At 37.6% G+C, this 144,179-nt stretch overlaps 5 protein-coding genes across 6 annotated transcripts; 1 reads left to right on the top strand and 4 right to left on the bottom strand.

The window, feature by feature from the left end:
* Positions 1–5,992: 5,992 nt before the first annotated feature.
* Positions 5,993–7,736, bottom strand: LOC139124954 (zinc finger protein 253-like). The gene has a single exon (XM_070691068.1). The coding sequence runs from the start codon at positions 7,607–7,609 to the stop codon at positions 5,993–5,995; it is 1,617 nt and encodes a 538-aa protein (XP_070547169.1). The 5' UTR covers positions 7,610–7,736.
* Positions 7,371–18,167, bottom strand: LOC139124955 (uncharacterized). The gene is made up of 4 exons (XM_070691069.1): positions 18,000–18,167; positions 9,390–10,874; positions 8,475–8,681; positions 7,371–7,512 (listed from the first exon to the last, which is right to left on the bottom strand). The coding sequence occupies exons 2-3, from the start codon at positions 10,350–10,352 to the stop codon at positions 8,502–8,504; spliced, it is 1,143 nt and encodes a 380-aa protein (XP_070547170.1). The 5' UTR covers positions 10,353–10,874; positions 18,000–18,167; the 3' UTR covers positions 7,371–7,512; positions 8,475–8,501.
* Positions 18,168–24,695: 6,528 nt separating this feature from the next.
* LOC139125063 (F-box/LRR-repeat protein 20-like) lies at positions 24,696–64,224 on the bottom strand. The gene is made up of 14 exons (XM_070691175.1): positions 63,823–64,224; positions 63,321–63,385; positions 63,041–63,095; positions 38,514–38,588; positions 37,000–37,094; positions 35,560–35,724; positions 33,972–34,098; positions 33,477–33,551; positions 33,016–33,146; positions 32,536–32,596; positions 30,949–30,993; positions 29,815–29,871; positions 28,140–28,352; positions 24,696–27,787 (listed from the first exon to the last, which is right to left on the bottom strand). Exons 1-14 carry the CDS (start codon positions 63,853–63,855, stop codon positions 27,680–27,682), a joined length of 1,305 nt encoding a protein of 434 aa, XP_070547276.1. The 5' UTR covers positions 63,856–64,224; the 3' UTR covers positions 24,696–27,679.
* Positions 64,225–69,062: 4,838 nt separating this feature from the next.
* On the bottom strand, positions 69,063–78,537 carry LOC139124792 (uncharacterized). Of its 2 annotated transcripts, none has more exons than XM_070690902.1 (4): positions 78,230–78,537; positions 74,663–74,752; positions 73,672–73,840; positions 69,063–73,380 (listed from the first exon to the last, which is right to left on the bottom strand). In XM_070690902.1, the coding sequence occupies exons 2-4, from the start codon at positions 74,714–74,716 to the stop codon at positions 71,051–71,053; spliced, it is 2,553 nt and encodes an 850-aa protein (XP_070547003.1). In that variant the 5' UTR covers positions 74,717–74,752; positions 78,230–78,537; the 3' UTR covers positions 69,063–71,050. The 2 variants fall into 2 exon arrangements, with proteins under 2 accessions (XP_070547003.1, XP_070547004.1); XM_070690903.1 differs by lacking the exon at positions 78,230–78,537 and adding an exon at positions 75,126–77,850.
* An 8,650-nt stretch (positions 78,538–87,187) lies between these two features.
* Positions 87,188–127,595, top strand: LOC139124793 (proton-coupled zinc antiporter SLC30A2-like). The gene is made up of 7 exons (XM_070690904.1): positions 87,188–88,083; positions 99,653–99,799; positions 114,431–114,584; positions 117,131–117,473; positions 118,981–119,086; positions 120,645–120,779; positions 122,510–127,595. The coding sequence occupies exons 1-7, from the start codon at positions 87,693–87,695 to the stop codon at positions 122,656–122,658; spliced, it is 1,425 nt and encodes a 474-aa protein (XP_070547005.1). The 5' UTR covers positions 87,188–87,692; the 3' UTR covers positions 122,659–127,595.
* Positions 127,596–144,179: the final 16,584 nt, after the last annotated feature.

A 144,179-nucleotide genomic window follows, 5' to 3' on the forward strand; every position in this document is an offset into this window, starting at 1 on the left:
CTGGAGAGATAATTTTATGACGGAAATGTTGACAGTCCGTGTTAATGCATGGAAAATAATATGCTACGTGATAGGCATTTATATGTTTATATTAAATTTCAAATTATTTTAGATATTCTTCGTCTGCCTTACCTCGCTTCTTTCCTTATGTTATCGACAAACTTTTTGATTTTTAGAATCTCTGGTATTTATCCTCATTTCACTGTGGTATAACCATCTAGCTGTCTGTTTAATTCATCAGTTGTCCCCCCTGTATCATAACTGCGTCAGTGTCATTGCAAACATTCGAATTTTCAGTTATTGTCGTTCATTTTCTAACATTTCCAGTTTTGTTCCAATTCTCTAGTGATTGATCATCGGATGTTGCCATCTTTTCGTCTAATTTCATTTTTACTTTTCGTCAAAAAATCGAATTGATGCAACTTTGTTCAGTTGAAAAAATAAAAATATTCTTACTGGTTAACTTCGGACTACATTTGTCTACACAAATAACATATGCAAAGTAAAGCAGTTAAAATAATACTGATATTGACAGAAGTGCAAACATATTTGCTAACCATGAATAGCCAGAGACCGACTCAAGTTCTTTATAGATAACGCGAGTTAAAACTGTAAAACAGGACATAATTAAACCCTCCTACAATCCTATTTTCAGTCTTTAAGCCTAATATGTACATACTATAATATGTACATATCATTTTTTGTGTGTATATAATATTTAGATCATGTAGGCAGAAAAGTTCCAGAAACTATTAAACACTGATGTAGACGTTTAAAACCCTATTGCTATTGCATTATTTCAGATCGGTTTGCTTTTCGTAAGAAGAAAAATAAATTTGTGCTCTTCGTTTGTGGAATTCTCTACCGTCACAGCTTCATGCACTTCTATCGCTGGTTGAATTCTTTCGCTGGCCGATTTTTGCGTAGGCCAGCGGTGCGAAAATAATGCTCTGGTCGCGAGAATGCGGTAAACGGCTGTTTTAATATAGTGCAATGGTGTCCCTCGTGTTTTTTCAGGCTCGTATTCAGAGCAATGGTGCGAACAAATCAAGACTGATATCGCAGTTTGACAAACACGCAGGACGCAGGTCGCTGTTGTGAAGTCGCAGGTTAGGCCTACACCTTGTCTAAATGCCGAAGTCGCAGGTCGTATGTTTCAAACTCGCAGGACGCAGGTCGCAGTTTGAAGTCGCAGGTCGCATGTCGCATGTCGTGACCGGTCTTCCATAGAATTGATCACTCATGACGCAAATCACAGCGGGCATGATTTTGGAATTTCATGTTCAACTGTTACTCCATGAATAGCGTTGATCGCGATTTTGGATTTGTTACTAAATATAGCTGCACGCGCGCGACTTTCGGACAAATATGCTGAAATTCGGACAAACTTTGTTGTTGTATGCGCGGCTGCTGTTGCAGCTTGTAGTCTCAGTCATCAATTTATACAAATAAGTGTGACGTTAAATAGCCATTCTAACACTCGCAGGTTTTATTTTCGTCGTTTATGCGGAAAATGCGGAGAAATGTTTATTTATGCATATTAATGAAGAGAACAGTGACGTCATTTGCGATCAGCGCTATTTCATATGCCAATATAGACTGATAGCGCACAGTCTATTTAAAAAAAAAAATACCGCAATTATACGGTGTCGCTCACATTTGATCAGAATTGGTACATACCAGTATGGGTACCAAAGATCAACAATAAATGTTGTTTCTATCTGTTCATTGCAGGAAAATTCTACGTTCAATGTTATGACAATGATTTCTGCACAGTACAACCAGAAAAAATACAAGAAATATTTAAACCAGAATAACAAATTGACAAAAGTTGGACACGCTGCTACAGAGAAATAGATGTTTTGATCAAAAAGGGGCAAAAATTGTCCTAAAAACACAAATATTGAAATTTCACTACATTTTTCGCAAACAGCTTCTCAGCTTGTCAAAAGATGATCTGCAACATTTCGCGAAATCTATCAGCAATATAAATCACTGGGCCATATATATGTTGTAGTTACAGCACGCAATCTTATTTGCGCTGGTGATATGGAGGTACATTGAGACAGCGTCGAACTAAAATAAATTGTAAATCTGAAAATTTACTCAGAAAAAAAAAATTAGCACAGCTTTTCTCATTTGGAAAAATTTTTTTTAGAAATTTACAATTGTAAAAAAATGTTCACAATTTCATTGTGACCACCCCTCCCAAGATCTAATGGTCCGTCCCTTAGTTTGAGCAGGTCTGTTAATATGTAAGGGATGGACCATTAGACCTTGGGGGGGGGTGGTCACAATGAAATTGTGAAATTTTTTTTTTACTATTGTAAATTTCTGAATTTTTTTTTTTCCAATTGAGATTAGCTGTGCAAATTTTTTTTTTCAGAGTAAATTTTCAGATTTAATTTTTTTTTAGTTCGTCGCTGTCTGAAGATAAAGAGGGCAAAGATGTGGTGCCAAGCACCACAAGCGGCCACGAAGCGGTCACGGGGGGGGGGGGGGGAGTCAGGAGAGGGGTGTCCCCTTGCTGCTGTTGGAGCTTTTGAAAAATAGAGATTAAAATGGTGTTATTTGGTGGGACTTGGGGAGTATTTTTGCGGGGGGTGGTCAGGAGGGGGGTGTCCCCCTCCTGCTGTTGGAGCTTTTGAAAAATAGAGATAAAAATGGTGTTATTTGGTGGCACTTTGGGAGCATTTTTTTCGGATAACACATCTTCCTCTGAAACATGGTCTTCTTGCTCCTCAGTAGCTTCCTATAAGTTTTGAAAATTGACTATTTTGGTTTCCTGGCTTCCCTTTCTACTGCGTGGTGAAATGCCTACATTCACCCCACCAAACATCATGCATATCTCATGATTTACAATTGATTTTGACAAGCTGAGAAGCTAAAATAAGCTAAATAATATAGTTAAATTTGCATATTTGTGTTTTTAGAGCAATTGATGCACTTTTTTGATTAAAACATCTATTTCGCTGTAACAGCATGTCCAAATTGATTGGATGTGTATAGATGTGTTGAAATTTCAATATTTGTCTTTTTAGGGCAATTTATGCCATTCATGGTAAATCTGTATTCTCTGAAAGGGCTTGTCCAATTTCTTTGAAATTTGCTACACAAAAACGATTATTCATGCAGATTTATTCAGTATTTGCTATCGAGAAACTTTCAAAGTTCAACCCTTTAGTGTGTTTTTGTGTTGGGATTTGTTGGATAGATGGCATTCTACGTAGTGTATTGTTGAATGTTAAAACATGTGTTGCTGTTGTTTTTTGAGGCTGTTTTTTGAGAAAAAAGAATTGAAAATGCCTTTTTAAAAGCAAAATAATACATAATGAATTGATATGTTGTTTTATCATTATTGACGTGTTTCTACTTGTTCACCCATTCTTGCATTCATCATTGCAATAAAATGCTGTGAAAAAAATGAAACTGATGTAGCCTGCATCTGTTACCTTGATCTTAAAAGGCAAATACAACTTTCTGTCTTGACAACCATACCATAGTTTCAATGTTTACCTAGTGTACCTGCTTGGTTTGTACGCAGGAAACAATAGAAAACAGGCTCTATAATTTCATAATTTTCAAGTGATCAGAATACAAAAGTCCTGAAAAGCTAAGATAATCACAACTTCCAGTATAAGGGATACAGTCACTCTAAATGTATAAATTACAATTAAAAATGTGCCTGGAGGATGTACTAAAAAATACAGAAAGTTGCTTTCTGTCGGTAAAATCTAAAAAAAATTCAAAATTTTAAAGACTTTTGCAGATTTTTTTTTTATGCCTTTGTCTTCTGATTTATTTTTTTTTATTTTGCAAACTAGTTTGAAAATTTTTTTTTCCTAACTTTTTGCTCTGAAATTTTTTTTTTTCTGTTTTTGACCACCCCCCCTCCCAAGATCTAATGGTCCGTCCCTAACAGTTCATAAACAATGACAGGAAATGACTCAAGTTCAGTGGAGTAGCATGCTGGCATGCCACCACTCCTGAACATTTGCAGAATTTCCCTTTTTCTTACCTCATTTGCACATTTTTGACACTGATGTGTTCATTTGAACAAATTAACATCTCAACCCCTGCATCTACCTGTGCACCAAATACTGAGATGGTAGCTCTGGCGGTATGGGAGCCTTTGTGTGTGACGGACATACATCCGCACATACATACCCACAAATATACAGACATACAGACGCCACTGACTCATCATATAAGCTCGTTTTGGTAATTACATACAAAACCAAATATGAGCTAAAAATTGTGACCCAAGGTGTCAGTGTTTTTAAAGAAATTGGGACAAAAAATTTTGGAGGGAAATTTTTGGAGAGGAAGGTAAAAGCTGTTCACAACTACCGTTACCCTCCCATCCATTATTTTCCATGCTCCCCTTTTCACTACCAAAACTGCCGAGTGCCCCTCTTCTCATAACAGAGCTTCCCCACTGCCCTCTCATCCATACATGATTTTGGCATTAAAGTGTGTTTAAAATAAAACAAAAATTTCCCCACTCACTGATAAAATAAAACAAATGCCCTCTTGCCACCTAACGATTTGTGAATTTGACCTTTTCACACAAAACAGCTTCATTGTCTGCCCCTGCTGACGAGAAATATGTGAAATAAATTTGCATACTTCTGTAAAACAAGGACTGAAAAATCCAACGTTCGAGGGCATTCTCTATGCTCAAGAGGAGAGGATGGAAAGCGCCCTCAAGTGACAGATTTTTCATGTATCACCGTGATGTACCGGTATTTCAAATTTTTTGTCCATGCTCGAACAGACAAAAGGTTGTATTGATTTTCATGCTTTTGCCATATTTGTAGATTATCACAAAGGCCATGCTGAGCAACAAATATACTTGCTTTGTCTGACATTCTTAATTCATGCTAATTTATGTATATTTATTGAGCATTACTCTCATACTGTACATTCATTTATTTTCAGTGAAATGTTCACAATTAAAAAAGATCATTTATGTCAAAGAACTTGTAGACGATAAAAACATTCTGACAAGATCTGATTGATCATTCTAGTGATCTCATTAATTGAGTTCAACATGAGTGCATCAATGAAAAGTCATTGTTGAAAAGAACGGTGAAGTTTTCAGACTGAACTGTTGTAACTTACATCCCTATGCAAGAAATAACAATCTGGCAAACATCTTATTGTAAAATCATGGTTTTGTGGGAGAGGTAGCTATACTGTACTTTGTTCAGTCAATATATATATAATATATATATATATATATATATATATATATATATATATATATATATATATATATATATATATTATTATATATATATATATATAATATATATATATATATATATATATATATATATATATATATATATATATATAGTATGGCCTATCAGAAGGAACTTGTGTTGTATATTCAGACACCTGAATTTCATTAAGGTCTTGAAAGTACCAAATCTAACATTCAGAAAGGGCATCATATACATGCAAAGTTGTTAAAGCTGCACTTTTCAATCCCAGGTTCTCGTATTAGTGGAGTTCTCCTCCCAGTCAAACACTTGGCCAGTACGATGTTTGATTTCTATAACATTGATTACACAAACTGATCTCAACCTTTTGTCACCTTTTGCTAATCCTGCAAACAGAGTTTACACAAGCATTTGATTGATGGTCGGATCAAATCGCCAGCGGTCATTGATTCCCCACCACAAACGTTCGAATTTCCTAAAAAATTGTCTTCAAGTCACTTTAGACTTTGAATACCGGTATAACCACAGAGTTCGATCGGCAGCAACTTCGTGCTGACCGCTTGGCAGTCTGTCTTTGTTTTTGCGGCCGGAGAAAACTAAAAAGTGGCATATTCCAGAGCGTGTGCCCGCGTGTTGCCTGTTTGATGTCCACTTACAAAATGAACGCGGCCATAGCTTCGCGTCCTTTTAAGGAGGCTCAGCCTTTAAAAATTTTGATGACTGAGTCAAAATACATGAAAAGCCTGTGATGATGCGACTGTCATTCACCATTGATCATGTTGCTGAGCTCTAGACGTTTCGGCTGTACTTGGTGTAGCACGAGGTACTACGTACATTGTATCACCTTCATATCGTAATTGTGCAGGATAAGTAACAGGTATGTTGGTCCGATGCTGTTGCTGTTGCATATCTATTTTATCATTGTCATAGTTTGTTGTGGATTCTATGATATTCCTTGCAGGTGTTTTTGTCTGTTTTGCTTGCTTCGTCACGTTTTCCCCATCAACTTCTTTACGATGAACCTTCATGTGTGCCCGAAGGTTATCAGCACGGTTCACTTTCTTGCCACACACTTGGCACTGGAACGGCTTCTCGCCGGAGTGAATGGTCATGTGACGTTTCAGGTGACTACTTTTGAAGAACATTCCGCCGCAGAGTTGACACTTGAAGCGTTTGTCACCAGTGTGGTGTCGTTTATGGTCCACCATCTGTTGATTCTTACTGAATCGCTTACCGCAGATTTCACACTGGAATGGACGCTCTCCAGTGTGCCGCCGAAAGTGGGTCTTAAGATCGTCTGCACGAACGAATGCAAAGTCACATACTGAGCACTTAAATGGCCTTTCACCTGTGTGGATTAATTTGTGCGATCGCAACGTAGATGGCTGACTAAATGTCCTACCACACTGGTCGCATTTGTACGGCTTCTCTCCTGTGTGACAGCGAATGTGTACCACAAGATTTGATTTCTTAGAAAATTTTCGTCCACAAGTTTCACAATCATAAACTTTCTTCCGGTGATACATTTTCACATGCGCCTTGAGCGTTGTAGAGAGCTTGAATTTTTTCCCGCATTTGTCGCACTGTAAGTTTTTGTCACTGTCAGGTACGTGAATCTCCCTGTGCAAGGTGAGGTATGTCGCTATTGTAAACGTCTCCTCACAGATGTTACACTGAAACAAGCGCTCTTTTTTGTGCATGGCTTGCACATGCTGTTGTAAATTTGAATAGCCATCAAGCCTTTCACCACATTCTTTACAAGTCAGTTTTTCCATTTCATGTTTCTTCTTATGCTGTTTTAGCTCCTGAACTGTCATGAATATTTCTCCACAGACGTCGCAGACACTCGACTTTGGTCCGCTTGGAGCAGCTGCTTTACGAGGTTTACGCACAACGAAGGTGTACTTGCGCTTAGCTTTTGGTTGAGCGGTAGGCAGGTAGTCCTCATCGTCATCGTCATCATCTGCGACATCAAAATAGTCTGCTTCTTTGTCACTTTCGTCTTCAGAAATCAGCTCATTGGCTACTTCTTGCAATGTTTCCTGGGGCATCTCAGTTAGATGTAACGTTTTACACCTGTTCTTTCTTCCAGGTGGCCGGCCTCGCTTCCTTTTGACTGGACTTGGTGTCGTCTCAACAGCTCTCTTTGGTGATGGCTGTTTTCGTCTACGTGTTCGCCCTACAATAATTGGGGGATCTTTACTCTGAACACTGTGCACTGGGCTATCAACACACTGCAGGTGTGACTTGTCATTCACTGACTGTTCACCAGACACTGCTGCATCTGTGGTTGAAGCATAATGGGTAAAAAGCAACTGGTAAAAACAGAATCCATTGACCCTTACATGACAATGAGAATTCAACCATCTGTTCACCTCCATTATATGTTATTTTTTCCAATTCACTGCAATTTTCAGTGTTTATATTTGCCCAAACTTGGCATAAAAGACAACAACATGATAGGCATAGGCTTACTGATTAAAACTACGTGAATTTAAGACCCTGTCCTGCGTATAGTAATACTGTACGGGTGCTGAAAAGTTGTATGCTGAAAAGGTGTAAAAGCTATTATGAAACAAAACGGGGGCCTTTGTTCATAGTGAATTGTTACATATGGACTATTTGTAACATTTCTTTACTCTTTGGGTCAATTTGAAATTTCTGGAAATCTCTTTGCATGAAGCCCCATACCAATATGAGCAATGAGTCAAAATTTTCATGGGTCAGAGGAAATGTTGTGGCACTACACATCAATATAGATTGGAGGGAAATCTTATCCTTTTGAAACTGTGTTTGCGGTCAAAAAAAGTACTCTGAATTTCCTTGTCTGCAGGATTATTTGTCTTTAAAAGCCCATAAGCTTTATCTTTTTGCACTTTTTTGGGAGAAGATGGTATGAAATCAAAATGCAACTTATGTCAAAGTGCTTACCATATGTGACCTCAGAACATTTTTGGAAGTACACCTTAGATTTGGAAGTACACCTTAGATTTAACAAGAAAATGGCCGCCATACCGGTATTATACACATGTTAAGGGCATAAATTTAATTGATCGAATCCATCATCAAGGATTGAAACAGTGAAATTTTCCATAATAATATGGCTTAATAAGAGAAATTCAAAACGTCTCCTTGATGCTTTCATGAAATATTTTGGTAAGCAAAATACAAAAAAATACAGCTATCGGTACTGGGTTTTAAGGTTGGAAACAAAAGTACAGTGGTAAGGAATATAAAAAGTGTTACCTCCATTTTCAAGACACAACTTTTCTTTCAGCTTTGAAGCAAACTTGTCTGTTTCCACACCGATGAGTACATCCTTGTGATGTGCATGGAGTCCCTTGTCAAAGTATTGTTCAAGAAGTCATTGGTGCCGTACACGAGGGCATTACTGTCAGAGTCAACCACTTTTAGAAACACTTCACAGCTGATTGATTTCACCAAATCATATACCTGAAGACATGACAGCAAAGAGATATCAGAAATACTTGAGTATTTTGATGTTATCAAAACATATAGTACTAATGATGGGAAATTTATTGATCCAAGTTAAAAGAAATAGATTTTTGACCTTTTTTGAATTTTTGGCAATTTTGGTGGTGCTACATGTATGAAGCGCTATGTTGTTGCATGTTAATTATTATGACTGATATATGGCAACTAACATACCAAAAGATTAAGTGACACCCGACGCTTCATTGCCAAAGCTATCCTATAAGCCTCTGTTCGGTCACTGCAATTATAGCAGATTTCAATCGACCTTAGAAATACAGTACTGTATATGGTATATACCATCCACACACGCAGCGTGCATGGAACCCACAATTTGATATCTACCACACACCATACATCAGAAAGTCTGATAGATGTGATGCCATCTCATTTGACTAATTTACATGACGATATGTGTATGGTGGTCATTTAGAGCTTGAAAGAATTTTAAAATGAACCCCCACAAGTGGAATATCAGAAAAGAATTGTAATAGTTGAGATTCCAAATATCTGTCCCCAAGGCGCGATAGCTACCTTAGCAAAGCAATATACCGTACAGTAGACAGACAAAGCACGGCAGTATCACTGGAGATACAGTCAATTCTATACAGGAGACGTGCGTAGAGATCTTCAAGAACAAAAGTCATGAGTAAAGCAGAGAAGGCTTACCATTTGGAAGACATGATTAATCAGTTTTTCTTTCTGACTTCTGTCCAGTCCTGCTGAAGATTCTTGACTATCCACTTCTTGCTCTGGTCTGTTCAGGACAATTTCTGGTCTTTTCAGGATAGATTCTTGTCTACCACCAACAGTTTCTGGTCTGGTCGGAATATCTTCTGGTCTGTTCAGAACAGCTCCTCCTCTATTCAGGATAGATACTGGTGTAGATGTATTAGCATTTGGTCTACTTTGAACATTTTCTGGTCTATTCAGACTTGTGTCTGATACATCTTTTGGTCTATTCAGAACAGTTTCTGGTCTATTAAGAATAGATTCTGGTCTATCAAGAGCACATCCCAATTCACACTGAATATCTTCTCTATTCAGGACAGCTTCTCTACTTAGGCTTCCTACTGGTCTATTCAGAACAGCTTCTGGTCTATTCAAGATTGATTCTGGTTCTGCATGAGCAGAGTTCTCTTGATCGATCTCACTTCCATTGTCACAGTCTTCTGTTCTTTCTGCACTAACTTCAGTCTGACTACATGAATGTTCTGGTCTATTTGCAGTTTGCCTTTCACTATCTGCTGTGTTTCTCTGGTGATCAGTTGAATTTTGCGGCCTGTTATTGTCTGCAGATGGTTCGTTCAAAACCTCGGGCTCCCCCTCCCATTCAAAATTTGGTCTGCTGCTTGTATGGTTAAGATTATGCAGCGTAGATTCAGATTTATCCTGTGAAAGGTCCTGTCTGTGCAGGGTGTGTTCCTGTCTCTGAGTGGTATGTTCTGCCCGAACTGTATACTCTGGCATATATGGTGAAGACACTGGCCCACTGTCAGAATATTCCATTCTGTTCTGGGTATGACCTGGTCCACTGCTCACTAGTTTCTGTCCTCCTATCGAGTGCTCTTTTCTACTTTTATAGAATTCTGGTCTATTGATGCTGTCTGCTGGCGTACTCATCAGAAGCATCCGTCTCTCTACTGGTTGTTCCGTCTCTCAGTGGAACATGCCAATCTATTCTGGGTACTTTCTTGTCTGTTCATCACAACCTCTGGTTTGTCCATAGCAAAACCTGGTCTATTTGTGTATTCTGGTCTATTCAAGATGTGTTCAAGTCTATTGCCCTGTTGATCAACTGTATATTCTTGTCTACTTGAATACTGAGCGCTATGTAAAGTGCAATCTGACCTGGTTTCTTGGTGGTCTATTGAATGTTCTTGTCCACTCCTATATTCTGGTCTATTCATTATATATTCTTGTCTCTCCAGCATGTATTCTGGTCTCTGTAGAGGTCTTCCATCTACTGAATGTTCTGGTCTACTACTTGTGTATTCTACTCTATCTGCCCCATGTTCCTGTCTATCCACTATATAACCTTGTCTATTCACTAGACTCTGTGGTCTATTCGTCGGGTAATTTGAAGGATCCATGGCCAGGACTTCAAGCACCACTTAAAGTTTACCCTTAGCCTTCTATGGAGATCACTAATTTCTTCAAGGAACAAACAGAAAAATAAAAGGCATTGTTAGTGTATTTCAAATTCCACAGAACCCTTTCTTCCCAGTTCAACACAATGGGGCTTATCTATGCTACAGCATAAACCATGGGACTAAACCGAGCTGTGGTGGTGGGGGGAAGAGGGGATTGTTACAATACAAACCTATGGGCTTAAAATCACATTTTATGTTATATTCATGTACACCTGAAAAAGTATTCTTTATTATGCCCACAGTGACCATTTGCGGAACTGCCAGGTTGTGTTTTCTTTTGATGTACATGCAGTTTCAAAAGCTCCTACAAGCAGAAATGTGCGCCCTCTATGGTCTATCTGACCCTGTGTTTGAAATCAGAAGAGTGGTGGAGGCATTTTAAGGTAGAAATTGTGCCTTGGGGACAGATATTTGGACTCTCAAACTTTTACGATTCTTTTCTGACAAACAACTTGTGGGGGCTCATTTTAAAGCTCTTATAGTAAGAAAATTTTCACCTTCTTGATTTTCGAAAATCGATAATTTTAGTTTTCGCAATATAAGTAACACAGGGATGGCAGCCGTTTTTAATTTCAAATATCAGTAAATGTTAGGTCACGTGTTCCTCTCGTACAAATCTTTGAATGGTGACCCCTGATTTTTATTCTTGATTTGGTGAGAGGCTGATTGAAGGCTTCATTGAGTGACGTTTGAACAAAAGTTTAAGTCTTTCACTTTTGAGGCGCTTACTTCCTCAATGAAAATACCATGAAAAAAACCGAACACCTTGAAGTCCGACTCATGTTTGATACAGTAACAACAATATTGCAGAGTAGGCACTAAATGGCCATTTGCATGTCATCTTCAATGATACATGGGGGTCAGGGGGGTTATAACTTTAAGATGAAAATGCATAATACCCTCTTCCAACAAAAAAGGAACCCGGTGGGGACTTAGTGTTAGCCTGTTGTGCTGTCTCAGCCTAATTACTCCATCACTTTTGTAGTGCTGCGGGCAGCTCTTCCTGTACGATTTCTTCTTACAAGATCTTCTTTGAATCTTATAGGATTCTCATAAGTATCTTATATGCAAATTAGTAAGTAAATTTCTTACAAACGAAAAGAATTAGAGTAAAAATGGTTCATCAAAATTTAACTGTTCTACATAATACTAACACTTTGAGCGCCAAAGTCAATTTTTGTCGCCCTTATGAAAATATTCCACAGTCAATTTTTGTCAGATTTTTGCCAAAATTTTGATAAACAAGTCATCGTTGATGACACAGTCCCCACTTGTTAATGGGTACTTTGATTACATGTCCTCAGAGAGGATAGAGTCATCTTCATTAATTAGGTCTGTGATAAAAATACTGCGATACAGATGGTGCTCAATGGTCAAGAATGAGTTCCATGGTGATGAAAACATAAAACCAATGTAGGCAACCATCCTAAAGTTCATAAAATGAGTCAACTAGGAATTAACCCCTTGACTACCTTGAACGCCGGATATATCCGGCGCCATTTTGAATTACCATATACCTTTTGTGCTGGAAATATCCGGCACAGTTAAATAGGCATATTTGCTTCATGCTAGTCCTTAAAAATCCCGTAATTTTGGCATCTTCACGCAGCGCGACTAAGATAAATGTATTCCGACCTGGCCTGAATGTGATTGCGCCCCTGTATGTCCGAGTACGGCCAATATCCGGAAGCAAAGGTCGTGACCCATGACCTCAACCCTAAAAGGTCGAGCTGATCACAGAAATGTCGCGCTGATTGTTTACAGTTTTCAAGAAGCTGGTTAATGTCATTTACTTGCAAGATTTTTATGATTTGTTTTTTAATGAAATGAAATGTTTATTTATTAAAAACAAATGATTAATATGTAAATATGTTCTATTAATAGCGATATTCTGTCAATGAAACTGGAGGAAATATAATTTTTTACTATAACCCAGTGAAATTTTATAGTAGCCATACTGTCAATATGACTGGCCACATGACTGGTCATGTAATTGGTCATGTGATATGTTGTTCCCTAAAATGTATTTTAAATATTGTCAATTTATTTTTGATAAATCATAACCATTTTAGATGCATGTTTCTGAAAGGAAGACATAAAGGAGGTATTTACAAATAAGATGTGTTGATTTTCAAATACAGAATTATGTCAGATACTGATGTTTGTGGTTCATTTACTCTGCCTTTTATGAGAAAATTCTGAAACAGGTACACCTATAAATAAAGTAAAGTGTAGTTATTATTACATATATGTAAAGACAATGCCATGAAAATTGCAACTGTATTCAAATTTGAGTCATTTTATGGATTCAAAACACGTCCTGATGCTTCAAATATCTTTCCAGCATATTCTTTGCCAACTCTGGTCACATGATGAGTCATGTGACAGTCACGTGACCTGAAAATACAAACTTATGTATGAGAAAGTGGGAAATTTCATGCTGATTCAGAAATATATGGTTTATTGGTACTTACTTAATTTTTACTCTAAGCAGTGTTCATGCAATGACCACACCTAAGATTTTAATAAATATTTACATTAGGGCCCTGGTATATAGAAATACATTGGCCTTGTAGTCAAGGGGTTAATCTTCCTCAATCTAGAGATGTAGCAACAACAACATTTGATATTTACCCAAGAATTTTCGTTTCAATTTTGAGAAATAACTGATTATTAGTTTGGAGAGTAATGTAAACACTGCAATTTGATTGAGAGTGACGATTAAAATTACAGGATCAACACTTTTGAACAAATTTCAATATTTTGATGAAATGTAGACATACACAGCATGATTGGTGTTTCTCTCTACATAGAAAATACTATGATTTCTTTGAAGGGAGAGCCACAGACAGCAATTCTATCACCGTCCGCGGTCACTGCCATGAACTGGGGCAGACTCATTACATCTTGGAATAGATGACGTGTCCACGATCCATCTCTACTCCACACGGAAATCCTACCATTGCCGTGGTCACAAACATAAATGTTGTCAGCGCCATCAAAGGCAATGCTGCGTGGGAAGATCAGCTGACCATCGCCATTACCATGCCGACCGAATTGGTACAGGTAATTTAACTCAGCATCAAAACACTTGATGCAGTGATTGCCATAGTCAGACACCATGACAACATTCCTACTGTTGACAGTGACAAAGCGGGGATGGCTAAATTGTGTTTTGCCACCACCTTGGCCACCAACCTGTGCAATATACTGTCCGTCCTGGCTGTACTTCAGAACACGGTGACCTTTGACCTGTGTGACAATAACAGACCCTTTCACAAGAGCTATGCACCCAAGATCTGAGTCTGTAGGTAGGCTAATTATTTGATAACTTTATTATCTTGATCACAAACAACTATTTGCATGTTATTGTCATCAAGGATGAAGCAGAGGTTGTCCTGAGAGATAGCAATGGACTCTGGCTTGAATGGCTTGGCAAACTGACCAGTGAAACTGCCCAACTCCTTTTCACATGTGTAATCTTCGTTCAGTATGTGTACAATATTGTTGTCGCTGTCACATACCAAAAGTTTATCAGTGTGGAATGCCAAACCTTTTACAAATTCAAACTTGTGTCCGCGACTACCCTTCAGAGTTCTTCTTGACCAATGTCCTGAAAGGTCAAAGGTCAAACAGGACATGAAATAGAAATATACTGACAAAAGGCATTACAGCAGATGATATATCTTGTATCTGAAAACAGATATCTATAGAAATTAAATTAAAGTACAAAGGTAATTATTCAAACAACATTTTGATTTATTTTTCATGATCACCTATTACATTTTAACACCTTTATACAATGGCAAAACAATAATATTGTGTTTTGTCAAAAATTGTCATTTCCACAATCAACTTCTCAGCTTTTGTTTGTGTTTTGTTGATTAAACTTGATCATTAACATGTCATTGTATTTTAGGGAACACTTCATCTTTTATTGAATTAGTGAAAACTAAGTTGCCATAGAAACCTTTTTGATTTTGGTATAAAAATTATTATTTATTATAACTTCTGTGTTTTTTGGTTTGAGCAAACATTCTTTTAAACAGTTCATTATCCATAAGTTGATGACTTCAGAAATGACATATATAGTGACTAAACACAGTTTTTTGGCAAAAAATTATTTTTATGCAATTCCATCAGTAAACTAAAATCTCTGCATTGTATTATAAATTCTTTCATTCAAAAATGGAAGTGTCATCATCATTAAAGATTTACATGTATTTCAAATCTTGTGTTGTAGGTAAGCTTGAAATGACTAAGTACAGTTCTCTTTATGGAGATTACATGCATTCATGAACATTTCCTTTATAAACTAGTCATCGTTGATGACACAGTCCCCACTTGTTAATGGGTACTTTGATTACATGTCCTCAGAGAGGATTGAGTCCTCTTCATTAATTAGGTTTGTGATAAAAATACTTTGATACAGATGGCGCTCAATGGCCAAGAATAAATTCCATGGTGATGAAAACATGAAACCAATGTAGGCAACCATCCAAATGTTCATAAAATGAGTCAACTAGGAATTAATCAACAGGATGTTGTAAAACACTTTTGCATACAATCCTAACACTTGACAGATTTATCAATGGTACCATATTTCTTGATGCAGTATTTACAACACTATGAGATCAACATCTGTATCAAGGTTCATCAAATTTGACGTTGTATTAATTTGTGGCTATATCACTCTAATTAGGGAAGTTCATTACTTATGCAATTAAAAACTAATGAAAATGACACTGATAAATGTCTTTTTCAATGTTAAAGCAATGTGAGCTTAACATCTGTACAAAATTTCATGAATTTGATGCAGTATTTCTTGACATATCAGCCTACTTACGAAACTTCAATAATTGACATGTTACTGCTACATGACGTGAAACAAATTGACGAGCATATGTATGAAATAGGTCAATGTCCTTGTACCAACTTTGAATGATACTGGTGGAAATAAGTCTGAGTTATGGCTCTGTACATTCGAAAATTGTAACAAAATCACAGCCATGCAGCGATATTTGATCTTACTATTTAAAAATCAACACGTATATGTATAACATAAGTCAAAGTCCATGTACCAATTTCGAATAAGATCAGTTGAGACTTGCCAGAGTTATGGCTCTCGACATGAAACAACCATAACAAAATTGCTACCATGTGGCCATATTGGACCATCTCGTGAAACAAATCGACATACATATGTATAAATAAGTCAATGTCCTTGTACCAACTTTGAATAAATTCGCTTGATACAAGTCTGAGTTATGGTTCCAGACATGAAAAATTCAGAAAAAAAAATGGCACCACTGCGGCCATATTGGATTGTATCACAAAACAAATCAATGTGCATATGTATGACATAGGTCAATGTCCTTGTACTATGTTTCAATAAAATCCGTGAATAAAATCAGTTGAGATGCGCCCAAGTTTTGGCTAAGGACATGAAAAAATTGTAACAAAATGGCTGCCATGCAGCCATATTGGATCATATCATGAAGCAAATTGACCTACATATGTATGACATAGGTTAATGTCCTTGTACAAACTTTGAATAAAATCGGTTGAGATATACCTGAGAATTATGGCTCTGTACATGAAAAAATCGTAACAAAATGGCCGCACGGCAGCCATATTGGATCGTATCACATAACAAATTGACATGCATATGTATGACATTAGTCAATCTCCTTGTACCAACTTTGAATAAATTCGCTTGATACATGTCTGAGTATTATGGCTCTGTACATGAAAACATCGTAATAAAATGGCTGCCTGGCAGCCATATTTGATCGTATCATGAAACAAATCGATGTACATATGTATGACATGGGTCAATGTCCTTGTACCAATTTGAATAAAATGGGTTGAGATATGCCTGAGTTATGGCTCCTTACATGAAAAAATCGTAATAAAATGGCCGCCTGGCGGCCATATTGGATCGTATCACCAAAAAAATCAACGTGCCTATCTATGACATTGGTCAATGTCCTTGTACCAACTTTGAATAAAATCGGTTGAAAAATGTCTGAGTTATGGCTCTTTACATGAAAAAATCGTAATAAATGGCCGCCTGGCGGCCATATTGGATCATATCACAAAACAAATCAATGTACATATCTATGACATTGGTCAATGTCCTTGTACCAATTTTGAATAAAATCGGTTGAAACATGTCTGAGTTATGGCTCTATACATGAAAAAATCATAATGCGGCCATATTGGACGTATCACCAAAAAAATCAATGTACATATCTATGACATTAGTCAATATCCTGTACCAACTTTAAATAAAATCGGTTGAAACATGTCTGAGTTATGGCTCTTTACATGAAAAAATCGTAATAAAATGGCCGCCTGGCGGCCATATTGGATCGTATCACACAAAAAATCAATGTACATATCTATGACATTGGTCAATGTCCTTGTACCAACTTTGAATAAAATCGGTTGAAACATGTCTGAGTTATGGCTCTTTACATGAAAAAATCGTAATAAAATGGCCGCCTGGCGGCCATATTGGATCGTATCACAAAACAAATCGACGTGCATCTGTATGACATATGAAGTAATCCTTGTACCAAGTTTGAATGAAATCGCTCTTTGCATCTCTGAGATATCTGCGTGAACGGACGGACGCACGCACGCACGCACGGACATGACCAAACCTATAAGTCCCCCCGGACGGTGTCCGTGGGGACTAACAACTGTGACCAATGAAATGTTGTGTTCATTTGGTCCAAAATTATAAAAAAAATACAGAAAAGTTCATAAAATTGGTAAAATGTTGCACTAAAATTTTGGTGGGGAAAATACAGCACTCAAAGGGTTAAATCTATGTGTCTCTGCACTCGACAAGTCATATTTTGGGTATCAAGCAGTTTACGTTTTCAGCAGAGAATTCAGATTACAGAAATATTCTACTTGGTCAAATACAAATATTTTTACACGGTTTTCCTCAGGGTGTTCAATCGGATGAGCCACTTCAGACAGAGATTGAGACAGTCAGCGCTTCGTAAGCACTACTGGAATAGTAGAAAGAATCGCTGAGGGACAATATATCAGGGGTCGCCAATTAGCACTCACTACAAAATTAACAAATTAATCAATATTACTTAATTCTCACCTTAGAATGGCAATTATCTCGACAGACAAAATTTCTATGAGCGATTAACAATTGTTCGGTGTACACATGACCGACTCACTGCAAAAAAGAGAAGTGTTTTGATGAAAAATTCCTTGTTTTTCACGGATGTACGTTCTGATCAACGAGGGGTCCTACACATACGTATATTGAATACTTCCGGGTTATCGATCTCCATTCAACCTGAATGAGGGCGCTCCATCATAACATCCTAATGCACCGCCCAGGCGTGCATAGTAACTTCAGGCACAGGCACAACTGGAATAAGTCAACTGTTGTCGCGATTCACGTGTATGAAGGTTGTCACGAGCGTGGAAACCTAGTAATTTCATGGTATTGGTAATCATATGGTACTTAGGGTCAGCATTATTAGAATTTTTTATCCCGTGTTGGACATGTTTATGTCTTGTATTATTACATCTTGCTAGCTGCAGTACAGTAGCTCGAGGTTTAGCCTGGGTATTATTCATTAGGGTCGGACGGCAAAACCAGATGCCGTCTGACCAAAATACCCAGCCAAAACGTCGAGCTATTGTAGTACAGATATTCTCTTGCATGATCAAACTTTAATGAAACCCGCCACTGAACACTGGAGAATGGAGAGAACACGGGATTGCTCACAAAGCTTCTCAGCTATTGTGATGCAATGGATGAAAACAAAACGAAATGGTTCACCATTTACGGTCAAGTGTCTGCCCAAATTATTAGACTTATGGAAATGAAATATCAGATATCTGTTATGGTGGTGTTTGAAGAAAACTGAGCAGTGACTTGTCATGGGTATAAAATAATAAGTTTTAGGCAAATTTGTCCTGAAGTGACCGTCTTGATCACTACTGTCAAAGAGGTGGAGCTCATTTGATGGATGGCTATGTCCTCTGGTATCTGCCATCCAACAGTGCTGCCAATCATCCTCTCAAACATGTCTGGTTATAAATAAATTGACACTGTGGCCAGGATTTGGGGTACAATCTCATTCAAATGCTGAGGTCACGATCTGAGGTACAGCCTCATTCAGATTCACAGGATTCAAATGGTGGTTTAATTGAGGGAAACACCACTGGAAAAAAAATGCAACAATATGACAATATGTTGTGAAGTCCTTCATTATTTTGCAGATGTGCAATTTATTTTATGAACATGCAGACAAATCAAAATATCTGTAAATGCCCTAGGAAATAAGCAAAACTACAATTCTTATTGGTTGACACATCTCATGAATATTCAACAATATCTGCCAATCAGGTTCATTCAAATAACTTTGAAAATTCATACTGATTTGCCTTTTTATGTTGATTGGCTACCTGTTAAATCATGAATATTAAAACATCTCCTTAAATGGTGATGTACACGCTCATTAAAATTTCTTATTTCTGTAAATTTGGGTCGAGTCTTGCTATAAAATTCCCAAAGGTCAGAAACAATTTTTTTTCCTCGACAAGACAACAAAATTTCTTTCCTTGAAAGATTAAATCTCCCACCCCTTTTATTCTGTGTGGTTTCACCGGACCCCACTGAAAACACTGGGGCTGATCCACACTGTCATGGAGAGAGGGTAACACACACATAACATTCAAGGTGTTCTTAGCCTGCATTAATTGCATGTACAATTCACAATTAAAAATAGCACTTAAAATATCTCTGAAAGTTTTGTACACAGCATCTCGTGCCTGTGGCTCAAATCTGAAACAGTCTCTTACTATTATCTCAACTGCCAACTTCATCACTAATAACTGTACGCATTACGACTAAAACACAATAATGTCAGTATTTTATACATCAGCTATTCTTTCTTTGCCATCTGGTCATCTGTGAAATAAGGGGCAATGTACAGTGTCTCAAAAGATAACAGCTTATTGGATGTTTCAATATTGTCGTTATTATTGTGCCATGTCAAAATCGCCAATGGGTTACACTATAGCCTTTGTATCAGACTCCTTAAGTTGTTTTAAATAATTACAATCTACCATACAGATATGACCTTTCAAGCCACTGCACATCAGCAGGTAAAAAGCTTCAGTGCACCTGAAGGACTAGTCTAGTCCCTTCCCCAGAGTATTTTTTTGCCTTTGGAGATTTTTGGCCTTTGCCCATGGCAAACGGACTAGACTACTAAAGGACTGATGTGTAGTAACTGTGAAAGTCATGTCTGATTGGTGGATTTTGATTTTTTTTTAAAGAAAATTAAGGAGTTTAAAATTAAAGGCTAATGTGTGGCAGATTGGCTGTTTGGATATTATTCAATAATAACAAAAACGTTTCGCGAACGCAAACGCTACAACCTTTCAATAAGCTGCACTGCCCCTCTTGAGAACTGATGTGTGAGAGAGCTACAGAGTGTGCCATATTCATCTTTTGAACTCTTTAACCCTTTCACCACCATGGTTTGTTCCAAATCATTGTTTTCAATGGTAAAGTTGGACCTGTATACAGGGAACTGGGGGTGAAAGGGTTAAATATCAAAGTATAAACACTTACAGAGTTGCTGTGAAAAATTAAACAGAATGTTTATGTTCTGCTTGTGAAAATCAGAAATATCCTCATTCTTTGAAAAGTCAAATAGAGATCGGGTGCCATTTTGTTCTTCAAATGTCGGTAATTTTACATGATGTATGTTTCCCAAACAAGAGGTTCTCTTGCAGCTCAACAAAGTTTTTCTCTCACTTATGAGAGTAAACTTTAAGGTAGAATGCACCTCGGGGACATATTTGGACTCTCAAACTTTTCAAATTCTTTTCTGATCTACCATTAGCCACTTGTTGGGGTTCATTTTGAAGCTCTCAGAGAAAGAAAAACTGTCACTGTCTTAGTTTTTTTGAAAATTGAAAATATTATTTGTCCCGATAGAGTTAACACAGGAATGGCGGCCATTTTGAATTTTAAATGTCAATAAATGTTGGGTAAATTTTTTCCCTAGTACTAAAATTTACACGATGACCGCCTCATTTTTATTGATTTTGAAAGCGAACAGTTGAACGATTCCTTGAGGAAAGTTTGAGCAAAGTATTAAGTCTTTCACTTTCAATGTGCATTCTACCTTAATTTTGTTTAATAGTTTCCTTGAGCTTTTGCAAAATGAAAGTGTACAATTTCATTCTAAACGTAAATGTCTCTCTTTGATAATAAAATAAAGGACATGAATCCCTATTTGCTGATTTTATTTATATCTTCCTTTGAAGCAAATCATGTGAAAAAGATGAAAATATAGTTCTCCAAAGAACATGGTAAATGTGCACTTTGAAACTACACACCAGAAGTGGGGTTGGATACGATAACTTGGAATGATGTAGCAGATAGACTGTGACCAACTACCCAATCAGCATATCAGCCTACCAGTCATGTGACTTTAATATGCAAATACAATGTGGCAATTTTATGCAAAACAGTCTTCATTAGTCCTTGCAGTCTCTAATATGCACCAACAGCTTACATTTAACATTTAACTACTTTCTTTGGCAAACTCCATGAGTAGCAGTCAATCTAAAATGTATGGAAAATCTTCATGTCACCTACATGGAAAAGGAGTCTCATCTGTTGACTTCACATGCACATTGTGCAGAAGAACGATTAACTTACACGATACCCATCAACCCAGAAGAAATATGCTCCTATGTCCTAAAGTCTTTTGTACTGTAATGACAGAATTTGGTGAAGCTACCAGCCTGTGAAAAACTATGTTGAGCTGGCAAAGTTCCTATGCTGACAGAGAAAATTCTTCTCCCTATTAAGCAATAATTCTCAACCGGCAACTTTCAGTCTAACTTCACCCTTACACCACTATGGATTGGTCCAACACCCATTGTTATCAATGGTGATTGTGTGTCTGTTTACAGGAAGTGGGGTGAACTGGTCAAATATGCAGAGACAGACCAAACCAGATTATTTACAGGTCTGACAGTAGTTTGATAACATTTGAACATGGATTCTTGTGAGCATCACGTATTTCACAGAAATTTTGTGCACAATAATTGCTTATGTCATCACAAACTGTGCACAACCATACAATCTTGTGCTCAATAATTGCTTGTGTCATCACAAACTGTGCACAACCATACAATCTTCCCAAGCATTGTTGAAGGCAAGAGATGCATTACCACAGGAACTGGCACAGAACCATAGGCGATGAAGAACATTTTGTATTTCTTAGAAAAATGTTTCCTAATCAGTATTATTCACATGAATTTGAATCTGGCTCTGTCAAGCTAAATTCTGTGACAACAGAAAACTTTAACACCTCAGTATGACAGAAGTGGCATTTAAAATAACATTTGATTTCTTGATATGCGATTTCACCACCACTTAAAATATTATGCGCCCCTCACTGATAAAATTTGAATTACAAAACATTTTAAGGAGATAGTGGTTATATTTACTATGATCACTTTATTTGCTTCTGGCCTGGAAGTGACAGTAAATCAGTTTTTCAAAATAAAGAAGGCAAATCTGTCTGTCTTTGCAATTTGCAAAGTAATGGACGTTACCAGATTAACATTTACTGGGAAGCCAGTTTGTACTTTCAAAGCCATATATACACAAGTGTGTTGTTTAACTTTCATCTTTTAAGGCCTGTCATCTCCCCATCTGCTGAGCCAGAAGTGTTGATTGTGATTTCAGTTTTGTCAGTAAATATAGCTGCATGCTTGCGACTACGGACAACGCTGCCTCAAATTCAGACAAATGTTGTCGCGTGCATGGCTGTTTTTGCAGCTTATAGTCTGAGTGATAAATTCATACGAAAATTAGTGTGACTTTTAGTAGCCAATGTAACACTTGCAGGTGTTGTTTTCATCGTTGATGTGGTAAATGCGGAAAAAAAAATTATTTATGCCCATTAATGAGGGAAAAAGTGACGTCATTTGCGATCAGCGCTATTACTGAGTATTAACCACACGTTTTTATCTACTTGGCATGGTGCATTGCAGTACGTTTAGTCTGTAAAACTTATACAGTATTTACAGTGTCTCTGTTTTCAGGAGTCTTCAAGTCTTTGCTAAAGTGCACTATTTTTAACCAACTTGACCGGATGATGACATATAAAATTGGTGGCAGGATAAGATTTAAACTTGGAAACTGCAACCCTGTTCTTTGGAATTGTCCTTAGATTGCGTAACGTATATCAGCAGACATTCAAACTTCAGCGGGGAAATCAAAATGTTGGGAAAAATAGTCAAAGCTTTCACACTCTTCATCATGACATAACAGCAGGTAACATCATTCAGAAATCATAGTACTGTCTGACTACAGTGTAATGGAAAATAGATTGAGATTTCAGTGTGGTTTCAGAGATGACATGTACATGATTATGAATATGACATAATTGTGGTATGTTATCATCTTCACAAACTACACATCCAAGAATGTCCATGTTTGGTTTCAATTTGTCTTGTTATGACATCCATTATAGGTACACTGTCACTTCAAATAGCCTACTGTCATGCATTACTCTCAACTAAAGACACAATATGTCCATATTTGGTATGTATTAAATCATTCAGTTTTGTGACATTCACATTCTTTGCAACTTCTGAAGTTTTTGGTATGCATTGGCCAAATGACCATATTTGGTATTTAGGTCAATCCAGTCTTGACCTTATTTGGGGTGTAATCAACTTCCATATTTGGCGAGAGTTCCTTCACGCCCATATGTGGAATGTAAATCTGTCTTTTCAGAAACACACTAGACTTTCTCTGTACAGAATGTGAAATGAGATTCACTAACTTCACCTTGCGTGAAAATCTATGCAGATATATGAGGGCGAGCATAGGGAACTTTATTTCCTCTGAGAAGCTCCATTGATGTGAAAATTTAAGACTCTCCTTACATTGTGTAAAGATTCATGAAGTAATGTTACCCTAGCTTTCCCGAAATAAATATGTCTTTAATAGCTGAATGAGCAAAGCAGCAAACTTTATATCTTCAGTAAAATGATTCAGGGATCGATTTAGGGTTTGATATAAATCAAATGTATTTCAATACATCCAGGAAGCGGAGTTCTCTCACCAGAGTAAATTCCCAATGAAATTGTTTTGATATGTGAGATTCAACATTATTTTCAACTGTCCTCAACTATTTATTTTGGCCACTCATAATTTTGTTATGAATAGTTAGAAAGCTCCTTTTTAAACGTCTCACTGGAAGTATGGAGAGGGAGGCAACTTTTACTATCGGGCTGAGGGGTCTTCCATACAAATGAACAAATCATTGACTAGAAAATTATTTCCACTGCCTTACTGAGGGGTTTCAATGCAGCTAAACCAGTCACACCAGAAAGTAATGTTTACAGCCTTAATAAGGCATTTCATTGTCGATTGGTTGTCAACAATAAAGTGACTTTTCACACTGCCTTCCTATAGGGCCTTTACTCCGATGAGATGAAAAAAAAATTTCTTGAAGCCTGTGCAATAGTGAAACTTTTCTCTGTGATACTAAAGGGACCTAAGTCTGACAAACAAATTATTTTATCATGTTTAATGGGAGCATGAGTGAAGCTTTTTCCAGTCTTGCTGAGGGACTCTACAGAGCTGAACCAATCAGCTATTGGACTTGACAATCAACTGAAAAATCTCATTTTCTGAAGAAACACCTATTTGACCTCAACGAGTAACCAGGATGTTCAGTGTATCACATAAAAATTATAGGGTGAGATAGATTGACGATATGTACAGAAAGCAGACACATTCTTTCTCACAGAATAGTTTCTCTTTTTATAAAAACAGTGTTCCAATAACACAAGTGGGTTGTATACAGGGCAGTAAGCACCAACTATTACCTGCAAGACATGCATGCTGTAAAGCCATTGGAGAATATCTAAGGTGAAAGGCATCAGTTATCGACCTGTTGGAAACATATTTGACCTCCTCTTTGTGTGAGGCAATGTGCACTGGCATTGCTTTGCAGTGAATATTGAGAAAACGGTTGCTTAAATATGATACATAATGACCTCAATTTTGACTGGTTTCAGGGTAATATGATGTATATACAGGTTTTTCAAGTCGATAATATCTTGTGTTGACTGGTCAATAAATGGGTAAAGAAAGTGCAGGAAGTGACCGTGGACTGCCAAACAACAACAATGGATACAATATAAGCATGTTTGAGATCAATCTATAAAATTCCATATGCTAGAAAACTACAGAACTTTTTATGTAAAACATAACGGTTATTTATGGATTTGCTCAATGTTTCTCCAATGTCATTTTGATGTTTATGTTCATGGTCATAAACACTCTTTTCCATGAATGACTGAATTCTTCTACAAAACAATAACAATACATGAAAACTTTCAAATTTTAAAGCTGAGGGGAACGACATTCTTTGACAATAAATATTAGGAACTCGAACTTTCCTGTTGTGAAAGTATGTAGAAATCAACTTTAATCCACTATATCCATGTAAAAAGGTCAAATAAAGGTGGTCAATAATGGTTTATATTGACATCATGAATGGATCTACTTGCTCTACATCTCAGATTGTTGATAGAGGATGATATTACTAAAAGTCTGACATGTGCTTGAAATTATTAATATTGACTTCATATAATACCCACTGTCAATAATACATGATATTACCTTCATATTTCATAGTGACTTCCTTTTACCATTTTTCTCCTTTTAGGGCAATATCAAAATTTACAGCCAGTCCAGTTCATGATGCTCAACCTCCTGCCCCACATAGCAGTCTTACAGGCCCTTGTGGAGGCAGTGACAAAGTTGCATTTGATGGTTTTCATGATGACCTATCCCGAAGGCATGAACAGTATTTGACTTAAACAGCGCCCTCTAGCCCATGCCTTGCGAATTGACATGTGCACTAGGGGCATATAAAAATTATTCAGCCTACCAATTCCAATTCTACACTGGCCTCACATGATTTTTACCCCTGCAATCTGTCAACCTTGCTAAAACACAAAGCTTGTATCTGATGTACAAGTCTGCGGCTGTTTATGATAAAATTTAATGTGCGCCCATCAACGCCAGGTATATCTGTGTGTCTTTCAAGGCTATCTGTTACTGCAATGGGTAGGGCTAACTTTAGTCCCAGATTATACATCAAAAAAAGGCAAAAGAACTTGAGCAAAACCATGAATTGCAGAGGGTGCCTTTGCAGGTCCTCTGGAACTGACAAGCAACATGTTCCACTTCTAATTTACGTTCCCGACTTTTACCTCTGCTGGGAAAGGCACTGCACACTGCAACTGCAGATAGCCTTCTGAAACATCTGTGCTGAATGTCAAAATAAAAGTACCAAAAGTTTCATCTTCTTTGAATTAAAATTTAAAGTTTTAAAAATCAGAAAAATACTGTGGAGTCACTCCCCCCTTTTTGAATAAATTATCCCAGGTTATGTGCACTGTAAATTCATAATGGATGCCAGAATATTCATATAACTCTCTGAGAAAACCTTTCGAACTCTTCACGTGATGGCTGAGATAGGTGAGATAATATTTGACTCTGTCATGAAACTGCAATCTGTGCAAAGAGATTGCAGTGGCGTGGATAATTATAAACTAGCTAGGGAGTCAGGGGGCACATGATCAATGACTCTCTAGCTGGGTTAGAATTATCCACACCACACTACAACCTGTGTGTGGAGATTGGAAACTATGTGTTTGAAGTGCATTGACCATATATCCCATGCCCAACTCAATTAAGATTGCTAAAGTATGGTTTCTACTGATAATACAATTAATGAATGTAAATATACGTATAGAGAAAAAAATTTGAATGCTTAGGGAGACTGCAAAATCTAACCAACCGAGGGAAGCTTGATATAGGGTGACCAATCTACTTCCCTAACCAGGGCACAATTACATAAGTTACTTCTCCTAGGGTTGCATTTGTAAAAGTTCACTAACTTAGGAGGTAAAAGATCAGTTGATGGTTCAGAATCATTGCCTGACAAATAAACATGGACTTCCATGAGTTTGAAAATGAAATTATCAATAACAGCATTTGCTTTCCAAGTCATGAATTCATAAAGCTCCCAAGGTGGAGGTGAATAGAAATATCTGATACCCATATCTGAAAACAAGTCCAATGGAAAAGACCCCTTAACTGTGAAGGAAACATTAAGATAGGCGTAAATGAAAATACCTACTGAGGACATGAAAATTATTGGTAAAAATCCCACGACCTTTGACATGAAAGGTTGTGTTGGCTTCACTTGGAAACAATAAAAGCGTCAGGTTCACAGTGGGTTCACAGTGGAACAACTGGAGAGTTATACACGGACTGTGTTTCTATGTACAGTGGTAATGTATGGTCTTCTATTTTACAGATACCAAGAACGCTTTACGAAGGAATACGGTGTGGCACACTAGTTCCGCTTGGTGAAAAGTCCGTCATGGAAATACAACAACCGTAAAGACTTCCACTGATCTATCTTCAGTAAAGACATAAAGGACATGTTTACGAATGCAAAAACACATTCGAAGTATTGACGTCTCTTCGGCTCATTTGAAAACGTCACTGTCGCCTTTGTCACACGTACGAGGGAAATCACGATTCGATTGTCTTGGAGAATCAGACTTTAGTATGGTCTTGATGTGAGAGTACCAAAAACAGCCTGATTTTACATTTCACGTAATCCCCTCCATGTGTAATAATTATTCACAGACTTGGATGAAGATAAAAATGTGGCCTCAGTAGTGAACTGTTTGTATTTACAGGATAACGCAGCACCGACAGTATCTTTGACGACCGCCGCCAACGGACGGAGGAGGTGTGACAGGCGCGAAGTAGGCATGTACTTTAATGTCTGGCAGCTGGGTCTGAAAGAAAGAGAAAATGGCAAAATAGTAAATATTCAGGTGGTCCTACATCACCATGACTACATGACAGTAAATTTGCATATATCCATATATGGTAGATGCGCCTCAAATGTTTCCTCATGTTACATTAGTATCAATTTGCATATATCCATATATGGTATATGCGCCTCAAATGTTTCCTCACATTACATTACCCGGTAGTATCAATGGCGTACTTTTTGAGCGACCAACTAAGTGAAAATCAGTGCATTCCTGGGCCATTAACATTCCCTCATTTCAACATAGTGGTTTAACCCCACTGTAGAATATACGCATGTTGAACTACTGCAGAGGGGAGGTAGGGGTCACTCACCCTCAATCTCCTGATCCCCGCTCGTGTAATAAGTTGACAGTCATAAAGTTCGATTCTTTGTAAACACTGGCAGCCCATTAGATGTTCTAACGAGGCGTCTGTAATTAGCGGGCAGTTATCCAACTCTATAACCTGCAGGTGTTCTGTGGCACAAGCACTTGTACCTAGATGCCGGATGCCTTCATCCGTGATAAGCTCACAGTGGGACAAACTCTGATTAGGTTGGATAAAGAGAAACACAGTGAGATAATACTATAAAAGCTGATATTGATGGAAATTTAGACTTAGCCCTTTGAATGCTGTAATTTTTCCCACCAAAATTTCAATGCAACATTTTACCAATTTTATGAATTTTTCTGTAATATTTTTGATAATTTTGGATCAAACGGACATCACATTTCAATGGCTACAATTTTTCACCAAAATTTTGGCAAAAATCTGAAAAAATTGACTGGGGCACATTTTATAAAGGTGACAAAAATTGACTTTGGCACCCAAAGGGTTAATGTGCATGTACACACACACAGTTACATCAATGTAATACAAACATGCACACACATACACATACACACCTACCATACATGCATTATAAATATATATCTAAATACACATATGCATACATACAGATACACGTAATGACCTTCCATAAGCCAAAATGGATGTCAACATTTCCTGTAAGGTAAACCGTTACTTGCGGTTTCTTCTGCAAGTCGGTCCAATAGTATCACTGAATTACAATGACTTCAAACATATGCTTGGTAGTAAAATGATTAAAACATAGATTAAGATACAATACATCTTGCAGGACAGACTTTTACATTTTTACAAATCTTTTCTGATCTACCTCTTGTAAGGGTTCATTTTAAAGCTCTTGGAGTAAGAAAAACTGTCACCCTCTTAGTTTTTTTGAAAGGGAAAAATTAATTTTTATCCACAAAATTAACACAGAGGGGGTGTCCAGTTTGAATATCAAATATTGGTTGTTAGGTAATTTGTTTCTCTAGTATCAAACTTTTGCACGGAGACCACCCCTGTTTTTTTAACAAATCTATTCATATTTTCATGACTACACAAAAGAATTTGTTTGCACAGCATTAGGATATACAAATTAGGTCTTGTTATTTAAGTCAGTAACACTGTTTATCCCAAGCAGTCGAGGACACTTGACAGATAATTTGTGTTTGAGAAAAATGGACATAATTGAAGAGGAATGCGTGGCTATTCCACAAGATGAAATGCTGTGTGGGAAACGCAAATCTGTTACAGATCAAAAGGGATGTCCACGTTCAGCACATGGATGGTGATGTCAGTATTTGATAAGCAGTGAGTATATCTTGCTCTGTGTATGTGAAACTGGCTGGCAAGACTAAAGAAAGCTGGGCCCACTACGAACTACTTTACAAATCAACATAATCTTAGGGGATCCGGTTGCTCTGCAAAGCTATGGCAGGACCCCCTAAGAACCCTGCTGTGTTTCCATAAGTTCCAGAGTTCTTCAAGTGCACCTACTGGCTTATAAGCTGACAAGCTGTGTCAGGTGTTGGTGCAGGGTATGGCACATCTTGATGGCTGTAAACATTTACATGGCATAACTAACAACGGACAGAATTAAAGAGGTAATAAGCTCCGTCTTTTCTGGGATGGAACTGATTCATTTGATCTGAAGGATACTTACAAGTTTTTGTAAAACTGGACAGCCTATAGCTAAATGAGCTAATGTTGAATCTGTAATCTGTTTGGAAAAAACAAACACCACGGCATTAGAGCTGTGAAGTTAATCGAAATCAGTGTTACAGTCTAGGTATTCACTATATACTTTAACATGTAGTATCACTATGAAGTCAAGTCAGCAAAAATCACATTGTATACCGTATGACTGTACCTCCAAGGAAGACAGGTAGAATGCGCCTCTGGACAGATATTCAGACTCTCAAATTTTATCAATACTATTCTGGTCTACCACTTGTGGGGGCTCATTTTAAAGCTCTTGATGTCAGAAAACTGTTTGTCACAGTTTTTTCAAAAGTAGAAAGTGTTATCATTCCTTATACAGTAAGTACAGGGATGGCGGCCATTTTGAATTTAAAATATCACGAAATCTCAGGTAATTGTCTCTCTAGTACCGAATTTTGCATGGTGACCCCTGACTTTTATCTTTGATTTGGTAAGAGAATGGTCAAAAGTTTCACTGAGGAAAGTTCGAGCAAAAGTTTAAGCCTTTCACTTTCGAGGCCTATACTACCTTAACCCTTTCAACCCCATTTCCCTCTCTAGAGGTCCAATCAATGGAATTGGGTCAAACCAAAGTGGTGAACGGGTTAAAACAGAGTTTACATATATTTGATTGGTGTTGAAAAGTGAATCAAAATGTAGTATACGGGACAGCTTATACTTTACTGGTGTTCATGAACTTGTTCATGAACTTGACCAAACAGTGATTTATAAACTAAGGTTACCTGATAGCCTGACAAAGCAATAAGTATGGTTTTCCAAGCTGGAAATATCGGTGATAGACATCATTTAGACATCATGGCATGAGATGAAGATAGCATTTATCTTTATCAAACATACCAGGCAACCATTCTGCATTGTGAACTTTGTTTGAGCTCTGATCATCAACATCTCTTACAGCAACTCTGTGGCCCGTTATTTACTTTCACTGATGTAAATATTTCTTGATACATTATTCACGAGCAAAAACATTTATTTGTTTTTCGTCTCCAATTACAGCACAAACAAAGTTAGTAATCTCTAATATTTAGTGAAAACAGTCAAGTTGATTAACTGTAAGGAGTGTTTTTACACTTACAAGAACACACTCTTCTAAGTCCATTCTCTCTAGTTTGTGACAATTCTGAAAGTCAAAGGGGAGACAATTTGATTACTGTCATGAAAGAAAACATTAAAGTTTGCAACACTGCTGTGTTTGTAATGCAATATTAAAAGAACAATTTTTTGATGATGAAAAATATATAAAACGATTGTAAGTTTTGCCTAATGCCAAGCATGACTGTTCAATTTTGTAAAACTGCCATTTCACACAACCCTGACAAATTGCTAAGTTTACTGTAATCTTGCTATTGACATCCTGTTTTGCCAGATATTTTGCCATATAGCTGCCCAATATCTTACCAGGCATTTTGCTGCCAAATATCTTGCCAGATATTTTGCCATATAGCAGCCCAATATGTTGCCAGATAGTTTACCATATAGATGCAAACTATCTTGCCAGATATTTTGCCATATGGCTGCCCAATATCTTCTCAGAGCCTTTGCAGGTAATAGTTTGTTTGTACTACCTTAGTATTATTGTTACGGTAGAGTATGCCTCTGGTAGGGACAGACATTAAGACTCTCATAATCATACAAGTCTTTTCCGGTCTACCACATGTGATGGCTCAGTTTGAAAAGTTTGGACTTTGGGATCTGGCTCTAAGGTTTTGACAGTGATGTGTTCTCTAGATTAATCCATACGATATGTTGTGATTTTGAATCTGATCTAGAATTTACTGAATTTTGAACTATTTGAGTTAGTAAACTTTTCACTTTCTTAGTTTTGTGCTTAGTTTTGTGAAAATTGAAAATTAAAGATTCCCCATAGAGTTAACACAGGGATAGAGGCCATTCTTAATAGGGCAGATTGCAAATGACGTCACTGTTCTCTCTCATTAATATGCATAAATAAACATTTGTCCGCATTTTCCGCATAAACGACGAAAATAAAACCTGCGAGTGTTAGAATGGCTATTTAGCGTCACACTTATTCGTATGAATTGATGACTGAGACTACAAGCTGCAACAACAGCCGCGCATACAACGACAAATTTGTCTGAATTTCAGCATATTTGTCCGAAAGTCGTGCGCATGCAGCTATATTTACTAATTTAGTAACATACCCGAAATCGCGATCAACGCTATTTCAGGTATTGGCTAATGTTTGGCAGTTTGTTTCTCTAGGACAAAAATTTGCACAGTGACCTTTGATTTTCATTCTTGACTTGATAAGTGTGACAATTTATGCAAAAATTTAAATCTTTCAGTCAAGAGGTGTATATTATGTTACTGGCAGCACCCTTTAAATTTTATCTGAACTCAGGACACCGTGGCACCGTATGGTTGAAGACTGTAATCATACAATGTATAAGACAATGGTGCTGGGTTCCAAAACTGTTTATCTGTCTTCAAACCTTATAAACAACGCTGTACCATATTCACCAGAAATTTCCAACTTTCAAACCAGAAGCTTCATATGTGTACATATTTATCATGCAATATTTTTCTTTCTGCTTTCACAGATAATGTGAGTGTGGGCTACATGGCTTTCATAACGCTGTTCCATCTTCTATGATCTATTATGGTAGTCTGCTGTCAGATTTGAACAAAGTCCAATACTGACCCTTGCTAGTGCTTGGAATCCATTGTCTGTAAATTGTGAACAACTGGCAACTTCTAATGTTCTGTGGGGGAGGTAAGATATACAACATGTTAAAATCCTGTAAGTACCTGCCAAGTCAAGCTGATCACCCCCAACACCCCCATTCAAATGCCAGTCTGGATTGTCATCATTTATTTTAACAGGCCTAACCAAAATCTTTGTCATGATCCAGCCATGGAGCAACAAATGTATGCTGTTACCCTCATGGCTAGTCAATATGTACACTTATTTACCTGTCATTGCACACTTTAGAATGCAATACAGAACACTCTAAATAAATTATATTTGAAGTTCAAACCAAAATATTTACTTTGATGTAGCCGATAAAAGGGACTGCACCTAAAACCTTCCAACCATCAATTTGTAGTGCACTGTTCCATATATTTCCTCTGACACAATGGATTTGCACAAAGATGGAGACTGTGCGGGTGAAAATCTTACCTGAGTTCGTGACAGCCATTTGCGAGAGCTATAAGAGACTGGTCTGTTAGGTGAGTACAACCAGAGAGACATAAATTACTCAGTTGGTGGCATCCTTGTTGTATGTGTTGGATTCCTTCATCAGTCATTAACTGGTGATAAGATTAGAATAGATTAGATTAAAGTAGATTAGATTAGATACACCATGAAAATTACATATCCAGACATATCCATAAGTGATGACACTTCTTTATGTGTAATATGTACTACTACATGATCAGTGTTTTCTCCATGGGGTGCCACTGCGCAAATCCCCCTATCTTATCAAAATCCCCCCTCAAATAATCACAAACAGGCAACCTGTCACCCTTCTACAATGAGGCTTTGAGATACACTGAGTATTTCTAGCAGCATTCCACTTTACTGTCTATGATGTGACATCATACAGTTGATGGGTTGGAGTAGCCTATTAGAATACTTACAGAACAGCTATGTAAATTGAGGGTTTGGAGTTCGGAACTATTTGCACCTATATGGACCAATGACTCATCAGTCATCTGTGAACAAAACAACATTAAGAGACAGTTTATATCTCTTAGAGAATATACAATTGTCTTGATTAAAGTTCAGCATTTTGACAGAAAAGTTTCATCTGGTGCAGTTTCTGTATGTGTGCAAAGATGATGCCAATGACAATCTGGAAATTTCTACAGACAAATTTCCAGTGCAAATATCCCAAACACACACAGACAAACACATATATACATACACAAATACATGCACACACAAACACATATACAAGCAAACTTGCTCTGATAACTTCACTGGCATTTTAGGGAGCTTGATAAAGCACCTAGTGACAAAACTGAGAAAGTTTGTTGTTTACAAGGTAACCACAAAGTATAGAATAAAGTACAGACATAGAAGTGCAGAGTGGCACTGGGTCCATGGACTTTACAATAGTGTGAACTACTTACCAAAGCACATCCCTTAGCAATAAGTACTTTTAATTTAGGACAGCCTTTACTCAAGGCTTCCAGACCATTGTCAGATATCTGGTCACACCATGATATTGTCAAATGTTCCAGGTTTGGACAGCCTTCACTGTAGATAGCAAGACAAAGAAACGATTTCAGTATTCCATTGTGCTTGTGGTGCTAACCAACACTTGTTTTTGGGAAACATGCAGAAAATGTAATTACACTGGGCATCTTGGTGGATGCAAGTGGTCTTCTGTTTTTACAACTCATCTGACTACACAGGAATAATATGGTGCTATCACGAGTGTATTTCATTTATCATCTTAAAGAGGCACTCCCACTTGGTAACATTTTTGAAACACATTTTTTTAATGCCAACGGTCGATATTTGACATGGCGACTGTGCGCGGATCGCGAGATATCGATAAAAACATGTGCTCAAAATATTTAAAGTTTGAATTCCGGTGGCCCACCTGAATTCAGCTTCCGAACATAGAACGTTCGGCACTGGGGCCATTGTCAACGAAGCTATGGAGTACGAGTCTACGCTGACGCTGCTGTACGCCACAGCAGTACCACTCGCGTCGGTGAGCGGTCATGTCCCACTGACTCGGCAAAAAAAATGAAAAACAAATTTTGCTGATTCCACCAGAATTCGCATAGGTGACTAGCACAGATAGGTGCGGTTGATACATAGTATGCATAGTGGCCGCCGCGTGGTATGCCCGCATACCACACGCAGCGGCCGCTATGTGTCGAACCAAGCGTAATTGTGTGGTAGACCACAAAATGTAGTCATTAGAGGCAACTAATATTTTACACGTAAAAACTGATATCTATGTGGTATTGTTCAAAATTTTAAAACATCTGATTGAGAATAATGGAAACGACAAAAACTAAGGAGAAGTTTTAAAAAAGAATTACCAGAGGTAAAGGCATTGATAATGATGTATATAAAGTCATCGCAGTAGGAGGTAAATTAATTGCGTCATTCGAAGGTTTTTGGACTCCTTAGAATATCGTCAATCAGCACAACAACACACTTTCGGGGGATTTCGGGTCATAACCAGAAACGATCGTAAAACTTCGGGATGTGAAAAATACGCTCGGGAAATGACCTGTTTTTATCAATATCTCGCGATCCGTGCGGAGTCGCCACGTCAAATATCGACCATTGGCATTAAAAAAATGTGTTTTAAAAATGTTACCAAGTGGGAGTGCCTCTTTAAAACAAGAAAACTTCATGTTGTTTTTGGATTTAGACTCATAGGAGAGTGCCGAGGCATTACATTGGCAGATGGCTATCAGAAAAGCATTCCATGTGATATACGGTACAGGAAATGTACTCTTATTCTAATGCAAATTTGTGATTTGCAAGTTGCCATGGAGATATCTAAGAATATTTGCACATAAATAAACTAACACATTGGGATTTTTACATAATTACTGAAGAGAGAAACAGCAATGTCATTTTGCTCTCATAACTGCAGATCATCAACCCTGTCATCCAAATGGAACAGTCCAACAATAATACATGAGAAGGAAATAACAGCAGTTCAAGAGAAATCAGAGGGGCGTTCCTTACCTTAAAGCTTTCAACGCATTATCTGTAATTTGTTGGCATGAACCAACGTCTATTTTGTGTAACTTTGGAGCGTATTTGCTGACACTAATGGCTGTGGCATCTGTTATCTTCTTACAGTCGTATAAAATTAATTCTTCTATATTTCTACAATTCTGAGCAAATGTCCTGGTGTAGATAAAAAATATCAGTTCAGTAATCTGCTCAAAATAGAGTTACAAAATTAGAGTTACTCTTTTCTTAAGGCGATACCAAATGGTTCAAGTATCTAGGCAATGGTCGCTAAGGAAAATTTGTCAAATCCATGAAAATAAGACTTTTTGTACATTTATTGACCCAAGGATGCAAAACGATGGTACCAACACCAAGCAGAGGTGTGGTTGCCAGTCATGGAACCCATGATGTCATCGATATGCAGATTAGCACAGCATGTGTTTGAAAAGATTAAGCCAGTCAAAATTTGCTCGAAATGCCCTGAAATTTTACACAGTGATACTTGACATACTCCTTCACAGTCCTGGGCATGGATTTGGTCAGCCCTGAAACAAACACTATGTTTTGAAATGGCAAAAATCTACTTAGTAATTTCGTAAAATTTTTAATCCTATTCCTGTCATATCTCAAAAATTATTGAGAATTTTCCAAAACACGTGCTCAGCCTTATCTATCTTGGCGGTGTCTACAATTCTGCCAACATTTATTTCAACAGATGGAAAATTGGCTGTCTTGAAAGCTTTTAAACATTTGCACAAGAGCAGAAGGCAATAGTGCCTTGAAAACTATGTAAATCGTAACGATTTTCACTTGCAATAGCACGCATTTGGAACACTGCCAGCCTTAGCGACCGTACACACGTTGAATCCTTCGGTGTCGCCATAAAGAAAATTGTCACGCAAACTTGGTCAACATGGAATTCAAAATGGTAACACAGGTTGAAGCCCGGTCTATTGAGATTTCTGGAGAAACATCAGACTGAGGGTACAGCATTATGACCAGTTTGGTTATTGGTAGAAATTTTTCACAAATCAAATTATGAAAACGATTTGAAATATACCAAATGACTGTTTTTGCACGCTGAACATCTTGGTAACATACATGTAATAACTGCCGTAGCATTGTCATACCCACAAGGGTTTGCAAAGACCGTTTCACTTGATGAACGAAGACATTGATTACAAAATGCACAGTGGAAGTTAATTTTTATGTTCAGAAAAAAATAAAGGAATTCTTGTTCATAACAACGATAACACTATGGAAAAGACACATTCAAATAGTTTCTTCATTTCACAGCATCAGGTAAGGAAAAGACACAGCAAGAAGAAATTCAACTGCTGAAGGTAGGAGGTGTAGTTGAGATTTCTGGAGAAACAAGGCACTGAGGGCGCTATGACCATTTCTTGAGACAAAACATTGGGCTTTACCCATATAGACATTACAACTTACTTCAATGCACTATCTGTAACACTTTGGCAACCTCTAAGACTCAACTGTTTGAGAAATCCTCCACAGCGTTTGGAAATATTTTCTACAACTGGACCCTGTGGCAAAGAAAAATTCCATTCAAATAATTAACTATTGCATTCATAAAATATTGAATTTTATCTCTTATGAAATGTAGCACTAATTTAGTATGTGGCTGTTCATATATTTGAATAAATACGGCTAGTTTTCAATGGGGTTTGAACCCACAAAATACAGCATCAGTCGCCTAGCGGAGAGGCCACAGAGAGAACCGCTCGGCTTAATCTCCACTCCCAAAAAAGAGTGGTTCAATAGCCGGCTAAGTTGTTACATTTTTCTGACTGAGACCGCTCCACACGTTGTAGAGTTCGTGAAGCACTCACGCACAGTATCTGCCTGTTAATATACAGGTAACAAAGTATCTACGTATAGATATATTGGTTTCAAGGTATCTGCCTGTTCATATATTTGTAACAAAGTACCTGCCTGGTAATATACTGGTAACAAAGTATCTACGTATAGATATATTGGCTTCAAAGTATCTATCTGTTCATACCGGTATATTTGTAACAAAGTATTTGCCTGGTAATATACTGGTAACAAAGTATCTACGTATAGATATATTGGCTTCAAAGTATCTATCTGTTCATACTGGTATATTTGTAACAAAGTATCTGCCTGGTAATATACTGGTAACAAAGTATCTACGTATAGATATATTGGCTTCAAAGTATCTGTCTGTTCATAGCGGTATATTTGTAACAAAGTATCTGCCTGTTAATATACTGGTAACAAAGTATCTACGTATAGATATATTGGCTTCAAAGTATCTGTCTGTTCATAGTGTATATTTGTAAAAGAGTATCTGCCTGGTAATATACTGGTAACAAAGTATCTACATATAGATATATTGGCTTCAAAGTATCTGTCTGTTCATATATTTGTAACAAAGTATCTGCCTGTTAATATACTGGTAACAAAGTATCTGCATATAGATATACTGGCTTCAAAGTATCTGCCTGTTCATATATTGATAACAAAGTAGCAGCCTATTAATATATTTGGAACAAAGTATCCGCCTATTCATAACTTTTTGTCCTGATAACAAAGTATCTGCCTATAGATATATTGGTAAAAAAGTATCTGCATGTTCACATATTGGTAACAAAGTAGTTGCTATCTCATATATTGGTAACAAAGTATTTGCCTAGTCTATATTGGTAACAAAGTATGCTGTTATCTGGCTTCATGCATTAGTAACAAATTATCTGTCTCTTAATGCACTGTAACAATATGCTGGTAAAAAAATATCTTCCTATTAATAAACTGGTAAGCTGCCTATTCATATATTGGTAATACAGGAAAAGAGAATTCTGTAAAAAAGAATATTATGTCCATGCTGAACTTTTTAATGCTTGGTGGAGCAAAATCTTGTACTTTTTTCTTCTGATCATAAAAACTTGCAAGCTCGTTTTTTTGAAAGTGAATTTGCTTACCTCGATATCAGTCTGGAAGTCAAAGAGATCTATTCTTTGCCAGTTACTTCCATCGAGAGCGAGGATATTCCAACCCTACAGAAAAAGAAAAATTACAAAAGTTATATCAAGACTGTTTGTATATGTCTCAACAAAAACACAGCTCTCTCCTCTGAGAGAAGTTGGCATTTGACTTACAAGCTCCATAATCTTTATATCTCGGAAAGTGATTAGACGCTTTCATGGTTGGCTTTTTGCAATACGCAATTTCAGAACTGACATACTCTGGTACTGCATGCTGTACATGTATGCAATTGGTCAATTGGTTTACACTTCTTAGTCACACCAACATGAGAACTTGTTTATGACCAGTTCAAAAGTTTATACATGTAACCAATGAAAACAAAAGCCCTACTATTGATCGGATGACATTTCGGAAGTATTAATTTATTTTGATTTTCTGGAATTTCTTTTCAGTGAGCCTTAAAAACGGTAAATATTATAGACATAGTAGTTTCTTTGTCAAGGGAATTCCTGCTTTCAGTGGTGTATCAATTTTGCTTCATCAGAACACAGTGTTTAGTTGCATATGCAGCTGTGCTGCTGGTCACTTTAGAATTCATCATTGGTTAATCATGAGAGTGGCCTTCAATGGTCCAAAGGGGCAGCTGAACCCCAAAGATGGATTGTTTCCAGTAAAGATAATCAGGAAATGTATAAAGATAATAATAATGAGAGGCAGATGATCTCATTTGATGAGATCATTTGGGAAAGGACACTCATTTCCCCTTGTTTGCCACAATGCTTGTATCTCTATCCTTACTTATTTGCCTCCACTGGCCTGATCGAGCAAAGCACACAATTGTTCCGGCACATCACATTATACCTGAGCAAACTAAGGGTAGAAGGAGCCAGTTGCATGGTATAGCCAATGAGGCTCTCTGAGAAATCCTCACTTTGGTAAAGTGTAGGTTGTACAGGTATTACAGGGATGCACAGCCTGATTGTGGCATGGGTGGTTACAAATGGAAAAAGAAAATCTGCAGAGTGCAAATAGTTCAATTTGTTTTCCATCTTTGTTGCTGTTGCAAATAAAAATAGTCATATATGAATTATGATACAGCAATACAGTGAGAAAACGTGTCAAAGTCTGAAGCAACTGTAGTACCGTACTTCTAACCAATGCTTCAAAACATCTGCTTGTCCATCTCTGGACAGTACATTGTAGATTAAAATTGACCTTTGAACATACTACACAGGGCATCATCAAATTACCCACTTTAATGAATTATTGTGCTTGATAATGAGTTTATAATTAGAAAGTGAAATGTATAATGGGTATACACTGCCATAATCTATGGCCTACATGTAATTGCAACAACACCTTGAGGAGTTCCCATATACATGTAGGAGGATGAACAGAGTGAAAGTACAGTTGACAAGAATGATAATGCCAATATAAGACTAATCAGCATTTGCCATCTCATTTAGATCCATAATGAATGGAAATTCAAGGTCAATTTATTAGCTGTAAACGGGCTAGACCGTCCTACATTTTATCTGAAACATTCAAATTGTAGACAGTTGAGCATCTTCCTCTCCATTGTCTATGAAAATTGTGAAAACAAAATTTATGTTTCGAAACCACTGTGTGTAACAATTCCCTGGTGTACGTATTACTGTATCTTTTTCTGCGACATTTATATCATTGAAGCAACTTCACACGATTATTTATATGAGTGCATTGCTGTTTGTGATGGTGCTGTAGGAATCAGCTATTGAAGCAGATTGATGCTTCATTCAGAAGTAGTATAAACATACAAAAACAAACAAAATATGGATAAAAAAACAAAAAACACATACTCACGCTTATTAACATGCAGACAATCATGAAAGAAAGATATGGTGACAAATACCCTGTTCACAAAGTTGCACCACTGCTACAACGTACCGGTAACTGGTACATCGATCTGTGTTATAAAAGCAATCTGAATGCTTGGCATCGGCCTAATGTCAGCAAATTTTGTTGCAATCAGGAGGGGTCTAGAGCTGACACAAAATCTGAGTCTGCCCAAATTTCTGAGTCTGGCTGCTTAAAACACCAGCCCTGGGCCAAGATCATCACCAAGTTTGATTGTCAATTTTACATTTACTGAATGCTTCTAATATATCATGTAGTCAAAACAATGTTTTCCTCACCAAGTTTCAGACCTAAAACTAGACCATGTCGCCAAATTCACAGTGCTTGTACATCTGAGAGCCACACAACATCATTAAACAATGCCATGTACCGATTATTTCTCCATCGCGAAATCTCTGATACCTGCCCATACCCTCAGTAAAGATATGCAGAAGTTATCTCCGATGTTTAAAATAGTCAGTACTGTAGTGGTCATATTCGCCATCCTTGTACGTAAAACGCGAACAAAAAGCATGTAACAGTACAAACATCATGATGTTATCTAAGCCTACCATTTTGAACTTTGAAAGGTCAGAGGTCATATAGAGCTAAAGTTACATCGGCATCTTTTTTCGTTGTGATCATGTCTGAATGGAAACTAAATTGGTGCTGTGCTATGTCGGACCTACATCACATGTACCAGTATTTGGCCCTGGTCAAATTTGCCTGTGTGAACCTGGTAAAAGTTTCCTGATTCAAAGATATGGCAGCAAAGTTTCCAAATTTAAAAGATATGGCAACAAAGTTTCCAAATCAAAAAAATATGGCAACAAAGTTTACTGATTATAAGATATGACAACAAAGTTTCCAAATTTAAAAGATACGGCAACAAAGTTTCCAAATCAAAAAAATATGGCAACAAAGTTTCCTGATTATAAGATATGACAACAAAGTTTCCAAATTCATAAGATATGGCAACAAAGTTTCCAAATCTAAAAGATATGGCAACAAACTTTCTTGATTCATAAGATATGGCAACAAAGTAACAGAATTCATAAGATATGGAAGATATGGCAACAAACTTTCCTGCTTTGTAAGATATGGCAACAAAGTTCATTGATTCATAAGATGTGGCAACAAAGTAACAGAATTCATAAGATATGGCAACAAAGTTTCCAGATTCATAATATGGGCTCTGCTGTTCTGAGGTTCTAGTTTTCAAACTGTACGACAGAAATTTGAAAACAGAAATGCATATGCCAAATCATATTGTTTGCGGGCGCTACACAATGAGTTCATTTACCTCATGAAGGACAGCAACCATCTTTTCACACTACATGAAATTTGACAATACCAGTACATATACTGTATAATTCATACACAGACAGACACTAATAACTTTTAGTGGATTATTTTATGCACACACTGCCTGAACAAAAGCGAGAGTTAAATTACATGGATAATTCATTTTCCACACGCAATGCTTCATACTGTATACGTGTACAGAATGACACCAACAACTTTTCACACATTGCACAGGAATAAGACAATAACTATTTGACCTTACGTATTGTATTCAATGACATGTTATGTATGACTAGATAAATTTACCCACGTTAAGAACAGCTAAAACACAAATCTAAAGGCTGATTTTAATAATTCATCATTTAATATCAATATCATTTAAACATATATGCATTTGGTACTTTGAACCTTCAGAACATCACTGTGGTACATACTGGTACACTCATACGCTTCTCATATGCGTAGTTTTCTCTCAGCAATGCAATTGCATAAATTGGACATATCAGACGATGTGCTCGAATAATTCTCAATGCATTAAATTCATGGACTGAAATTTTTTTGTTGTATGATATCTTGCCTTCAGATTAATCTAAAAGACAGCTCGATTGATTCTGTCAACACTTAAACATCATTATCTGAAAAGAAGTTAACATGAATTGCTTGTCTCTTTTAAACACACTACCGGTACAGTATTTTTGTAATCTTTTTAACCCTAATTCCGTGTACAAATTATACGACGCGTAATTAAAAGACGCGTAAGCACCATTGAAACAATGGGATTGGGCAAAACCATTGTGGTTAAATGGGTTACGGATTGCACCCATGCAAAATTTGGTAACTTTTACCTGTATTAGTTTGTTTCTTTTTGCACATTAAAGCTACAGTACCATGCTAGACTACAGAAAAGTTACCAGGATCCCAAAATGTTAAGTAGCAAAAGCATCGACAAAACCATGAATTTCTATTCCATTGACAGAGAATGATTAGATGTTCAATAAAATTTGTAAATATCTGAAATTTCACACATTACCATATGATTATTAATTCTAAAATGTTGTGAATTTTTGAAAATCAAAATTATACACAGTTGCCTATACTAAGAGACAACTTCAAAATACATGTATAGGTACGGTATAACATGTATATCCCTAAACTGGTAAATGATTACTTGAAAACCTTTTGCTTTCCCTAAAGACTTACAAATTGCCCCTTTTCATAATGTCTAGAGAAAAAAGTTACAAAGAAAAGTAATTTTCTAAATAAACAAGTCATCGTTGATGACACAGTCCCACATAGTCAAATTGTGCTTTTTTGGTTAATCCGATGTAAATGAGAGAGAAGTAATTATATTTATATTACATACTTATACTCTTTATGTTACATGTATACTTTTAGCTTGCACCTTGCCATCTGGCATCTTGCATCTTATCAGTGTTTGGGCTTCCTCCATTAAGTACTTGCTAAAGTCTGACTACAACATCAAAACTAACCTCACACTTGTTTTCTTGATCAAATTCCATGACAAAATGATCACAATAGGACTACATTATGACAAATATGACAACATCAACAGTTCTCAAACTGTCTTACAACATATCCTTGGTTGGTATCGGTCATTTAAGGTCGCAGACTGAAACATTGTCTCGAAATACAAAATCATAGGTTCCCCCAGTTTGAACAAATAATTTGGCTTAGATTAGATTGTCCCTTGGAACTAGTACAAATTGGGAAGTTATCAAAAAAGTTGTTTTTGAAAAGATTTTTTGACCAAAATTGGCAAAAATTGCCCCCAAAGTACAAAATTGTATATTTCCTCACCACAGGAAAATATCTGACAAGGGTCATCCCAAGGGACCTCAAAACAAAATATCACGGCTGTCTGATCAGCAATTTTGAATAAAGACAAATTTGACCAAAACGACAAAAATAGCCTTAAAGTTACATGTGCACAGATTTGGAGCATAAAGAAATCCCATTTATGTCATCCTTAGGGGTATGTATTACAAATATTAATGCTGTCTGACCAGAACTTTTATACAAGAAGATTTTTTATCCAAAAATAACACACATTGCCTTCAAATTACAAATTTGCGTATTTTATGACAATTTGGACAAATCCCAATATGGTTATCCCTGTGGACCTGTACATCATATATCAAAGCTGTCTAACCAGCAGTTTTGAAGAAGGCATATTTCACCACAGTATGAATAAATCTGAGTTACATTTAGGTTATCCCCTAGGGACCTGTATACGTAACATCAAGGCTGTCTGACCAGCAGTTATGCAGAAGACAATTTTTGAGCAAAAATGGCTATTTTAACTAATTTGAAAATTTTCAACAATATCATCACAACAAAAAAGACTGTTTGGCATACTACATGTATATGCTTCATCTATACAACAAATATCAAGTCTGTTAGTATTGTAGCAGGGTTCTCAAAAATTTTTGAAGTAGGCGGAAAATTCAGAAAAGTAGGCGGTTAGCTTCTGTGCAACCAGGTTCCCTGGTGGGGGGGGGGGTGGGGGGGGGGGAGAGAGAGACAGTTCTGAGCAATTTCATGCATTCTTATGCAGTGTATAAAAGGCTATTCCAACATACACACAGGGGGAGGGTTTCAGGGAGGGGGTCCCCTCCCTGTGTGCAAGAAATTTTTAAAATTTGAAGACATTTTGGAGTAATTTCATGCATTATTGTACTGTATGAAAGACCATTTCAGCATAAGAATGTTAAGGATTATTTTTAAATTTGAAGACATTTCTGAGCAATTTCATGCATTATTATACAGTGTATAAAAAGGTTATTTCAACATACACAAAGGGGGAGGGTTTCAGGGACAGGGGGCAAGAAATTTTCAAATTTTGAAGACATTTTGGAGTAATTTTATGCATTCTTGTACAGTATTGAAGACAATTTCAGCATAAAGCATAATCATTATCATTGCCAATTACAACATGTTTTCAAGGGATAAAGTTTTAAAAAAAGTCAGACAAATTGATTTGATAACACTCGGGCCTGTCAACTGCATTCAGTTGACAAGGATAATAGCAAAATTTCACCAGACTGTTGTATAGAATTATGTTTAGCTCATTACTTGAACAAACATTTTGAAATACATCATAGAATGGGGCCTAGGGTTTTCACAACCCAGATAACGATCCGCTAGAATCCTGACCAGCCTGGCTGTAAAAAGTGTTTTTAATATTGATTTAAATAAACTCGATTGAAGATACAGTAAAATCAAAGAGTTTATTCAATTCAATGGATTATAGGAACACAATTTTCAGTGATTTTAATTCACTGTACTAATTTCACAATAAAACGAATCCGCGAGCTGATTATTGATTTTTTTGCTGATGTTGAATATAATCAGTCCGGGTCAGCTCCAAAATTGGAGACGCTATACCATAATATTTTCCCCTCTCATTAGCCAATCAGCGGCCAGCGCGCCATCAGTAAAAACTGTATTTCCTGGCAACCTCCACATGCGTCCTTCGTTACGTACGCCATACTGTGTCGAACTCCCGCGCCGTATTCTGTCATAATGTCGAACAGTTGTGTGGCCACTCTGTCAAAACACAATTTCAAAATCGCGTACCAGTTTTATTCTGGCGAAGACAACCAAACCCCATATATCGCTGTGATTCCTAGACTCTGGCTTGAAGTCCTGCGAAATATAAATCGTGTACCTACACAGATCGTTAAGAATACCCCATTTGTATCGGAGATGGCAGCGATACAAATTCTACCGTATGGGGAACAGTTGTGTGGCCACTCTGTCAACACATTTTCAAAATCGCGTACCATTTTTAGTCTGCGTTGACAACTACAAAACAGGTATCGTTTAAAGCTCTGACATTGCTCTTCTTTCTTGCAAAATGTTATACGCGTACCTACACAAATAACCTTTATAACAGTATTTCTAATAGAGATGACGAACGTCCACAAAATGATTCTCGGTACTTGAGCGAAATCGATAAACTGGGGGTAGAAATGAATCGTCAATATTTCGAATATTTGTTCACTAATCGGACTCCTTGTTGGACATGACCTTCTGCAGAACACGTGGATTATGTTGACTTTCGAAATTCGTCGAAATTCACAAGACAGGGGCTTAATAAGCGGCCCAAAACTGCCGATCACACTTGGTGGGTAATTTGTGACCCAGCGTGACCTGTACTTTATTAATGATGTAATCTGGTCGATGATTGGCTGAATGCCGGAATACATTATCATAATGAGTCTCCAATTTTGGAGCTGACCCGGACTGATAATTGGAAAAGAGAGCTAAATTTCATTGTTCATGTTTGATAAAACCTCAAACTAACGACACTGTACGCCAGCCTGTACTACACCGTGTGTGTACAAAGCACCGATAGTCAATTGTAACACAGTACACACAACGCGATATCGGTCGACCTGAAATTTGACACTGATCGACGTAGCGTTTCAAAAGTACGAAAAGTGAGACAAAGTAATTTTTTGTTTATTTAGAATTGATCTAAACCTCCCAAAACCAACAGACAAAGTCAGAAAATCAAAGTTTTCAAGCGCCGACTTTCTCTTCCGCGATGCACACAACCACGGCCCCTCCACGAAACACGATGTCGATCGACTTGAGTTGAATATTGACATCGTGATCGACCATGGATAGATTGACGTGGCGTTTCGAAAGTATGAAATATGAGATTCAGTAACTTGTGGTCGCTTTAGATTTGATCAAAAACCTACCAAACCCATCAGACTAGGCCCTACTCTTACGCGGAAAACCAAAGCTCTATTAAAAGCGTCGACTTTCTCTTCCGCGTTTGAGCGAAACAAAAGTCGGCTTCATTCGGAAATGGTCGGCTATTCGCGGGCATAACGTAATTGTATGTTAGTCCAATTTTCGGCTATACCCGATGTGAACGTCGGAATAATTCGGGCTGTGATCGGGCGAGCGAGGTTTACCTCGAGAGCGATTTCCAGTGTACAGTGCAACACGTTCGAACGCGTTCACTGCCATCGCGGTACTACTGTGAATAGCAACAAGTTCACCGCGTAAATTGCTAGACTACATATAGCCACATCGGCACTTCTGAAATATTATCTGCGGCTTGCAAGATCACCAAAAAAATCTAATTATTGTTATCAAAACCAGAATTTCCGGGCCAGAGAGCGAAACAGTGCTGAAAAGTAGCCGGCCAAAATACGAAAGTAGCCGGTCAATTTGGCCGGCATCCGGCTAAAAATGAACACGCTGTTGTAGTTCTCAAATATTTGAGTACACAGACATCCTTACAGACAGAAAAATGTACATATACAGATACACACACATACATGTACCTACATACACACATGCATGCATGCATACATACATACATACATACATACATGTACATACATACATACATACATACATACATACATACATACATACATACATACATATATACTAGTACATAAATGTACATACATACACACATACACATATACATGTACATAATATACATACAGACTAATGCTGGTCGGATACTCATCCCAATGCAATGGCTGCCATGGACTGTAGTCTACAGCAGCTAAAAATGTTATGTAAATGGAAGCACAGTAGTTTTCCATCAAATTGAACACATGCAGAGATGCCTATTATTGATATGTGTGGTTTTCTCTGATATGATAATTTTAACAACAATCAACCCAGTTAACCTCATCACCCAATATCATTATATGATGTTCTGAGCAACCTAATGAAAAACTGGGGACAGTCAACAGTCCGGTGGCGAACAGCTAAACTGCACCCATCCTATAAGGTTGAGAGATTGCAGAATTTTCATGGAACCTTTCATTTAAATTTCTTGTGGAAAATCCTAGACGATAGCAAATACCACGATTGCCTGCCAGCTGCCCTGGTATTAATCAAAGGTCACTTAGGGACATCCAGGCACCTGGCTAGGGTCATTTGAGGTCAGTGGGGCATTCTAAAAATAGCCTGGTATATGTAACCCTAGCCTGGATGCACTTGGTGGGAATATTTGACCTTAGCAAAATCAAAAGCAATTTAACAAAAACTTGAAAAATTCTCCAAAAAAACCACTTTGATCGTTATTTCAAAATTATAGTTTTTCTCTCCCTAGGAACAGAACGCATGCATATTTTTATCACTAATCATTCTGAAGGGTATCTCTTAATATGTACTATATGACTAGATGTATATGCGTCACATCACTGGCGATTACCACACCCTACTTTGTTTAATCAGCTTTCAGAGGCATGTCAGCTGGCAAGATGTGTTTTCACATATTGTATTTATATCACTGAACAGCACAATCTATATTTTTAGCACTTCAGATACGGTACATTTAATAGCTTAGAATAAAGAGTGCTCATTCCGATTAATGATGCATATTATCATCCTAGCATTCATGATTTCCTGCCTTGTTTATAATCAACATTAATGCGGTACATTTCTAGTATCTGAAAACCAAATTTAGGTAGCACAGACTAGAGTTTGCCAAAGTTTGGAAAAACTGGGAAATATTTACGTAACGATGCATTATTTGCATATTCTTTATTTGTGAAAATATATTCTAGGTGCATTTATTGCTTAATGAATAGATTGCCCCCACCAAAAAAAATTGCCACAGGTCAACTGTTAATTATTAAGCCTTTGAGTGCTGTAATTTTTCCTACCAAAATTTTAGTGCAAGATTTTACAAATTTTCCTGAAATTTTTTTGATAATTTTTGACCAAACGGACATAACATTTCAGAGGCTAAACTTTTTATCAAAATTTTGAGAAAAATCTGAAAAAAATTTGACAGGTATACATTTTTGTGTGGGCAATGAAAATTGACTTTGGCGCTCAAAGGGTTACAGGTGTGGTTAGGTAAATGCACCACATACATATTAATTATTCACTGGGATTTAATATCACTATTTTTGCTGACAAGTGAAATCCTAACAATTAGATGAGGATGAAAATGTTCCAAACAATAGATTCTATTGTTTTATTGACAAATCTGTACATTTCCTCTTAAATATGGTTCAAACATCAAAATAATTAAATTTTTTCCTGCAGTAAACATCCTGTGGCAAAACAGGTGTGAACTTTCAAGGTAAGAACTACAGTACATTACGTATGTATGTGACACCATAAATTACAAAAAGATCTGAAATTCGCAAAATCAATTTAAGGTAGTTCCTTGAATTACATTATATATATATATATATATATATATATATATATATATATATATATATATATATAATATATATATATATATATATATATATATATATATATATACTATATACACTATATATATATATATATATATATATATATATATATATATATATATATATATATATATATATATATATATATATATATATATATATATATATATGCCAATTGTATCGGTATATTGTTATGTAAATTGGCAGTCCCTCTGTTTTACCAAGCTGTGAAAAACATTGTTATTCCTCATTTTTATGAAATCATCTCTTTGACAACAATACACATACATATCCAGGTCTTCATGATAATCATGTTCATAAAATGTGCTGGTAGAGTCCACCATTTGAAATATCTGAAACAATTATGTCAAACTAGATTACATCAGTATTAAATTAACTATAAAGTCACTCTTTTTGACCTTTTTTATGACATCAAGAAAACATGGAATACTTGCATTTCATTTAGTTTATGATGACAATACATAACTGCAAAAGTGTCAAAAATTACCCCTTACAGATGATTTTGTATGTGACCTCTAGACACATGGATTTTTCCTATTCTGACTTGCTTCCTTATGTCAAACAAACATTGTGACAATGTCAGGGAAAGCTTGTATCCTTTCAACTACCGGACTTGAGTTTGTCCCATTGTTTTAGACAGGAGAATGGGTCAATTTGAAGAGGATGTCATTGGATGAAAGAGTTCAATCAAGGGTAAGGTCAGTGGTTGATTTGAACTAAAATTTGACTCTTTAAGATTCTTTAAGACTTGCTGTTTTTTTCAAATGTAGTTCACTGGAAGGGCTTACATATCTACAGCAAATATCTGACCCTTAAACTTTTCCTTTGAACTCTGACCTTTGACCTTGTGATCATCATATGGTACTCCTGCCATCCATTGCAAACTATGGTTCACTGTACTATATTACACTGTACCGGTACATCATACACTTCTCACCCCATTCACAAACATGGTTTTGTCCAAGCCTATTGTTTTCAATGGAAATTGTAGACTTCTCCATAGGGAAATGGGGGTGAACAGGTTAAAGGAAATCACAGCACTGATCAAAATCACCATAGGCTATTTATTACTAAACTGGCTGCTGTCAGTATGATTTTTTTCTGATACATACCTGCTCTAACTGTTTCAGCTTGTGGCTAGTTCCCTAGACGCGTGATGTTTTTGACTTTCAATGTCACCATAGTATTAGGGTTACAAGATAGCACTGTAGTGCTATGTCTTAGCAGAATGAGTTCAGAAAGTGTTCTGAAATGATACTGCTTGTTAATAATTGCACAGTGACATCAATTTACTCACTATGAAATTTTCTGTCACAACTTGTTCAGTGAAGTTTGAAGAGCAGAGAATTTACGTCTTTCAATATCTACATAGACCCTGCCATTCTTGAAAGTCTTCTTGAACCATTGTATGCTGACTCTGCTGTGTAATTACATGACAAACAGCCTGTATTCCTAGGACTGATAAAGTTTTGCACAGGTAGGTCGTATTTTACACTTACGATTCTTGTTATTGCTGAGATTGGAGACAAAGGTATGTACGAGGTGTGCAACATGCAAGTACATGTAATTATCACATGGCAGGTACTATTTTTCCTGTACCAGCAACTTTTCAAAGTTACCTGCCTGTCACCTTGTCGTTTAAAAAAATTGCTGACGCTTGTTGATTATACTCACGATCAAAATTTTTCTGACGTTTAATTTGTCAGAGTCTGACAAAATTCATCCACTTAGCAAATTTTGAGTCCTCCTGTTTTAGTTTTGTCACCAATATGGGGGGGGGTCGTATCCGTATAGACCCCACCGCGGCCAGAAATTTCCATGCAGAGAGTGTGAAGCAGTTTGCACGGCAAGGCTTCACGCTGAGCCTCAGAAAGTCGTGCAATAAAATCAACATTTTCCTAAGGCTACATTAATCCTAACTACAAAAACACAAGAGTGAAACACTTGTATATTCCTAAGGAATTACATGAACGATTTTCAGAAACAACGAAACTTGAAGATGGCTTCCATAAGTGTGCAGCCAGGGTACTCCCGGGTGCTACGTTACATACTGTAGTTCGCGTTGTTAAGATTCAGTTGATTTTTCTTGTTTAAAAATAAGGTAGCTTTGTCTGACTTAAATTTCTAACCCTATGCTATCTTTGAAATTGCATATAACTTTGCAGAAGGTAAGTGTAATTGTTGGTTGAGGTCATCTGGCATTTGCTCAGTACACAAATGTGTAAGCGCCATGTTCCTTGCTCACGCAACCGACGACTACATGTAGAAATGATTGACAACTCGCCCACGGCGTATAGATATTATTCCAAAAGTAGTTCAGAAGTTAAAATGCGGCACTGTTGTGGGAAACTCCTGTTATTTTGCAAAAAATAATAAATTCTTAGTGTGTGCATGTGGTATGCTCAGTAAATACTTGTGACATAATGACCATGTCATTATTTGTCTACGACTTGTGGTGACACAGTCATTACGTCACTCGTGTTATTCTTCTCCAAATGAAGAAAAATATAAGGGAATAATATCTGATGATATATATGAATAATAATTAATTTGATGAGTGGCATTTATAAGGACCGTCGATACACTCAGCATTTTGATCAAAATGGCGACTACTTATTTTTGTATAGCTGATATCCCAGTGCTGTAATGACCTTTAGTGTTCTTGGTAGCTTGGTCACGGGTACAAATCTAATAGACTGATAGAGTGCAGAGTCTTGGAAGGTTATATTTGATCGGTGGATTGTCATTATTTAAAGCAACTTAAGGGGTCTCAAACTAAGGCTATATGTATTCAGTTGCTGATTGGCTGTTTGGAAATAATTCAATGAAACAAAAAGTTTCTTGCAACCAATTGGCTGAAAGCTTCTTAAATGCTACACTTTAGCCCTGATTAGACTGTACCTTAGCCTAGTTATGTACACCGTACAGCCAGCTGTAGAATGTAGTACGACATTTAAAGAATCAACTATTTTAGTAAGGTAGACAGGAATTGAGCACAAAAACATACAGCTTATTATATAAACAACATTATTATGACTCAACGCTTACAATTAGATTGATTGTCTTGCTGTACTCGCATACACAAAAAAACACAAGTCTAAAAAATTCGTATTTTTTTTTCTCGAATAAAACATTTTCTGACAATGTGAATGTGTGTGACACGTAAAATTTAGAGGATTTCTGAGATGCTGAAATGTTCAGAATTGAGTAATGACCCAAATTTAAATCTAAATTAGTATTTTCAGAATATTTGTCACCTGTAAAATACATTATCTTGTTCTACTCCCTTGAGTCAGGAAGAAAATGTCCAGTGTTAAGCTAGTCAACACAGCCTGTGTCAGCTTCGATGTTGTTGTTGACAAGAGAATTTTAGTCGGGACTGGAATTCATTTATCAACAATTACATTGTATGTTGCACATAAGGTATTGTGTTTGCAAAGCTTACTGTACATGTACATTTATACCTTAAGTAAATTAAACAGAGTCCATTCACTAAAAGTCACTTAAAATTCAAGGACTTTCGAGGAATTTTTTTCAGCAATTTTCACCTATAGGTGCATAACACCACTTTTCAGACAAGTACCGGTACAAATACTTAATATTTTCATTTATCATACTTGCTATGCCTGTATTGACGTTCTCCTATTGTTTAGACGGTACTGATATGAACCCATATTTTAACTAGTGAAAATACGAATTATATTTCACTGTAACCGAACTACTTACAGCGACGCGTACGCGTGACCTCGCTGTATGCATGACCTTCGTTGGTATATGTACATATAAAACAGCTGAGCGAATAAGACAAATGACAATCCGAAGCGTCATTACAATTATGGTCAAAATTCTGTTGTTTGCAGTGACTTCATGGGCATTGCACTTAGGCACAAGTACAATTGTACATAAAACATACAAACAAACGTATTGAAAATTTGTATCATTTGCCGAAACATGGAATTGTTCACGGCCGGCCGGCCCCGTGGCGGTGCAGTGTTTTCATGTCGTCTACGCTGCTGAAGATTACATGTAAGATATCCTTTGACAGTGCATCATGATAGAACCGCTTTACGACAAGTTTCCTGTTGATGAGCTTAAGTATCTGGGCGGTGAATTACATCGTTTACAGCCTAAAATGAGCTACAAAAATCCGACCACACTGAAAATACTCGCGACAGACAAGGTTCAAGGTGCACATAATATTTCCGATTTTCACCTGTCAGTGAGATTCACAGGTCATGATCGTGTCTGACGGCACCACTGCGGTGCGGGTTTCAGATACAATATAAGATCTAGGGAAAGTCAAACTTTCGCTTAGGTTGTTAAAGGAAGTTTAGTTCTATTAAGGCAAGCCAGGAACGAAAATATACGAGCAGACGACGGAAATACCTTTGAAATTTTTATTCGTACAGCAACAAAATCACAAACGAGTTACGACACTACAGCTTACAGTGTACTCACTTCATGTTTTCCCTAATCCGCTTACTAAGAAGGTATATTCGGCATATTTGACGTCTGAGGACATGTATAATTCTTCGAGATAAAGTGACTGGACAGGTACGGGTATATATCCACTGTGCATTTATAGATGTCGCAGAGCTGCTCGCTCCATGCACTCAGCTGTTCATACTCGATCGATTTCGAAATCGAACGCTGGCGTGGCGCGAGTATTTTGACGCACACGATTTTGTCGGCCTCATAACTTTTACGCAGGGATGAGGTTATGTATCAAAACACGAAAACACACCCATTTTACACACTCCAGTCTATGTTTTACATCCAACGTCATTTTAAACTAAAAATACATCTTCTTCAAATTGTGAAAACCTGTGTCGACATCGTAATATTGAAATTGTTCGCTTTAAAAGTGCGCCATAAACCCTGCTTTGAAGTGGAATGGCCCGATAGCGGAATAATATATCAAGAAGTGATATGGTTGTCATCACCCCTTAGCAACCAACTTTTTATAAGTACAGCCTGGACGAAGCAAGGTCGATTTCAAGTTGATTTCGTATCTAATTTCGGAGCGTCTGTAGGAAAGCAGTCATAACCAAAGCATGCATGTATGATAAAGGGGTTATTACACGAAGTTAGGGCGATACCGCGTCGTATTCTCGTGATGTGTCCGTATTTTGATTCGTTGCTGTGCAACTCGTCAAAATACGGACACATCACTAGAATACGACGCGGTATCGCCCAAACTTCGTGTAATAACCCCTAAATATATCATTTTACATATCATATTCAAGATATCACAACTGATCATTTTGACATTTTTAGAAATCGCGAGTGGATTATCAATTTTCAGGGACTTTCTAGGATGCTTTAAAACTGGAAGACTTTCCAGTAGCAAACAGGCCCTGCTTAAGCTTCAACAATTTTTGGGGAGAATATATGGAAATCTTTTGTTGAACAAAAAATATTAGCTACATTGTATGGCTCCTTCGAAGACAGACCTTTACAGGAATTTCAATCAAGCTCTCCAGATCAAGGCCAAGCTCAATTACTGGGGGGATTTCAATGAGTTTCCGCATGACTTGACTGATTGACTTTTTTGAAGAAAGAGTCAAAATAGCAACACACTTGTCAGCTCCAATGCCTGAAGGCCTTTTGGGTAAGTTAAATTTGTGAGGTCATCAAAATTGTGATAATCTTTGTATTGTATCAAGAAATGAGAATAAAAACATATAATTAGAGCACTACAAGTCTTTTGCTTAAAGGTCAACTTGGAATAAAGAAGCTTATATGTACGGTTGTACCTGACATTTACTGATATTTGAAATTCAAAATGGCAGCCATACCTGTGATAACTCTATTGGGGTATTAAAATAAAATTTTTGATTTTTGAAAAACTAAGATAATAATGATAGGTATTTTGTTTCTTTAGTACTAAACTTTGCATGGTGACCCCTCATTTTTATTCTCGATTTAGTGAGAGAATGGTTGACAGTTTCATTGAAGAAAGTTTGGATAAAAGCTGCAGTCTCACTTTTTTGAGTTGCTATATATGTTTGTTTGTTATTTGTCAAATGTTTACTCCACTCATCAGTGACATGGGAAGACATGTCAATACTGACATACCCTACCGGTATGTCGCATACATGCTTAATTATTTAAAGGGATAGTGGCCCTAACTTTTGCTGACCTTTTGACTAATTTTGTTTTCAATGTAGACCAGTTCCCATTTCAACTCTTCTAAAAACCATGTTGAGAATAAGATGCACAATATTGAAGCTTATAGACTCATTCTGCACATGTCCAACATTGTTATTGTTGACAAGTGAATTTTAGTCCCCGACTGGAATCCAAATGTAAACAATAACAGTGCACTTTTAATTACACAGGTGAAGACACTGTATTGACAAGCTAAATTGTGGGTGTTTTACATGTTTAACATGCTTCAGGGAGTAGAACAAGGTCTTGCTACTGACATGCAAAAAAATAATCCAAAGTTACAGCTACTGTCACTACTGTCACAGTGAGAGTCCTCAATCCCTTGTTCTCAATTTCCAATGATTGCTTCTTCAACTATGTACACTCTCCTAAAGCAAGTTGTGTTCATTTAATTTATTTGTTTCAACCTGATAAAATCCTGTACCTGTAAGGTACTGTTACAAGAAAGCAAGTCACATATCTGGTACAGATATTTGGATCCTCAAATTTTTTTCAATGCTTTGCCGTATCACTGATTTTGAAGCTTTTTGCAGTAAATGACATTATCACTGTCCTCTTTTTGTGAACATTGAAAATTTAAACTTTGTCCATTGGTTTGAACTTCAAATCTCATAAAATTTTAGGTAAATTGTTCCTTTAGTACGAAACTTTGTCTGGTAACCTGTGAACTTTATTCTTCATTTTATTAAAGAGCATTGTTTCAAGGGAGAATACACTGCGTGGGCAGATAATCTAACTCTACAAACTATTACAATCAGCTTTCTGATCTACAACCTGTAACTTAATTTTTTCCCAACAGAGTTAACACAAGGATGGCGGCCATTTTGAACTTCCAAGGCTCAGTAAAACATTAGGTAGTTCATTTCTCCGATACTAAATTTTGTTCAGTGACCTGTTATTTTTATTTTTGATTCAAAAGGGAATAATTTAAAGTTTCTGTACAGAAAGTTTAAGCAAAAGTTCAAAACATACACTGCCTTATAAAGCCTTTGAGTGCCAAAGTCAATTTTTGTCGCTTTTATAAACACTGTATACCCTAGTCAATTTTTTCAGATTTTTTCCAAAATTTTGATTAAAAGTGTAGCCAATGAAATGTGATGTCCATTTCATTATAAATTGTTAAAAAATAACACAAAAATTCATAAAAATTAGCAAAAACATTGCACTAAAATTTTGGCGGGAAAAAATGCAGCACTCAAAGGGTTAAGTTTCTTAGAGGGAAGTTTGACACACTTTTCTGCTTTGAGGTGCAAACTACTATAACTTGGCATTGTAATGCACTTGCAGATTCTGTAACTGTGCTTCTTACATGTGGCATATATCGAACGTCACACACTCCATAGGATTAAATAGTAACTTGTTGATAACATCGTTGGCTGCATAGTCATCATTTGACTGAAAGTGAACCGGAACTATTTTAAACTTGACAACTTCGGGATTTACAGGTGTTAAAATTACCCGTTTTACATGGGACATCCAGTTTTTAGAAAATTATGCATGAAAAATTAAAACCTGCAGAACAGTGATCTATCAATGCACCATCCGGCCATGAAAACCATTCTATTTTATAACCGATTTTCATCTAACATGGACATACATGGACATAAAGCATATGATTGTCATTTGCAAATAAAACCAAACATTCAGAATGAAAACTATGAATGAGAGCCATGTAATAAAAACTTCACAGGCCAAACAAGGAGACCATTTACCCTCCTGACATTGGGCAAACAGTCACCAATCCTCAGACACAGAGTCCCTTGTTTGGGCTATCATACACAATGGCACATTCGTTGAACCAATAAATTGTACAATAACTGAACTATTAAACAGTGAATGAGTGCACACGGTTGAAATAACCAACTTCCTAGTATTTGTGTAAAAAAAGATCGATAAAAATTCCAGCCCTCCATAAACTTTTCAGAATTCTCAAAGGGAACCATGGCAAAACTGAAACAAATATGTCTGCGACTTCTGTAGTACGCAATTTTTATGTGCATTCATAGTTGTAAAACTTGCAAATAATGTGCAACCAACAAATACTCCTTTTATAGTGACTCACTAAAACAGATCTGCAAACTCAATTTCATGTGCACATTTTGCATTTAATAAATAAATAAATAAATAAAGTTCATTTTTTTCCAAAACTGAGCATCAGATACAAAACTTAGACAGGATGTTCCTTTGTGTAATCAACTTGTAAAACTGGAGAATTGTGTCCATAATGATCATTTTTCGCAGATCAATGCAATCTTAGGGGGTCCAGTTTCACAAAGCCACCGATGGGCCCCCTAAGAAAACCTTTATTGTTTCAAAAGGAAGATCAGGGCACAGTGATCTTTATTGTGGACAGTGCCAACCTACAACCTGAACAATATTAATGCAAATATCTGTTGTGTTCTGTTATAGATGAATGTATAGCTTCATTTTTAAAATTCGTGAATAACTCTTGTAAGGGGCATAAAGGTATGCCCAGTATTTTCTCCAAACCGATTGTGCACATTGCCCCTATCTAATTAAAATCCCAAAAAAATCACAGAGATTGCCTCCTGATTACAAAATTTTGTTTGAACATGTGTGAATAAACTGTGAGTGATCAGCGTACGCTGGTAATACATTCAACATTTTCTTATAAAGAACAAGCGACCTAGCGGCCGATATAGCTCCGCTGTGTTTATGTAGAGAATAACTATTTTTGACACATGTTGATGAAGAAGGTGGAAATCTTTGATAGCTCAATGCAGTGGCCAGAAAACTGACATCATCTGCGATAATTGCTATTCCACACTACAGAACAGACATTATCTTCTCCTACTTCTCGACAAAGTACGAAGAAATACACAGTCGTATCCTTGTCTACAATGGTGGAGGGACTGTGGTACACTTATGCTATGTTATCACTGACAGGAATTACAGCCTAAAACTAACATTCATTTGACACACGACACACAGAGACTGTGTTGACTAATTGAAGACTGGGCCTTCAACAGAAATTGTTGGAGAAGAACAAGAGTGACTCTGCAAGCAGAATAAAAACAGCAGATAATTACTAAAGAAAAAGTTACAGCTCCTGGAGCTGAAAATACGCCTTTCATAATAAGAGAAGAAAGCACCTCAGAGACAGATATTTGGACTCTTAGAGTTTTACACTTCTACCACTTGTAGGAGCTCATTTTAAAGCTCTTGGAGTCAGAAAAGTTTTCACCTACATGTATTTAGTTTTTCAGAAGTCAAAAATTTTATTTTCTCTGTAGAGTTAACACAGGGATGGCAGCCATTTTGAATTTCAAAAATTGGGAGATCTTAGGTCCTAAATTTTGCATGGTGACCCCTGGTTTGGTGAGAATAGGTGAAAGTTTCATTGAGGACAATTTGAGCAAACGCTTAAGTCTTTCACTTTCGAGGCGCACACTACCTTAAAAGCCCCTTTGTTGTACTTGGTTGATAGTTTCAAATGGTCTTATTGTCTCTCTCTAATTTCGGTTCTGGTTCTGTGTTTGCTGATATCAACTTACATGGTACACATTTCTTTGTAAAGATGAGTGATGATAAATTTCGCCAGATCTTGTACAGCAGTTGTGGTGGTAACAATTACAACATTCACCCTCCGTATATTTATCTACATGGGTTCCAAATAAGGGAATTTTTAGAGGTGATTTTTGAGCAATATTCATATGTTAATAATTCACAACAAAAGAATATGCAAATTTTTCATTGTTATGTAGATTGGTCCCCTTTGTGGGTCCTAGGAATTGAGAACACTGGAACCACACAAATATTCACCGATTTGGGATAAATACAGCAACCTCAGGACTACTTAATGCAAAATTACTGGCCCATGTATATTTTCAATTGATAATGATTCTTGTTTGGTTAATTTGCATACTCAAGCAACTCTTATTAATACAAACAATTCTGATTAATAAACTAAGCATAAACCAATATCATTATTGAAGAGATTAAAGGTAGAGAGGGGGGGTCAAGTTTGTTCTAGTCTGTGAGAGGATTATGGAGGTGTCATAGCCATTTGTTTGTCATTGAAATTGTAATCTTCGTAAGTAAATTTCTCGGCAAGACAATATGATATCTGACACAGGCTTTTAAGCAAAGGATGCTCAGGTCTATCCCGCGACACCAGTCTTTTCACCTCTATTTATAAATAGCATACTCCATGTATCCTTTAGCAAATGACAATTATGAAAGTGTGTAAAAAGGTTACAGGGACATTTTTCAACACATCATAATTAATGTTAAGAATTCCCCACTGATAAAATTTTGCTGAGTCACTCATAACTCCTCTATGGTTGAATGCACCCCTAGGGTAGGTTTTCACACAATCCAATTTTTACAACACTGTTCTCGTTAGCTCTTTGCATGGGCTCACTTTGAAGCCAATAGAGTCTGTAGTGTTTTCATCATTTTTTTTTTGGGGGGGGGTTGAAAATAGAACATTAAGTTCAGAGTTGCAGCCAGGACGCGCCCTTGCGACAATGTCCGCAAAACGGAAACCCGTTGTCCCGCATTCTCGCCCACTGTGGGTCACCTCGGGCGCGCTCTTTGTCGACTGTGGTTCAATGGTTGTCATCTGCAAATAATATATGTTACTGACGATAGCCTTTGTTTTACATGATTATTTTAAGGCTTATATTTACGTATTTTCAAAGTTGTGATTAAAAGTAACTAAAATGCGGCACTTGGTTGTAGTCTCTGATTGGGGTAGATGCGGTATACTGTTATGACTGCCTGAAATTAAAGCATTGCGACGCGGTCCCGCTAGCTTGAATTTGTTTTGTGAAACGAATTTATGATAAAATGATATAAAATCAGATTGACAACTGACACATCTTGTCGCCAAAATGTGCAAAATGTCCCCAAAAAATAAACGGTAGTGGGACACAGTGGCCCCTGGTCTAAAATTCCTGGCTGCAACACTTAAGTTGTTTCCCTATTCTGTTAACACATGTATAGCAGCCATTTTATATTTTGAGCACCTATAAATAAATTTAAAGAAAGCTGTTTTTCTATTTAAATCCCTAACTTTCAATGGTGACCCCCATCCCCACCCCACCTGTCATTCTTGATCATGAAAGAGAATGGTTGAGAATTTTTTTACGGGAAAGTTCAGGAGAAATCCTAACACTTTCGTCTTTAAGACGTGTACTAACCTAGAGGGAGGGGGTGGTCAGAACTGCACCAGTGCAACTTTCTCACAAGTTGTTTACAAACAGATGTATTTCATGCACAATATCTGGATGCAAAAATGTCGACATAGCTGCAACATTTAAATATAATGATGGACATTATGAAAATCATATTTTAACTTTCATCATTTGTCAATATAGCTCAGATACAGTGTTTACTTTGGTTGTATGGGTCTCATATGACCTTTGAGTGTAGTTCCAATAAGCCCCTCCCTTTAAAAACAACGCTATATAGTGCCATTACCATGGAAACTTGGTATGGAGTTTTTTCACACTTTCATTTTGATAAAGGGACTGTGGTTGTATTTTCTGAAGATATTTTTGCTCAATTTCACAAATATGTTTTCTAATTGGTCTGTTGAAATGCGAAGTACTCGGCTTACAAACACATTGGATACAGTATGCCATGTTATTTTTGACTGATGAATTTTATGTCTAGACTAAAATTGAGACGTCAATATTAATATTGTACATTGACACATAAAAAGACTGTGAATCCCTGCCATTGGGATTTTAAGAGGTTGGCCACATCTCTGATTTTGGAGCAATCTATTCATACATTAACCATACAAAAGACTAACTTTAACAGAACAAAAAAAAATAGGTAGATTATGTATTGTTATGTAAATTGCCACCCCTATGTCTTTCTCAGCCGTGGAGAACAACAATAAGGAAAAATACTTTACCAAAATTTACAGATAAACCAGAGAGTTACACAGTGTTTAATCTAGACAGGGAGATGGGGATTCCCCCTCTGTTGACATGGTTGCACCCCCTAGTAATTTATCAAGGGGGGACTAGCCCCCCATGAAATGATGCCAATCACATCTAAGGGATACAAGTAGAACACATGAACTGGTGAAATCGCCAATAAATGTTCTGGTACAGGGGGGGGAAATCCCCCATGTTCATGCCATCCTGGATGAAACACTGGTTACATATCCTGGAACTTTCAGTTGCAAATGCTTATTCTCCATCAGATAGACTTCATCTCCTATACTCTGTTAAAGAACAAATAGCTGTATCTATCTTCTGGTGTTTTTTCCCTATTTGTGTTTTAATTGTCAACTACAGTTTTTTTACTTCCAATACGAGTTCAGGTCCACAGCATACAGCTTGCCAACTCAACTTATCCATGTGTACACTGCACAATTATTTTTGTTGACAAAAAAATTCTGGTCCGGAGCAGAATTCAAACGGTGCATTTTACATGCAAAGATGATGTATACACAAGCTATAGTCTTTCAACATGCTTTGGGGAGTAGAACAAGAACTTGCGATTGACAAAAAAAATAAAAATAGTGAAAAATCACCAAAAGTTAGAGTTACGTGCCCTTTAAGTTCACAAATAGGTCATAATACTTAAAATAAATTGTGTAAATTTCTTGACTTCTTGACCTGCATTTTTGAGACACAAAGACCAGGAAGACTGAAGATTTGTGGACACAAGAAATTATTTGAATTGTTAGTAGCCTATGGAGTCCACCCATACCATAACTTTCACTATAAATTATTCAGAGCCCCCTAAGAAAATCACTTTTAGTTCACAACCAAGGGTGTGTCCACTAATTTTCAGTTGTCCCCACTGGCCAGCTCTGTGAGAATAAGGGTCAGTGCCCTTACTACGGCTGAAATATTAACCCTTTGAGTGCTGTAATTTTTCCCACCAAAATTATAGTGTGCAACAGTTTACCAATTTTGTGAATTTTTCTGTAATTATTTGGACAAATTTGGACCAAATGAACATCACATTTTATTGGCTTCAGATTTTTACCAAAATTTTAGCGAAAATTGAAAAAAAATTGAATGGTGTATATTTTGATATAGGCGAAAAAAATTGACTTTGGCGCTCAAAGGGTTAACATTTCAAAATTTTGTGATGTATATATATATTGTTATCTTGTTGCTTACTTTTAAAGATCTTATTGATCAGTATTCAGTGTTGATTATAAATCACAGAATACTAATAACAATAACAATAACTTCCTGCCAACTTTGAACAAATTTGAAAGAATTTTGGGCCCTGGAATATGTATGATTTTTAATCATTTTGGTTGAAATAATGATAGTCCTTATACAGATTCTGGGGCTCACAAATTACTAATTAATCTTGTAAATATGCATGAGTTTACGACAATCTAAGTATTATCAACGCGGCATTTGGTATTCACAAAAATTTACCAACTTGCAAATGAACATTTATGTGAACCATTCATTATAAATATTTACAATGAATGAAACCAGTATGAAACACATATTTTTGGAACAAACGTAAAGTAAAAGATAATAAAAAAACCTGTTGACTGTGAGTGACTTTGAATGGAAAAGTAATCGCACTGAAAATACTGGTGTGCCTTTCTTACTGACAAAGTGAACAAGATACAGTTGCTTACTTGTTACAAAAATTGAATTTTGAAAATGCATGTTTTTTAAAAATGCCTTATACTGAAAGCTTCTAAAAATTCCTGTTGCACTGTCCCAAGACATCAATGCTAAGGGGTATGCCCAACCTTGAATACAATGGGTCGACCTTGACCATGTGAAATAAACATCCTGCACATGCTTCTGTGGGAGTATTTCACTATTTTCTTAATTAAATTAATCCACATTGCAATATAATTAAAACAATATATGTCCTTTCAACTTGGTTATCACTATACCACAGCCAGCCATCACCATGACAACTGCCACGGGCATCACTTTCCTGTCGCTATGGAAACTAAGAAACCTTACCTTGGACACCTGGGCACATCTGCAGAGGCTGACCACATCCAAGTAAGAAAATATCCTGCAGCGGTGATGTAAGAAACGAAACAATGAGATAAAATAGTTCGCGGTGTTGAGAGATATTGAAGTCACGACACGGCTCAGAGAAATAATGACTGCTGTTTAGAAAATAAGGTTGCATCTTGAACAGCTGACCCGGTCATCGGCGGCCGACAGTTCGTGAACTTTTCAATTTCAGATACGGTAACCGATATTACGGGGTAATTAGCCAGCGGACTTGACTTACCGTAGGGTTAGCTCTTTCGGTAGTTTCTTGTTGATGAGGGCATCGTCGTCGCTAAAACTCAGAATCTGGAAAGAAAAATGGAGGGAAAGCGGCGGCGTTAGCGTCCGGCGGCTGTCCGGACACATCCCAAACAATAGAACAATGCCCCTCACAGCTGAAAACTCACTGTGTAAATTAAAGAGCGCAAACAAACACTGGGACACAGTGCTGTAAAGGCCGATGGAGACATTTAAAATCCTTGCCCTCGGCAATACATGGGGAACCTTTAATTTTTCGGAATCTAGGGCTATCGGAAAACCTATTTGGGTCCACAAACACCAAGCTAGTACACGGTAGATGAATATATTGTATTTCAATCTCTCTCAGTGTGGCCCCACAATCCCCGTACTTCGAGAGACGATGTTATTGTGTTGCGACACACACACCGCAAGAAAAGTGACGATTTTTCATCTTTGGGAAGCATAAGAAACCCAAATGACCAGGACAAAATGATGGTACATACCTCACTTTTGCTACGGGCGCTACCGTTCATCATCTTGACGGCTAGATCCGTACAAAAATGTTTCTAAAATGCCCGACATGGGAAATTTCACAATGAAAATAAAAACATGGAGGCGATGCAGTTCACCGGTGTGTGTAAGAAGGCCGCTGATTGGTTAATCCCTAATTGCCCCGTGAAAGACGTTTTATCACGTCTCGCCAGACACGTACACGAGCAATAACATCAATTATAGGGAGCACTTTATATCACCGCTCGCTTAAATTTCCCAAATTCACATAGCTTTTATCGTTTTCGACAAGAGGTACCCTCTGGTAGTAATATGCTTCTAGATTAAGCCAATGATAGACCACCTCTTATGTTCCGTACATTTCAATGGTCATCTGACATCATACAGGGCAACCTAATGTTTAGTTGTGACGTCACTATTTTGGGAAATCCTTGAGCGCCATGCGCCCTGCACCACTATCACATAGGTTGCTGCCAGGCCGCAGTGGTATCCTGTCAAACTTTGCAAAATTTAATGCAGTATATACATTCACACCATCTTCTATGATACAGTTGATCGGACAGTCGGGTCTCTCTTAGCGCCCCCATAGGCGCATCTTTCTATTTTGACGACTGCAAAGTTTATTTACATTCAGTTCAGCGTGTTTGTTTCGAGTTTGCCGTTGATGGCGCCCCGTGCAATGCCGTTGAAACAAGGAAATGTTTACTAGCAACAACCCGCACTGATAATAAAAAATAGCTGGAATTGACGTTGACGACAATGTAACGATAGACATTCGTTTACTTTATAACTTCCAAAGAAAAATTGTTCTTAATTTTAGGTCCTCTTTAAATCAAATACGATGCAAATTAAATGTTTATGATCATATTATGTACGAATACTCAGGCTGCGTTCACAAATAAGGGTTGGGGGGCATGAGGATTTCAAGGGGAACGAAAATTTTGAGGGTAGTAGAGGGGGACTTGAAAGTTTTGTTCTATTGGTTCCCTCTTATTTTTGACATGTTCAGATTCAATAGTTTGGTAGGTAATTCAATGAAAAAATGAATACATCTTTATGTCATCCTATGGTTCTAATGTCACTATAGTTACAATTAAACAAAATCTAGAACCACTTTGTCGCATTTCAAGACTTTTATTTCAAAATAAAAATCTATTAATGTATGAATACTATTCAATGTTTATAAGAAACACAAAAAAGTAGACTTTTTAATAGGGCAGAAGCTGCAACTGTTGAAGTTGATAATTAAAGCTTTTCAAATATTCCTATACAATGGTATACAGTTTCTTGCTCTCTCCCCACAGCATACTGAAACACACAATATTCACTTTGTCAACAAAGCCTGTGTATGTAAAAACTTTTTGGTGATAATTGAACTTATTATAAAGTCGACACTGAAAACCATTTCATTGTTAATGACACACATGCACAGTACACATACACTCTGCAGGCAGTGTTGGCAAGCTGAATTCTGGACAGCTCAACATGCTATTGGGAGTTGGGGAAGAACGCATTTATATAAACTGAACAAAAATACTGTCAAAATAAGCAAAGTTAATACAGCTAACTGCCTAATGGCAGTGTCACTGTCACTGCATACCAGCAGTGATAGAGACATGCAGCTCTGACTTTGATGTAAATGAAGAAGAGTTTGAATGATATGATGCTCATGACAGTGAAACACTCTTGTACACAAGCATGGTCCGTGAGAGACCTTGACACAAGATCAGGCCGGAAAGTAATACATGGTAGACCAGGAGATTTGACAGTCATCTGTAAACAATGGCCAAAAGGGGCAATAGGTGTACATGTATCAATGTTCACAAAATATGTTGACTATGGTACACAAAAAGAGTGCATCTCACTGTGTGTAATGGCACAGTTTACTTCTATTCCTATATGGCTACCTGTATTTGTCATTTTACAATGAATTCATTGTCAATAGAGAGCAACAAAGAAGTGAATGATCAGCAGGCATGTACCAGTAAAACTTGATTTTTCAAATATTGAATTGTGTATCAACATCATCTTTTTCTTGTTAATTTTTGTTTAAATTATGTTGAAATGCTTTAAACTTATTCACACAGCCTGCGTATTCATATACAGCAGTCCAATGGTATATTGACACTTTGATGTGTATGAAATGCGACTTGTATAACACATGTGTAGATTATTGTGATTGGGCTGAATAGTTATTATTTCAACATAATAATTGTAAAACAAGATATTGGAGTTAAATAAAAGAGCAAAAATACTGAAAAGTATCAAAATTTTATGTTTGTAATATTGTTTGCTCAAGGATGTATGATCAGAAAAATTGTAGCTATTGTTATACTTTTGCATTAGGGATTTTTGAGTTTTGGTATATTAGAATAATCAAATATTAAGGTTTGGTGCGCCTTTTATTTCTCACCAATAGATTTCAATTAAAATTTCTGGAAGGACCAAGAACCCCACATAGATTAATATTGTCAACAAAAATTAGGGTGTCACCATGAAAATTTTTGAGATATCTAATCATTAAAATTTATGATTTTCATAATGCATAGGAAAACAATGGACTGAATAATTAAGAAATAAACATGGCAGAATTTAGTATTTCCCGCCAATAGATTTTGATGAAACTTCCTCAATCGAGGGATAAGTGACCAAAAAGTATATCAATAGAAAAAAAAAAGTGGGGGTCACCACCTTAGTTCTTTAGATATAGCCAAAAGTTCTAAAACCGGAGACTTTGATGTTGAAGTGCGCCCCTGGAGGCAAAGATGAGAAATGATGTTTCATAATTTATGGCAATATTTCCATGATATACTCGTAAATTGTGAAATTCTTGACAACTCACAACGATAAAATATGTGACATAACAAGTAATTGCATCAATAATGCCTTTAAATCATGTTTACTTCAGCTTTTGAATGTTACTCTACCGTGACAATCATGCATACAATGTTTTTTTTTGTATCAGTGCTGTGAGATTGCTGTAAAATTATTTGGACTGAAAAATGATGAGATGTAGGTATCACTTTGCTTTAATATGTTGAATGGAAACATAATTAAATACAATAGGGCATTAGTGAGGGTGTTTTCCTATCTTGAACTCAAAAACTCCTAGACAACATTGTAAGACTGATATACCATCAGTGTATTGGTGAATTAATGGAATTTTATTCATTTTGAAAACTAAACTACTAGACAAGTCTATAATGTGTAAGAAAAAGCTCTCTTTATTCAAAATACACTATTATCATATTAGGTACCACTGAAGTGATCAAACAATGAATCAATTTTTTTTTTTTTGGCTGGGCCATGGCTACTGACTGTGGCTAGCACGTGACGTCGTAGTTGTATTCACGGTACATGTTTACATTTTTTCAAATGGATTAGAATTAGATGATGTTTCTTGAATACACGAAACAGGTCAGCCAGAAGGCATATAAAACTTCCTAAATTCACTTACATTATTTTGGAATCAATATTATTCGTGGAATTTTAGATTTGGCATCAAATTTGTTCATGTTTATACATAACACACTTACGCTACGTAAATCTCAAACTGTAATATACGGATGTTGTGCTGCTATGCTACTGACAAGAAACAAAGTACCTGTACGCCATTGAATTCGTAACAAAAAGAAACATGAACGGGATAAAGTTCATCATGTACCTTGTTCAATTTTTTCCAATTTTTTTTTTAAGAGCTTGACTTCGCCTTATTATTGATTTTCTGGAAACAAATTTCCCTGCTGTCGACGCGTTGCAGACATGGACTGTTGCATAACGCTGCCATCTTGACTGACCTCTATAGTGCGCAGAATACGTTGCGCACTATAAAGGGCGCGCCAAACCTTAACAGAAAAAGATGGGGTCCATGCTTGATTTTGTACAAATGTGCTATGATAAGTCACTGTTTGGTGTGATCGAAATCACTTAAAATCAATCTATAAAACTATTCAAGTTCAAACAGTGAATGAAATCTATATTCTCATCGTAAAATAACACAAAAGTAAAAATTTAAATGGTAAAGATTCTAATTTAAATGAAAAAAAAATTGTGAATAAATGACATTTTTTATTCTCAACCAAACGACACGATTTCACACCGTTTCAGAGATTAAGTTTTATTTGAAGGAATATCTCAACCTTCCAATATTGTCAATTTTGGATAACTCTTAGAAGTAGCATCTAGGTCATATTTGTCTTGTACTTTTTAACTTTTAAAATTTTTTCTTCAGTAGGTCACTGTGCTCAGTCTTTCACTATTTGGCAAATTGTGGCCAGGAATTCACAATTTGCATACTCTCTCATGATCATCATTTTTGGTGCTCTTCTGCGGGTTCCATTGGCCTTAATGACCGTATTTGGATTGACTTTAGTCAGCTCGGACTGATAAAGTCAAACAGTTCACTGATGCATTTAAAAGTGAATCAATTTAAGAACTTGCCTTAGGAATACGGCTCTATAAACATCGAACATCTGCAAGCAGAACTGTGCAATACAAATCTATTTTTCAACATGTACGTCCCTCACAAATATGCAGCTATATGATAAGTAGAGGGGGGGGGACTTAAGAAATTTTGATCACATTGAGGGGGAATTTGAAATTTTTTAAGAGTATAGGGAGCATCCGAAACAAAAAAAATTAAATTGAGATTCCTCCAGCCTCCCCCCCAACCTCACCATCATTAGTGAACGCAGCCTTACAATATTTGTGTGGTTCGGTTCAGTGCAGTTAAATTGATGGGACTCAGAATTTTTCTGGATTCAACCCATCATTTTATATCTGATAATATTGTAATTATCAACGGAGATTTTTAAGTTATTCACACATTCAACAAGATGTTACCATGTATATTAAAGTCTGGTAGACCATTGTTCTCGTGCGCAAGAAAAAGTGTTTTCAATAAAATTTGGTAAATGTTTTGCAGATTTTGAATGTTGTCCTCTCATGTTGGGGTGTACAGAGTTTAAAGCTCAACTGACAATAAGCAATTTTAGCCATGAATTTGAAATTTTGAATCATATCTACGCTCTTTTTCCTTTCTTTCTTTTGAGGGTTTCTACACAGACAAAATCTGTCCAAATTTCCGGTAGAAATGTTAGTTATCGCACACATGCAGCTATGTTCAGTGACAAACCTGCATTTGTGTGCAATCAATCTATTGGCGAAGAGTCGCATCCTTCTGCAAGGGTACGTTGCATTCCATGATTACGAAGTGAAACGCTCAAGGCATGGGTACTGGTTGAATTATTTTAATCAACATTATGGCCTGTTCAACATTTCTTACAGGTCCAATCTGGAAATTCTGCTAAAAAACAGATCAACACAAAAACAGATCAACATAAAAACAGAAGTACTTTTGTTATAAATTTTTTTTTTAACAGATATTACTCATGTACATGTTTTCTCATCACGAGTGAGTACTTCGGGATAACTATATTTTCAAAAACATAAAATATGATTGTCAAGTAAAATCAGTGCAGTACTTCTGATAAAATATAACAGATATGTTCTCAAAGTTTGAAATAGAATGAAATATAACTGAAAAATGGCAGAATTAAAAACAAATAAAATGAAAAGAGTGACATGTCTAAAGAATGCAAGTTAAACCAACAGTATAGGAGGACATTTTCAGAAGCGACCAGACACTAAACATCCTCGCGAGAGACCGAACGGAAGAAACATTCTGTTGGTACTTCCATCAATAAAGAATGAATGTAGAAAAGTTGGAATCAAATGCACATTTGAAGTAAAGGTCACTGCTCTCACAGCGAAGTAGTGGCAACTTTCAGCCACAACAAATATATATTTTTTGAAACGTTGAGGGCGCTCTACCTTAAAAGGAAGGGCTTTTTACACATGATTGGCTTGATCTATATTCTGGATTATAAATTAAATGATTTATACAATTCCTAGAAACAAGCGCAAGAAAACATTGGTTTTTCCAATACAGAGTATAGAGAACTACTTTAACTGATGTAATGACATAAATTGGAGAAAATTATTAAACCTCACTTACAGGCAGTAGACAGTTTTACCCTTTCACCCCCAGTTCCCTGTATACAGGTCCAACTTTACCATAGAAAACAATGGATTTGGGACAAACCATGATGGTGACAGGGTTAAAGAAAGATCAAATTGTACATTTGCCTGATCCAATAAATATAATATATTTGCTAACAGAAAAAACGAAAAGAGAACGAGAACACTGTATAAAAAATTTGTGGAATTTTTGAATAAAAATATGAAAACTAATGTGGTTGCTGAACAACCATATTGCATTGCATCTCAAAATCAGATATGTACAATGCATAATCCATAAATGATAAATACAGCATGAAAACCTTCCAATATATAACATTTCTCTGTTCTCAAAGAGTAATATGGTTTACACATTTCTCAACATGACTTTGGTATATCTTTACTGTTTCAAATTTGTTCAGTGGACCTACACTGTTACACATATGGGAATGGGGAGATTGAGTTAACATAGTTTCTTAAGAGTTATCAGGATCTGTTATTATAGAAATAACTGGTGACGTGCTGACCATTAACGTTTATTTATGAGCAAGGGCGAGAGGAAAGCCAAAAATTAATGGCCGAGGCTTGCCGAGCCTGTTAATTTGGCTTTCCTCTCGTCCGCGCCCATAAATAAATGTTAATGGTCAGCTTGGACTCTGTTATTTCCATTATATTATCGAATCCTGAAAAACCGTCAAACTTTACAAAAATTTCCCGTGCAAACAACAACGGGGCCCCAGAACCTGTCAGTCAGTAGTGCGCGCGCTGCAAAAATTTTGCAAATCCTAAGATTTGGTAAAAAGGGTCTAAACTTGGCCGACAAATCCTCCATTTCATTTTGTGGTTGATTATGAATTTTGTACAAATGACAATTTTCATTTTAGCTTTAAAGCTGCTATGTTTACGATATTATTCATATTCATGGGCATGAAAACAAACCATTGCCGTATATTTGTGGGCAGTCACGTGGTTCAGCTGAGCTCGACCAATCAAAACGCGATGGACAGGGCATGGTAATATAATGTCATTTACCTGGCCCCTGTGAAGTTTGCTAGACTAAAAGAAACTATGGTAAACACTTTTCCCCTTTGTTTACAGTTTAATTTAATTTTCAAAATGTCGCAGAAACTAACAAGGAACAGCAGTGATAGAAATAGTCGCTTTTTCCAAGTTTGTTTGGTTGTTCACATTGTTTCCTGTAATTTAATGATATCTCTGAGTACTACCATAACGGGCTGTCACAGGGTAGAGATCTGTACTCTCTGAGCTCTGTTGCTGATAAATTTCTTGCATTGCCACCTGTTTATCTGATTGTGGCTGTTGTTGTTGCTGTGGAAAGTTTGGAACTACGGCCTGGGGCCATGAAACTGGTGGCTGCTGATTTCCATACAATGCCTCCCCACTCTGGCCAGACATGTGACCTGGGTTGGCTATAGCATGGGTCTGAACTGGACTTGGCATTGGGTCAAGCTGACCTTGGCCCCGTGGTACCCTACAAAGCGCTGGTGATATTTGACCTTGGATAGGCTCAGCATGGCCCTGGTGCTGCGACATTGTCTGTGGCACTGCTGGGGTCTGACTGAATGAACTTGAAACCACATGCAACTGGTGAAGTGTGGGGCGCGGATGGACGGCCCCCATCAGGCTGTGGCTCACTGGCACTGGCAGAGTTTGTTTTGGGCTCTCGTTGTGATTGATGTGAGAGACTGACTCATCAACTTTTAGACTCTGGCTGTCACTACTTGACTGCATTGACTGATCATTTCGCCCTTCTCCGTTAGGACTAATAACCAGTGCTGAGTTTTCACCTTTACCCTCTGACCTTTCACCCTTATCTTGGCTTCCATGCCTGTTATTCATTTCCTTAGGATTTTGTGGCATAGCAACCACTTTATCTTTCGTACCCTGTCCAACTACATCATTTGTTCCTTGTCCACCATTGGATGGTTTGCTACCCTCTTGAACTTTGACTGATGACCTACCAGGTTTCTCTATGATCCCGTGCGTTTTTAGATGAACACGCAAGTTATCTTGGCGACTGTATTTCTTGCCACAGACGCTACAAGCATACGGTTTAACACCTGTGTGTATCATCATGTGTCTATGCAAATGCGACAGTGTGTAAAACGCGGTACCACACTCCTCACAGGTGAACTTCTTTGAAACTTCACCGCGATGTCTCTTCTGGTGTTCCCAGAGATTAGTGCGGGACTTGAATTGCGAGCCACATGTTTCGCATACAAACTCTTTCTCGGTACTGTGGGTAAGGATGTGTTTTTGAAGGTCGTACTTTGTATAGAAACCTGCTGAGCACGTAGTGCATTTGAATGGTCGCTCTTCGACATGAGTAGCTTGGTGCCATTTCAGGCCACTTTCAGACACGTACCCTTTTCCGCATTTGTCGCAGTGGAAGAGTTTCTCCCCCGTGTGAATGGCGACGTGCGATTCCATTTGCAGCAATCCGTGCAGAACCTTTCCGCACATCGGACAGAAATATTTCGTAATTCCGTGCTCCGATTTCTGATGCATGCAGAAACAGGCTACAATGGCAAACTTTGCCTTGCAGAGGTTGCAAATAAACACCTTTTCCTCGTCCTTTGCGTGCGTCTCCTTGTGTATTCGCAATGCCAGTTTGCGAGTGTACACTTCTCCACAGTCCTCACACTTGAACGGATCCTTTACGCCCGGTGTGTGGAACTTCTTGACGTGCCATTCATACTGGTTCCGTTGTTTGAAACCTTGTTTACACTCCTGGCATTGGTACTTGGACGCCTGCGAATGTGTCGCGAGGTGTTCTTTCAGATGGACAGGCGACTTGTAATTATTACCACACACATCACATGTGAACGGTTTGTGATGCATGTGCGTGAACAAATGTCGATTGAGATGCCACCTGTCTTTGAATGTTTTTGAGCAGGACTCACACTTAAAGTTCTTTTTACGTGTTCCCCCTTTCTTACCAGCTTTTCCGCGGGAAGGTTTACTTTTCTTTACCATTTTTGGAGCAGGTTGGTAAGTTTCGTCAGAGTTGTCACTCTCAGCTGTGATTTCATCCTTGACATCTCTGAACTGTTGCTGCGTCAGCTTCAGACTGGCTTTTCTCTTTTGCGCGCCGCGAAGGTTTCGTGTTTCAGGTTTTCTGGCAGTTTCTTTATTCCCAGCGGGTGCAGGTTTCTTGCTTTGAAGATAATCCTCAGTTTGTGTGCTTACACTGTTTGTCGTAACACATGTTGACTTCCGACACCCAGCAGTAGAATTCTGAACACTCATATTGGCATTCTGTGGTTGATCATCATTATGACAACTGTGTTCTGACCTTATGACATCATTATCAATATCCACACTGCCTGCAAGGTTTTTTTCTTCATTAGCTAGGGGCCCTTCTACATTTTCTATCTTGTCATCATCCTCATCATCTTTATCCCCATCTTCTGTATTATCACCATCGCAACCCTTCTCCTTGGTTACCTCACTCTCGCTCATCGCTCCTTGTTTCGATCCGTTTGTTTCTGAGGTCTTCTCGGATGCATTGTCTGCAAAACAGTGACAAAATGACAAACAGTCAGGTTTCGTGTTTGGAGCCATCCCTTACACACACTGACAAATGTGAACTAAAATTCACTCTTGAGGGAGAAAGAGCTACAATTAAATTTGTTATTACAATATGGGAGGGCCAGTAGCTGTAACTTTTGATGATTTCACGTCTAAATATTGTTTCTACTGTCAATCAGTTTCTTGTTCTACTCCCCAAGCATATTGAAACACATGGCCAACCAATCAGCTACGAGCTTCCATGACGCTGTGACAGAAAACTTTGCACTGACCTTTGTGATTTGTCCCTGTGATCAGTTGAAAACTGGCTTCTTCAGAAAATATGCCTGCATCTCGATACTTTCCAATCATGTCCTGGGTGCCAAAGCATTCACTGTTGCCATGGTTTTTCACCAGTTCTATAAACACCCCATAACCAAACCATGCAGCTATCTCTTCAACCTTTAAGATTACAAACACGAATAATCAAGATGAATATGAACATATATGATAAAATATGGTCAACATGCTTTGTGTATGTACATATATGGTTATGTGCTTTGAGTACATATGCATTAAGTACAAATATGGTCAATAGACTTAGAGTATACATACAAATATGGCTAATGCACATGTACATATATGGGCAATACACTTTGAGTATTTGCACATGGTCAATACACTTTGAGGACATGTTCGTGATAAATACTGGATTTCATGTGTTAGTCATGAACTATGAAATATTGGGTGGGGCAAGGGGGTGGAATAATTTAACGAGAACATCACAAAAACAAAATCAGTATCTAAATGACAACAAAGTAAATTCCCTTTATTTATATTGTTGAACTTGCAATGTGTCATTTTGTGATACAAATTACAAATGCATTTTTAAGGAAATTTTGTCATATTTTGAATTCAATACAATGTCGGCTGATGTGACATTTTTTCTTTTCAGATCAAAAAAAAAAAGAAAAGATTTCTTTACTGGACTCTGTAAAGATAACTATCAGTCATCAACTTCCATGTCTGATTTCGGAAGTGTGAAGGAATATGATGTCAAAAACTACAGGTAGTTCAATTAGATTTGAAAATGATCATTTATTCTCAAGATCATATGAAGGAGAAATGTATAAGATCTTAAGAGGTGTACCAGTAGTCAGTATGGGGTTGTAAAAACGTTTGACGCTTTCCATGATTTGGCTTGGGGAGCAAGATTAGCACTGGGCTGGGAAGCCAGTATCAACCATACTTAGGTGGCCAACAGGAATCTGTGAACCACCTTACCTTTTCAACAAGAGATGCCTTGAGTTCCTCTTCTGTCACATTTTTTGTCTCCATGGTGACTTAGGTCTCAGTGAATGAAACCAGTTGTTACTAAGGACAAAAAGAACATTAGAAAATAAAAGTTGAGAATTTCAAAGGAAACCCTTGTTTTTGAGCAGCGTATCTTGCCTATTTGTACTTTTCATACTGATATTACCTCTCTACCGGTATTTTACAATTCTGTGTTCTCCTCAGCTTGATAAAACGGAAAAAGAGGATGGGGTGTGTCAGCCAAATTTGCATAACAATACATGATTTGCATTTTCTGTTGCAGTAAAAGGTATCCTTTTAGTATAGTGAAAATGTATCCTTATTTATTTATTTATTTATTTTTTATCAGTCCATCATCCAATGGGCATTAGCCTAATTACAGGATGAAGTACGCATAACCCATTAACCCCTAGCAAGGTATAACACAAGATACCTGTTGTGTCCGTTGTTTACTTTGTCGAAGTTAAACCAGTGATAATCTGGTGACAGCGTCCACAGATTAGTAACTTACACCTGCTTGCTTTGGCATTAGGCAATCAAACTCTTCCATATTAGATGCAGCATGGTGATAAAACCATTAGCAGTGCTAAGTTAAGACCAAAACACCAAAGGTTGGTAGAATAAACCATTATTAGCAAAACAAAAATCACCTACCCACCCTTGGGGACGGACATGTAGGCGACCCCCTATGATATATACAAAGTATTAATAGTTACATTCCATACCATGATTACTGCCTAGTAGTAGATGATGTAACATCACATAGTATACCGGTACTGTACCGGTAGATCTACAAAATATCTACCAAACCAAAGTAAAACAACAAAACTAGCTTCCAGACAGATGTGCTAAAACTACAAGACTCTCAATTAGAGTTTGCCTCCAGATTACAGAACTGTGCGATGAACATAAAGGAATGAATAAACCGAGAATGATTTGAGCAAGCTTTGGATATATATTTGCACAATAATGTATCCCTTCCAGGACCATAAACGATGGGAAACTTTGCACAACATAATGTCTGAGGCAAAGACAGGTACAATATAAAGTGCAAAGTCGCTTGAGTCCATTATGGCCTGGAAGGGGCTATTATTTCATAGTTTTGCAATGCCAGTGGATTTGTGGGGCCAAAATACTGGATAATTGGATACATTGTCCGTAATCATCTGGGGGATGACATCACAAAATTCACTGGTACCTGACAAAGCTGCAATATAATACACATTAACAAGATGGAAAAGAGCGAGAACCTGAAAAACTGTCGTTAATATGAGATGTGATCCACACTTGAACTTGACCCTTTGAGTGCTATAATTTTCCCCCACCAAAATTTTCAGTGATTTTCATGAACTTTTATGTAATTTTTTGATAGTTTTGGACCAAATGGACATCATATTTCATTGGCTACAATTTTCTCAAAATTTTGGCAAAAATCTTAGAAAAAATGACTGGAGTTTATTTTATAATGGGGACAAAAATAGACTTTGGTGCTCAAAGGGTTAATTTGTTTACACCTTGAAAACCTTAATTTTGCCAAACTTTAATTTGCATTTATTATTATGGACTCCCCTCAATTAGATTAACCCTTTCCCTGCCAGACAGTATCACTTCCCCATCAGCCAAGTCAGTAAAAAGGGGTATTGAGCCAAAACATGACGTGTTATCACCCATATGGCTTGGTCTATTACCCGGTGATGGCAGTCCCCGGGTTGGTGGGTACCCATGCTTGTTACCCAAGTTTGAAAAGTACCCCCTTTCCTAGAATATTTCTGAGAAAAACACCCCCTATTTGTGGCAAATCTGGGAGAAATTAGCTGTAAAAAACATACCCTTATTTTCGAAATCTAGGAGGTTAGTATGTTGACTTCCAGGGTTGACCCTGGAGGTTGACTTTGTATACATGTACATACATCACAAATGTTTGTTCCACACCTGAAACTCTCCTTTTCACAGACAAATTCTGTGCATTCCGCACATTTGAGGCTCTTCCCCGAAGTATGCCCCTAATATCTACAGCCGCCATTGCTCGTTGCAGTTCAAAAGCTGGCCGGGAATGCTGGGAGTTATAGAACACACTAAATTTGATTTAGGGGGGATGGACCCTAAGTGATGGGCATGTATACGTCATATGTACATACAAACGTACGGTACTGTTTTTCATTTTCTTTGTGAGTGAGACTAGACCAGATTTAGTGTCCTAGGGATATTATGAAAGGACTACCCCTAATCTCGGAGGTTACTCTGAAAAAGTACCCCTTTTTCTCGATTTCACGGACCTAGAATCTCCGAGATGACTGAAGAAAAACACCCCCTTTTCCGTGAATTTGGTAACGCGCATGGGTACCCACCAACCCGGGGACTGCCACCACCGGGGTCTATTATAGCCTCTTTAGTCCACAAAAATCAAGTTTACAGTATTTATGTTTTCAACAGCCTTCAAATATACAGTATTATGTCAAAACACCCATATGGAATATGTAGTGTTTCATTAATTTTAACAGTCTTGAGCTGATGGTGAAATAGGGACTTGGCAGGAAAATGGTTAAATCTGCAACCAAAGAGTTTTCAAGCAGAGCAGAACAATCTCCCTTTAGAGAGAGACCTGGAGAAAACAATGAACATGGGAGTGTGAATACGATATTCCCTGATGCTGTGTGATGTTGGGGGATACTTGAAGAAAATCTACATCAGATGAGGTATTTTAGCTGCTGTTAGGAATGGGAGTATTGCAGAATTGACATAAACTCTAAAACAAATAACAATATGCCCCCTCCCAAAAAAATATCTGAGATTGTGTTAATACATTGTTGAACTGCACTGTCCAGCTATTTGTTGATATGCAAGGGCCAGTTCAGATAAGTCCTCTCTTTGTTGCGTAGTATTTGGGAGGGGCCCCATCGCTTCACCACAACACAACTGAGGGAGCTTGCTGGCTGCATCATTTTTGGCAATAATTATAGCCCTGGGGGCATGAGTGAGTGTGATGGTGTTTGTTTTGGTGTTGGCTGTTGATACACTGGCCGGGCAAATAAAATAGCAGCCAGACAGAAGCCATCGCAAGGCCCCTGGGTTAAAACTATTGCATCTTGCAGGCTGCACATTGCAAGACTCCAATCAGTGCATATACCTTCAGGGCGTTTGCCAGTCATTAGCTAACTCTTCGAGCCCCCCCCCCCCCCCTCCCCCAACACTTCTCAACTATGATATGGCATTGATGAGTCAGTGAGCGTAGGAAAGGCGGCCACCCCTACGTTAAGTGGCTGATGCCATGAACCTGCACTATGGTAGTCTTATGGCAAGGAGGGTTGTGCTTCATGTATAATGGTCACGCAAAATTGCAAATCTACAACCATTCGATATGGTACGAACACGACCACAAAGTTATTGTGCGAACGGCACTAAAAAGTAAAACGCCCCTTTTCTGATACGACACGCGCAACCACAACATTCAAAGTCTGTCGTCTGAAAGCGCCATGTTTGATGAATAGTAAGAAACATAACCGGGAAGAAATTGCAGCGTTGCACAGTGCCACTTACTTCACGTCTTCGTACAATTCACCTCTGTTTTCTACCCTGCACGGTAACTCTACTTCTGCAGTGAGTGAGCTCGAGTTGCAACTTCCGGATGGCCTCTCGCGAATGTTGATTATTTCTTTCCTCCAACCAACTTACGTCTTACTAAGTGGTCCTGTGGTGGCGCTTCTACATGGTCCGGGTTTTCCCGAACAGCGAACAGCCTGAGGTAAAATCTATGATTCATTTACATGTAAAAGTTTGATTTCTCAGAGGGTACGTTGCACCTTCGTGGCACCTGGTTTGTCTATTTACACATTACAGATCTACAAAGAAACGCTGCTAATTACAACACATGTTAATTTTGTGGCTTTATCATGAGACTCCGCAAGTTTACATGAATGCATATAACCATTTGATTGGGGAGGGGTGGGGGCGGGGGAGGGTGGGGGGTTGAATAAAAAAATATTGATGGGTGGAGGAGAGCTTAATTGATCCTGTAAGCTAAGGACTTGAGAAAAAAAGTTCCAGCAGACAGATGTGAACAATTGTTGTAAATGTCCGCTGACTGGGAAACTTGCAATTGGTTCTCTACTACTCTCTGGAGGCGCACCGCCTACGGCGGCGCTAATATGTTCAATAATTTTTAGCAAGCCATATGCCATAATTTATTATGAAAAAAGTCCGATTTAAATATCCATGTCGAAAGAAAAGTTAAAGAACATCTTTATTGAAGAACGATATCTCCGAGTTTATTCATTATTTAGGCATTAACGAAATTAGCATTTAAGGTAGAACGCACCTCGGGGACAGACATTCGGACTCTCAAACTTTTACAGTTCTCTTCTGATATACCACATGTGGGGGTTCATTTAAAGCTCTTGGTGAAAGAAAACTTTTCACCGGCTTAGTTTTTTGAAATTCGAAATTTTTACATTTTGCCATAGAGTTAACACAGGGATGGCGGCCATTTTGAATTTCTAATATCAGTAAATCTTGGGTTATTTGTTTCTCTACAACCAAAATTTGCACGGTGACCCCCTATTTTCATTCTTGATTTTGAAAGAGAATGAATGAAAGATTCCTTGAGGAAAGTTAGAGCAAAAGTTTAAGTCTTTCACTTTCGAGGTGCATATCAGCATTTAAATAAGGCGAACTGTAGGCCTAATAGTGAATGGTGAAAATTTGAAAAAAGCACATACACTGAGATTCAATAAACTAGTTTTAGAAGCAAATTATTATTCTCTAAATCAGAAGAACTGTACTTGCCAGATCAGTTTGAGCAGTTATCTGTTGAACTTAAGCTTTAGATATAACAAAAGCATGAATTGTAAACTGTTGATTATTTCCACTCGAACGCTACGTGTTACTATCGATTTATAGACACATATTTGAAGCAGTGATATTTGAAATTTGTGAACGAGAAAAAGTAAATGTCTGCCGTGTGACGCAGGACTGACAATGAAAAAACTGTTGTCACAGTGACCGAGCACTACCGCCCTACTCATTTCCTCCACCCCCAGAAATCAATTGTTCCCCTTTGGAATAGCCGTGGGGAACTGTCATTGAATTCTTTTATTGACCAAAGATGGTGGGGGTCGACCTGTTCAAGACCCTTATTCCACAGTATAGGCATTCGCATATCTATATACTAGTATGCCGCAGTTTTTGATCCCCGTATCTTAGACCCAGTTTTGACCAAAGGAGTTTTGATGGAATTCAGCGCAACTTTAAACCACAGGGTCATAAGCCTTTATTGGTGATAACAAAAGTGTAAAAAATCGATTAATGATTATGAATATTATTGATAAAAATTTAATTTTTCTGTCATAATTGTATACTCACAAAAGTAGACAACTGCACTCGAATCCTGAATGCATGATGACAATCAGTATTCATAAAAAAAATCACGCAGCTGTAGTACAGATCCTGTTATTACGAAAATACCGAAAAGGATGCACTCGGACATTGGCGCCACGCATTTACTAATCAAAATTTTCCCGAAATTTGTACGACCAGAATTTTGGAAATAAGGAGCAATTGGGAAAATGTACAAGTTAAAGCAAAATTAGGGAACCTTACTTTCTGTTTGAGGCAACCACCTAGTTTCTGTTAAGGGACTGGACACAAATTACAGGGGGGGGGGGCCGGTGTTTTTGGGGGTGGGTCGCCATTTTTCGCGCAAGCATTTTTGAAGGGTCATAAAATTTTGTGCAAGCCTATGGGGGAGGGTCACCTTTTTTCATGCATCAAAGCTGAAATTGCATGTGCACGTTATGGAATACTGAAAAAAGAAAAAATACCTCCTGGCACTTTCATTTTTTCTGCCATTACCATTTTCGGCGCGCCCTTCGGGCGCAAATTTCAGGTATAATAAACAATGTATTGATGATCCAAGCAGCCACATTGATTTAAGTTGTCATGATTTCTACTTATTCAACACTATTGTGCATAACTGTCCCCTATAATGACTCTTTCAATAACAATTTGGGAGATTACTTATTTGACATCATTCTCCCATTGACAATACATTGGGTATAGGTCGGTGTCAAACGTTCATGTCGCTGTATGTACATTTTTTAATTTTTTGAGGACATTGACAGAATACAAACTGTTCAGAATAGTGCATAGTGTCATCAATAACAACTGGAAGCTTCAGGTCGAACAACTTTTGAATAACAATTTAGGATCAGATAACCTATGAGTTATTTGTAGTTTCCTCATAGCCTACAATGTATAGTGAATCAACATTTTGGTGAAATTCCAAAATCAAATTTCTTGCACAACCATTGACTTGAAACCACTCTAGTCTAATCATGAATATTAATACTAATGATTAGGTGTACATAAATGCACAGGTTTACCAAGTTTTGTATTGGAAAAAATTATTCATAGTTTCATCATAGACTGCATGTATAGTGAATGGACATTCAGTGAAATTCCAAGTGAATGGACATTTCAGTGAAATTCCAAAATCAAATTTCTTGCACACCCATTGACTTGAAACTACTCTAGTCTAATCATGAACATTAATACCAATAATCAAGTGTACATAAATGCACAGATTTTCCTATTTTTGTATTGGAAAAAATTATTCATAGTTTCATCATAGACTGCCATGTATAGTGAATCGACATTTAAGTGATATGCCAAAATCAAATTTCTTGCACAACCATTGACTTGAAACCACTCTAGTCTAATCATGAACATTAGTACCAATAATTGAGTGTACATAAATGCACAGATTTACCTATTTTTGTATTGGAAAAAAATTATTCATAGGGTTTCACCATAGACTGCCATGTAGAGTGAATCAACATTTCGGTGAAATTCCAAAATCAAATTTCTTGCACACACATTGACTTGAAACTACTCTAGTCTAATCAAGAACATAAATATCAATAATCAAGCAAACATAAATACACAGATTTGCCAAGTTTGTATTTTAAAAAAATTATTATCGTTCGCCCAGTTAAAGCGATGAAATTCGTTTCTTCGCTTCGATGTAGTGTGTATGTGCGATGTATGATAGTGAGCATGCGTGCGTGAGTGCTTCACGAACCCTACAACGTGTTGAGCGGTCTCAGTCAGAAAAATGTAACAACTTAGCCGGCTATTGAACCACTCTTTTTTGGGAGTGGAGATTTAGCCGACTGGTTCTGTCTCTGGCCTTTCAGCTAGGCGACTGATGCCGTATGTTGTGGGTTCGAATCCGATTGAAACTATCCGTATTTTCTATCCTGGGTGGTAACACTGCTGGTGGACAGAATTGTCCCCGAGGTTATCGTTCGCCCAGTTAAAGCGATGAAATTCGTTTCTTCGCTTCGATGTAGTGTGTATGTGCGATGTATGATAGTGAGCATGCGTGCGTGAGTGCTTCACGAACTCTACAACGTGTTGAGCGGTCTCAGTCAGAAAAATGTAACAACTTAGCCGGCTATTGAACCACTCTTTTTTGGGAGTGGAGATTTAGCCGACTGGTTCTGTCTCTGGCCTTTCAGCTAGGCGACTGATGCCGTATGTTGTGGGTTCGAATCCGATTGAAAACTATCCTATTTTCTATCCTGGGTTGGTAACACTGCTGGTGGACAGAATTGTCCCCGAGGTTATCGTTCGCCCAGTTAAAGCGATGAAATTCGTTTCTTCGCTTCGATGTAGTGTGTATGTGCGATGTATGATAGTGAGCATGCGTGCGTGAGTGCTTCACGAACCTACAACGTGTTGAGCGGTCTCAGTCAGAAAAATGTAACAACTTAGCCGGCTATTGAACCACTCTTTTTTGGGAGTGGAGATTTAGCCGACTGGTTCTGTCTCTGGCCTTTCAGCTAGGCGACTGATGCCGTATGTTGTGGGTTCGAATCCGATTGAAAACTATCCGTATTCATAGTTTCTTCATAGACTACAATGTATAATGGATCCACATTTCATGCGAAATTCCAAAAACAAAGTTATTGTACACAGATGCACGTGTTACCACCCTCTTCTAATCAAGCACAATTATGTCAATTATTCAGGGTCATATATACACAAATAGTGCATATTTTTAATTCTGAAAATTTTTTTTTACAGTTTTGTCATAGACTCCCATGTATAGTGGATCAACATTTTATGCAAAATTCCAAAAACAAAGTTATTGTACACAGATGCACATTTTACCACCCTCTTCTAATCAAGCACAATTATGTCAATTATTCAGGGTCCATATATGCACAAATAGTACAAATTTTTAATTCTGAAAATTTTTTGACAGTTTTGTCATAGACTCCCATGTATAGTTTTGTCATAGACTCCCATGTATAGTGGATCAACATTTTTAGAGAAATTCCAAAATCAAATATCTTGTTCACATGTGCACTTGTAAACAACCCATGCTAATCAAGTATATCTATATCAGTTATTAAACATCTGTATATGAACAGATATAGCTAGTTTTATACTGGAAAATACACGTTCGTAGTTTTCTTATAGTCGACTACATGTATAGTGAATCAACATTATCGATAAAATCTAAAAATTACATTTTTTGTACAGGCATGCACTTTTTACCTGCCACTTCAAGCAAAGTACATTTACATGAATTATCACACACATATGATTTGATATTTTTTGGACAACGCATTATATCGGCCACATTTTGCCTTCCTTTCGGGAGGGCGACTTAAAAAGTATAGCAAGTCAGAAGCGGGTCTTTAACACATTGCGGTTTTTTTTGGAGGGGTATTGAGTAACAGGGGAGGGTCACTTATTTTCATGCACGGATAAGGGGGAGGGTCACTAATTTTTGTGCATGAACTTTTGAAGGGTCACTATTTTTTACGCAGCGGTTTTTCGAAAAACACCGGCCCACCCCCCCCTGTAATTTATGTCCAGTCCCTAATCAAAACATCATTGAAGTTCATCGTAACTGGGTTGATAGTTTTTTCTCGTTATTCTGAGAATTGCCGTTGCATTTCCCCATGTGGTTTTGCTTTCTCTGTAAAGATTTCCGATCTACTGTTTCAACAGCACTCGTCAAAAAAATTGTTTCACATCCCTGTTATCGATGAGCAGAGCAAGTGTTTGAGAGCCCGTGTGTGCGAGCTCGTGGCGACCATTTTAAATCCCACATCAGACGCTGTTCATATGGCATGGGACAACATTAACGAAATATATTTTCGTATATATGTACCGAGTATTCGCTGGACATTCCGTCACATCGCATATTGGCGTGCAGGTGTGAAAGCCGAGCAGAGTACGCGCCTTAGGCATATACTGAAGGTAAGCTTTGGTGACAAGTACATGAAGTACGGACCAAAGTTGGACCCTATAATTATTAATATGGTCGTTCACTTTGTACAACCAAAATAATTGTTACGTTTTGACAGACGGACCTGGCAGAGCTTTCACCTTGAACCTGGTCGGTATAGGGTCTGTAGGACCTGGGCTGTAGGCCGAGGCTGCAGTGTAGGGTCGTCGCAGTAGCGCCAGCGCAAGGTCAAACAGCTTGTATATTGTTCTTCTTCAAGGAGAGAGGTTTCAGGTCTATTAGTTAACTTCACTTTCGCTTTTGTTTTGAGGACTGTCTTAAATGTTGATGATATTGCCATCGATCGTGGATAATATGTTTCTCTAATACCAATTTTTGCAAGGTGACCCCTAAATTTTGGGATTTTTTTCTCAATCAGAATGGGTTTTCACCCTGTGGTTTTCACGTCGTTAAAGCGAGACTGAAAATGACAAACTCAGATTTCGGCAAGACCTATCGATGGAAACGGTCGGAATTAATTGGGCCAATCTTCCAAAAACGATAGGTCAATGTATATATGAACCAAATACCCATTGTCGTCTCTGAAAGTGTCGCAAATAAGTTTATTCGGTAACTGATATGTGTAACGGACTTCTAGTAACCTTACAACCCGATTAGGCCTAATTGACTGGTTTGGAATGCGTCGCACATAAATTTGACGCGTCACGAGACATTTAGTCCTCCCCTTCCCCTTTTGGAGATTACTTTCGGGCGCAGATAAATTCTTGATCAGGTAGTTTCGTTGTTTTCGTCGGCCTACGAAACTTTGGTCATTGCTAGGGTCGTTTTGCCAGGAAAAGTGTTCCCCTGTACCGTTTACCCAAAACTCTCGGAGGGGTAGGCCAAAATCGTAATAGATTAGTAGGATTAGGTTGACTTTAATATCGCGTATTTGCGCCGTTTGTCTGGATGTTTGGGTATCGGACAATCTGATTAAAATCATGATGCAGAGTACGGCGATGTTACCTAGTCTTCATTCTCCTGCTGTCGTGAGAGGCGACAGCAAGAGAATACCGCGTCAGTAAAGACGTTGCCGTACTCTACATCTGATTTTAATCAGGTTGTGGTATCGGAACGTGGGCAAATTGTTTTTGATACAATTTTATTTTGCCTTTCTATAGAATTTCCTACATTTCATTAAATTGATACGGCGGAGTGTGGGGAGAAATCGAAGACTTATCACATACCACTAGACTGAAGTGTATTTCTTTCCCGATTCTTGACTATTTGCTTCAATTGTGCGCTATTCTAAGGGACTGGTCAGTTTCTTCGGCCTGGGGGGGGGCGATGGATTCATGGGGGGGTCACCCTGATTTTGACTTTGGTGATAGGGGGGGGGGTTTACCATGTTTTTGAAATGTCCAATAGGGGGGGGGGGGTCAGTGTGTTTTTGAATTTCGACACAGACTCATCATTGCCTAAAATGCATCGTGTCAGCCACAAATTTCATCATTCAGTTGCATTTTACGGCGCGCCCTTCGGGCGCATAACTTTAATAATGAGACATATTTTCAACACGCCCAACTTTAACATATCAGGTATACATATATTAGAGATATCTGTATGTTCAATATTTTCAGCGTGCTCTTCGAGCACATTACTTTAATATATCAGACATTTTTCAGCACGTCCTTCCTGTGCATGACTTTAATATACAAGAAATATATATCAGAGGTATCAGGTTTCATATTTTTCTCCGCGCCCTTCGGGCGCCATACTTTAATAAATCAGAGATATATGCCAGAGATATCTTGATGTTTGCTAAGTGAAAGTGAAAAGCATGACAAATTCCTGATACTTTTCTGTTCTCTATATGAGAATTCAGTATGAGAAAGCAACATGCACAAATATTTCACAATCTATATTTGATAAAGTGACTTATTTTAGAGATAGAAAAATGACAAGATATCTTTCGTTGTCATTGATGCAACTGTTTTCCTTTGTGTCTCAGGTTTTCTGTAGAATGATGCTTTTTTGTGACCAAAATAACTGTTAAAAGGGCAGTTTTTGTCATTATTAGCTGTGCTTTTATGGTTTCAATGTTACAAGAGAAGGTCATCTCAGACACTGCACACATCAGATTTGGCTAAAAAAGCTCTCTATGGCTCCTCAGGAGATTTAATTGGATGGTTGGCAAGTCTTAACACCCATCAAAATTTTTGATTTACTGCTCTTTCCTCTTTGATATTAATGATTGACATCCATTTCTGTTCAGGACATCTGGTTAAGTATAGAAAATGTGAAACATATTCACAACTCTTTCAAAATGTACTGTATTCAAACTTCAAGATTGACACTTTGAAATTCCTATCATACAACTGACATGTCAACAATTTCATTAAAACACAGAATAACTGTTAAAATATAAATGTATGTAAAATATAATATAATATATATATATATATATATATATATATATATATATATATATATATATATATATATATATATTATGTCCACCTTTTGTTTTACAGTTGTCGCTTGCGCGGGGGGGGGGTCGCCCTGTTTTCGAAATTTGGGATGGGGGGGTCACCCTGTTTTCAAAATTTGGAATAGGGGGGTCAGCCACTTTTTGACGTCGGCAAAAAATAATCCACCGCCCCCCCCCCGCCCAAGGCCGAAGAAACTGACCAGTCCCTAAATTAAACCTATTTAACAACCACAACAAGCATGGGCACATGGTTAACTTCACGCGCAAGGGTATCTTATAATAGCGACATCATATCGTCACGATGTACCCACGTGTCGCGTTGAGCATGTGAACATGAAGATATTGGTTTTCCTAGCGACCTACTTTCCTCCGCGTAGGGGGCGTTGCCAGTTCCGTACTTTCAAGTTAAGCGCCTAATAATTGAAATTCTTTGTTTGCCGTTCTCGTTTTTTCCTCACCCCACAGTCCCAGGCCGATTGTATGTTATGTGACCGTGTTGGAACCTCTCGCTGAGTAAATACCGAACAAAGAAACAACAAGCACAGAAAGAGTAAACAAATACACTGATTTTCTACTAATGCATTTCTTGGATGATGTATTAAAAGGAAAAAAAGTTTTTTTGGCTGTATTTGGTTTTTTTTTACAATTCAGTCTGAAAACCTATCCGCCAGCGGACGGCAAACAAGGAATTGTATTGAAGCCGCCTTATCGGCCTGGTTAACCATAGCACGCGTAATCAGTTATAAAGTATATCTTTATATCTCTCACCATTATCGTTTGGCACTCGAAGCCCGGGTAGCTGCCGTACCGTGTTTTGCTCACGACTGTCCAAGTTTTTGATAGCACGAACTAGCATGTGCAACATTTTTGGAATGACATTGTGGCCTTGAACCGTCGAAGCTCCGACGCGCATCATTAACCATTTCACCTCAAGCAACGTTTAAAACTTGGAATGAAAAGTTTCGATCATCTGTTAATCTACTCATCACATTTCGTCCGCATTTGAGGCTAAGTTCGTGGACCAATTGGACTGTTTCGTCTGTGCCTTGATTGCAATCTCAGCTGTAAATAGTTTCCGACGAAACGCCATGATGAGCCGTGTGTACGACAGATTAGTCGAACACCTTGGAAGCCTCAATCAGATTATATACATTGGATAATTATATCAGGAAAAGCCAATTAATTGCTGTTCACTTGGAAAAACTTTATTTCTTCTTGTCTGCGGGTTTCAGGTCGTTTTCCCACACATTTTGCACACGGCACGAAATATTATGGCGATTGCGAACGGTCAGGAGTTGAGATCAGTGAATGACTTCAGGAACATTCAGAGGCCGTATACAGTTGCAGCGAACGGACTGGTGCCGAATATCGACGCCGACGACGACTTCCCAGTCTTCTTCATCTCCAGGAACACCATGAGTACCAACAGCCCCCGCCTTCAGCTTCGAGAGGACGATAATTATCTGGGCGGCGTGAGTGACGACGAAGACGACGCGCCTTTGATCTGCCCATCGGACGGCGATGAGAGCGTCGTGAACCTGACTCGAGGCAGAGACCATCACTGTCACTCTGACAAAGCCCCGAGCGTGACTAACAAGGCTAGGAATCAACTCATTTGTGCCTCCTGTCTCGTGCTTCTATTTATGATAGCTGAAATTATCGGTGAGTGAGGCCATGTGTGTCCTCGGTTGATTTGAATCTTCTCGTTGTCAAGTTTTGTCGCACTTTGTGCGCGGACGCGCATGGGAGCTCTCAATTCACACAAGCCAACCTTGAAATCAGTTGAAATTTTTTAACCAGAGTTCACACAGTTCACGGTCATCTTGAGTTGTTTTCGCTGTTTTGACAAATAAACACATTGTTATAACACCATTGCGCCAACTTCCCATAAAATTGCTGCTATGATAATACTAGGTCAGATAAAATTTTCGACATTCCCAAAGACAACTTTGCGAGGTATACTATTAACTAAATTTTACTGCGGCCAGTGAATTGCTTCTTCTAGTTCTTGTTCTTAGGTAAAACCCGTGGCCCATAGAGTTTGTTTAATACTTGCCCTTGTTAGGACATGTGATATCGTTAATATTTTCGCCCGAACGGTAGCTTAATCCGTTCGTAACACGTCGCTTGCGGTGTGCGGCCATGTGGAACGGCCATTCACCGTCCGCCGTGACATGGGTCATTCCATTATCGCTAAACAACCAGCAAGCATTAGTTGTACGCATTATAACAGTTTAACAAGACTCAACGACGTGTATTGTAGTTTTGAACATGAAAGACAAAGACACTACATTTACGTATGAAGAGAAATAGGTTACGGCCTCCCCAGTTGGTATGTAAATGAGTCTTTTTTTTAAATGAGTGCCCTCTCACATTCGGCGCGCGGCGAGTGGTGTTAGAGTATTTCGGAAAGCCAGCTGAGAGGATGTTATATTTTACCCATGCTCCTTTATGGATGCAGACAAATACTTAACTTAAATACACGAATATTTTATATCATAATGTGCATAATGATAATTCTATCTTGATGCATGCAATCATGCAAATTCACACAGAACTTAACAGATTTTCATCAGGCGGTTGATGGAAGCATAGACCCTCCAGAAAGTTTTTCTAGTAGGGGGGGGGGGGGGGTTCTATGGTGGAAGGGACTGGTTGTGTCATCGCACTTTGCTCTCGTGACAATCTCCTTTACATCTAGAGAAAAAATATGTAAATTTATCACAGATAGCAAACATTTACGTCAATGTTTCTTTCAGATGGTCAACTTTTGTCAGGACAATTAATTCAAAGGGAAAAAGTTTGTTTTCATCCTCGTGTGGTTTTATCTAGACTGATGTCATCAGCCTGTTTTTTAGGGTCCCTGTAAAATATTAATGGGCCATCTGAGTAAAGCTGTAAATTTTGTTGATTTCTCTTTTTGTTTTGTATGTCAATCGCAGGTTTTTGTTCTATTCCCAAAGTCTGTTGAAACACTGTCTGTCTAGCTTGTCAATACAGCGACTACATGTGTAAGTTGTTATTGTTTACATTTGAATTTTAGTCTGTACCAGAATTGACTGATCAACAATAGGCTTAGTTGACAACTTTTATAAATATATATGAACATGCTTTAGGGAGTGGAACAAAAAACTTTGGTCACCATTAAAAAACATAATTAGTGGAAAAAAAATCATCAAACGTTATAGCTACTGGCCCAATAAACAAAAAAACAATAACAGCGACAATTGCATACACCCAAGAAAATATCAATGTTTGTGAGATCACGTGTATACACACTCCGGCACTGCAGATCAACATCGCTTTCTCTATTGTCAGAGTTACCACTGCATGCTAACATTTCTGTTTTCCACATTTTTTGGACGTCAGTTGTTGGATCTTGGATCTCATGACCTGCAAAAAAATTAAAACTAGAAACTACATCGTGGCAATGATTATTTTTTGTGAGAAACCGAGGATGTGAAACAAACTATATCTTATATGTCAAACTTCTGGTACCATTGTAAGTGACCTTTAACCTCCTCACCCTCTGACCTCACATGTGAATTCTTTTGCTGTCAACACATTGTCAGATCTTTGGCAATAGTGAAGGACACACGGACAAGGACGGCCTTGTAAAGCTACACACTAAATGTGTCCACCCCGTAGGATTCATAATTTATTGCACAATGGAGATAAAACCAGGCAGATTATATTGGGAAGATCTTAAAGTTATACAAATGCCGCTAAGTGCTGAAAATAAACAGCTAGAGATATGCAGACTACTATGGAAGAGAAAGTGAAACAAATTTCAAAAACTGAAAAGATTTCAATTTGTGTGACCTATTCATGAATGGACCAAGAATACTTTAATATGCAAGATAATTTACAATAGGTTTAATCAATGCCAGACATCTTTTAATCTCATCTGTACTTCAATAAGACCATTCAAAAGACAATTAAGGGAATTGAATGATGTCAGTTCTGTCTCAGACAGTGCAGTGTAATCAGTTAATTCATATCTTGCAATTTCCATTGCTGAACATCATTCTCACACATCAGGATGTCCAGAATATATTAATAAACTTGACCATCTATAGTGACATTCAGGGGATTATTCAGTTAATCTTTAGACAGAACAGATTGGTCAAAGTGAGGATGAGTACATTGTTTTCTGCCCTAGAAATGTGTCCAGTTTTCTGTCTGTCCTTTGTATAAACTTTTTGTTTCAAGTACACTTCAGTTTTGCGTTTGAATATTTGCTGCTTGCACGTAACAGAATGGTTAAAGGTATACTATGGCGCGTAATCAAGGCCAACTTTCGAACTCCCAGTTTTCAACTATGGAACTCCACATTTTCAACTTTTGAACTCCCAGTTTTCAACTATGGAACTCCACATTTTCAACTTTTGAACTCCCAATTTTCAACTATCGAACTCCACATTTTCAACTTTCGAACTCCCGATTTTCAACTATTGAACTCCACATTTTCAACTTTCCAACTCCCTATTTTCAACTTTCAAACCCCACATTTTCAACGATGGAACTCAACATTTTGGATTCGTATTCCACATTTTCGGCTATAGAAGTCATAGGTCCCCTAGACCACTAGCCAGCGAACACAAGCCGAAATGAGAATACATATAGTCAAATATGACTTGTAAAAAATCGTCGGTGTCATTTTACATGAAACTACTTATCACTTTGTTAGGGAGTCCAAAACAAATGGTGACCTCGCAATTAATTTTGAACATGGAGTTCGAGTTCGTTTGTGACCACGTCAGTGGTAGTTTGTCTAGGCAGCTACTTGACCTTGACCAGCCCGACAGCCGGGGAGATGTGTCACGTAGGTGTGCAGTCTTGTTAGACTTTTGTCACAGTTAAGTGGTGAGCGTATTGTCCAACTGGTGCAAGCCGCTCAACGTGAAATACATGATGTTGAACATAGTGGTCACGGTGTAATAAAGGGAAAGTGGCTTCACACATCAGCCATCTCGTCTTGTATGTGCTTTGGTGTGTTCAGTGTCTGAGTTGTGTTTTGGCTGTTAGCGTGAAAATGAACAAGCGAGTCGTTAATTTTAAAATAAGCCATGGCGAGCCACGCACGCATGCTCTTGTCATTATACGACATGATAGCGACCGAATTAAGTGATGGCGGAGGTCGGCGGTAAACTTGAAGTTATAGCATCACAAGTGTTTCAGGTTCATATTTTTGGACCCTCTAGAACATCACATACGAATAACTCTAAAACTCCGAAACGTCATGTGACGTATCTATGACGCGTTGTGACGTAGTATAGCCCAGAAGGAAAAACGTGGATAACTACAATGAAGCAAGTTAGGGATGCCTAAGGAGAATACGAATCCCAAATGTTGAGTTCGAAAGTTGAAAATGTGGAGTTCGAAAGTTGAAAATGGGGAATAGGAATCCCAAATGTTGAGTTCGATAGTTGAAAATTGGGAGTTCCAATATTGGCCTTGATTACGCACCATAGGTATACTGTCACCTGTTCCAATTTTACCACAGTTACCATGGAAAGAGAAACTCTAACCAATCACAGATTTTAATTGGGTGGCTGCTTTTTAACCCTTTCACCCCCAGTTCCCTGTATACAGGTCCAACTTTACCATAGAAAACATAGAAAACAATGGATTTGGGACAAACCATGGTGATGAAAGGGTTAAAATCAGCACCCTCACATGAGTATTTTGAATACCAAGGAACGCCCCTTTGACCATATATGGGCATATTTAGATTACAGGTGACTGTATACCTTTAAAACAGCATGAGACTTTACATTTACTAAAAACCCAGTGCTCTTAGTTTGGTAGATAGATTGTTCAAAAATCTCACTCATTTTGTTGATATGAAGTTGAAAAGTTTATTATACATGTACCACGCGTAAAAAACCAACATGCTGTAAGAAGTTCTACAACTTACAAGTAATAATTTACAATTCCTGCCAGACAGTATTACTTTCCAATTTGCAAGGTCAGCAAAAAGTTTTATTAAGCCAAATCGATATTTTCACCACCTTGGTTTGGTCGGTTATAACAGTCTATGTCCATAAATATGCTTACAACATGTTTCAAGAGCTCTCAAATGTTCAGCATTTTGTTCAAATGCACCATATGGGACATGTTGTGCTTCACTAGTTTTAAAACCCTTTGAGCGCCAAAGTCAATTTTTGTCACCTTTAGAAAATACACTCCAGTCATTTTTTTCAGGTTTTTTCGTCAAAATTTTGATAACAAACTGTAGCCAATGAAATGTTATGTCCATTTGGTCCAAAATTATAAGAAAATTACAGAAAAGTTCATAAAAATTGGTAAAAATGTTACTCTTACATTTTGGTGGGAAAAATTACAGCACTCAAAGGGTTAACCAACTTGACCTGATAGTGAAATATGAACTTTGCAGGATAAGGATTAATTAATGTTTTCTCAGAGCTTTAATATAAGCATGGGTAAAAAAGTGTGACAAATCTGTAAAAATCAATACACACTTGTTTGCTGATGTAGCAACGTTGTACATTTGAGACACGTCAAGAAGAAAAAAACAACTTTACTTCAAATGCGCCATAGACCAGCTTAAATGCTGTCAATGTTGTCAAACTTTCGGATAAAAACACTCAAAGAGTGTAAACATCATTGTTTGGAAATCCGCCATGCTATCCAAAGTTTGACTTAAGTGACATTTGACCTAAATAGCTAATCACCCTTTACTGCCAAATTGTCAAGCACCTCAAACAAACAGTGCCTTTAGTTACTTTGTAAGCTTTCAGGAGAGACAAGCAGCTTGACGTAAACAGAGAGAATGCAGAAGAAAAGACAAAGAAATCTTGCTCTCTGTGTGAGACTTAATTTATACAAGAACATATTCCAAACAATACAGACAAGTTTTTATCACGTGAAGGTTTATTGTAGGTCATTGAATAAAAGGCCAATAAAATAATTTTTTCGTACAATGTTGGGCAACGCACCTAAAGAACACTGAACAATTCCACTTTTCTGTTTTAGCTCCGCTGTCAGCGACGCGGAGCTTATCAAATAGGTTGATTTTCCGTCGTCGTCCGTCGTCCGTCGTCCGTCGTCGTCGTCGTCGTCCGTCAACAATTGCCTTCTCCTCTGAAACTGCAAGTCCAATTGCTTTGAAATTTTATATGCAGTTCACTTGGGGTGACCACACTTAAGTTTGTTCAAATCGAGGTGAAATTTGCATATTTGTATTTTTGGGGCAATTTTTGGTGTTTTTGGTAAAAAAATCTTCTTCTCTGAAACCGCTTGTCCGATTGCTTTGAAATTTGATATGCAGTTTACTTAGGGTGACTTCAGTCAGATTTGTTCAAATCGTGGTGAAATTTGCATATTTGTATTTTTAAGGCAATTTTTGTCATTTTTGGTAAAAAAATCTTTAAAAATCTTCTTCTTCAAAACTACCAGTCAGATAGCTTTGATATTTGGTACATATGTCCCTAGGGATGATCTATTTCAGATTTGTTCAAATTGTGCAGAAATATGCAAATTTGCATTTTTAAGGCAATTTTTGCCATTTTTGGTCAAAAAATGTATTTCTCAAAAAGGACTGGTCTAATAGTTTTGAAATTTGGTATACACGTTTCTATAGATGAACTGAGTAATATATATTGAATTTCTGATGAAATCTGAAATTTTGTATTTTTGGGGCAATTTTCGCCATTTTTGGTCAAAAAATGTGTATTTCCAAAACTATTGATCTGATAGCTTTGAAATTTGGTATACAGGTTCCTACAGATAAACTACATGATATTTATTGAAATTGTGATGAAATCTGCAATTTTGTATTTTTAGGGCAATTTTTGCCATTTTTGGTCAAAAAATGTGTATTTCCAAAAGTACTCATCTGATAGCTTTGCAATTTGGTATACAGGTTTTTACAGATCACCTTAATGACATTTGTTAAAATTATGATGAAATCTGCAATTTTGTAATTTTGGGGCAATTTTTGCCATTTTTGGTCAAAAAATGTGTATTTCCAAAACTACTCATCCAATAGCTTTGAAATTTGGTATACAGGTTTCTACAGATGAACTAAATGATATTTATTAAAAAATAATGATGAAATCTGCAATTTTGAATTTTTGGGGCAATTTTTCCCATTTTTGGTCAAAAAATGTGTTTCTCAAAAAAAAGTACTGGTCTAACAGCTTTGAAATTTGGTATACAGGTTTCTATAGATGAAGTTATGAACTAAATTTGATCTCTTGAAATTATGATGAAATCTGCAATTTCATTTTTTGGGGCAATTGTTGCCATCTTTGGTCAGAAAATTTTATTCTCAAAAAACTACTCATCAGATAGCTTTGGTTGACATGTTCTTAGGGATGATCCAATGTGATATATTCAAAGTATGATGAAATCTTCAATTGTGTATTTTTGCAGCTTATTTTAGCCACTTTTTTCTGGCCTCTGCATTGAGCTATCAAAGATTTCCACCTTCCTAATCAACATGTGTAAAAAATACTTATTCTCTACATAAACACAGCGGAGCTATATCGGCCGCTAGGTCGCTTGTCTGTTTTAGGGTGGGGCTGGGGCTCTCGTAACCCTGTGAAGCAACTGGACCCCTTAGTTTTATGTCTGTTTGTTAAATCACTCAATTTGGGCCCACTGTTCTTGTCGTACCTGTTAAACAAAGTGTTGACAAGAACTTTGAAAATTGGCATGTTACAGTGATTTACTGAGATCAAAAGCTTAAAGTAGAACGCACCTCGGGGACAGACATTCGAACTCTCAAACTTTTACAATTCTCTTCTGATATACCACATGTTGGGGTTCATTTTAAAGCTCTTGGTGAAAGAAAACTTTTCACCGGCTTAGTTTTTAGAAATTCAAAAATTTTCATTTTTCTCCATAGAGTTAACACAGGGATGGCGGCCATTTTGAATTTCTAATATCGGTAAATCTTGGGTAATTTGTTTCTCCAGTACCAAAATTTGCACAGTGACCCCCTATTTTTATTCTTGATTTTGAAAGAGAACGATTGAAAGATTCCTTGAGGAAAGTTAGAGCAAAAGTGTAAGTCTTTCACTTTCGAGGTGCATATTACCTTAAATACCTGGTTTGCCGTACATAGACTTCATCAGATGTGATTATCATAGAAGGTATTGTTTTGCCCAAGGAGGCAACTTCACTCAATTACTTACCAGACATCAAGTTGTTACTTACCATGACTTTCCTGCACTGTTGTTTCTCGAAGTGAGTTTCAGTTAATGACAGATCCTCACATTTGTTCAGTACTTTTCATTTCAGGACTACAACTAATTGGGGCTCATTTTAAAGCTCATGGAAGTAGAAACTTTAACCGCCTCAGTTTTTAAAAATGAACATTTTTAGCGACGAAGTTATGTAACTGAGGAAGCTTATAGAGTTGGGAGAGGCAAAATTGACGTCATTTCCGTCAACAACTTCCGTAAAACTATTTTGTCACACCACGTGATCAGTGTTATTTAACGACTACACTAGCATACCTCCATCATGGTATACCATTCACGTTGCACACTCACTATCAGCGAAAATACCAGATCATGTTGAATTTACATTATAATTGAACTTAGAGCGTACGTGTGAGTGTATTGGCTTACATGAAAATGCGATAGACAATGATGCATTTACGTTAGAACGTCCGTGCTCGATCATATTGTTTTTGTGCTGTCAGTGTAAATTACGAGATTGGTGGATGTTGACGGACATCATACGTGCGTCTGGTCCTGACATGCATGTCGTTTCGATCTCCTTTTTACTATGCAGGGAGAATGAATAACGTTCCTCATGGGTTTCAAATATGTCAAAAAATACGAAGTTTTGAGTGGATTTACGATTTCGTTTGTAAAATTACGAGCGAAAATTTCAGCTTCCCATTTCATCAGCGCGACCGTGCAAGAAACCTCAGTCTCGACATCATGCGTGCGTTTGGTCCTGGACATGCATGTCGTTTCGATCTCCTTTTTACTGTGCAGGGGAGAAATAATTACGTTCCTCATGGGTTTCAAATATGTCAAAAAAATACGAAGTTTTGAGTGGATTTACGATTTCGTTTGTAAAATTACGAGCGAAATTTCAGCTTCCCATTTCATCGGCGCGACCGTGCAAGAAACCTCAGTCTCTACTACCTCCACATGTAGTACCACACGAACAGAAAGGCCGGCCTCTGAAACACTCAGTGTGTAAGCGTGTGGAAATTTGCGTAGATAGTGTTTTTTTCTCATTTAATTTGACAAATTATCAGCAAAAACCTCAATAATTCAAGGTAACCCTTTCTTCTCAATCGCTTCCTGGAGTTTCAAAGTCATACCAACGAAAATGAGTGAAAAATTTCGATGCAAAAATCGTGCACCGGCGAGAGTAATATGCGTAAGCTTAAAGAGACTGAGAGTATTCATAGAGAAATAGCCCATGATTCGAGCTTGGTTTTCCTGTTTTTCGTTTGAATTTTGGCCAAATAGTCGCTTTTTAGCAGGTTTTGAAATTTGAAAGCATCTAAAAATATTAAAATGACTTTCATTAACAAACTAAATAAAAAAGTAAGAATTCAATTATTTATCTACAAAAAAAAATATTTCGGCAGGCTGAATCATGCAGCTAAAAAGTGAACAATCAATGTTTTGGACGAGTACATACGTGTGAGTGATTTTTCGCGGGGATTCCCCGACCATTCATTGCTGTGGCGCTCGAATACGCAGTCAGTTTCTGTGAAACGGGATGAAATTTTCTTTCAGGCGAGGCGTTTCAAGTTACTCTTGAGAAAAGTTACTTATTTATCAGTTGTTGTTTTACTGTTTCATGACACATGTTTCTGATTCAATCACTTGTTGACCTGAAAAACAACGATATTTAGTACTCTTTTTCAACAGACTTTTAGTAAGTAGCCGCGGTACAGCTGTCAAAATACTATCGTTTTCAAAGTACATTTTGAGTGAACTTTGTAAATGAACATTCTGAACCATCGTGTAATGTTATGCTTGGAATTTTGTTGCTTTTGAGGTTTATTCGTGGGTTTTTTGTTTCAAAAGTGAACAATCAATGTTTTGGACGAGTACATACGTGTGAGTGATTTTTCGCGGGGATTCCCCGACCGTTCATTGCTGTGGCGCTCGAATACGCAGTCAGTTTCTGTGAAACGGGATGAAATTTTCTTTCAGGCGAGGCGTTTCAAGTTACTCTTGAGAAAAGTTACTTATTTATCAGTTGTTGTTTTACTGTTTCATGACACATGTTTCTGATTCAATCACTTGTTGACCTGAAAAACAACGATATTTAGTACTCTTTTTCAACAGACTTTTAGTAAGTAGCCGCGGTACAGCTGTCAAAATACTATCGTTTTCAAAGTACATTTTGAGTGAACTTTGTAAATGAACATTCTGAACCATCGTGTAATGTTATGCTTGGAATTTTGTTGCTTTTGAGGTTTATTCGTGGTTTTTTTTATTCTTTTATATCATCAAACATTGACAAGTAAGCTTGTAAAACTAGCCTTAGGCCTAAATCACTTAAATTAGAATTATGTGTTACTTTCTGGTTTTGTAACATGTAAAGAAATAAATAAGTTGATTTCTATTGATCCTTTCCACTTATTGGTATTTTTTCCTGGTTTAAAGTTGAATATCCTTTAACCTTTAGTCTCTACAATCTTAGAAAAAATGAAACGATTGATTTAATAAAAGAAACTTATTGTGACACAGTTCAGTCATTTTCATAATTCTGGTTCAAAATTCAGTGTGCTATACTCATATCTTGGCAGTGCTGAACTCTTCTATCATAGTATCTGCAATTGAAGAATTACTTCACATAGAATAATTTGTAAATGTAAATCAGTGCTGTTTAAGATTATTTAATTGTCAGGGTGTTGCCAAATCTTGTGTGTATATAAGTATGTCCGGTTCTGAGATGAGCTATATTGGCATACAAAAGGAATTTGTTGATAACTGACAATTTAATTAATACAGTCAATTTTGAAATTTACTCAAAACTTTTGAGACTGAATTTGAAACTTTACTAAGGATTTTTGGTAGCTAGAGGGGAAACAGACATACCAGTGTGATGGGCGGACCAGAAAGTCCATGGAAATCAAGCAGGTTGTTCTTACATGAACATTGCTGTTTGGTGTGTTGATTTGTAACACACTATGCTAACATGTTTCAACACCCAAGGAAACATTTGTAACTTTATAGTCAATGCGACATATTAATAAAATTATTTTAATTTTGTATCGGAATATCACAAAACAATGTTGTGATCATCGCAGTCCAGCTAGCTGTTATGAGTAAGCATGTGTACTTGGCTGGACCGATCAAGTTTCTGCAAAAAATCATTTCACCATCAATGACAAGCTAAAGTGACGTCTTTAATAAATGTGTCCATTCAATCAATATCCAAAGAAAATCAAGGCTATCAATGACACGAAGAAAGTTTGTTTAGAATTATATTTTCGTTTTAAACTACAGTTCTTTGATGCAGTGTGGTCGTCTGGCAATCCATCATCACGGCAGATGTAGTGCATGCAATACACAGTCCACACTGTCCAATCATGCGTGCATGTTTTTCCTGTTATAATTCAATTGGGTCAGAATTTTATAGCAAGGAACATACAAAATCTTGTAGATAAATCAATTTGGATGATCTATGTTGATCTATGCAAATTCCAAGTTTGGTGGACATGTGAAAATTATGTTTTTTTGCCTTCATGTACAAGATGGCATGTTTTATACCAAGCTGGACGCTCACTGCTAAAAAACCAATAGGTTTTATTACAGTTTCTCATTTCCACCCTTTCTTTGCATCTTTCTCAGCAACATTCCCAAAACCCCTCTCCTTGCATCCCTACTGCTAAATGCACGAGGGGCACAGTGTCATATCATTGACGCTATTTTACTTTTCCCTGTAGAGTAAACGCAGGGATGGCAGCAATTTTGAATATAGGTGAATTTTAGGCAATTTGTGTCTTTCATATCAAACTTTTCGCATAAACCCCAAGTTTTTATTCTAGATTTATTAAGACCATGGTTGAAAGTTTCGTTGAGGAAAGTTTTAGCAGAAGTTAAAATCATTTTCTTTGAAGGGGCGAACTACCTTAACCTGTTGTCAGCTATGGTTTCACCCAAACCCATTGTTATCGATGGTAATTGTGCAACTGTTCACTAGGGAATGGGGGTGAACAGGTTGATTTTGTCACAGCATTTTGCTGACTTTTTAAACCTTTTTTCCCTTGATATAGGTGGTTACATCGCCAACAGCCTTGCCATTATGACAGATGCAGCACATCTCCTAAGTGACTTTGCCAGTTTTCTAATCAGCCTCTTTGCAATATGGGTCGCTAAGCGACCGGCGACGAGGAAGATGTCGTTCGGTTTCTATAGAGCAGGTGAGTAAAAGACACTGAGAGAATATTCCTTGGCTCAACTCATGATATTTGAGACTGCAAGTAAACTCCTCAGCATCATTGTAAGAAGATTGTTTCTGCAAAGTTTATTTCTTATCTTTGAAAGGTAGGCAGAAAATCTGAATGGGAAAAGGTAGAAGTTACAATATGTGAAATGTCAACCAACAAATTTTTCAACTGTTGCCTGTTACAAACATTCTATTTTGTTTGGACTGTACCCTGTTTTACAGCCATTAAGAAGCTTTCGAAAATAGGGGGATGTCAATAAAATCATAAATGTAAGATATGACCCTTTCCACTGGTGCGACAGCTTGTATATTTCTTCGTCAATGAAGAACAGGTCGACCCCAAAGCGTACGATACCACCTTGGACCATTGTAGTATATGTAGTTTTTTCATGGTATATTTGTGTACTGGTAGAAAATACCCGTTGCCAACAGTTGGTATCAAAAAAGTTTACCGCTGTCATGCATTGTATGTAACGTCATGGGACTTGCTATGTTAGGTGTGTTTTGTGGCCTTCAAAGAAAGTACATTTGCTTAGCAACCTTATCTCCAACCTAACAAACAGAGTAAACACTGAGTGTGTACATAATGTACAGTAAACAAAGACAAGTGAATTTTTCACTTGTACTGCCTTTCCATTTCAACCATTGTTTTCACATATATTTTTAGCAAAAGTAACCTTATTCTGTAAATGATTTGCAACTTTCATGGTATAATAACCTTCAAACCGAGGTTTTCACTCATTTTGAAAATTTGCTCTCTGTATAATTAATCAATCTGTTGATTTTTATGCATCATATTCCATTCAATATCATAGATGAATGCATTTTATTCACTGTCATAGATCAGTGCATCAACGCATGTACAGTACCCAGCTCAATGCATTAATGTATGTACCGTACACTGTTACCGGATAAGTACAATACACAGTACTAGCGATTTTTCATAGTGCATCATGATTTGTACCAATGTAGATTCCCCTGTGAGGTCTACAATGTCTCCCATGTGTAGAAAAATTCCTGGACTAGTTGTAAAAATTCTGAAAACGCACTTTTAAGGACACCTTTCTTCTCAATTCCCATTTTAAAGGATTAAGAAAATTGTGCCTGATTGAGAGAGGAGATAGGATTTTTGTAAATTTTCCACTGATTGTGTCCTCAGCCATACAGAATAAAGTGATGGAAAGTAGGGAGACTACTTGCACCTGTATTATGAAACAAAAGGATATTGATTTTTTTTCGAAATAGGAAAGAAAAAAGAAATTTACATGCTAGCTCTTTTCAGAGAATGACCCCTTCAGTTGGTCAGAACTTGCTTCCTAAAACTTTGACTTTGTAGTACCTGCAAAATGTGGCTTTTATGGTTAATTGACTGTTTATTTGAAATTTATACTACAATATTTCAACGTACTTTTAATAAATATAATTAATCAATTATCTGAGACTTCACAATATAGCTTTCATACAGAACTGAAAAAGTTATAAGAAAACTAAAGCCGTTGGTACAAATCAAACAGCATTGTGGGTAATTTATTGTACTGTGCGATATAACAGTATGAACAGTGTACCCAGATCAGTGCATCAGTATACCGGTATGTACCGTGTAAGTACAGTGTAAGTACAGTTTACCCAGGTCAGTACATAAATGTACAGTGGTACCCAGATCAGTGCATTAATGTAAGTACAATGTATGTACACTGTTCCCAGATCAGAGCATCAATACAAGTAAATGTAACAGTATGTACAGAGTACCCAGATCAGTGTACCATATGTACAGTGTATTGTATATGCATTGTCAGCAGATACTGTAAGTGTATCAGTGTATGTGCAGTGTATGTACAGTGGTACCAAGATAAGTGCATCAATGTACGGGTATGTGTAGTGGTACTCAGATCAGTACATCAATGTATCCAGATCAGTGCATTGATGTATGGTACCCAGATCAGTGCATCAATGTATGGTACCCAGATAAGTGCATCAGAATGTGTAGTGGTACCTAGATCAGTGCATCAATGTATGGTACCCAGATCAGTGTATCAATTTATGGTACCCAGATCAGTGCATCATTTATGGTACCCAGATCAGTGCATCAATGTACGGGTATGTGTAGTGGTATCCAGATCAGTGCATTGATGTATGGTACCCAGATCAGTGCATCAATGTATGGTACCCAGATAAGTGCATCAATGTAAGTACAGCGTACACAGATCAGTGCATTGATGTACCCGTAAGTACAGTGTACACAGATCAGTACATCAATGTATGCTTTGTGCACCCAGATCAGTGTACCAATACATGTGTGTACAGTGCATCCAGATCAGTGCACCGAGTAGAGTATGTACAGCGCACCTGGATGGGTGCATTGATGTACCGGGGTATGTAGAGTGCACCTGGATTAGTGCATTGATGTATGTACAGTGCACCTGGGTTAGTGCATTGATGTACAGTACATATCCAGATCAGTCGTCGTCACATTGAGAGCGATGCCAGGGAAGTAGCTTCTCTCTTACCGGTAACATTTTTTGATTACTGTAAAATTGGCCAGTGAGGCCAATTGAAGTATTTGATGTACAGACAGTACCTTTACTACCACAAATTAGGAAAGAGCTTCCTTTAAGTGTTGTCATGGCAACTCCAACTCTTCAGGGTTTTGCCTTGAAATATCCTTTCCTTGAAAATATTCAAACTGCTTCCATCCTAGAATATGATCAGCTTGCCATTCAATGGTACAAAAATACATACAGAATATTAGAGGTCCGTGGAAAATAGTTTCAAAGACTTTTTCTGGCTGGCTATATTTCTTTGTCAGGAAATTTTTTTTCCTTATTATATTCCTTATACAAGCAACATGCTTTTTTGTAGTTTTTTACCGGTATCATCTTCTCTGGTATCATGTGCACTTAGTCACTATGGAGTCCCTTGTATTCTAATATTAGTCGTGAATATCATGTGTTATAATTACTGTAACATATGGCCCTCCTCCATTGATCAACATGTGTGCTTAAATTACACAAGGACAATAAAAGAATTACTATTTACAATACATGTACCTACCCAGTGTCTCCTATATTGGCTAACCTCTATGATATTGCTTGTATTTCTGTCCCTTTACGAACAGTATGTCAAAAGGGATAGGTTTTAGTATGGTAGACTACCGTAGTACTGATTTCAGCCTTCCAGAAATTGCATCAGAGGTTGATGAATATTCTGTTAAAAGGTCAGAGGATCTTCCAATCATTATTGATGACTTTGACTTTGGGTCAAACCATGGTGTTCAAGGGTTAATAACGTCCTCCAATTGGACTTAAAAGAGGTCATAATGTACTCTTAAAACCAGAGATTTCACTGACCAAACCCGTAACTCACTGCAGCGAACATTGTCTTGCCAGCACAGCTTGTCTTGATGTACCGTACATGATACAGTTTTTCCAAACCATCTTTACCATGTGACTAAGTGAAGATTTTTAAGGACCTTTGCAAGTATGGAAAAGTTTAACCTTTTTACCACCATGGTTTGGCCCAACACCATTGTTTTCAGTGGTGAATGTGGACCTGCTCACAGAGAATTGGGGATGGACAGGTTAAAACAACTATTCATACTTATACTGATCTGTGACCTGTTTGTTCTTTGATAAGCTTCTCATCGAATCCCTGACGGTACAAAGATTTTGCCACATTCACCTGAAATTATCAAACACAAAACATATAGCATGGAAATAAGTACAGCCTTTTTATTAAATACGTTTGTGAAATAGAGGAAAGAAATTCTGTGATATTGCCACACACACAACAAAATATTTTGATCAATGAATTTAATTTTATAATTTTACAGAATTCGTTTTATGATTGCATAAATATCTTAGGAAAAGAATAAAATTACCTTGCCAGAATGTCCAGTTTGATGGCCTTTTATCCAAGCCATCTCGCACATTTGCTTCACGTAAAGACACCTACTTTCTGGGAGGAGAACTTGATTATCCCTTGGCAAGTAAGGGTCATCGGTAGTAAGGTCCTGTCGGCGGTACGTATCATCGCCAAGTACTTTTTATAAGTTGAAGTACACATCGTGGATTTTATGCACTCCGTAGTGGCGGCTGCTCTTATAGGGCAGTTTGCCCGTGTAAAATCCACTTTGGTTGTTTTTACATGGCCGTCCATGGACCTCTAGGAAGTCTCTACGGTCATCAGATCAGACAAGTTGACAAGGCCCATCTTGACCAGTCGAAACACCAAAATGGCATTGAAAGCCTGATGCATCCACGAGGCAATCACATGCATCTACAGATTGAATTCCTTCTCACTAGCCAATAGCCAACAAGATAGAGTAAGGCAAGCCATTTTATTTAACCAATCAGACTAAAATAGCTTCTTCTACACAGGTGCATACCACTCTGTAGCCCTTATTCAAATGCAGATTTGCAGTTGACCAGAGCCCTTGTCTTACTTGTCTGGGATAGGTCATTCTCCCAGACTCGCATGCCAGGTGCATAATGACCTCTGTGAACCTTTCGACGTACAATGGGTTGTCCTATCCATCGTGGGTGTCCAAATCAAAAGTCGGCGATTATTGACAGTAAATAGTAATTTTAAAATTTCAGAGAAGATTGGCCTGTTTTTTCGTGGTAAAAGTCGTTAATCGCACCTCGTAGGTGAGCTGTTACAGTTGTGAACACCACACTTATGGTGTGATTGCCTTGTTTACAAGTTCCTGACCATATTAAAGTGTGGTGTTTACAACTGTAACAGCACAGCTACTCGTGCGATTACTATCGATTGCAACGCACACGCCGGAATTTCAATATGCTGTTATGATCTAATAGCAATACACCACCTCAGCAGAAAGTATACCACTCGGTTTTGACCAGTGTACTCCATATGTGCACTTGCTATTGCTCATGCTTTTACAGTGATCAAAGTCTCATGGTATACCATCACTCCGAGTGTTTATTTCATGCTGAATTACATACATACTTAACCCTTTGAATGCCAAAGTCAATTTTTGTAACCTTTGTAAAATATTCCGCAGTCAAGTTCTTTCTGATTTATGCCAAAATTTTGATAAAAAACTAGCGGATAAACTGTAATATCCACTTGGTCCAAAATTATGAAAAAATTTACAGAAAAGTTCATAAAAATTGGTAGAATGTTGCACTAAAGTTTTTGATGGAAAAATTACAACACTCGAAGGGTTAATCTGATGTCTTTTGAGGAGTGTTTGGTAGATATGTTTGTGTATGTCAATTCCAATCTACTGGTACGAGTCAGAGCTTTATAATTCTGCCATAAGCAAAAATCAAGTTGTAACATCTCCAGCTGTTGCGGCACAGAAGCCACCATGTTATCAAGTATTGTAATAGCAACAAAATTTGTCATTGACTTCCTAGGTTATATACAACACTGATTTTCATAAATGACACATACCAAGACGATATTGTTTGCTTCTTAAATACTTTGGATGCATCGAAGGGGAAACGTCAGAACAGAGATAAGATACAACATGTGACATTGTGTAATGTAGTTGGTAGGTCAAAGTTTGAAGGTCAAAAGTCATCACAAGCATGTGAGAGCTGCATGTAATATTATCGTGTTATTGATATTGTTCAACAAAATATTTGCAGACTTTTTCGATGTTGCTACCACATACTATATGCAAGCATCAATGGCAGTCTGCTCTATCTAATGAGATTTATTGTACATGTGTCATGGATACGTCCTTTGTCTAATATCTAGCTTTTCATTTTATTGTAATGAAAGTGTTGTTTCCAATACAGATGACTTCATATCTCCTTCCCTGTTGTAACTAAACCTTTCTGTAAAGTATTGGGTAGCATGATGTGTGGTACCCCATACCATGGGTAAAGACAGTGGGGACCTAAATCCTCCAGTATCTGGCCATATCATTTTAAGCATTTTAAATGGTATGGCCAGATACTAAGATGGCTTATTCCCCCTTCCCTTTATGGTAATGCCAGCCATTCCTCTAGAATGTAGTCCACAACTTTTGGGCCTCTGCAACCAGATACAAAGATACAGTACACTTTCATCAAGGGTGAGCAACTCATTTTCAGATGCACCAGCTCTCCCCCCCCCTCCCCTCCCCTCAGGCTAACAGCTCTGAAAAGTACTGGCCGAATGTCAGAATCCACCCTAACGGTCAATAATGTCTTAAATTCTGTTTAGGGTATACCATCAAAAAATAAACCATGATCACACAGTGTTGTGTGTTTCAAATATTTCACTAATATGCTGTGTATTGTCTAGTAATAACAATGCATTTTTTGATAGTACATGCTTTAAAATTTCTTTCTCATTGACTTTCCTGAATTCACTAGTCTGCTGGGCTATTAGAAAAAAGTCTAGCGGGCCAGCCCATGCGGTCAGGCTGGTGAATTTGCTACCCCTGTTCATTTTCCTCGCTTTGGCTGTACACAGAGTCAAGTTGAAGCTGGAATGTCATGTAACATGCAAGTCCCGGTATTTGGCTTGAAGGAAACTATGACTGGGTTAGACATGTCAGTGACTTATACCACAGTTGCAAATTTGTTTTATTTGATTGTAATGTGGGAAGTTTTTGAGACTGCTGAACCCTTTCATCAATAGTTTGGCCCAAACTCAATGAATATCAGTGGTGATTGTGGACCTATTTGTAGAGAGTGGGGGTGAACAGGTTAAGCTCTGTCATAGACAGGAGGGGTGATTTACAGGAATTGTCATAACCTTTCCACTCTCATGCCATAATGAACTGACGGATCCTGACTTTAGAGTTATTAGATACAACCCCTTTCACTATTAGAGCGCGAAGCTACTTCAGTGAACTGCAATAAAACCGCTTACACTAATTAGTTTCAGCTGCAGCTAGTGACAACATTGTAACGGAGTCAGATGACTCAACGTCGGCTGTAACTCTGCATGTGGGTAGTCAAAATAAATTAACAGAAACTGCCCAGTCATAACACACTACACTGACACACCAATCTGGTTTGAATAATTTTATTGCAGGAAAACAAAATACTGGTTAAACAAAAAGTTTCGAATTGTAACAATACAGTACAATAATATCAGCGAGCACATGGGCACCTACTTGCGCATGAGAACTGACAGCTAACACTGCTTTGAAAAACTCGATAATCTTGACTTTGAAAAATAAAAAAAAATCGATGTTTTTCGAAAAATTAAGTACTGTAAAACACATCACCACAAAGATAAACTCACTCTCCTCTCTCTCGCTCTCCCTCACACACACAAAGTATTTTCCATTTATAGCTTTACATAAGGTAAGTTTTTGTAATAACATAATCTGTTTTGGCTTACCGGTACATGTAAATTAAAAATTATATCACCAAATAATTTGTATCACGGTAAAACTCGATAGTATCATCTGCACTTATCGTTGTTATCGCTTCATATACTGCTACTGGCACGCTAGCATGTAATAGAGGTCGGTAGTAATCCCTATTTAGCATGGCCTTCAGTTTGTTAAAACACTGTTCTGTCGGATTGAACTCTGGCGAATACGTTGGTAAGAAAACAAGTTCAATTCCAAGATCTTGAAGCCAGTTTGTAAGTAGCCTTTGGCCCTCATTTCGATGAATAGGTGCGTTGTCGACAACAACGGTATCTCCCGGCTCCAATACCGGCTGTCCATTACTGTCGTATGCTTCGGCGGCTTCAGTGAAAAATCTAAGATAGTTATTAGTGTCAGATGGACCCCAGATCACATCACAGAACTTTACGCCATCATAACCAATTAACAGACTTACTGAATGATTTCCGCCAGCAGCATATCTTCCAAGCTCAACACATCTTTGTCCACACGGAGAATGCCCATACTTCGACTGTCCTGTGTTAACTTTCACACCACTTTCATCCATAAACTTTATAGTGCGAGCATTTTTAGTTTGCATGTAGTCTAAATACGCTTCCGTGTATGCAATATTTGCTGGTGTATATTTCCCTTGAGGAACGACTGTCATCCTTTTGCGAGTCCATGGACCACCAGAAAGTTTCGTACAAACTGTTCGAGAAACTGTACTGATGCTCACGTCTTTCCCAGCATACTGTCTGAGTTCATCGCGTAGTTCATTCAGTTTGATTGAAGGGCGTTCGGTCTTCAAACTCTCGACAAGGTCAATGTCCGGCTGGTCAAGAATTGTAGCACCACGGTGTCTGCCTCTCTGACACTCGCTCAAGTCGTTCGTTTGGCAAAATTTGTCCCAAGTTGCACGAACTGTTCTATGATGAACGGACATCTTCTTGGCGACCACAGTAATGCTGCCCCGTGGACATATCCCCGTTTCCTTATTAGCCCCAACTTTTTCAAGTTCTGTTACAATTTGCATTCGGTAGTCCTTACTCAGGTGGTATCCAGGGTTATACCAGCGGCCACTGCGCGAACGTCGCATGTTTTCACAGCCACAACGTGTTGAGAAAGAAAGTTCAAGATTAACACCAACAAAACACGTGTTAAAGAAACGCGTGACGTATAATAAAAGATCAACCGACATCCGGAGGTCAAGGGTTAGCATAGGCAAAACTATCATATAAATAGGAGGGACCATTTTTCAATACGTACACAAACACACGAAAATAAATATTTTAAGTTATTTCATACAATATTCAATAACATTGACAAACGACGTGGACGGCAATCCAGGGAAAATGCATTTTGATATAGTTAGGGCAAAAATTAACTACTCGTATGTTCATGTTCAGCTTCCTGCTGAAAAAATAGAATCGTCCAGTAAAGTTTAGTGCGCGAAAGTCGTGGCCACACGTGGGAAATACCGTACTATTGAGACAGTCCGAAAAACAAACAACATGGAAAGTGCAACCGTAACTCCACGGCGTAAGACAATTGAGGAGTTTTTATCTCTTATCGACCCGGCTTAATGAAGTATCGAGAAGACTTCCAGCGTTTGGATTTCTTGAACGAATCATCAATGAAATTCTTTCGTTCACGGGACTTTGACAAATTTTCGATGCCAGTTAGTACAGTGCACAAGAGGATGATTTTAAACGCAGTTGCGAAATTGCAGACTCCGAGGTCACATCTGGGAGTTGATCGCCATGATCTTTTCGAGGAAAGAAGTCCGATTGGAGCTAAACCGAGCCAAGAAAACAAGGAAAGTGCGTTGCCAAAGCACTGTTCAAGTCACCACGGAGTGATCCCAAACAACACAGTAAACGTGAAGCCCTATCCAAGGAGGATGGATTTTTCGACAACTACCATTACAACACACCACAGGAGCTTGCCTTGCAATCGCTTGAAAAGGAAATTGCATTCGTAGAAGCTGAACTTGACAATGCCAAAGGAAAATTTAACAATTTGGAAAACAAGTATAAAGAACCAAGACGCGAACCCGGGCAGAAGAAGTGTCATAATTGTCATTCATACGGCACTCACGATAAACGATCATGTCCCTTTGAAAAGTGTGTGTCACCTGAACAATGTGGTATAGTTGCCGACCACCCAGAGTTCAGAAAGGAATTAAATTCTGCTTCTGATTTAGTGACCAAGTTGACAACAGAGCTGAAGAAAAAGCAAAATGAGTATGATGTGAAGAAGCAAGCATTTAACTCATCTCGCAGGTCTTTTTATTCGTGTATTTATGGTGCATTGGTTAACTCGAACAAGAAGAAGTACTTGTTACGAACTTGCCATGGCCTTGTTCCGAGCACCTTAGTAATAAAAGAGGATGCGGCAATACTGGAAACTCATTACAAGGGAAAGGTGCCAAATGATATCGAGACAGCCAGTTTAACATTCCAAAGCATTATCACAACTTCAAGCAGAGAAGTAACATTGCCGATAGATACAGCTCCTATGCAAAGCGGGCGTACGATCCTGTTCGTGAGCGACTCAATGCTGCATTTCGCGGAAACAGTGGCCTTAAGCCCAACCCGAAACTGCCAACACCATCTGTTTCACCAACATCAAGTTTACAGAAACCCTCTCCGATCACAAGCATGCAATATCAAGAAAATCAGCCTGAGGTAGCAATAACTTTGACATCGCCAGCCTCACCTGTTCAAGCTTCACCACTTGCTCAATCGTCAGCTAGCGGGGACAGTTTACAACTTCTGTGATGTTTCAAAACCCAAGTCCAATGTCATACGGGCATCCAGCATATCCATCCCCGTATTCGTGGAATCATGGTATGCAATGCAGTACCACCATGCATCTTACATGCCATATGTGCCACCTGATTACCAGTACAGTGCTGAATTATGGCAACCAGCAATCCACCAACCGTGCATGCCATCAGTGTCGCCGCCTCCGCCGCCGCCGCCACCAACACTGCCACCACCGCCGCCACCACCACCTCCGAGTAGCAGGGATTAATTTCGAAGTGGACATTTGTGTGGACAGTATTCTAAATTTCGTTCGTAGTGAATCACTTGTTTACGTTGTGGTTTTAGACTCAAAATTGTGATTTCAGTTTTCAACGCACACAATCGTTTGCTTTAACCATCGGATTGTTTTCATTTCATAGCGCGTTATAGAACATTGAAATTTGTGTAGCTCGCAAAGGACAATGTCTTGCTTGAGGTAGATTCACATCAAAATTCATTTTTCAAAGTTACGATTATCAAGTTTTTCAAAGCATGTGTTAGCTGCCTGTTCTCATAGGCAAGTAGGTTCCCATTTGCTTGCCAACGTTGTTATATTGATATAGTTTTTGTATGTTTTCCTGCAATAAAATGTTTCAAACCAGATCGGTGTGTCAGTGTAGTGTGTTATAACTGGGCAGTTTCTGTTGCACCGTGGCTACTTGATACAGACAAAAGTTCTGCTTGTCAAAAGCTAAAACGTGCTCTGTCTTGGGTTGTAAATGAGAGTTTACGATTGGTACCCAGTGTTCAAGATTACAAGATACAATGTAACATTACCATGCACACTGGTCCGTGTACAAGTCTTGTTTATTTCAACTTCCCGAGACAAACTGTCTGCATGGGACATACAATGTTGTCGACTTTGCCAGCTGGCTACAGCTGAAACTAATCAGTGTAAGCGGTTTTATTGCAGTTCACTGAAGTAGCTTCGCGCTCTAATAGTGAAAGGGGTTGTAGATACGACCAGAGGGGGTCGCATACAATATTGATGGATACCCACTGCCTTGTTGGAAAGTGCTGAGTTCAGCTGACCCTTGATGTCTGAGCTCATGTTGAGATGTTGTTTCACCATTTGGCAGATCGTCCATGTGGCCGACACGAACACAAAGTGTCTGTTACCGGCTACCAAAAACTATGAAAAACAGTAAAGAATGAGCTACAAAATCACTATCAGTTTTAAGTTGCAGGTAGCATAAGTCTGTGCCTTTGTATAAATACTATAAAAATAGTAGAAAGTGAGCAACCAGCTGAAAGTTAGTAGAGGAGACCTTAACCGCATATCATTTGCATCTCATTGTCGGCTACATGGACTGTGTGCCCACCATGGACCATCACCATTTAGTGCTGCCATACTCATCTGCCCCTTGCCACCACATGGTTTGGCCCGATCCCATTGTTGTCAATGGTGATTGTGGACCTGTTTACAGGGAATTGGGGGTGAACAGGTTAAATGTCCATTAGCAGCGTGATATATATTTTAGTAGCAGATATATTTTTTGAAGTATTTTTGTCCTGTATGTGAAATATAGTTTCTTGTATCGCTCACCCAGAAATCATGTCATAATGCTTAGGCATTCAACTCATCATTGCATTTTGTGGACAACTGAATTTCAGTGCAGAATAGAATAAACTTATCAATGTATCCTTTTTGCATATTTTCCACACATGTGAGCTCTTTATAAGTCGCTATTTTTTAGGGAGAAGAATCAGAAGTTGTTCTCATTTTATTGAACAAATAATATTGTCAAAATAACAGCTATCATATCTTAACGTACATGCAGAATGTGCCTCGGGGACAGATATTTGAACTCATAAATTTTTACAATTCTTTTCTGATCTACCACTTGTTGCGGCTCATTTCAAAGCTCTTGGAGACAGAAAAATTTTCTCCATCTTAGTGTTTTGAAAATGGAACATTGTTGTTTTTCCAACAGAGTCACCACAGGGATGGCGCCCATTTTGAATTTCAGTTATCGGTAACTGTTGGGTAATTTGTTTCTCCAGTACCAAACTTTTGATAGGACCACTGACTTTAATTCCTCATTTTGTAAGAGAGCTAATGGTTGCAAGTGTCATTGAGGAAAGTTTGAGCAAAAGTTTATGCACTTTTAAGGTACATACTGTTACTACCATAACTGTACATAGGAAATAACATCTATATGTCTACGTTAGATCAAGCCCTGGCTGCGGAATTGAAATATGCACCTACCAAATTGCATGCAATTTTTGAAAACTCAACCACACTTACCGGTACATTATTGCTATTTCATCTTATGGTGACAAGAACATGCATGGTTAAACACATGAATATTCTTCACAAACAACTTCCATCATTGTTTACTTGACATATTCTAGACTAGGGTAATTCTTCTGAATAGTAATATGATTTTTGAAAATCACCAAGATATTCATAAACCTATGATTGAATTTTTAAAAAGTATGAATATTCATGTGAGTTTTGTTTCAATGATGTGGTCAAGCATTTGACTTCAATAATGTTATGACTTATTGAACATCAATTGAAAATATTCTTCTTGGAATACATTTCAGAAATTAATTCAGAAGATATTAATAGTATGTCACAAAGATATCATGATGGTTAAATCCCACCCCACCCACAACATTTATTTAGCACCGGAACATTTCCCACCAACCAAGAAGTCATAAAAAACATGTCCTTTATTTTCTCCTGAGTGAAATCAGGATCCTACACCTAATATTCTATCCATTGTTATATTGTAGGATACTAGAAAATCAAGTCAACATCTGGTTTTAACCCTAACAAGATGTATATGACATCACTAGACTGAAATATTAATCCTTTGAGTGCGTAATTTTTTCCCACCAAAATTTGAGTGCAACGTTTTACCAATTTTTATGAATTTTTCTGTAATTGTTTTGATAATTTTGGACCAAAAGGATATCATATTTCATTGGCTACAGTTTTTTACCACAATTTTAGCAAAACTCTGAAAAATGACGTATTTTATAATGAATTTGGCTCTCCATGCTTGGGAGGTACTGTATTGTTTTGCTACTTTGTATCAACATATGTAATGTCATAAAGATAAGGAAATATATGAAAAAACTACATTGTAACTAATTGTGAGCCATTTAAGTTGAAGATGGCAATCTTCTTGAGGCTAGTGAGCCCGGTTTGTATGAGCTATTTTGAGCTATCATTTTCCCATCAAAGGTTTAACTTCAAGTGACATGATGGAAGTAAACTCAAAATCAATTTCTGCCATGCCTTTGTTACCTACCAAGCAATTCTAGGTGTAACATTAGCCCTGATTGGTCAAGTACTAGGTGATGTATCACTAGCCCTGATTGGTCCATTGCTCAGTGTATCACTAGTTCTGATTGGTCCACAAGATTTGAAACTGTTGACTAAATGCAGCACAGGAAAGTGTAGGGCTTGCATGGATGAGTGAAGTTGGTTAGTGGGACTGTGCAATATTGACCTAGCCAAGCTGGACCATGAACACCATTGTTTTATTTATGTGATTTGTGATAAAGATACCACATTTAGTTATCAGTGATAGTTATCAGCTGGCGGTAACAGTTTATGAGGTTAATAATTTATTGCTGCCATTGTATTTGTATTTTAACAGTTGCAATGTATTTTTATCAGTATATCTTTGCCATAAAGTTGACATATGTCAAGCAGGAGGGACAGTCTGACAGAAGTGGTTTTCCGTTTTTCCTCCCTAATTTTGTCTGTAAACATCCTCTGTTACCTGTTTGTCTTTTATTGTGACTTTTTTGGCAAGGCCGTCCCATTTAATGCAAACTGGTATCACAGATACTACACAACAGATTAACAAAAGAAAGAAAGAAACAAGCAGGCTACCCTAAAAGTTTGGATTTATTTGAAATGAATGAATGAGTGTGTGTTTGGTTCTCGCTCATCATTTTCAATTTTAAGTTTTGTCTTTTGCGTTATTTTAAACAAACAGATGTCTTTGCGTTTCAGCTATGTTGTTGTTTATCTATGTATGTGTTTGTAAAAAAAGACACGCTAACAATGTGTAAAAAGAAACTGAGTTCCGTTCAGTCAAATGCTTTGACAAGTTTCCTAGATATAAGAAAATTTGATTAATAAATCATTTATCAAATTGAACTGATATTAAAATATTAGAATCAGATCTTATCAATGTATTCATGTCAAGGTAATTACACATTTTTTTTCAAGAAATGCAACTGATATATTACGTGCTAGTTTCCTTGCCGGGTGTGTTGTCTCAAAACAAACTGACTTATTTGACAAAACTTACTGTTAGAAGTTTGTCTGAATTGTTATCAGTGGCACCAGATGTTTTTCACAAATTTCCAAATCTAATAATAAATCAACAATCAAGATCACGGCTCGTTGCAATCATGTTTGTTAAAGGACGTTTTTTCATATCTGAAGACAATAATTTGAGATTTTAAGTGATTTTCTTTCTTTCAAAGCTATTGTAATGTTCATGATAATGTTGATTATATTTTTCAGAGGTAATTGGTGCTGTTATTAGTGTTCTTATCATTTGGATTCTGACCGGAGTCCTGGTATACTTAGCTATACAAAGATGCATAGACCAGTCCTATGAGATTGATGCAGACATTATGCTTATAACAGCAGGTTGTGGGGTCGCCATCAATCTTCTGTAAGTATTGTCTTTGAGGAAAACTTTTGTTTGAGCACCTAAGTTGGTGGCATGTAATGTGTTCGTATTTGTTTTAAACTTGGTGCAAGGATGATACACTGGCATACATTTGCATGTCGGTTGATTTTGTCATATAATCCAATATGGCCGTCTGGCGGCCATTTTGTTTCCATTTCCTTTATGTCTGAAGGCATTATGCGGATGTACTTTGACAGATTTCCTTCAAAGTTAACACAAGGACTTAGGCTTATAACAGCAGGTTGTTGGGTCGCCATCAATCTTCTGTAAGTATTGTCTTTGAGGAAAACTTTTGTTTGAGCACCTAAGTTGGTGGCATGTAATGTGTTCGTATTTGTTTTAAACTTGGTGCAAGGATGATACACTGGCATACATTTGCATGTCGGTTGATTTTGTCATATAATCCAATATGGCCGTCTGGCGGCCATTTTGTTTCCATTTCCTTTATGTCTGAAGGCATTATGCGGATGTACTTTGACAGATTTCCTTCAAAGTTAACGCAAGGACAACACATATTTGAGGATATGATGCAATTTCTCTGCCACAAAGCTATTTTTTGATGAATTTTTCATGTCAACACATGTATATATAACTTTTTCTACAATTCAAAAGAGAATATACCATACAATAATGTTATAAATCTATTATTCTGTGAAATCAACCCCTTAGTAGGTACAGTATGTTACATATGCATGAATACTTCGCTCATTTACATCTGAGCAACCAACAAACATACGATTTTGCTATAAGGGGACTGTGTCGTTAGTGATGACTTGTTAAAAACTTGAATCAGGCATACCTTCCAATAATGCAGTCTGGTCACTTTGACCTTTAACCCCTGGTGAGAAAAAAGGTCAATAACCAATCAGATAATTTAATCTCTTTTGTTGGTCTGTTTAACTGTTTACCCCTGTTTGCAAATACCACACAAACGTCAAATATTTACAGACAGGATTGGCTGTAATACTGTACCAAATAATCTGATTTTACAGGATTTGTTTAGTCTGCTATGTAATCAATATCACTGCATGGCCCTCAGGGCCGGGCAGACGACAAGCAGTGTTTGCATTTTTGGTATTTTTTAAGTAGCAACGTGCATTCTTTTTTGTAACTGTGGATTGGGAATTTATAGTAATATCAATAATTCTTAGAGTATATACTGTTACGAATGCTTGAGTTCACATGAGGACATTGTGGATACTTGGACTTTGACATGGCTGTGGTTTGTAGATTGTTATGTGGTTGTGTAACTGTAGGTATATGTGAATGAAGCGTGCAATAAAGCATGTTTTGCAGTCCTTGTATAATTTTACCATTTATGTTAAAGCTGCCCTTTTCACCACCATGGTTTGTCCCAAATCCATTGTTTTCTATGGTAAAGTTGGACCTGTATACAGGAACTGGGGGTGAAAGGATTAAAGCTGCACTTTTCAATCCCAGGTTCTCGCATTAATGGAGTTCTCCTCCCAGTCAAACACTTGGCCAGTACGATGTTTGATTTCTATAACATTAATTACACAAACTGATCTCAACCTTTTGTCACCTTTTGCTAATCCTGCAAACAGAGTTTACACAAGTGCTTGATTGACGGTCTGTTCAAATCGCCAACGGTCATTTATTCCCCACCACAAACGCTCAAATTTCCTAAAAATTGTCTTCCAGTTGCATTAGAATTTGAATATAACCACAGAGTTTGATCGGCAGCAACTTCGCACTGTCTGCTTAGCACTATAGCAGTCTGTCTGTGTTTTTGCGGCCGGGGAAAACTAAAAAGTGGCATTTTATGGAGTGTGTGCCTGCGTGTTGCCTGTTTGGTGTCCATGCACTTACACAATGATTGCCGCCATAGCGTGGCGTCCTTTCAAAGGGAGGCTCCGCCTTCAAGGTAGTATGCAGCTTCAAAGTGATTTTGCTCAAACTTTCCTCAGCGAAACTTTGAACAAGTTTCTTACCAAATCAAGAATAAAAATCAGGGGCTGCCATGCAAAGTTTGGTACTAGATAAACAAATTACCTAACATTTACCAATATGTGAAATTCAAAATGGCTGCCATCCCTGGAAAAGTAAAATTTTCATTTTTCGAAAAACTAAGACTGTGAAAATTTTTCTTATTCCCAGAGCTTTACGATGAGCCCCCACAAGTGGTAGATTAGAAAAGAATTGTTAATTTTGAGAATCCAAATATCTGTTGCTAAGGCGCAAATCTAACTCAACACTTTCAAAGTGAAATATTTTAATGTGGTAATGTGTACATAGTAAAACTGTCCCTGCCAGTTTACTTGTTGCCATTGGGTGAACTAGGTTTTTTCTTCTTCTCTGTTAAGAAATGCAACGTATATGTACTAGCTTTCCAAACATGATGTGTCACAAACAATATGGGTGTCATCCCTGTGTCTATACACTGAAGTGACATCATGATTTGCGATAAACGATCGTAATGTGCCAAATAGTTGTTCTTTAGGGAGGTGGGTATTAGTAAAATCGACAGATTGCCATGAATTTGTCAATGTGTTGTTTTACACCCATAGATTGGTCTCCGTTCTTCATCAAACTGGACATGGCCACAGTCACGGAGGAAGCAGTACACACTCGCACACCGTCAACGTTGAACCGTGCGACACCAGCCAGAGCAACGGAACGCCAACTTCTCAGTACGTGTCAATCAGCCATGTGGAAGTGGAGCCATTTGCAAGTGAACGCTCTGTCAACCCCTGCGATACTCAGAGATTTGACAGCTATGAGGCACTACAGGCACAACAGCCGCAGCAGGAGAAGAGAAATATCAACGTTCGCGCCGCTTTTATTCACGTTCTTGGAGATCTTATACAAAGTGTTGGCGTACTTGTAGCGGCGTATATCATCAAATATCGGGTATGTAACATTGTTGATATTTGGCTGAAATGTTCAATGATGGAATAGTGATGTCCTGATGAATGATTCCTCGAAATACCACAAATTCAAAATCAAGGCTTTTTTGCCAGCGTGATCACTCTGCTAGTCAGTCTGTGTGTGTTATAAAAGCAAGGCTATATTCCATAAATCTTGTGACTTTTGTTAAGTTGGTCTGTAAGAGATGTCTTGAAATTGAAAAACTTCAACTCTCTCTCTCAAACTTTCCATAAGGAAACTTTAAATCATTCCGTTTTGAATACAAGAATAGAAATCGGGTCGACGTGCAAATTTAGGGCGATAGAGAAACAAATTACCCAATATTTACTGAAATTTTCAATTCCAGATTGTTTGCATCCCTGTGTTAACTCTATTGGGAGATTCAATTTCCAATTTTCAAGAAAACTAGCTAGTAAAAATTTGTCTACTCCCTGGGTTTCTAAATGAGCCCCCACAAGTGGTAGGCTGCAAGAATATTGTGAAAGTTTGAAAGTCTGAATATCTGTCCCCGGGGCGCATTCCACCTCAATCTAGTTGGGTCCATATTACAGAGACAGCCCGTTAGGATAAGTTTTCATTGTATGTAAAAATAAGTACGGTCAAAATTCTTCAGGACAGTTAGTACTGGTTTGTTGAATGATGTCATATTTGATTTACCTGTACTGTACCGTTGTGAGGATACTTTGAACTGCTGCATGCAGCTATTAGTGTTTTTCACTGTTTCAGCCACTTAATTGAAATCTTGAACCAATATTCTAAATTCTTTTAGAAATCAGTGTTTATTCCTCATCCTGGGTTTTGCACATAAAATGTGGCGGTGTGGTTATTTTTTCCCTTGTTTTACCACAAGATCCAACTAATGACGTGAAATAAACAAACCAGGAATGTTCATATGCAGTGATATAATTCTGACACACAATAAGATGATGACCATAACTCAGTTGTTCAAACTATATAGCACATACACGTAATATTACGAACTTCACGTGGTAGAACTCGCCAAAAGTAGCACACTTTGATAATTTTGTATTCGATAACGAAATGCCGCCGTAACACATCCAGATTGACGCATGACTATCATGAAGAAGAGAAACTGAGCAATTTCTTGTTTTGGCGTCGTGACGTGTCAATCATTGTAAATGTAATGGTGTGTATTTTGCCATAGAGGGCACTGTTACAGAATGCGATGTTGCGTGATAGGGTCAAACTTTTAACTTCTGTCGGTAAGAATTACTGAGATTTTTCTTTGTTTTTTATTCCCCTTTGAAGAAGGTAGTGCGACTTTGATTTGGCAGTGTCCATTCATGCATCCATGGAGATATTTAAAGGTTTCCAAATTTATTAACCAAGCGGGGACTTTGTCATTTACAGTGACATGTTTTTTAAAATCAGTGATATGAAGATGATGTGAAATTTATATCAAGTAGCTTTTATAACAAGATGCATCGGTAATCATGTCCTTTTGGCTTTTTATTTCATTTTCCAACAGCCTGAAGCTAAGATAGTGGATCCTATATGTACCTTTATATTTTCAATCCTGGTGCTATTTACAACTTTAAACATTTTAAAAGATGCAGTCCATGTACTTATGGAAGGTGAGTCTGTCGTTTAGCTGTAACTTTTGAAGATTTTTATCAGTATTACTGTTTAGTAAATCTGGAGTTTGAACAGAGCGCTGTACAATCTAAAACTACATGCACAAAAGTGCATGGGAATATGTGTATTTTCGTATGGGCTTGTACACGTGAGTTGGCTTGTGCCGCCATCACATGATCTTTCGGGCATACTGAATCATTAGAACATTGGGTCCTTTTTTAGTTTGAAGTAGAAATATATCCATTTCTTGTGTTACTTGCAAAGCATGTTGAAGCACTTACTGTTTAGCTGGTCAATACTTTGTCTGTACATGTAAAATGCACTGTTATTGTTTACATTTTAACCCTTTGAGCGCCAATGTCAATTTTTGTCAGCTTTAGAAAATATACACCGGTTTTTTCCAGATTTTTGTCAAAATTTTGATAACAAACTGTAGCCAATGAAATGTGATGTCCATTTGGTCCAAAATTATCAAAATATTACAGAAAAATTCATAACAATTGGTAAAAATGTTTCACTAAAATTTTTGGTGGGAACAATTACACCACTCAAAGGGTTAATTCTAGTCTGGACCAGAATTCAACTGTCAACAATAACAATGCAGTCTTTTGCATGTACAGGCTGAGTTGACAAGCTGAATGCAGTGGATTACAATATGCTTTTGGGGTTAGAATAAGGCACTAGTTGATGTTAAAAACATAAAGTGATAAAATCATAAAAAATACTGCTACTGGCCCTTTAAACCAAGATTACTGAAATAGTTCAAAAAAAAAGACAGAAACAAAGCCTTATTCCCTTCAAGTCATGGATACAAGTATGGTTAGAGAGATAAATGTTTTGAAAGGAAGAAAACATTTCCTGTTCTCAGCGCAGGAAAGAGAATGACATTGAGACTAGGGTCAGCTACAAAGAAAGAAAGCAAAACGAGAACTGTGTTTTTGATAAGAACATGAAGCAAGTACATGATATGATATTGTATTCAGTACTACAGGCCATTGGCCTTCATCTACAGTGTATCTCTATAATTATTGAAAGCGTGTACGGGTGTAGTATGTCAGAGTTCTCTTTTCTGAATTGAAGTGAGTATTTTCATTTATCCCAGAATTATCCATGCAGAAAGCCACTTCCCCTGTTCAGTATGCATGTGAGCCATCTTTCACTCTTTAGTTCTTTCGAACTGTTTACATATTATGCGTATAAGTTGTGTGAATGTGGGTCTGTTCTCAGCTTGTCCTCGGTATCTCTCAGCCTACCTCCATTTATAATAGGTAATCCCTTCCACCTCCCATCACTGAAATGTTCTAGGGGGGGGGGGGTGAGCAAGGGGAGGGGCACCCCATAGAAAGGTATACATGTTTTGCGCTTCATACCTGCACCCCCTTTGCCTCATGTAAACTGTCGACGAGGAATGAGGAATGTTTAGTCCAAGAACTTCAACTTTTGAACCCCATCCCACCCCAATTTCAGGGAATATTGTCTTATACTACAGAATGCCCAAGCTGTCTGCATACCTGGCGGACCATACCACTGTCTAATAGGGATGTTATTTCATTGCAGGTGCACCAAAGGACATAGACTACAACAAGGTAAAGGAGGATTTGATGGCAATCCAGGGAGTCCAAATGGCACACAGTCTACATATATGGTCACTAACCATGAGCAAACCAGCTCTGGCTGTACACTTGGCCATTGGTAAGTGTGTGGGGAGGAGGCAGAGAAAGAAAGCAACTAGAGGCAGGGTGAATAAGGGATGTTTAGGGGCTCTGTAGGGAAGAGGGGTGTAAACATTTCCTGGCAGTGGCAGGGGAGGGGGGATCTGGGGAAAGTATGAAGGAATTTAGATAGGCATCGCTATTATCTACCATTTGAGACATGATGGTTAGACAGACAGACAGACAGACAGACCAACACATTTAGACATACGCAATGATATGTGGGGAGAGCTGCAGACATATTGAAGGGCAGTGTTCTTGCAGAGTTTTGCATATATAGTTAATGGGTATGGAACCCAGTACCATTTCTGTTGTCCCCACTGTGGTGACTCTGCTTAACAAAGATGAACCCTGGTGACATGATTGATGAATGCCGGTGAAATTTACCACAGTTACTTTCCTTGACAAACACACTCAAAGTTGTGGTTTTGGGGGGTGGGTCAGGGCTCGAACTTAACGGTTGCCCGCTTGCCCGGGGCAAGTAAAACCTGACATCGGGCTGGTAAAAATAAATTACACTTGCCCAGTGGGGCAAGTGATAGACTTTGATCAAATTTACATGTTCTCGGAATAAAAAACTCAAAGTATTTTGTTAAACAATGTTCGCTGTTTCAAGTCACTGAAGCGGGTATCACAACGGACAAGCTGGACGTCAACATTCAGCGAGTGATATTCAGCTGTTGTCTTTCCTCCCTCTGGAAGTCTATCTCACTTGCTTGTCCCTAGTGACTCCAAGGGGGTGTTGGTCAGTAATTTCAACAGCCACTTTGCACGCGGTGACCTGACTGAGACAACGCAGACTGTACGTCATAGCGAAGCAAACCACCCTGTTTTCATGTAAATTTTTGAAATCTACGCCTGACAAAGTCACAGATTCCGGAACAGGATCTGTGTCAGGGGATACAATACACGTTCAACCGGCCAGCCACTCAGAATCGACGGTGATAAAGCTATAGCGCGGTCGCAGCATCGAATTCAGTGGAAAGTTAAGTGAAGAAGCAGAAGTGCGACATATATGAAAGGAAACGACAACGGAAGTTTCAAAACTTCTGGAAAAGAGATTTGCTGATGCGAATATCGATTGATGGGCCACCCCTTCAACTGTATGACCCCAATCCTGCACTAGCATATTGGTGGACAAGTGGGCAGAGATCACGAAGACCAACACTAATGGATCGTAACAATTAACACGATTATCAATACAGACAAAACAGAACCTGCAATGATATGATGCCGTCAGCCACATTTTGAGATTGCTTGGTCTTCGTGATCTCTGCCCAAACAATGTAAACAGACATAAAAATCGGGCAAGTAAGTTTGTTCCTTGGGCAAGTAAAATTTCTGGAAACTAGGTAAAAAAGTTAAGTTCGAGCCCTGTGGGTATATGTGGACACAGAGAGAAACAGATGTTAAGAGTTAAGAGTATACAGGGAAAGACATAATATAAGGGGAGGCTGGCATTTACATTATATGTAGATCACTTGAGAAATGATTCTGACCTGTTTCCATTTACATGGAAACAGGGGTCAGAATGTAAGGAGGTAATCTGTGCATGAGAGTTGGGGGGGGGGGGGGGGTAGGTAGGTTACATTGAGTAGTGTCAACCAGCTACATTGTATCTTACGTGATGATGGTACATGTAGCTTGAACACATCCAGAGTTTTCAAATATTGCTAAAGTCCAGTGTTTTTCTTTCCTGTATTCCCAAAGATCCTAGTGCCGACAGTCACAGAATTCTCCGAATGGCAACCCGGAAAATGCGGAATAAGTACCAGATACACCACACTACCATACAGGTGGAGCTGTTCCAGCCAACCGTAATGGCAGACTGCGCAACTTGCCAAGGACCCACCAAGTAGATACAGCTACTATTTTCGCAGGAAGGAGGAAAAATTTACTGCACACCTGGTTTACGTTTAGGTGAATGTGTCCTTCCAATGTGACTGGGGCGAGTGATGGCCAGTTCTTATTTCATTGGCTCATAACCTTGAATACATCTGTTGTACAGTGATATGCAGATTTTTCGTAAAGAAACTGACCAATCAGAGAGGCTACCTCTGGCGATCATTGTACAGTGGTTGATGAGAGGTTAAATTTAATTAATTTACAGTCCACACAAGATGTGTGACTTCATTTACATGTAAGATCCCTGTACACCTGGTACAGAACACTTGAATCGGAGGCCGCACAAAGCCCAAATGTTGGCATGTTGTTAAGGTGCGACTTCATTTACATGTAAAATATCTGTACACCTGGTACAGAATACTTGAATCAGAGGCCAAAGCCAAAGATTTAGCATGTTTTTCATCAGTAGAAATACAATGTTAGTAAGTTTTTTTTTCAGGCAAATGAGCAATATACTTACAGTGGCAAAGCTACATGCATGAAATATTGAGTAATGCAGAAGTCACGAAGTTTAAAAAAAGAGTTACTTTGACCCTGTTGCCCCCACTTTGCAGTACAGTGGTCACAATTTTACGTAGATGCGAGTGTGATGGTACTAGTATTCAATGGGAATAGGATTAATTGAAAGAATGCGTGTACAGCACACATGCTATTCAGCCAATCACAGGACTGCAACTACTGCTGTATGATGCAGTGCTTTGTGAAGAAGAATGTGATTGGCTGTAAGATTTAGGCAAATATTATTACAAGATCTCTGATTGGTCCAATAAAAAATGTACAGAAATCGACGAATCACAGACAACCTTTCAAAAACTTATGGTCAGCCAAAGCTACAGGCAGTGTGTAAATCAATAAATCCTGAAATGTTTTAGTAATCATAACAGAAATTTAATCTTATGTGCCCTCAGGTATGACCCTGGGAGTAATCTGATTTGATAGTACAGTTTCCAATGAAATTCATGTAAAGTCTTCCCAGGTGATCTGAATTCACATAGATTTACAATCTATTTTTTCATTCGCCAATTTTTTCACTTTTGAAATTTCTGTTGCAGCAGAGGCTCCATAAGACCAAAGGTGAATTTTGAAAAATAGCTTAATAGCAATGAATTTTTGTAGTTGTCAGACATTTCTGATGATTTTCATTTTGCAAAAAGATTCAAGTGATTTTTATCGTTGCAGTACAAATACTGTATAGGCATTTAAAATGTACTTGCCATGCACCTACCCTACTTTTGAACAGTAGAACAGAAAATTATTTGAAAATCTTTTCAAAATCTTTCTTTAGAATGACCAAGTGTCACAATAGGATACACTTGGCCCAAACGGCACAATTAATGCATTGGGATTCCCTTAGAGAGCCCTGTTGCATATGTATGAGCCTGGACCCCCTAGGTTTATGTTGACTTGTAACATGCCCATATTTTTTTCAGAATGAGGCTCATTGTCATATGAGGATTTACACATTGAAAATATGTTTGATAGGTGCTTCCATAATATTGCCTTTTTCAGTATTGGATAACATGAACCTACCTTGTTGGAAATGAAACATTTAATGTCCATCCACATTTGATCTTTTCAGGTGTTGGACTTTAAAGAGCGCTTTCTGCTCAGAGAGTTCCCAACAGTGGCAGTTCATATTGCCCAGCCATATGTCATGATGTCAGTCAGCATTAATGCTTTCGGTGTTTTTTTTGTGTTACATTCTCATTTTAAATAACCTCAAAAATGAAAGGAACACAATATTAAGTGACCAACTGTACGTAGTATGTCCGTGATATAACAAAGTTTGCCATTATCAATTGTATGTTTTAAACTCAATTTTACTTTTTAAACTCTTCCTAAAAGTACAAACATTGTAATATTCATCCTTCTGAGAAATTTGACTGTCTTCCCGAAAAAAAAAGCGATGTTGAAGATCTGTTTTTGATGAGCTCATGGACATGAATGTGGAGGCAAAACACTTCAACATTTCAGATGTACAAGTCCAAAAGCTGGAATTAAAATAAGCAAAAACCAATATGCTTTATTCAACTTAGTCAAAAAATTTAAAATTTATATTTCTACACTCCACATTATCGATTAAAGCCATGTTTTTCAAACCCAGGGATATTATTTCAGGAGATTTACAAAACAGACACCGTATTTTCCAGTGTACATGTAATGGGATTTATTGCAGAAATTTATCCAGCAGATAAAGCTATAGGGAAACAATCTCCACATGAAGCTCCATTCCATTATTTTTGTGTATACAATAGTTTCCTTTGTTTTCCCAATATCTTGTCAACTTGTGCAGTTTGCAATTTTTCATCACAGCTTATGTGCGTAATCTACCTTGTTATTGTTGACAACGAATTCAATTCTGAGTAGAATTCATTTATTAACGATGACATACCATTTTACTGGTATTAAAAATGTCGTGAGACCAGGCAGAAATTTATATTTTACTATTTTTATGAAATATTTTGTGTAAAGGTCATAACTGAAGACATGTTATCAAAAATTACAGCTGTTGACCTATTTCCTTTGCCCATAAATGTTACATTCAAAGCCAGATCGGATATATGCACCAGCGTGTTGCACAGTCCCTCCACAAAGGGACCGTGACCATTGCTGTGTGTTCAGTATTAGCAAACTCTAGAGGGCGCACCACCTCACAAAGGTTTTAGTGTGAACAAATCCCATCCAGGGTATAGTTGTTCCTAGGATACTACCGTCAAAGTAAACTTAACTGTCTTACAGTTAACCTTGGTGGCCTTTTAAAAACTTGTATTTGCTGATATTTTAAACAAATGGAATACAAATTACCTCATCCGGGCAAAACGTTAAAAAACCTGCGAGGACTTGGCAAAAGAAAGCTGAATCAAGAATTCATGAGGAAAACGGGGGTGTTTTCTCAGGGTGCTCTCATATAACTTGGTGAGGCAACTGGACCCCCTAAAATTATATTGACTTGTAAAATAGTGCAGTGTTTGCCCAATATTTTTAAGATTTGCGGATGTGAGATTTTGAACCAATGAATTTACTCACCAATTACCGCACATTGTGATTTTGAAATTTATTTTGTTATCAATTTTAATTCAGCTCATTTTTAAAACTAATTTCAATTTTGTATTCACTATACTTTTGTAATATTTTACAAAAGGCTCTGTCCAAGAACCTTTATGTTGGAATTGATTGTGTTTTCATGTAATCAAGAATTTGTCATTCTCATAGCTTTGCTCAGTTTTGCTGGTGTATCCAAAATATATTTTTTACTACAATTTTTGGTTTTCACCCTCCCAACCTCGTCTTCCCCATAGATTTGTACAATGGTATCTTCTCAAATGCTTCAAGTAGGAGAATTGACCGAACCATTGAGTATCATACGTGACCAAACCAGCTTGTCCAGACAGATTCTGTTTCTGTCGTCAATCTGAGTGATTTTATTTTCCACATTGTGTGACATTTTACAGCAGACAATCTCTTAAGTATATCCACCCTGGAATCATGCGTGAGACAGTCACAAGACTTTTGTCAGAAACTTTGAATAAGAATTGAGAGCCATTGCATGATTTGTAATTCTTCTTTCTTTTTTGTCAGAATTCAGTCATATTCCGCACAAAATTTATGCCTTCTATTTTCTGTAAAGTAGCAACTTCTGATGTATTTTTATTTTTGTTGTGTTTCTAAAACACACCTTTTTATTCTGCTCCTGAAGTTTGTCAAAATGCCAAACTTTCAACCCAACAACTCAACTGATGTCAAACTCTAGAGGGCGCACCACTTCACAAGAGTTCCAGCTTTGCAACTGAATTTTTGCTCAGACAAGAATTGCAACAATGTTATAACACATCCTACACAATATAGAATTGCAACAATGTTATAACACATCCTACACAATATAGTTGTATTTTCAAGGCTACTAGCATGTATTTCAGCATATTTTTGGAAGAGGTATTAACTGTACTTTTCTCAGGAGGCAAAATAATTGAAATATCAAAACCATTATTCCATGTGCAGATGAATAATATATTGGGCATGATATATGCAGGAAATTCTCCATGTCCTGTAATTTCATTGCATTGACATTTTCCATAAATTTGCATGAGCGTCCTCTAATCATGTGATTCCATTTGACCGATCCTGGCTATCATGCAAATTGATCATGTGACCAAAATAAATCATGTGACCACTTTTGACCAATAAAGCCAAAGAGCAATTATTCTTTTGAAGATAAGTTACATATTTTGGGGCATAAAATATGCAGGAAATTCTTTATGTCCTGTCAGTTTCATTGCATATTTTTACATTAATTTTCATGTTCGTCCTAATTACTGTTTGCTGCGAAAACGAGCCCTGCCACTCCGTGACATGTTCTTTTGGGAGACCCGAGTGGCAAAGGCTACGGATTCGCAGCAAAATTACTGTGTGACTCCATTTACCCAGTCCTGCTTATCATACAAATTAATCATGTGATCACTGATGACCAATCAAACCAAATCATAGTTTGATGTGTGGAGGCAGAGTACGATGAACATTCATACTTGTCAAACTATGTGCAGTCAGTATTCACCAAGGCTGAGTCTTCCTGCATTATCCCACGCGAAAAATTTTAGAAATTTATCACAGCAAAGATCAAGTATGTTATAAACAAACCGAAAATAGAGACTTTCATAATTAAAAGCACCATCAATGAGTCTAATAAACAATTGCCTCACAGCACTACATATGATTTGTCAGTAATTTTTTGGGAAACAATATGAAACTTGTGTTTTCCTGTACAGTACAAATAATTAAATGGGCTTTAAGACAAAACAATTCACTGCATCGTTCAGTAAGATTGAGAAGTGCAATGTAATCCTTATTTGCATAATTGCCATATATGGAATAAAGAGGTAAATATATTCCTACAGTCTAGAGTTTTGTGATTTATTGCTATTAGCTGTAACTACTGATGTATCTTCCAGTATTTTTTTTGAGTATGAGAAAGAGTTTCTTGGTCTCCCGAAAATCACGTCAAATGTTCGTCGTTTCAGCATACACCCAACAATGCACCTTGCACACCATTTATTGTACTGACATGCCTACAATGTATACTTATCAATTTTAAAGTAGAACAGTTAGATTTTTTTCTGAATAAAATTATATGATATTTGTTTTCAAGAGTTACAGCTATTGTTCATTGAAATGCTGAGATCAGTTTTTGAATTTTATGCAAATATATGTAACTTATGTAAATTGCACCAGAACATAAACAGGAAGAACATGAATATATCAATACAGGTATTAATTTGCATATCCTATAAGTCAAGAACTTTTGACACCAACTTTGTAGAAAATGCAGTTTTGACTTCAGTATTTGGCCAAACATTTAGACAGTTTACATTCACACCACCACCCCTCCCCTCCAACCCCATCTATTTACAGAACAGTCATTTTGGTTGTGCATTGTTATTATGGAGCCTATGGTTCACTTGTACCCAGTCCTGAGCTGTGCCCCTGACCCAAAGTCCCTCCACAAAATTGTGAAGGAACTGTGACCCCAACTTTGGCCGGCATTGTGCATCGAATGCATAAAGCCAGTGTTTTACACAATCGTGACTTTCTCTGTGGCAAAGTGTGATCTTTACACTTAGAAATGAAAGTGAGTGATTAATGCTTGATTTCGCTCTTTTGCAGCCCCCCCCCCCCCCCGCGCCCTCTTGGCAGTAAAAGTGGCACCAGCCATCGGCTTGCACATACGCCCTCAACTGTGTGACTTTCCAAAACTCCGTTCCATCGTTGAGGGCGCATCGGTACACAGCAGCCTGCGTCGCAAGCTTTCTTATAAGACAAAAAGAAAAGACAAAAAAAAAAAATCATTAAAGTGAATATTGTTTAGATTTGCAAATCTGATGATGATGATGATCATCCAAGTTGTAGACCAAAAACGCATTCCAAAGTTTGAGAGTACGACTATCTATTACGACTATCTATTCGGAGGGGCATCCTACCTCAAAAGCAGAGAGCATTGTTATTGCCAAATTAAAATACATCATCTGATATTTTTCTTTCTTAATATGATACTACATTTACCGCTCTAGAAAGGTCTTTTGATTAGAAAGCGTTCATTTAAGCATTTATTTGTCACGTAGACCATTTAAAACGCTATCTTTTTGCATAGGTGAAACTGAAAGAACGAAGAAACAAACAAACAAAGGACAAAATCACCATAGAAACATGAAGTGACTGGTACCCTATAACAAGAGGAGAATAAACTCGGAAAACATCTCGACAAAAAGCAGGACACGTTCAAAAGAGGACGATGGATGTAATTGGAACATAAAAAATGAGAGAAAGGCAAAAGTAAATCCTTCGTTTTGCCTCCTTGAAATTGCAAAAGGTAGGCGGGTAAGTTGATAAAAACATAAAATAACACAAAATTACAATTCTCTCGTACAATTTGCATCTTTCTGTAATTATATGCTTCTACATAGTACCGTTTTACATCTCCACATGGTTCAATGGTTGTAATATGACGGCTGTAGGGAAGTATTGTACAGCATTGTAAACTTCATGGCTTTGTTATTGTCAACGCTGGGAAAATTCTGCAAAAAAATGACTGGTAGAAAAACTAAGCATGCGAAACAAAGAATTTACTTCGGCTTAATGTGATGCACAAACAAATACAGAAGAAAATCAGTTCTGCCAAAATATCTTTATTAAAAAACAAATAAAGTTTATTAGTAAGGTATGAAAAACCTTATAATGCCGACTTTGGACGACGCAGGGAGACAGTGAGTGTCTATATTAAGACGTACACTCATTAACTGAATGCAAACGTACAACAGCTCTTTCCGCGCACCCCTGCGCAAGTTTCAAACCAGAGTGAAAATTTCAGGCGAGGACTCTCAAGTCAAAATTTCGATGATGACAAAAAAAATTATCATTTTGCTACGTGCAAATTTTAACCAATGAAAATTGACGAAAATTTTCCAGGTTTCCTAAATAAGGGTAAGTTTCAAATGCGAAATTTGACGAACGCCGCCGAACATTACCAAGGAGTGAAGAATGACAAATTGCTCAATCAGAGCAAATGTTACATAGTCCAAATTACCCATCATTCTATCACTCCGGTTATCACATGGCTGTCTGTTTCCTTGTTTACACAGTGTGACGTCATTTTACAGTCACTCGAACTACTCCCAGCTGTGTCCCACGAAACGTTGCATGTCAAACGATTCGAATAACTTACAAATAAATACATGTATAAAAGGTTCTGTTTTTTCCTCTAGAAATCCATTGTTATCGCATACTACATGTTAATTGCACATATCAATCACAATATGTAATATATGCAAAAATATTCCAATGGTTCCATAAAAAACACTTCCTTGATGTAAAACAGTAGCATGTAATAATAAATGTATAAATATTCATGTCCTACAGCAGACTCAAAATACAAGTACTGTTGACGGCTTTGCCGGTAGAGGGCAGTGTTAGGTAAAACTCGTTTGATTTGGATGGACCATTAAAATCTTGGGAGGGTGGTCAAATGTAGATTGTAAAGCCCAGTCGTGTGCGGGTGCTCCGTACCTCCGCCCCCGAAAACAAGGGGTGGAGGTACGGAGCGCCCGCACACGTACGACTGGGCTTTACAGTCTAGGTCAAATGCAGCAAGAGTATGATTTATTTCACTGGGTAACTTGACTTTTTTGATTAGTAGAATATGAATACAATTCTGCACAAATACACATTTCAAGTCACAATGATATTTTATCATAAAAGAAGTTTCACGTTTCAATTTTTCATATTCACCCTACAGATAGTTTTTTACTTTGACTACCCTCCTCACAAGATGTAATGGTCCAATCCTAAGTACATGTCAGCTTCCCAGCAGCATCGTTGTATCACCTGCATGTTTCATAGATGATGCCGTTGGAAGAGCAAAGTGTTTAAATATCACGAGATTTGATCCTTTGCTTGCTCAGACGAAAAAATCATCGGTCACTTACAACTTGTGCCAGTGATTGCAGTTGCTAGCTTGCCTTTTTTGCCGTTACGTGGATGACAATAATACACACATGAGGAAAATTGCCAGTAGACTTTGTTCGGTCAATGCTGGAGGTAAAAAATTATCATCATAGGTATTTGCTTTTAAGATATCTGCTTAGGAAATTACCCAATCAAGGTGCTCATTAGTGTCAAATATTGCAAAATGGCCAACCAATGATATGAGACTTTCACTGCACAAATTTTGTGTATCAGGCCGGACGAAATCTATTGGCCAAACGTTGTATTTTCAAGCATGGTGAGTAATAACCTCGTATGAAAAAGCGTGCAGCTCTCAATATAAGAAAAGTATGAAAGCCCAAAAGGGACATTTTATTGTGAGAAAAAAAATTATCTCGTGCGCACGTGAAAGTATCTCGTGCGCACGTGAAAGTATCTGGTGCGCACCAGATAGTATCTGGTGCGCACCAGATAGTATCTTGTGCGCACGAGATAATAATTTTTTTTCTCACAAAAAATGTCCCTTATGGGCTTTGTTTGTAAATTTATGTATCAGCAGCTTAGAGAGGTTCGCTATAGGTCGCTGTAGGTCGCGTTATAGGAAGACATGGTCGTAGTTTGTGATTGGGCGAATGATAATTCGACAGTGACGTCATTTCCTCTACTCGTTAAGGATCATCTCGGCGATGCAACAGTACTTCTGAGGGACAGTCATTTCCTGTAAACATTAAACAAAGCGGACAACGCATTCACCGACAGATCAAAAGAATTGAAATGATTATGGTATTAAAGTGATATAACTGGAAGCATATTATCCAAAGAGTAGTTCTATTTCGCATTGTTTTGTATTTTATCGTACCAGTATATTGATGGCGCAAATACTGCGATCTGATTGGGCCAAACATGAAAATAACAGTGCTATATTCGCAATAAAGCATGGTTGGAACAGGCACGAGCACCTTGCTAAAGGAAAATTCCCTTTTGACGTTTCACGTCAGAATGTAACCAGGGTATACCACTCGAATTTGACCAGTTCACTCCATAAATGCACTCGCTATCGCTCGAGCACATATATGGTCAAAATCTGGTGGTACACCGTCACTGGGTGTGATTTACTGCTTGCATATGTTATATGTAATATATTGCTAAGTCATTTGACGCTATTTCTAAACGACAATATTCAGATACGTTGTCAACGATTCAACTTAATCAACAACAGGACACTAATAAAACAGCAGTTAGTCTCTGTTAAGTGTGTTGCGACATGAAGACATTAAGATTACGAATAGATCCTTAGGTCTTTGGACGGGTGGCAGGATCAAGGTATGAAATTTATTCGTTCAGACCTTGACAAATATTTTCTCGAATTTCGCCAGAAAAATGAACAATTTTATTCAAATTAACAGAGCTTTGCGGGCGAACTGCACACGAGTTCTTCTTAATCAGCGTGTCTGAAACTCAATAGAATTGTTTGTGTTTGTCTTCCGTAATGCCCAGTTAAGATGTAAGGGGTCGACCCTTCTAGGTGTTCCTAGCTAAAAGAAAACTGTTAAACGTATCTTTGGCACTTTTTGGCGTTTGGATGTTCTCTGAGATATTAACAGAATCAGGTCTTGAAATTAAAGCATTATTGGTAATTACCTGAGCACAGCGTCGGGGGATGGACTCAAACCAATCGTAAAACAAGCACCATCGCAAATCCGACCACAGCCGACTGATACACACCTGGTAGGTATGACACCCCTGAATCACAAAAACAAGAAATTCGCGATGAATTGATAAAAGGTATTATCGCCACAGCTATACATAAATCATACTGTTTGTGAAACAGTGTATCAGATGTGTCTGCAAGAGCAGAGTATTCAAAACTGTCAAGATAACAGTGCGACTAATGATGACCAGACGTAACCAAGCTTCGTATTTCAACCAGACTTGCCCCAAATGTGGTTTTATTGACATCATAATGTAGTAAATTAAAGGAATACACTTCGGCAGAGCGTGCCTTTGAGCACGATAAACGCAATGGAACTAATCTCTCTTTTCCTTGGGGATAGATATTCCGACTCTAAAATTTTATAATTCTTTTCTGATGTAACACTTGTAGGAGTTGGTTTTAATGCTTTTGGATTAAGAAAACATTTGACCATCATAGTTTTTCCCCCAAAAAATGAAAGTTTTAGTTTCCCCATAGAGTTAACACAGGGATGGCGGCCATTTTTAATTTCAAACATCGGTAAATGTTAGGTAATTTGTTTCTCTAGTACTAAACTATGCACAGCGACCCCTGATTTTTATCGTTGAGTTGGTAAGAGAATGGTTGAAAGTTTCGTTAAGGAAAGTTAAGTCCTCCACTTTCAAGGCGCATACTACCTTAAGGTGAAGTACTACGAATTACGTCAAAATTAAGTTGTGGTGTCATTTTCTTGAAACTTTGCACAAATATTCTTGGAAGTTGTGCAAGTGCAAAAATGAAATAAAAAATGGGGGTCACCACGCTCGTTTCCATGGAAACGGACGTTAAAATGGCGTCGTTAGAAATAAATAAAAATGATATAATTCACTTAAACTAAAGAAAACAATTATAAAACGCTTAGCAAATGAGTTAATTTTAATAAATACCAAGACTTAAGATCCATATCTATCGAATGTATAGTTTTCATGATGTTTGTAAAGAAATTTTAACATAAGTATCGATTACAAAATGACGATATCGAATTATATCACTACATAATTTTCGAACTTTCTTCCTGTCGCTTTGAATGGTGTCATTTTGACCAAACTTGGCGAATAAAATCCTGACATAATACCATTTAGTTTACACTTTAATAAAAGGGTGTCACCACGCTACTTTTTACAATATCTCCAGGTGAATGGGTAATATGCGCCATGTAAATGGGAGAGAAATGTTAATTTTTCGCTCATATTGAATAAAAACCAGCTTCCTAGGGGGTCAAAATATGACAAGGTTATAGGTCACATGTATTTCTAAGAGACTGGGTCAAAAAATTAGGTAAAAGCGCAATTTCAACAATGACAGGTGATGTTAAATACATGCGCTACAAAGTAACCCATTTGCGACAGGCTGGAGTTAAAATCTGCGCAGAAACGTTCTAAGCGTGTGCGCGTTCCGAATTCGTCGGCCTATTCCTTAAGGCAACGATTTTCGTTTCTGCGGATGTTTGATCTATGGCCCCTCATAATTGAATGAATCCTAGAGCTTACCAGCTGAGCTATCGGTTGTCCCAGGTTGTACAGTTGTACCATTATGTGGATCATTTCCTCCAGGATTACCGGCGGCAGTACTCCCGTCTTCTGTTGTTGTGTTAGACGCACCTGCGCCAGAAAATCAAATACCAAGGCTGCTCAAAGTGTAATATCCAGGGGTCAGGACCTTATTAGGGTGATGAAGTCGCCTTTACCCCTTTTTCGAGATCAAGAATAACTCATACAAAGCTCCCCGATGTACCAAATAATTCGATGCATAACTTAGAAAGTGTCAAATATAACCCTTTATTTGAATGCAAAATAGATGTTTCTGTGTGTGACCTCTAAACTATAGATAAATGGCAAGACTGAAGGTTAGTGGACATACAGAAATTTTGTTTAAATTGTTAGTTAATTAAACCTAGGGTTAGGGTTAGCGTTAAGGTTATTTAGATACCCTAATACAACCCCTTTAACCCTTTGAGTGCTGTAATTTTTCCCACCGAAATTTTACCATTTTTTATGAATATATCTGTACTTTTTTTATAATTTTGGATTAAATGGACATCACATTTCATTGGCTACAGTTTTTCACCAAACTTTTTGGCAATAATCGGAAAAAAATTGACTGGGGCACATTTTATAAAGGTGACAAAAATTGACTTTGGTGCTCAAAGGGTTAATTTCGCAACCAAAGATGAGTCCACTAATCTTCAGTCGTCCCAATTTATCCTATTGCAACTTGGTTTCCTATGACAAATAATTAATTTTACTCCAAGTGAAAGCTGTTATCCTTCCATATTTAATCAAGATCTCATTACAAAAGCTCGCATGTGGTCAAATCTTTAAGTTGCAGTTCACATTCATTCAGCCATGCGTGTTGAGAGTTGTACAATGAGCTTGATTTTACGGTAGAGGCCGTGAAATGTTTCACTGCATGTTTAATCTTGGCTAGCTCCAAGTATAGTGGAGGGTCTGTACAAATGACTAGTGTTTTATGCTGGTGTGTACCATGACAGTTCTTCCCATTTAAACAGTTCCCATTACTAAATTGATGACCTGAATTTATAAACCCAATTCAATGGCCGCGACGGGGAACAATCTCTTTCCATAATTATTCAGTCCGTGGAAGCAAAGCACAAGCGAGGATGAGAAACTAGACCTATATTCCTCTATAGCTTTATGGAAATGTGCGCATGTGCATAACATGCATAACATTTTATTAAATTTGTACTATTTCATTCTAGAAGTGTTAAAATTCCCAGAACGCTGCCCTAAATTGACTTTAATATGAATCTTATACCTCAAACAAAATCCTCCATGTGAAAATGACCCGGATGTACGGTCGTACTTGTTAAATCATGCAGGTTACAGTAGTGTACATGTTTGAGAATGCTAGAGGGTGAGACCGTTGGTATAAAAAACACATTGAGTCGGAACGATCATATAGATTTAAAGTAAAATTTAAGCAAATTAATTTCCCAAGCGATGTGTTTACTCTCACCTGTGTCCATAATGGCGCAATAGCGGCAGTATTTGCACCGGCTACCACTTCAACGGGATTTTGTGCATGCGTAACCGAAAAAAAAATCCCCGATGTATCGCGACTTATATTTCAGAGTTTGAATAAAATAACTTGTCGTGTGGTGGCTCACTTCTCACCAGGGTTTTTTGTATACATGCCAATGTTTTCACTTACCGCAGAATTTCCCTGAAATCAGCAGAGTCAAGAATAAACACAGCATGGCGACCCTGTACGAGAAAACAAAGACTGATAAGTATATACGTGGGGCAAACTTACACAAACGATTTGACAACATACTAACTATGAATGAGTTGTTTTTTTTAATTTTTGAACATAAGAACATTTAAGGAAGAAGTGCGCAACATTCTGCTAGGTCTACATGTAATATTATAACTTCATAAGTTACAGTAGCCGCCACAAATTTGAAGATTCGTATAGGCATAACGAAGATTACGCCCTCGCAACAACGTTGTAAGCTAATTTACAGTTGCTATAGGTGACGACCGTTTCTAAAATTTTGGGTTCTTCAACCACATTAAAGTCACTCGTGATCTCACGTTTCAATACATGTTTGACAATAACCGGTATCAGACACCTGTCACACGTAGGCGGACTCAATACGATTGTCATGTTGCGCTAGAGTCCCACGTGACCCGTGAGTTTAATTTGGTACTAGAGCTTGCCTTGAAAAATTTGACTGAATATCGTTCAATGAGTACACGCCTCGAAATCAATAGACTTACTGTTTTGCTGAATCTTGCCGTAAGGAACTTAAAATGGTTCCCTTCCGAAATAAAAAAATAAAAATCAGGGTCTCTGTGTACAATTTGGTAATAAACAAACAAATAGCCGTCAATTTAAGACACTTGAAATTCAAAATGGCTGCCATTCTTTGGCTAACTCTATGGGAAAAGTTAGAGTTTCAAATTTTACAAAAACTGAGCCGGCGAAACTTTCTTTACTCTATGAGCTTCAAAATGAAACCCCTGAGTGTTAGCCCAACAACGTAATTGGTAAAGTTTGAGAGTCCGAACATCTGTGCCCGAGGTGCCTTCTGCCTTAAACTTTATTTATGTCGTAAAACCTTGCCCTGAATTATGACTATGTTGTAAAACACGATTAATGTTTGCATTGTTCCAGCTCTAAACCGGGGCATAAGCTTAATAGAGCCACTGACCCTGACTGTAAGAAACATACCTTTGTGTGAATGACACGAAACCCCTGCATTTGTGCAAAGAAGAAAAGTTTTGCAGGTGATTTTTGCAAGCGACTGATAAGATTAACATTTATTGTAACTGCGGTCTGGACAACATATAAAATACATTTGGCATTTAAATTGTTACACACTGGAGATCGAATATTACCACCTCAGCAACTGAGCATTAACATATTGAAAATTTGCATGATACAGGAGTTACAGCAACTGCGGTTTTTACTCTAATCCCGCGAATTTCGTCAACAAATACAACCATGAGAAATCGTCAGAAAGAACCACGTTTTTTGATATGACGCATTCAATGCTAAGTCAAAGTGCCCTGGGCGGTGCATTGACTGTCCGGTTTAGATTTCAACATTTTCGTTGATTCAGTATGTTGTTGCTGTGGTATGAACCATCAGGAGTTATCGTCCGATATCTTGATTTCAGAAGCATAGCGGATATAACGACATGCCGATATTTGAAATTATCGGAAGTTCAAGTCTATAAATGTCTGTATTGTAGCCTTCAATCGTCAAATGACGATCGTAGCAATGCTTTGCATTGTGAAAAGGCGGGAAAACGTCAGTGAATAAATTGCACCCCTATCCTATAGAAATCGCAATATTTGGTTGTGCAAGGTGCCTCTCAGAAAGTTTACTGATTTGGCGGGAAAAATTTACCTCCATTGCTCAATTAATATAAATTCTGTCATTTCGACGATTTACGTTTTAAAGCTGATGAAAATTGACTGCGGAGTGAAAATTACATTTAGTGTATTTATGTGGAAGGAAATTGTCTAGCCACCTTTTCTTTGGCTGTAAAAATGCTGCAACAGCCTATCTTACTCAAATATTTGGCAAAGTTCCAGCAATAGTGGCGTCGTCTGCTCTAACTGCCAAACTATTTTTGTCTGTGACTGCAGTCTGCAAATATGTTGGACCACACTAATAAGAAATGCCCAACAACAGAAACGCGGCATACAAACACGCCTCTGTATGATTAGCAACACAGTCCTGTCGTTATGAACTAAAATATTTGGTCGGCTTGACCATTATGATAAGTCATACAAGACGTCGGGACCAAGCGAACTTTAACACCAATGCATGCAGTGTTGTTATGTTAGCCATCGATACCTTAAAAGTGTACGCTCAAAGGGTTACCTGTCTCGTAATGTCAGACATATTTGCAAACTTTTAGACCCGGCCTTGAATTTAGGTCAGGGCGTGGGAGATATATGACCAAATGGTGTTCTACAGGGTCGAGTGGACATTTTCAATGTTCGTGGGGACCATGTACAAAGAATTAAATGTCACAAGGTGTCACGAAGACCGTAACATCGCCAAGGCTGTACGTGAGAAGCAACGCAACGTTGCTCCCTGGAAGTAAGTTTCTAGGACCTTTATAAAGGAATAAGATACCTTTGTTGTTGTTGTTGTTATTGTTGTTCTTGTTTGAGAATGCTGATTTAAGTGTAGTTAGTGAATCTCGGGGGAAATTTCTCGGATATTTGTATGACCCCTTTACAAAGAGTCTTTGGAGATTTAGTAAGTACCTTACAATCATAGCCAAATTTCGCGACTTTTAATTTGAAAAATGACTGCGCACACGAATCATTGTCGATAACCTAAAATATAGTGTTCGGTAAGCGTGGTCGAAAGTTTTATTGTGAGCAAAAGTTGAGGTCTTTCATTTTCGAGGCGCATACTACCTTAGTGAAATTAATTTCACTTCTGATGCGTATGTTTAATCTATGGACCATCACAATGGTTATAAAGACGAAAAACAGCTCCTCTAGATCTATCGGCGACTGAAAACTCCAATGAACTGGGTTTTTTCTAATACGGAAAGAAAGGAAGTCAAACCGCATTGTGTATTTTCCTTCAGCCCCACTGGTCACTAAAATTTCGCGATATCATTTATATTCAGATTTTTCTATCTTTTCCTACTAAAGATTCTTGAATACGTTTCATTGACGTGTAAACTACTGAAGGCCAACATATACCGATCAGTGTTAACTCTCTCTCTCTCTCTCTCTCTCTCTCCTCTCTCTCCTCTCTCTCTCTCTCTCTCTCTCTCTCTCTCTCTCTGATATGTTTCGATTAAAAACTAATGGACTAATGGTGCGTTGATCTAGCTCAAGTTGGTCAGTTAAAATTACTGCAAAATGGTGTCATTTTATACTATGTTGCACGAAAGAATGTTTTCATTTCCCCTTATTGCAACGACAGCTCTGTACACTTTGGCCATCGCCAGTGATACGTTACTTTGGCATATACAAACATCAAATCGATTATTCACAGAATACATATATCAAGTACTCGATGTACCTGCCACCTTACTGACTAAAGAACTGTGCTATGGCAAGCATGGAGGCAGGCAATTTAGAGGAGATATCGTTTTATATTTGGGTGTGATGACTACAAACATGAACAAAATTGACAACCCCAGGACGTATTTGACAATTTCCCCTGAAAAAGAAAGATTTTAACAGACTCTGCTTAAATACTATTACTAAAACAAGGTTATAGTTGTCTGAAATATTTGTTGGGTAAAAGGTGCTCAAAAAATAAAGAAAATTTTTGTTTTCTTACCTCGAGACCATTTTGAAAATTTAACTTGTACCTTACAACACAGTAGTTTGATGAGATGAAGAAGCTGGTGCGGCTTTGTCTGATGGTGGAAAGTTACCACGTTGCCTTATATAGACGCCGGCAGTATTTGTAACTACGCCCCAGAATGTGTTTACATAGCAACAAGGACCACAAGGAGGAGCCCCACCTTGATTTATTAGGAAGGTGAGGCGTCTAACCGCAGCAATATACTGAATGTGTCAAAATAACACGACGAGATTGGAATGAAAAATAATGTCAAAAGAGAAAGGAAATCAGATTTGTCTGGGAGTGTTAAAGTTATAATATATGGAACAATTCATTGGAGGAAAAACGGGTATGGTGTATGTGTGTGAGGGGTTGGGGTGAGTTGTTCAAATCGTATAACATACCACTGCAGGTAACTTGACCTATAGTCGTCTTTATTTCCTGAACTAAGGAGTCCAAACTGACATACGTCATCTTTTGACTTAAAAGAATTGACAAAAACTGCATTGTAGTCAAACCCTCGGGAAATACTTGTCGTCATTATTTTTCTTTTACATTTTTGACAGCAGGACATCCCTCCTACGCACCTTAAGTCACCTTTCTTACTCAGCTTTTCAATGTCACTGGAGTTTGTTCCTCCAGTAACAGCATTTGAACAACAAATTTTGTACATAATATTTGCGAAGTGTCTCTTTGCATGCCATGTTACTTTTGAGATGGCGGTTCGTGCATACAAGGTGACAAAGTAGACAGGTTGCTATGCGACAAGCTGTTTATTTGCATATACAACTCTGCCAATACAAAGCTGCCAGACGATACGGGTGACTGCAGTAGTTTGTGTGTACTTTGATTTACTCTACTTCATTGGTATTGCTTCAATAAGCTTGGTGACCTTTGACATTGGTTGATCGCAGACGCGGCACATCTTTCCTATGGATTACTCAAGAGAGTAAAAAAAATGCGCTGAGCCTTTGCAAAGTTGAAAATTTCAGGATTGTTCTGTGCGTGTGCATTTGTATATTTATTCCCTGTGCATCAAAAAACATTTCAAAGTAACTATCATATCGCAGAAACCTGACCTGAAATATGTCTGGTCTTACTACAATTAACTTTATTCTTTCACTTGATAGACGTAATTTTTTTAGTTTTTGAGGTAACCTAGGGGTATTTCTGTTACACATATAAGTCGGTACACTGAGTGTTGGAAAAAAGGTACATAAAGTAGTAGAGGAGTTGTGTAGCAAATGTGTAGGACTGCTGCTTATGCCGATTTTCATTTCTAATGTAATTGCAAGCAAAGTATCAAAATGAGTAACTTAGGTGGTATTTGAGCAATAAACCACATACAGTGACGTTAAAAGACGAGATTTTGACCAGTTCACACATATGATTAAACTTTCCTGAGCAAAGTAAAGCAGAAGTTCAATACTTAAGATTCAAATGCGCATTATCGCATAGACGTATCTAGAGTTACATGGTAGTAATAGGACCAGATTACACAAAAGACACTGCTATGTTGACACAATTACCAGGAATTTGGCAGTTTGTCAGACTGCTAAGAATGTAATACCGTTAATATTTTATTCCGCATTCGTATGTGGCAAACTTTTAATGTCGGTTACACAAGTATTTTCCCAATAATGGTGATCAAATTAATAAGGAGCTCCAATATAATAGGTGACATGTTTTGATCCAGTTGAGTAATATGCAAAAGTTTCAGTTCCATATTGTATTATTGACTTTACTGATTATTTTAACACCTTTCTGCCCTAAAACTGCTCACAGGCACGACATGAAAGACTACATTATGTCTCATACATGAAACACTGTTGACTGAACACTCATTTTCTGAGAGAACTGGATAATTCTAGACGCCATTGCTTGTATTTTTGACGCCTGACTTCACTCCCTTCAAACAGTTGACCTCTGGGCATTGTACCCTGCACCCTGCCAACAGACGCTGTCAACCAGTATGCCTTTTATTGAACAATGGAGCCATTCAACCTGGGTTATTGCAAGAGCTGCTATTTACTGTCTGCCATCTTAATAAGCACAATGAATTGCATTTCTATACTACTGCCTTCAGGGTCTTGTTTTTGTACATACTTTAAAGTTTATTTTGGTTTTCTGTAAATGTCTATATTCCTTTTTCTTTATAAAACTAGTTGTTGTAAATTTAAAAGACGGGTTTTAAGGATATGTTTGTCCTCCTATGACACCCACGATCCATGAAAGACCTTGGGTATTTTTTAATATTCAAGATGGCCGCCAAGATGGCCGCCAAAACATGCAAATAGTACCGGTAATACCTCTATGGGATGCTGTGGAAGTAGTTTTGGTGGGTCACGGAATATATTTCTTTCTTTACCCGACATGTGCAATCCTTAATTTGCATAACAATCCAAGACGGCTACCAAAACGACTGCCAAAATAGGTAAAATGTCATATCTCAGCTCAATTAGATGTTGTTCGAGTTATTTTGGCGTCCGTTGCCAGGTAAATCGGGTCAAGGAGCCAATATCTTTTATTGGCTGACAAGTGCAATACTTAATTTGCATACAAATGCAAGATTGTCGCAAAAATGCTTGTTTCAGTGTGAAAAAAGTCATCTTTCAATTAATTATGCCACTGATTTGGTGTCTTTTTACAGATTTTAGGGGTCAACGAATAACATTCTCTTGTTCTTAATAATATGAACTCTAAAATAAACCATGGAAATCTGAAATGTATACCAACCATTCAAGATGGCCGCCAAGATGGATTCCACAACAACTATCGAGGTATATCTTAGCTTAAAAAGCACCTTCGACTCTATTATGTTAGGCTTTCAAGGCTGAAGAATCAGTTTCTTATTCATTGTATCAATTGTAAAATCATTCATGGAAAGCCAAACTGGCAACACAATATCAGAGATCGCCACACTAATGGATGTTGCAAAAGTATTGAGTCGTGTCTTAACCAACAAAGCGTTCATGAGACCTATTTTATAGTGTTTGGTCACAGAGTTAATCTTATGTTCTCGTTGTCAAAAAATATTTCAAATGGAGGGATTTCATCCAGCATCGATGGCCTCAAAGTTGTCTAAAATATAATACCATATCTGAATTCGATGTCGGGCAAGGAAAGAAGACCACAAGGAGGAGCCCTGCCCTGAATTACTGAGGAGGGGGAGATTTATAACAATAGCAATTTACCGACTGTACGAAATAAACATGAGGATGGAGTGACAAAAATGTCAAAAGACAAAGGAAATCGGTTGTTATGTCATATTATATAGAACAATTTATCGAAAGAAAAACGGGTATGGTCGGGAGATGTTAGAATAGTACAACAGACTACTGCAGATAACTGGACCCGTACAGTCTTCATATCCTGTACTAATGAGTCCAAACTGACAGCAAATGTCGTCTATTGACTGACGAGTATTGACACAACATTGCTGTGTCACGACAGTATGCTACTTAATAGTCAAACCCTTGGGAAATAATTATCGCTAATAATCTTCTATTAAAGTTTTGACTGTGGAACATCCCATCTACGTGTCTTAAAGTGACCTTTCTTACTCTCGGCTTTTAGATGTCACTGTGTTTTGTTCCTCCAGAAACAGCCGTTGAACAATAAATTTTGTACACAAAATTTGCCAAGTCTTCTAAATATCTCATTGCATACCATGTTACCCTTGACATGGCCTTTTGTGCATACAGTTGACAAAGCAGACAGGTTGCTATGCGACAGCTGTTTCTTTGCATATACAACTTGGAAAGCTGCCAAACAATCCTTGTTGTTGTCCGATACGGCTGACTGCAGTGATTTGCGTGTACTTTAATCTATTCTTTTTCATTACTTTGTTCCAATAAGCTTGATGACCTTTCACATTGTCTGGGCCGATACGCGGCACACCTTTCCTTTGGCCCCTTCAAGAAAAAAGTAAGAAATACACTAAGCCTATGCAGAGATTTGAAAATTTTGGGATTGTTCTATGCCTGTGCATAATTATTCACTTTGTACCAAGGAAACCTCTCAAAATCAACCGTCATATCGCAGAAAACTGTGCTAAACGTCATCCAGTCTTTCTAGAATTGACTTTATTCTTTCACTGGATAGGCAAAAATTTGTAAGGTACAGAGGCAGGGCATGTCTTCATGTTTCTAATGTTGTACTTAATGAGCCGTTAGTTTGAGTGGTGAGAAAGATACATAACGTGGTAGAGAAGTAGTGTAGTAAATGTGTAAGACAATTATTTATGTTGATCTCCAGTTCTAATGTAATGAGCAACAGGTGATGTTAAGGAGCTTCAAATATTGAATGCGGAAACAGAAAAAATAATTATTTTATCATAATGTTACAAATGCGCTAATAGGGGCAGATATGCAAACTCTAAACTTTTTACACTACGGTGCTGGTGTGCTGCCTCTGTACACCCACTTAAAAGTTGTGGACCAAATGGAGCTTCAAACGTTTTGTTTTTGTAAAGATTTAAACTGTAATTTCATCCCTCCTAGTTGATGTAGGAATAGCGGCCATTTTGAATTTATAACCTGTAAACTTTAAGTCACTATAACTTCTCTAATCACAAAATCTGCACAGTAACTAATAGTAAGTTTTGATTTTGAAAGTCTAGAGCATTGCTTGACTTTTCTTGAACAAAGTTAAGCAAATGTTAAATTTGTAAGGTTAGAGTGCACATTAACGTACAAATATATCAAGGAGTTTTCAAGCTCGTCATAGGAAAATATACACGGAAGACACGCTGAAACTACTCATAGGCATGGCATGAAAAGACTACAATGTTTCAAACATGGAACATAGTCGACTGAACATTCATGTTCTTAGAAAACGGGATAAATCTAAAACAATTGCTTGTATTTTTCCAGGCCTGACTTCACTCCCTTCAAGCAGTTGACCTCTGGGCAATGTACCCTGCACCCTGCCAACAGACGCTGTCAACCAGTATGCCTTTGTGGAACAATGGAGCCGTTC

Source organism: Ptychodera flava (genome assembly GCF_041260155.1).
Source record: "Ptychodera flava strain L36383 chromosome 23 unlocalized genomic scaffold, AS_Pfla_20210202 Scaffold_24__1_contigs__length_23054250_pilon, whole genome shotgun sequence".
NCBI lineage: Eukaryota > Metazoa > Hemichordata > Enteropneusta > Ptychoderidae > Ptychodera > Ptychodera flava.

What these genes read in the sequence shown, in the direction of transcription:
- LOC139124954 (XM_070691068.1), bottom strand. Translation starts at nt 7,609, where the DNA reads ATGGAGGTGAACAGATGGTTGAATTCTCATTGTCATGTAAGGGTCAAT.
- LOC139124955 (XM_070691069.1), bottom strand. Translation starts at nt 10,352, where the DNA reads ATGCTTCTGATGAGTACGCCAGCAGACAGCATCAATAGACCAGAATTC. An exon ending in TTAATCATGTCTTCCAAATG is followed by an intron (nt 8,682 to 9,389) that starts GTAAGCCTTCTC and finishes TCATGTCTTCAG; the next exon opens with GTATATGATTTGGTGAAATC.
- LOC139125063 (XM_070691175.1), bottom strand. Translation starts at nt 63,855, where the DNA reads ATGATGAACGGTAGCGCCCGTAGCAAAAGTGAG. An exon ending in GCGCCCGTAGCAAAAGTGAG is followed by an intron (nt 63,386 to 63,822) that starts GTATGTACCATC and finishes TTTTCTTTCCAG; the next exon opens with ATTCTGAGTTTTAGCGACGA. An exon ending in CCGAAAGAGCTAACCCTACG is followed by an intron (nt 63,096 to 63,320) that starts GTAAGTCAAGTC and finishes TCACCGCTGCAG; the next exon opens with GATATTTTCTTACTTGGATG.
- LOC139124792 (XM_070690902.1), bottom strand. Translation starts at nt 74,716, where the DNA reads ATGGAGACAAAAAATGTGACAGAAGAGGAACTCAAGGCATCTCTTGTT. An exon ending in AGGCATCTCTTGTTGAAAAG is followed by an intron (nt 73,841 to 74,662) that starts GTAAGGTGGTTC and finishes GTAATCTTAAAG; the next exon opens with GTTGAAGAGATAGCTGCATG. An exon ending in CACAGGGACAAATCACAAAG is followed by an intron (nt 73,381 to 73,671) that starts GTCAGTGCAAAG and finishes ACTGTTTTGCAG; the next exon opens with ACAATGCATCCGAGAAGACC.
- LOC139124793 (XM_070690904.1), top strand. Translation starts at nt 87,693, where the DNA reads ATGGCGATTGCGAACGGTCAGGAGTTGAGATCAGTGAATGACTTCAGG. An exon ending in TATGATAGCTGAAATTATCG is followed by an intron (nt 88,084 to 99,652) that starts GTGAGTGAGGCC and finishes CCCTTGATATAG; the next exon opens with GTGGTTACATCGCCAACAGC. An exon ending in GGCTGTACACTTGGCCATTG is followed by an intron (nt 120,780 to 122,509) that starts GTAAGTGTGTGG and finishes GTATTCCCAAAG; the next exon opens with ATCCTAGTGCCGACAGTCAC.